At 36.8% G+C, this 120,836-nt stretch overlaps 2 protein-coding genes across 2 annotated transcripts; both read left to right on the top strand.

Moving 5' to 3' along the window:
* The first annotated feature begins 32,902 nt into the window (after positions 1–32,902).
* On the top strand, positions 32,903–105,460 carry Rlf (RLF zinc finger). The gene is made up of 8 exons (XM_076860661.1): positions 32,903–33,142; positions 59,953–60,107; positions 61,368–61,449; positions 65,738–65,870; positions 72,051–72,253; positions 90,321–90,457; positions 95,919–96,060; positions 100,330–105,460. Exons 1-8 carry the CDS (start codon positions 32,903–32,905, stop codon positions 104,980–104,982), a joined length of 5,745 nt encoding a protein of 1,914 aa, XP_076716776.1. The 3' UTR covers positions 104,983–105,460.
* Positions 105,461–110,456: 4,996 nt separating this feature from the next.
* Tmco2 (transmembrane and coiled-coil domains 2) lies at positions 110,457–113,693 on the top strand. The gene is made up of 2 exons (XM_076861509.1): positions 110,457–110,699; positions 113,379–113,693. The coding sequence occupies exons 1-2, from the start codon at positions 110,457–110,459 to the stop codon at positions 113,691–113,693; spliced, it is 558 nt and encodes a 185-aa protein (XP_076717624.1).
* The last annotated feature ends 7,143 nt before the right edge of the window (positions 113,694–120,836 follow it).

Genomic DNA, 120,836 nt, shown 5'->3' with positions numbered 1-120,836 from the left:
GTGTCTGTAAAAATGTGTGGTATTTTATGTATTTTTTCAGTCTCATATTAATGGGCTATTACTATACTTGCTCTGAAATGTTTTTGTTCAACATTATTTTGAGGGATTTATCTGTATTAATACATTCTGCTCTATTTCATTGAGAGTAAAAAAAGAAAATGGAATAAAGCTGTCTTACAGATTCTCTCCACCAATATCTAAGAAAGTTTAAAAAGTTCAACTTTTATCCACAAAAAACAAAGGGTAACAGCTCCATATCTTAAATGTCAACAAATGGCAGTCAAGGAAGGAAATAGAAGATTCTGGACTGGTGCATGTCAAGGCTTCCAGTCCTTCTCCCATTCCATCAAATCTGGAGCAGTTGGGTTCACTATATCCTGAAAATTAGCATACACATGTGCACTACATTACAACAAAGAAGAAAACTAAGCAGTTTTCTTATTTTCATCTCTTTGGAAAAGTAAAAATGTCTACTGGGGAGAAAAAAGTGAGTGGACACCATGACATAGATTAACTCTTGAAGGTGGCACTGAAGGCACCAGGAAATCATACTGAATTGGAGGAGGTTCAAGAATTGGAGCTATTCTCCCCATAGGAATGGGATACACCAACCACCAGTAGAATGAATTCTGGAGCAGACACAGCAAAACCTCAGAAGTACTTTCAGAACTTCAGAATTCTTTAAAAAACTATCCACTATCCTCTCTTGAGCTCTGACTCCTCCCGTCCTTTGGACAAGCTTATATATCATAGAAAAACTATGATAGCATAAAATAACAACCTCCAATTACAGTTCAATAGGAAAGATACGCCAGTTTCAGATAAAGTTGAGAGCAATTCAAAAGGCAGGTACATAGAAAAAAAATCACTTCAAGTGCTTTAAGTTCTAGAACAACTTAATAAGACAAGGAGCACAACAGAATCAGAACTCAAAAAATAATAATAGGATTAGAGACATGGCTCATTAGTAGCATACTTGCTTAGCATGTGCAAGACCCATAAAAGAGAGAAATAATAAATCAACTGAAGTAAGTGGGTAGGGAATGTATGTATATGAGAAAGCAAACATCTCCTTCATTGAATATTCTAATAAAGACACTAAACCCAACAAGAAACAGAGTAGACATGACTGGTAATGTAATTACTGATGTGGGGAAAGGCTTGAAATAATCTCAATAAAAGCAGATAGTAAAACAAAAAATATTAAAAACAATTGAAGAGAAACTAATAGATATGGAAGACATGCTATTGGTATCCCAGTTCAATGGAACAGAAGAAGTGATCCAAAATGTAAAAACAGAAGTTTTCTCTAACATGAACAATTACTCTGTAACTTTAAAGGTCAAAACAGAAGACATTTTGATACAGAATATTCAACCCTGAAACACGTTTATATTAATTAATTGAATTATAGGCATCCAAAGTGGGGGTGGGGGGGGACAGAATGCACTGTTTTCAAACTTCTCAGTAGCAGTTTCCAGAGACAGAAGACAATGGAGCGTGGGCCACAGGATTCTGAAAGAACAAAAGTGTGCTCTGAGTATGTTAAAATTGTGAAATTGGGCACAATGGTGCACACCTGTAATCCCTGTGGCTTGGGAGGTATAGGCAGAGAGACCACAAGTTCAAAGCCAGGCTCAGCAACTTGGCAAGACCCTGTCTTAAAATAAAAAATAAAAGGGGGTGGGTGGGGGCTGGGTTTGTGGCTCAGTGGTAGAGTGCTTTCCTCTCACGTGTGAGACCTGGGTTCAATCCCTAGCACCACATAAAAATAAATAGACAAATAAAGATATTGTGTCCATGTATAACTAAAAAAAAAAAAAAAAAAAAGGACTGGGGACATGACCCAGGGGTTTAGTACCTCTGGGTTCAATCCCCAGTACCAAAAAACAAACAAACAAACAAAAAAGTCAAGATGTCACTTGTAAATAAGGATTCTAGGCAGAATTCCACAAATATAAAAGAGCCCCTAGAAAAAGCACTCTTCTTGAAAAAAAATACTTCAAAGTTAAATTCTGCCAATTAATAGGACAAGCCAACTACCATGGCACACACCTATAATTACATTGATTTGGGAAGCTGAGGTAGGAGGATGGCAAGTTTAAGGCCAACCTCAGCAACTTAATGAGGCCCTAAGCAATTTTATGAGACTCTCAAAAAAATTTTTAAAAGGGGGTGGGGGCTGGGGTTGGGATGTGGCTCAGTGATTCCCAGTACAAAAAATAAATAAATAAATAAACAAACTGTCTTCCCACACCTACATCCCTTCACTCCCACATTTGATAGAGCTGATCTATAAGGGTATTCCCGGAAATCCCTGCTTCTGCTTCTTTGCCCAAATCATTTCTACCATCTGGAACAAGCTGGACATCTTTATTCTGCTTAAACAAATGCAGCATATTACACATAACTCAACCTGTAGTCCATCTCTTGCAGTGACTTCCCCAGAGCCTCCCGACATTTTTTTAATCAGGGAATTAAAGTATGCAATAGAGAAGTAGAGAATTCTTACTTCCTCTGGATTTGGTTACAGAAGGAACTATTCTATGGGAGACAAACAAAGTTCTCTGAATTTGAGTCAATTCCTGATTTTTTTTTTTAATAAGCAGCCTCTGAAGATTATTAAAATAGTATGGGAAGTAAGAACTTGCAAAGCCTGAATTTCAACGTAACTTCAAAGAGTACTGAAAGTTAATAAGGTACATATCAGATATTCCTGGAATAGACTACACTGCAGGGAACAATGGGAACATAAAGAAGTATATGAGTGCTCAGAAATTTTAGATTTCTTTTTTTTTCAGATTTCTTTTTTTGCATGCAAGAAATGAAAACACTGTATAGATTAGAAATTTTTAATAAAGTTGCTTGCTATTAAAAAACATATTGAAGTAGGCCTTTCAATAAAATGAGATGAAATTTCACCAACTGACTTAATACAATAAATACTCTTGGATTGAGAAACAATCTATTTAATCATTTGAGCCGTGAAAAAAAATCTGTGATACCATTACCTGTGGCAGCAATGGATAAAAGCAATACCAAGTTTTTTTCATTTTTTTTATTGAGGGATGAAAAAGTGACATTAAAAGCTGGGCTGAGGGTATAGCTCAATAGTAGAATACATGCTTAGCATATGTGAGGTCCTGTGTTCAATCTCCAGCACCAAAAAATTTCAAAAGTTATATTAGACATACCTCAATACTAAAGACTTTTAAGAAAATGCTTTTATCTATTTTCTTGCCAAATGGAAAATAAACATTTTTCTGTTCCATTATGACAACTTCTAAAGCTTCTGAAAAATGTTATAGCTTGTGATGTGGCTCAAGTGGTAGCGTGCTCAACTGGCATGCGTGAGGCACTGGGTTTGATCCTTGGCATCACATAAAAATAAAATAAAGATATGGTGTCCACCTAAAAAACTAAAAAATAAAAAAAAACTTTAAAAAAGTGTTACAAAGTGCATACACACACACACACACACACACACACACACAGCTTAGAATTTAAGATCATGAAAGAGAAAATAAGGCCTTTTTTTTCTCCATTATTTCTGATTAAGTCTAACAAGTCCTGCTATTTAGTTCTCTGTATTTCTTCAATCAGTATAGTTATTTATTGATTTACCAACTCTGTGTCTCCCCACAGTGAAAGATAAAAAAATCAAAAATTTTTCCTTCATTCTACCTTTCCTTTTCATTTTAATCATTATAAAATTTGTAACATATTTCTGTGACTTGCATATAGATTAAAATTAAAAACTCAAAACCAATATTTGCCATATTATATATATATATATATATATATATATATATATATATATATATATATATATGATATAATAAACAGTATGATTAGACCCTTAGTCATGGAAGTATATTCCTATGTCATTGAAACTTTGAAACTCAAAAAGGAGTGTTCTGTGCATCAAGATCTTAAGATCTTGCTTTTTTCCCTTTGCTTATATATCTCAATTATTTTATATCCCCTAGGCTCCTCTTAGATTCTTCCTCTTCCCACCCACATCCCTCCTCCCTCTCTCTGTGCTGAGGATCTAAAGGAGAACATCATGCATGCTAGGCAAGTGCTCTACCTTTAACCTACATCCCTAGCCCTAGATTCCATTTTCAATTTGCTGAAGTCTGTCTTTGAGAGATTTTCACATGAAGCATGTAAGAGACTCTGACAAATTCTGACAAACTCTCTCTTTGATCAAACTTTCGATAGGCTTCTCTGGGTTCTCTTTTCAACTGGGCCTCATCCTTAGGCTCCGTCCTTAGCCTGCCTTGCCCAGTTTTAGAGTAAGAATCTTACAAAGTCAGTTTAATGAGCACCCCTCCATCCTTGATATCTGATCACCATTAATATCTGATTCCCCACCCTCAATGTCTTAAATCCTTGGCCTACCTTTGTTAAGAGTCCTGTTAGGCCAATTTGCCAAGAGTACCCTCACCCTTGAGGTCTCCCTTGTAATTCTCTACCCACTGACCTATCACTCTGTTGGTTGGCTATAGATCTCCAGCCATTTAGGCTGTTTTCACTATATTCAAAGTCCAGCTCAGTTTTACTGAATTTCTCTCCTTTATTGAACAGTACTGAAAGAAATCTGTCTTTATTACCTTTAACTTAGGGTCTGGCTCTAAATCTCTTGAGCAATTCTAGGGTCAAATACTTTTTATCTTACAACTTTGAAGACATTCATTGTTAAAGATGACTTCTCATTCCTTTAAGGAAACCTGGGAGAGGTGGTTTATTTGCTTGTTTTTTTTTTTTTTTTTTTTTTTCCTCTTTGGATGCCTGGTTGCCTACTCACATTGCTATAGAGCAAGCTATCATGAGTTTCCTCTGCATGGGTATTTTCCCCTTAGGCTTATCCCAACCAGGGGCTCTATAAGAGCAAGAAGAACATATCATCAGATAGCATACTCATAGGGTGCATGGGTAGGGAGTGGCAGGCAGTGTGGTATCTTCATAAGGGACTCCATCATGAGGGTAGTGGAACCCTTGCATAAAACTTTCCTGAGTAAAAGCTTCTTCTCCTTTTTATCCCCCTCATCCTTTTATGCAAGTCTGATATGCTTTCTGTCAGGTAAAATATTCTCTCTAGGTGCCTTCCCCAGGCAAATCCCTTCTGTCTTTAGAGGACCATTCTTATATAGTGGCCTTAAGGCAAAGAGTACAGTTCCAGGTACCCTTGCAAGGGAAAGGAATAAAGACCCAACTGTCCCAATTGTTTTTCTTTTTTCATTTAAAAAATATGTAATACTTTAGTAAATTACCTGATATTTAGCTTAAATCTCACTTTTGATCTTTTCAAAATTTATTGACACTGAGAACTACCCAAATCTTCTAATGTTCATTTCAAGCATCTTTTCTTTCCTAGACACTCCTGTGTTCTCCCGTAGCCCTCTTGTGCTCAGCTTGTTTTAGAGTATCTGCACCCATCTATTTACCCCAGTCTCTCCATTAGACTGCTAAATTCTCAAGAGTAGACGTTAGATCTTATTCTCTTTGTATTCAGATGATCTGGCATAAGTTTGGTGCTCCACAAGTTCTTATTTAATAATTGATGAGTATTGAAGGTAAACATTGCAAATATGAAAATCCTTCAAAGGATAGCAGTCCCGATTCTAGTCTGAGGAAAGCATAGAAGGGAGACCTGGGGAGCCTACAGTCTACTCATTTGTACCTACTGCAGGAGAAGCCCAGGCCCCTTCTCTGTGGCCTCTAGTATAGGAAGGAAATGGATCATAGGCTCTAGGCAGCTGAAATTTTTTAAAAAATTCAATTCAAATCACATCACTCCTGTATCTAAACTCTTCAATTATATCCAATTTATTTAAGTAAGAGGAGGTGCTTGGTGTACTCTGGTCTACTAGACCCTATTATGTAGGCCCCAGATATCTCACCAGGCCAGAATGGCAGTCTCTCCATCCTTCTTGCCCTGACCTCACTGGACTTCTGTCTGTTCCTCAGATGAGTTGTGAATTAGTCATCTTCATGTTACTATAATTAAATCTCTGATATAGTTAACTTATAAAAAGAAAAGTTTATGCAGAGTGCAGTGGCACACACCTGTAACCCAGAGCCTTGGGAGGCTGAGGGAGTTCAAGGGTGGCATCAGCAACTTAGCAAGACTCTCAGCAACTTGGCAAGACCCTGTCTCAAAATAAATAAAAATGGGCTAGGGATGTAGTTTAGTAGCAAAGCACTTCTGGGTTTAATCCCAAGTGAAAAAGGGAGGAAGGAAGGAAGGAAGGAAGATTGATTTTGGCTAACAGTTCTGGAACTTTCAGTACAAGATCAGGTGGCCCATTGCTTTGGGTCTCTGGTAAAAGTGGAACATCATGATGGGTGAATGGAGGAGCAAACCACGTATATCATGAGTCTCTTTACTGAGAGAAAGAGCAGGCTGGGGCTGTAGCTTAGTGGTAGAGCACTTGCCTAGCATGTATGAGGCACTGGGTTAAATCCTTAGCACTATACAAAAAAGTAAATAAATAAAATAATTATGTCTAACTACAACTAAAAATGTTTTTTTAAAAAAAAAAAAAGAAGTATGACTGAAAATGAGAGGAGTCTATAGAGTTATGGTTTGGATCTTAAGCATCTCCCTAAGACTCCTATATTAAAAAGTTTGATTTCCAGCTAATGTGCTGTTGGGATCTGGGGTAACCTGTAAGAGGTAGGCTCTAGTTGAAGGAAGCAGGGCTGTTGGGGGTATGCCTCTGATAGGATGTTTTCATTTTCATTTGACTCCAAGTACATTGAGACCTAAGCCCCTTCCTCTCTTCTGCTTCCTGGCTGCCATGAGGTAAGCAGCTTTGCTCCCTGCCATGATATTCTGCCTTGCCACAGGTCCAAAACAAGGGGTCCAAGCAATGATGAAATGAAAGCCCTGAAAGCAAAAGCCAATGAGCCAGAAGAACTCTTTCCTCCTTATAAGTTGATTAGCTCAAGTAGTTTGTCACAATAACAAAAAGCCGACAAATCCACTAAGTAAGGGTATGATATCAGGCAAAGCCTCACAGATAATCAGTTTGGCTCAAGCCCACAGGAGACTCCTATAGACTTTTAGGGTCTTGTCCCAACTGGGACAAGGGAGCTGAAGGATTTAACTATCCCAGCTCATCAGCCATTGGTAAGGGCTGCTACCAGGAGTTACTACATTTTTAGGCACATCTGGCTCTTCCTCCGCCCGTGCAAGGAGGGCCCTGCAGCCTACGAAGCCCTCCAACGTGTACAGGTCAGACAAGCACCACTGGGCCAGGTCTGGGGGATAAATTTTTGGCAAGATCTAAGGTTTTTGTTGGATGTGCCCAGCACTATGTCATCCATTGATTTGGCTTCTGTTCTAGTAATATCAAGATAAAGGTTAAGGCAACTGGGCTGGGGATGTGGCTCAAGCGGTAGCGCGCTCACCTGGCATGCGTGTGGCCCAGGTTCGATCCTCAGCACCACATACAAATGAAGATGTTGTGTCCGTCGAAAACTAAAAGAATAAATGTTTAAAAAAATTCTTTCTCTTTAAAAGAAATAAAAATAAAAAATAAAGGTCAAGGCAACTGCTTTTCTTTAAAATGTTGCTGTAATAACATTGTAGATCATTTCTTAATTAATTAACCTTTTATAATTTTCCAGCAAACTTTGCAACTATTTTAATTATTTGTACACTGCCTTCCAGATTTTGTCCACATGAAGATAGAACTCTTTTCCCTATTTTGCATACACAGAGGACACCATCAAAACTTTTTCCTTACAGGTGGTCTACTCCTATAATCCCAGCTACTCAAGAGGTTGAGGCAGGAAGATTCCAAGTTCAGCTTGGGCAATGTAGCAAAACCCTGTCTCAAAATAAAACTAGGGAGTAGCTCAGTGGTGGAGCACTTGCCTTGCATGTGTGAGGCACTGAATTCAATCTCTAGTGCCACAGGGCTGGGTACAGTGGCACACACCTGTAATTCCAGCAGCTCAGGAGGCTGAGGCAGGAGGATCAAGAGTTCAAAGCCACTTAGTGAGACCCTAAGCAATTTAGTGAGACCCTGTCTCTAAATAAAACATTAAAATGTACTGGGGATGCAGCTCACTGGTTATATGCCCCTGGTTTCAATCCCCAGTAACTCCCTGCCAAATCTTCAGTCCCCCACATCCCCCTCCCGACCCAAAGCAGAATGGTCTTCAAGGCTGTGGAACTAAGGTAACACACCAGGAGCCTGGAAGCTGGGAAACCAGCTCAGCCTTCTGAGACTATGTGGTCAGAAATATCAAGAAGCTGGAGCCGGATAAGACAAGATCACTAAAACCAAACCCACTGACATAGAACAATATTCTGTTCTGTTCTAAAAATAATATTAGGAACTCTCCCAGATGATAAGGATCAGATTTCAGGTGGTGAAGGCAAACATATGCATAAAATAGTCTAAATATACCATGTTACTGTTATTTTATTAGCAGAGTACAAACCCACCCTGAGAGAGAGAGATCTAAAGTGGTAATGAGACATGCATTGCATAAAGAAGCATAAAGCACAGAAGCAACTGAAACCAACCTCTACATATGATGACATCAAGAGATCAGGTCCCTTTCTGCCTTGTAGAGTGACATAAAAACTGTACACCTTTGACCTTGTTTGAGTCATCCTAGGATTTCTGTTCCCCACATGCTGCCTCCCTTATGCTTGGCAAAAGAATAAAGTCTCAATTGTGCTTTTATCAATTCTTCTGATAATACAAGAATCCATGGAGGGGCTTCAGTGGTGGCTCAGTGGTAGAGAGCTTGCCTAGCACATGTGAGGTACTGGGTTCGATTCTCAGCACCACATAAAAATAATGAATAAAATAAAGTATGGTGTTCATCTAATATATATATATATATATATATATATATATATATATATATATATACACACATTTATTTTTAATCCATAGAGTTGGTAACAAGGAGATTTCACCACCCACAGCCATTTTTAAAGAGTACTGGATAAGGAGACAAATGGCTCAGCCCTGGGAATACAGTGATTGATGATCACTGGAGAGGCCAGATAGTACAGAAGGCAGGGACTCTGCTGGTTTATTCATCCATCCAACAACAATTATAGTCTACTATAGAATCTCATAAATATTTTTGTTGTTTCTACAGGCTCTGCTTTTTTTCTCTCTTTAGGGCTGGCTAATATCTTACTATAACTTATTAAACCTATTCTGTATTGGAATGTTGAACATGTAAGTCAGACCCATTATTAAATCTTATAGAATTCTTCAATTAACTCTTCCTGAATGGAACTTTTTACTTTCATTGTATTACTTCCATATAGTATAGAATAGTGATTATGAGTGTAGATTCTAGAAAAAGAATGTCAGTGTAATTCTATGACTTCTTATCTGTGGTAGTTCAGGGAAATTACCTAACTTATGTGTTTCTCAGTATTTCATTTGTAAAATAGAATCATTAATACCACCTTCCTTATGGGACTGTTGTGAGAATAAATAAAATGTTAAATGTTTGAACCTGAGCTAGCATTCAATAAGGAATAACTACTATTATTGTTAATTATTGAGCCAAGAGTAATTTCAAGAATATAATATCTTCAAGACTGTTTCTAGATTGTGGAAATGGTTGTGTAATTGTAAAATATACTAAAAGTCATTGAACTGTACATTATGTAAAAACTGTCATTAGTTATGGCTATTTTGTTTTCCCAAATGATATTCCTATTTTAATTTCTATTCTCATCTCAGTTTTGTCACTAGCTCATCAGAAATGGGGAGTCTTGTTTCAAGGATAGTTTGATTTAGTGGAGAAAAGCCAAATGGAATGTTAAATGTACTTTCTTTTTTCTTTTTATAAAAAATGTTTGATATTCAAAGCAATCAGGGAAATGCAAATCAAAACTACACTGAGGTTCCATCTCACTCTTGTTAGAATAACAATAAAAAATACAAATAATAATAAATTGTGACAGGATACATTACTAGTACTTCTGCAAATTAGTACAACCATTTTAGAAAGTAATATGGAGCTTCCTCAAAAGACTAGGAATGGAACCACCATATTACCTCTGAATATGCTTTCTTTTGCATTTTTCTTCATTTTAAGCAAAAACAAAAAAATATTGGTACATGTGTTGTTTACTATTTACTTCCTCGTTGTTTTTTTTTTTTTTTCCCCAGAGGCACAGACAGATTCCCTTAGGAAAGTGGACACACAGGAGAGAAGGTAGGCTATATCAAGGATAAGACATTTTGGGGGACAAAGTAGGAAATACCCATTTAAGGGAGAATGCTGACCAACTTGAAAATGAGAAGTGTTGAGGGGTAAAGCAAGAACTATACGTTTAAGGGAGAAGGAAAGTCATCTCCAGAGAAAAAGACAGCCGCATTTCCTCTTTTTCAAATTCCTTGTCCATTTAACTACTGTGGTTGATGCCCTTCTTGAGCAAACTCTTCCTTAATATGTCTAATTGAGTCATCATGGTGAGTTGGTCTCTAATAAAGAGAGATTCAGAGGCCAGTTGTTTGCTCCACAAAGGGCTCTTCATTGCTCTACTAGAGCCGGTTCCTCATTAGCCTAGGATCTTTCCAGTAATCACATCTTCTGCCAGCATTGTCTTTCCATCCTAACGCACCTGTGGCATTTTGCCTAGGGCCTGAACTCTAAAGGCAGGCTAAGGAAAAGCCTTTAACACATGCTCATATCCCTTCCTTCTTGCTCTTTGTATCTGGTGATTGCTGTATGTTGCTTTGTGTGTCTGTTCTCTGATCTTCAAGGAAGTGCAAGGCTCCTTATCCATATTGGAAGAGCCTGCTCCAGATAATAAGTCCACAGCATGCTCACAGGGGAACCTTGGATCCAGAAGACCCCCATTTAGAGATCATAAAGCTCCAACTGAAAATAAACCATCACCACCTTTTCCTAGGAGGGCAGTGTTTATTAAAATATACAGAATGCTATAACTCGAAGTTCCGTCTAGATAAGCTGGAGATGATATGACATGCAAGCTACCCAAATAAAGGCCTCCTAGCCCAGGGTCTGAGCTCTGTCGTGCAGAAAGAGAATCAGGCTCAGAGAGTGTACTCATAATAACCAAATTTGTAGGAGCCTAAACCTTCATAAAGGATTTCTGAAAGTTCTGTTTCTGATGGTCATGCTCTGAGAGATGAGGAAAGGAGACCAGATGTTGGTCTGCTTACATGGAAAAGGATTGAAAACCTTCTAAGAGGACTCCTGAAGCTACAGGTGACCCCTTGGCATTTCCTTCCCAAAACAACTGAAGATGTTGGTGCAGGAACAGTTGGTTCAGGAGGGGCCCCCAGCAGTACTTCCAGGAAACTTCATTCTGAGGGGAAAAAATGGGCAATTAGGAATAATGAGACTGTTGGTGCCATGTTTACTCTTGTCTACTAGTGCCCAATAAATAAGCACACTTCTCCCTCTTATTAATGGCCCCTTATTTGGAGGGCTCTGTTTAATTGTCTCTGGTGGGTGGATTTAGAAGAATTGGAATTTCTTCTATCTTTAATTCTTTTGTCTCATTTGAGAGCCATTCAGAGCAAAACATGCCAGTTTATTAGTAAGTATTCTCTTTGATGAGAATGTTCCTATCTGCTGAGTATATAAAATAAAATAAAAATGCTATCAGTCTAGCCCTGAAAAACACTGGGAAGCTTGAGGCTCAGCTTTATTGGATGTTAGCCAGAAACACTAAGCCATCAGAGTAAAGAAAATCTATTCAAGTAGACATGCTCTATTATTTACTTAGAACAAACAAAACTTTTATTTCTAAGTAAAATAGAAAATGCACATGAGATTATTTCCCTGTAAGACCAGTTATCAAAGTTGCAAACTTTACAAGATAGTTGAGTTATATGGAGCTCAGCAATTTCTGCTTGCTTGCTGGTTACCCCCAGAACTGTATTTATGCTAACTACGAGAATTTCATAACTAAACTGTTTGTAATAGTTGAATGGCGTTTCATGATACAGTGGATGGCAGCCTTTAATAAAATAGTAACTATAATCATTGGGAAGATGTATCTTTACATAAGAAGGAATTGGATGAATGCACTATAATTTTAATCAGGTTATGCAAGAATACCATAATAGGAAAAAAAACTTTTGCAGAATATAGCTCTACTCAAATATGCCTTCAATCCAGAAGTTGTTAGTTTTATGGTCACTTCTGCCAGAAAATGTCAGTTTATAGGACTTCATCAGAGAACACAAGCTTCAACTCTCTGCTGCCAGCACCCATTAATAGCCTTTTCTAGCTGGGCACAGTGATGCACCCCCATAAACCCAGAAGCTTGAGAGGCTAAGGCAGAGGATTGCCGAGTTCAAAACTAGCCTCAGCAATTTAGCAAGCCCCTAAGGAACTCAGGGAGACCCTGTCTCTGAATAAAATATAAAAAGGGGTGGGAATATGACTCAGTAGTCTAGCATCCTGGGTTCAATCCCTAGTATCCACCAAAAAAAGTCTATTGCTGGGCGGTTGGAGTTCTAGCTCATGGTAGAGTGCTTGCCTAGCACGTGTGAGGCACTGAGTTCCATCCTTAGCACCATATAAAAATAAATAAAGTTATTGTGTCCATCTACAACTTAAAAAATATAGTTTAAAGTCTTTTGCAGGGCTGGGGATACAGCTCAATGGCAGAATGCTTACCTAGCATGTCTAGGGCCCTGGTTTCAATCCCAGCACCACAAAAACAAAGAAAAAAGGTCTATTGTAGCCAGGCACGGTGGTACATGCCTGTAATCCCAGTGACTCAGAAGCCTGAGGCAGGAGAATCAAAAATTCAAGGACTGCCTGGGCAAATTAATGACACTCTGTCTTGAAATAAAAAGTTCTTGGATCTATCTCAGTGGTAGAGCGCTTGGGTTTAATCCCCAGTGTAAAAAAAAAAATCTATTAGTCTACTGAGGTATATACCTCAGTGTAGAAAACTTTCCTAGCATGCCTGAGATCTGGGTTCAATCTCCACTTGCAAAAAAAAAAAAAAAAAAAAAAAATATATATATATATATATATATATACACACACACACACACACACACACACACACACACATATGTATATATGTGTATTGTGTACATAATTAACTTTCTGATCAATTCTATACAAAAAAGGTATAGATGGTGTCAGATTTAGCAGTAGAATGTAATTTAACAGTTTCCTACTTCATTTTTTTCAAAAGGAACACCACCAAAGAGGAAAGCAAAGAAAACCGTACCATACCTGAAAATTTAAATTAAAAATTGTAGGCAACAGCTCCACATTTAAATATTGAAAATAAAAATCTACTTTCCTGACCAATTTTGATGTTATTATGGTTTAAGGATCAAGAATTATTTGATCCCATGTGGCGAGGTTGTTCATTGCTATGTATGATCTGCCATAACACATCCTTACAATTTGGAGTTTTCCAAATTTTTTTTTTTTTAAAGAGAGAGTGAGAGAGTGAGAGAGGAGAGAGAGAGAGAATTTTAATATTTATTTTTTAAATTATCGGCGGATACAACATCTTTGTTTTGTATGTGGTGCTGAGGATCGAACCCGGGCCACACGCATGCCAGGCGAGCACGCTACAGCTTGAGCCACATCCCCAGCCCTCCAAATTTTTATGAGCAAAATTAAATGCTTACTTTTCTGTAATTTGTGCATGCATGTGTATATGTTTAAGTGTGTAATGGGGTATGTTGTCTATATCTGCAATTATTTGGAAACTTTCGGGGCAAACCCAAAATAAGTAGAGATCAATTTATTAATTTTGTTAATATAAACAAATGTGTATCTCAACAGGCAATGGAGAGAAGCTGGAGTAAACAGGCTGGCTTATTGTCAACAAGAAACGCAGTTTTACTTTTTAATCCTTACTATGTAAGCAATGAGATCCTTAGAACTCAGTTTAAATGACTTTGCAGCATCTTGGTGACTAGATCTGTAAGGGTCTGGCGATCGTCGGAGGAAGAGACCACCAAGAGACCATCTCATGGAATAGCAAAAGGGATTTATTGAAGATCCAGCTAGCTGGGGCTCCGTGCTCACTCAACAAGGGAGAGCGGCCAAGAGCCCCCAGCAGGAGTTGAGCAGTGCTTAAGTACACTTTTTGGGGAGGGCGGAGGCTTTGCATACATCAGAGCAAATCATCATGAGGCGCGGGAAAATTAAACAACAACTCTCAAACACGATCAGTACATTCATTGGCGGGAACAGGTCGGGCGGGGGTGATAGGTCAGTCATAAAGCGGGGTGCACATTTAAACTGATTGGTTTAGGCCCTGAGATGCCTACGTGCTAAGCTGCACAGGGTCCCAGGTTGTTAAATGACTAGGTGGTCAGGGGAGATTATCTAATGGGCAGTCCCGGGAATTGTCCTAACAGCTACAGGAATTTCAGGCTTTGGGTGTAGCATAGGAACTTAACAATACCTGGTCCTTTACATTTTAACTCAGACTTTGCAGCTTAGAAACTTTACCCTTTCAGATCCAGTGTCCTGGAGACCAGTAGTGTAAAAGAATACTATGAATTTTCAAAAAGTTTTATAAGGGTATGAGATTGTACTATTGGGTATAATTTATTATATGTAATTTGGATTTTTTTAAAAAAATTTTTAGTTGTAGGTGGACACAATACCTTTATTTTATTCATTTATTTTTATGTGGTGTTGGGGATCAAACCCAGTGCCTCACACATTTGAGGCAAGTGCTCTACCACTGAGCCAAAACCCCAACTTTAAAAATTTGGATTTTTAAAGTTCTGAATTTTAGAAAATCATTTGGAAATTTGATGTTGGCATTGGTTAGTAAATATCCATATATATGTATTTTTTTATACTTGAGATGTGACCTCACTGAATTACCCAGGTTGCTTTCCATCTCCTGGGCTCAAGTGATCTTTCCACCTCAGCCTCTCAAGTGCCACAGTCTGGCTGAGCACAAATAACCAAGCCGCCACAAAGCCTTGTAGGTTCAAACAGCAACTCTTTATTCCCAAACTCTCTCCGGCACTCTACACACACTTCCCGGGAACACACTCCCTCCACCAGGCTGAGCAAGCCAATTCTCCCGAACCCCGGGAGAACTGCCCAGGAACTCCAAAGTAGCGTCCCGAGGCAGATTCCCGGAGCCGCCCTATTCCCGGAGCAGGGTTCGTATACAACTCAATCAATCCAGCATCACAGCAATTATATACAGCTTAACTCAAATCATCATCTCAATGTTTCGCTGGTGTCACCTTTCAACCATTCCCTCTGGCAATATGCCAGGCGTCATTCTGACTCTGTGGCTCTCAACACTCAAGTGACTGAGACTACAGGCATGTGCCACCGTAGCTGGCTAACATATGTGTTTTTAAAGGCTTTGGAGATTTTCAAGGTCATTCAGTCAATTAATTCAACTAATATTTACTGATGTTACTCACTGGGTACCCTTTCAGGCACATAATCAGGTCAGTCAACAAAATGGACAAAAAATTTTTACAGCACTCAGGGAATACAGATGACAGCAATACGCATACTAAATACACAAAGTAAATAATAGATTGGAAGATAATTAGTGAAATAGAATTAAAAAATAGAACAGAGCAAGAAGGATTGAAGAGAAGTTGTAAATTTAAATAAGAAGATAGAGGTAGGTCTCACTGAGAAGGGAAATTTATTTAAAGACTTGAAAAAGGAGAAGTGATCCAGTCACATATTATTAGGGGAAGAGGCTCTTAAGCAAAGAGAATAACAGGTGCAAAGATTCCAAGGTGGAAGTGGGTTTGGTGTGTTTGAGAAGGCAAATGGGCCAGTGCTTTTGAAGGAGAGTGAGTTGAAAGGAGAATGAAGGGAGATGACAGTGGTATGCTCGAATTCAGGACCCCCAAAGACCACCAGAGACCCAAGATCGATGTAAACAGCAAAGAGGTGTTTATTGCAAGCTAGCTCGGTCTTCCGCACGCACACAGCAACTGGTGACGCTGAGAGGCCCCCGAGCCCAGGGTTTGCAGCAGTTTTATACATTCTTTGGAGAAGGCAGGGACCCCACACACATCACAGCAAATCATCACACACCGCGGGAAAACCAAACAACAACTCCAAAACATGATTAGCACATTCACTGGTGGGAACAAATTGGGTAGGGGTGATTGGTCAGTACAAAAGGGGTATTCATTTGAACTGATTGGTTTAAGCCAAGAGGGGTGTTCGTGCTGAACTACTTGGTTTCCCAACATGTTATCAACCACCATAAACTACTGGGAGGGTCATCTGGCATCCCAGGTATTTTCCTGTCTCATGCTGATTGGTGGCTGCTAGGGGACTGCTATGGATCCCCATCTAGCCTGACTGAGTCAGGGACACCTGGTGCAGCAGATCTCTCCTGTTATTTGTAGATGAACAACTTAGCAGGGTGGGAATGTGCTTAGGAGTGCTCTGTGGGTTTTTCCAAGGACAAAGGCCATGTCCCTTCCTTGGACAGGCTTTGCTCTGAGATAGAGGCTGGTTTTTCAACAGTAGAGTCCCCAGTTGCCAGATCAGTAGATACTTACAAGCCATTGTAAGCATCTTTCTTTTTATTCTAAATCAAACTGTCTACACTTGGGTACTATTGATATTTTGGGCTGGATAATTCTTTTTTGTGAGGAACTGTGCTATACACTGCAAGCTGTTGAGTACCAACATCCTTGGCTTCTTCCCATTTGATGCCAGTAGCATCCTGCCAGTGGGACATCCAAAAATGCCTCTAGACTTTTTAAAAAAAATTTTAAATAGTTGTAGATGGACAGCATGCCTTTATTTTATTTATTTATTTTTTATGTGGTGTGATCAAACCCAGTGCCTCAAAAATGCTAGGTAAGCGCTCTGCCACTGAGCTACAGCCCCAGACTGCCTGCAGACATTTTGAATGTTTACTGGAGTAAAATCCTTCTTTCCTCCCACCCTAGTCAAGAACCACTGGCAGGCTGGGGATGTGGCTCAAGTGGTAGCGCACTTGCCCAGCATGCGTGCGGCCCGGGTTCGATCCTCAGCACCACATACAAACAAAGATGTTGTGTCTGCCGAGAACTAAAAAATAAATATTAAAAATTCTCTCTCTCTCACCCTCTCAAGAACCACTGGCAGCCAAGGCACTGTAAGGGCAGAAGTGGAACAGTGATACCTGGCATATTTTTAAACTACTTTATTGACACGTAATATCAATAATTAGTATACAATACACCTGCAGTGTAAAAAAAAAGTCAGTTGCTTTTAATGCATCTTGTTATGCAAATATCACCAGAATCTAAGTTTAAACACTTTCATCACCCTTCACCCCCACCCCTGTTAGCAGTGATTTCCAACTCCATTCTTTTGTATGTGGATGTCCAGTTGTCCCAGAACTTTTTATTGGAAAAAAAAAAATTCTTTCTGCTTGAATTGTTTTCGACAACCTTGTCAAAAATCAACTCACCCATAATAAGAGGGTCTGCTTTTGAGCTCAATTCTACTCTTTTGGTCTATATGTTTATTTTCATGCCATTAGCGCACAGTTTTGGTTACTGTAGCTCTATGGTGCGTTTTGAAACCAAGGAATATGAATCCTTCAACTTTATTCTTCTTTTTAAAAGACTGTCTTGACTTTTCTAGTTCCTTTGCATTTCTATGTGAATATTGGAATCAGCTCATCAGTTTCTGCAAAAGAAATCCAGCTGGAATTTTGATAGGGATCACATTGAATCTGCATATTTATTAATTTGGGGGATATGCCCAACTTCTTAACAATAGTAAGTCTTCTGATCCAGAATTAGATGTGCTTCCCCACATATTTGGATTTTCTTTGAATTTGTGGGGGTGGGGGAAGTACTGGGAATTGAACTTAGGGCCTCACACATGCTACACAAGTACTCTTCTGTTGCACTATATCCCCAGTCTCACTTAAAACACACACACACACACACACACACACACACACACGATTTATTTTGAGACAGAATCTTGCTAAGTTGCACAATCTAGCTTCCAACTTGTGATTCTCTTGTCGCAGCCTCCAAAGTTTCTGGAATAATAGGCTTGTGCCACTGGGTCTAGCTTCTTTAACATCTTTCAACAATGTTTCATAGTTTTCATTAGAAAAGTCTTAAGCTTTTTTCTTAAATTTATTCCTAGTGCCTTACTCTTTCTGATGTTATTTCTTGTGTTTTTTTTTTTTTTAATGTTTTATTTTTTAGTTTTCGGTGGACACAACATCTTTGTTTGTATGTAGTTCTGAGGATCGAACCTGGGCTGCTCGCATGCCAGGCGAGCGCGCTACCGCTTGAGCCAAATCCCCAGCCCCGTTATTTCTTGTTTTAAAAATATTTTACTTTTTAGTTGTAGTTGGACACAATACCTTTATTTTATTTATTTTTATACCGTGCAGAGGATCGAACCCAGGGTCTCACACATGCAAGGCGAGCGCTCTACTGCTGAGCTACAACCCCAGCCCCTTCTGATGTTATTTCATACGGTATTATTTTTTTTGTCGTTCAATTTTGGATTTTTCCATTGTAGAAACACGTTCAGTTTTTGTGTGTTAATCTTATATATTGAAATCTTAAAGAACTGGTCTATTGGTTCTAATAGTGTTGTGTTTTTTCCTTTTCCTTAATACAGTTCTGTTTTTCAATACTTTCACTATATCACAAGCAGTAAAAAATAACTTATGCTGAAGGACAACTTTTCTGTTCTACCCCTCCTCACCATCTGCCCCTTTCTATTTCCCAGTAGAAAGTGGTTTTTCGTTGTTGTTTTGTTTTGTTTCTATTAAGAGTTTTTCCACTTGGTGCTTACCTTCATATTTCTAAATAATATGCTGAGCCACTATTTATTATTTTGTCTATTTTTGTCTTCCTGCTATGATAGATCACAATTTATTTAAACACACCCCTTTCCCTTTGTCAACATAGTTATGGCATTATTTTAGATCCTCTCTCCTCTCTTCTTTTCCCTCCTCTTCCTCCTCTCCTCTTTCTCTTTATTCACTCTCACACACTCTCTCGCTCTTGCTCGCTCTTGGTCTCTCTCTCTGTTCCCCCAGCACTGCAGATTGTACTAAGGGCCTCACCCACAGTGGTAAGCACTTTACCACTGAGCTACACCCCCAACCCCTGGATCCTCTCTTCTTAGTTTAGTAATTCTAACCAATGTTATTACACATTCGTTTTATGTCTGTTCAACAATAAAAAACAAACAAAAACTCTAGACTCCATTTTATAAAATGCTCCTATCAGTGACTTTTTTCCATTGTGGTGCTAGAAATTGAACTCAGAGCCCCGCACGTGCTGAGCACACACTGGATCACTGAGCTACACCCCCATCCTGTTTCAGTGACTTTCAGTTTCTCCTTCAGCATTTTTACCTACATTCATCCCCAACTTTTGTCATCCGTGCCGCTATTTTCACATCATCAACACTGGAAGCATTTACATTCAGACTTCTGGGCTTTGTCTGTAAGTTGATTCCAAAAGTTGAAATTTTATAGTCTATTAATTCAGAGCAAAGCCAAATCATAAATTATAATTTATATAAATAAATTATATTTCCTCGTGTGTGTGTGTGTGTGTGTGTGTGTGTGTGTATTGCTGAGGACCAAACCTACAACCTCACGCATGCTAGACAACTGCTCTATCCCTGACTATGTCCCAGCCCTACATTTTCTTTCTTAAGTTTTTTTTTTTTTTTTCTTTTTCTTTCTTGCAATGCTATGCATCTACCATTGACTGATGATCACATGCTCACCCAGGTATTTTTTTAATTGTATTTTAAGTTTAATTATTGGCAAAACTGTTTATGGTAAATATGAACAAAGGAACTCATTTCCAGGAAATAGTCAAAAAATATTTTTAAAGGAGGATTGCAGCAAAAAATGAGGTTCAGGACACCAAGATCTGGAAGCAACACTCTATTAGTGGTACTATGGCCCAGAGGGATAACTCCCAAAGTCTGAACCCCAAGCACAGAAGGGCTTTCACTTTTATACATCAGCAAGTTTGGGGTACATCAAGGCAAGGGAATTGGTGCAATTCTACTGGAGGGTTCATTCTACATTCCTTACAGGGGTGCAAGTTTGTCAACAACTTAGGGACTTTTAGCTCATACAGCTTAGGGACTTTTATTGCACTAAGCCTCAAGGGAGATTGTTCTGTCCCCATTGCTTTGTTTCCTGCTTCTGCTAATGTGGTTGTTATAGGTACCTGTGTATTAGTGTGCAAAACCACAGCCTGTCAGCTAAAGTTCCCATTTTGCTCTACCATAGGATCACTTAGTCAGTGACCATGTATAGAACAATTCAAAAGGGGACATGAAAATAAATGAAAAATCTGATTCACATAATAAAAATAACACAAATTTAAGATATCTGATAAATTATGGGAAACCTTAATTTGTTGTTTAAGGGCTGGGGATAGTTAGTGATAGAGAGCTTGCCTAGTATATGCAAGGTTCTGGATTAAATCCCAAGTACGCCCCCAAACACACACACAAATTGTGCTTTTATTTTTATGATTTTAATTGGTACATTGTAGTTGTAGGTAATGGTGAAAACAAATTGTGGTTTAAGACTATTAGTGAAATTGCTGGGTCCAGTAGTACACATCTATAATCCTAACTTCTTGGATGCTGAGGCAGGAGGATTGAAAGTTCAAGGCCAGCCTTGGAAACTTAGTGAGATCCTGTCTCAATGTTTAAAAAAGCCAATAATTAGTAAGTTAATCTAGTCTGCAGGCATCCATTTGAGGTGGCACAGGTTTTATGAAATGTTTCAATGTTCCTTATTCCACATAATCCTGTTTTTGAATTGGATAAATATTGTTAGTGAAATACCATATGTTAGTTCAAATGTCTAAAAGTTTATCCTATTGAGTCCTTAAGTACCTTCTCTGGATATAGTCATGAGCCACAAAACTCTGGTGTGTGTGTGTGTGTGTGTGTGTGTGTGTGTGTGTAGTGTTAGGGAGTGAATACAGTGTTTCAGGCACTGAATGCTAAATACATCTTCTGACATTGAGTTACACCCTCAGCTCCACAATACATGATTTTTTTCCCAGTCTGATCATTTAAATGTATGATTTGGTATGGCCATTTGGAATATGTCCATATTTGCCAGGACCTCCAGGAACATACCTATAGTCAAAGTTGTGTGGGGTTTTTTATTTTTGTTGTTGTTGTGCTTCTTTCTTTTTATTTTTTTTTCCTTTGGTACCAGGTATTGAACTCAGGGACACTCAACCACTGAGTCACATCCCCAGCCCTATTTTGTATTTTATTTAGAGACAGGGTCTCACTGAGTTGCTTAGCACTTCGTTGTTGCTGAGGCTGGCTTTGAACTCGCGGTCCTCCGGTCTTAGCCTCCCAAGATGCTAGGATTATAGGCCTGAAAGTTGTGTTTATAGGCTCATTGAAATGAGGGAGATAGTAAACTATTAAGTCCAAGGTATATCTCAGAAAGAAGGTGTCATGAAGAACATGTGTAGTTTGGTTTTGGCTGTGACAGTTTAGGGGAGGATTTAAAGAGGCAGGGCTCTGCTCTGAATTGAATGCCTTCAGGGAGCAAGAGTAACTCTGGGTATCCTTTTTTTTTTTTTTAACTTTTAAAATTTCATTTATAACTTTGTATCTTTTTTTTTCAGTATGCTAAGGCTGTCCTCAGACTTGCTATTGGCAACTCTTTATTTTTGAGACAGGATCTTGCTAAAATGCTAAGGCTGTCCTCAAACTTGCTGTATGAGCTAAAAGTCCCTAAGTTGTTGACAAACTTGCACCCCTGTAAGGAATGTAGAATGAACCCTCCAGTAGAATTGCACCAATTCCCTTGCCAGTGTGTGCCACCCTGGCCAGCATGACTTCGTATCTTAACGTTTTATCCAGAAGACAGGAGGAACAAAGCAGGGTTAAAGCTGTCCTTGATAAAGAATAGTAAACACTTATATTATCCAGAAAAGAAAATGTGGGGCATATTTAGTTTCTGTGGCTTAGATTGTGTTCTTGTTTTTGTCTATTCAGACATGATTATGGAATAGTCTTGCTTTGTCTACCTCCACCATCACCATAGAGTAGCAGCCTTAGCTGATATTATGTTCTGTAAAAATTTCTTTTATGTTCAACAAGCGAATACCACTGCTGAGCTGTGCATACAAGGCCAGCTCCTAGCTAAGCTATGCCCCAGGTTGAATGTCAAGGCAGCTCCAGATGTCAGGCTATTCTTGTCTTTCCATATGATACTAAGGTGTATATAGTATGAATTAACCATGTATTAAAAAATTAAAAAGCAGGCTGGGGCTGTAGCTCAGTGGCAGAACACTTGCCTAGCAGGTGTGAGGCACGGGGTTCGATTCTCAGAACCACATTCAAAAATTAAATTAAATAAAGGCATGATGTCCATCTACAACTATAAAAGATTTAAAAAAAATTTTTTTAATTAAAAAGCTAGCTAGGGGGCTGGGGATGTGGCTCAAGTGGTAGCGCGCTCGCCTGGCATGCGCGCGGCCCGGGTTCGATTCTCAGCACCACATACAAACAAAGATGTTGTGTCCGCCAATAACTAAAAAATAAATATCAAAAAATTCTCTCTCTCTCTCTCTCTCTCTCTCTCTCTCTCTCTCACTCTCTCTTTAAAAAAAATAAATAAAATAAAAAAAAATAAAAAGCTAGCTAGGAGTGGTGGTGCACGCCTATAATCCCCACAGCTCTGGAGGATGAGGCTGGAGGATCACAAGCTCAAAACCAGCCTCAACAACTTAGCAAGGCTCTGAGCAACTTAGTGAGACCCTGTCTCAAAATAAAAAATAAAAAGCAGTGCCGATGTGACTCAGTGGCTAAGTGCTTCTGGCTTCAATTCCTGGTACCAAAAAAATTAAAAAGAAAAAAGAAGCTGCTGGGTGTGGTGATGCATGTCTGTAGTCCCAGTGGCTTGGCAGACTGAGATAGGAGGATCATGAATTCAAAGCCAGTCTCAGCCAAAAGCAAGGCACTAAGCAACTCAGTGAGACCCTGTCTCTAAATAAAATACAAAGTAGTTCTGGTTATGTGGCCCAGTGGCCGAGTGCCCTTGAGTTCAATCCCCCATACCCAGCAAAAAATAAAAACCAAAAAAGATTTTAAAAATAAAAAGAATAAAAAGCTGCCAGGCATCACAGTGCACACCTATAATCCCAGCAATTCAGAAGGCTGATGTAGGAGGATTATCAAGGAGGAAGCCATCCTGGTTAACTTAATGAGACCTGTCTAAAAGTAAAAAATAAGAAGGGTTGAGAATATAGTTTAATTGTAGAAAGTTTGCCTAACATGCACAAGGCTCTGGATTCAATCTCTAGTACTGCAAGATAAAATAATATTAAAAAGCTGGTAACATAGGTAAGAAAGTAAGTAAACTTTAAAAGGTGATATATTGAGAATATAAGTACTGTGGGAAAAATAGAAGAGGATATGGGGAATAAGAATATTGGAGAGTGTGGATTACAATGTTAAATTATTAAATTTGTTAAGTAGAATTTTTCATTTTTTTCTTTTCTTTTAGAAGAGGGGGTCTTCTTACTGTGGCTGGCCCCAAACTCTTGGGCTCAACAATCCTCTGTGTCTGGCTGAATTTTTATTTTTATTTAGAATTGTTTATTTTAGGTAAAAGTAATGAGGTTAAGATTAAATTGAACTCAAGACTCTGAAGCACTTCCACTTTCCAGTGAAATGATCAGTGTTTTTGTTGTTGGCTCTGCTGACACCAACAATTACTGAGAATGGTACAAATTAGCCCTGCTCCCTAAATCCTTCATATTATCCTTCCTTGAAAGGAACTAGGGCTTCTTAGCAGCCAGTGCCAAATCTCCAAGCAGAGAAAGTCCTGATACATCTTATTATTGCTGAGAAGCATCAACTCTTTGGGGATTTCAGATATGGTGTTGGACACACAGGACAGTTTGGGAAGATAGTTTCACATCCAGGAACAGTCAAGCCATGAGAAGCTGAATACTGCCAAGTGTAGTGGAGCAGGCCTGTAATCCTAGAGATTCAAGAGGCTGAGACAAGAGGATCACAAGTTTGAGGCCAGCTTCAGCAGTTTAATGAGACACAGCCTCAAAATAAAAGATGAAATATTAACATGAAGTATAGTTAAAAGTTAGTTGTAATATAAAGGTAAGTTATCAATACATGCTTATGAATATTGGGAAACTGTTTATTAATTAATATTATTTTTTGAGTAAGCCAAATTAGGGAAAATTCACCTTAAAGCTGTGGCCATAGCCAGATGTGCTAACACATGCCTGTAATCCTAGTCACAGGAGGCTAAGACAGGAGGAAGTTAAGTTCAAGACTAGCCTGGGCAACTTAGTGAGACACTGTCTCAAAATAAAAAATAAAAAGAGGTGGGATATAGCTCAGTGGTAGAGCATGCCTGGGTTCAATTCCTAGTATTGAAAAATAAAAACAAGCAAAAAACCCCCCAAAATCGTGGCCTTGATTTGAGTAAACAATCACTAATTATTACCATATAAAGCAGCATACAAAACGTATGTATTACATTTAGTGATTGAGTAAACAATCACTAATTATTACCATATAAAGCAGATACAAAATGTTAGCCATATAGGTAAAAGGTAAAATTAATTTAGTAATATAATTATTTAATCCAAAAATTTGAAATATAATTAAAACATGATTAATGTAAAATTATTAATGAGGTTTTTAAAATTCTTCTTCTCATGCTAAGAGTTTAAAATCTGGTATAATTTTTTCCTTTGTGGCTCAGCTGAATTTGGACTAGCCATACTTCAAAGGCTTAATTGCTATATGTGATCACAGGCTGCCATATTGAACAACATAGGCAGAGGCCTAAAAAATGAATTTAGCTGAAGAATAACCACGAAAAAATGATTCTTATTATGATAACAAATCCCCCATATATCTAAGTTATTAAAGGTGTATCAGAGAAAAATACAGAAAAGTTTGTTTATAATTATAAACAGTATTTATTTAGGACTTTCTATGTGCCAGGCACTGTACAATAGGCTCTACAGAGTTTTTGCATTTACCTTAATCCTCACACAACATCTGATAAGATGATGATGATGATGATGATGATGGTGATAATAGTATTCACATAATATTGTTTTAACCATTTTGTATATATTAGTACATTTGCTCTTTAGGCAAACTCATTAAGTATTTTCTATTGTTTTTCCATTTTAAATATGTGAGACACAGGAGTTTAACAGCCTTACCTTAATAAGTACAGAGTCACAGAATCTGTATATCTGTTTTCTTTTTAAATACATTATTTTTTTACTTTTTCTTGTCTTAGAAGTTATATTGAATCATTCAATTTCAAGTGCATTATATTATTTAAACAAATGAATTAAAGATCATTTTATTCTGCTGAGTGATACTTAAAGGATGCTGTGAGTATATAGTATTTGTTAAATTTTGTCTCCATGAATAAGATAAAATAAACCTATGTCAAGAACCATTAAGCTCATGACTCTGAAAAGGCTTGTGGTACAAACCAACTAACGAGATAGATGCTCTATTTTCTAATTAATGGGGTTTGAGAGATCAACCAGAGGTTTGCAGAGCCTGCCTTAACGGTCAGAAATAGGGAAGATCTCGGGCAGGGGATGTGGCTCAAGCTGTAGCACGCTCTCCTGGCATGCTTGCTGCCCTCAGCACCACATACAAACAAATATGTTGTGTCCGCCGATAACTAAAATATAAATATTAAAAAAAATTCTCTCTCTCTCTCTAAAAAAAAAAAGAAAGAAAGAAATAGGGAAGATCTCATAAAATGTTGAGAAAAGCAAAGAACTGCCTACAAAAAAGTGCATAGTTTGACCATATTCTTGTTCTAAATCATTTTTTCCAGCTCTTGATTATTAGAGAACTTGTAATCTGGCAAAAGAAAGGAAATTGGAGAGGATGCCTTATTTTCAACATAATAGCAGTTGCCATTTACTAAGCAATTACATATTAGCACTTGCATGAATTTATCCATGTCTCATTTGATCTTACAACCCTGAAAGGTACCTAGCTATTATTACCCCCATTTTACATGTGACTCAAGAAATACCACTATAAGCTTTTACATAGCAGTAAAGGAAGGTTTTCAACCACATTCCATCTCCATTCTCAGAAATAATTGCAATTCCCCCTGTGACTCTGCAGCTTAGCGATTGCTGACTTTGCTGTCTGTGCTGCCCTCTCCTGGACCACTGAGCTTTTTGTCTGGCACCCACTGTTATGCTGTGGTCAACCCACAGGGATGATCTGGAGCCTTCCTCTGTCTCCAGGGTGTCTGAAGAACTCACAAAAATCCTTAAACTTTCTTGGGGTTTACAGTCTGTTCTCCCAGAAACAAAATTCCTAAGGGCAGTGTGAATAAACTATTTGGAATAATTTAATAAGTTACCTCTGCCCAAGTTCAAGTTCTGTTATACACAAGGAATGACCACTGAGGCTCAGAGAAATTCAATAATATGGTCAAAATTACGAAGGAGTCAATATTAGAGCTAGGATTTAATTTCTCTCTGACTCCAGAATGACTTCGTTTCACTCTGTAGGGCTACCTTCATAACTATTCATTAAACTGAAGGCAATAGGACATAGTCAGTAGTCCTATGTGACTGAATAAATAATCATATGTAGAGTACCTACTCTGTGCCTAATCAATTAAGTAAAAAAAAGGGAAAATATATCACAGAAGCACTGTCTTTTGGGGAAATCCATGACTAAAATGAAAGCAGGAAGCAACTGAGAATATAGGGGATTTTTCTGTTGACAGACCATGAGTTCTATGTAACTCATTCAGTCATTCAAGCAGTCAGCAAAATTCATATTTCCTATGGCCTGGCACTGTGAGAGTCACTAATATAGGGTGGAGAACAAACAAACACAAACACTGTATGCAAGTCTATAGGATAGAGGGGGACTAAATAAATAAAGGAATATTCAAATGTATAATTACAGATTCTGGAAAGTGTTATGAAGATTTAAAAAAACAGAATTTTAGAAGATGAAAAATTGAGGACTAAGTTTAAGAGAAGAACTCTGAAGACTGAGAATGAGCTGGATAGTAAACAATGTTTCAGACAGAGGGAAGAGCAGGTACAAAGGCTCTAAAAAAGGAAAAATTAAAGTTTAAGGGTCTGAAGAGAGATTAATGTAACTAGAGTTCACTCTGCTAGGTCCAGATGACATTATTCCTTAATTCCAATCACTACAAATAAGAGGGAGTTCCAAGAAGAAACGACAAATTGAACAGACACAAAGGCAGGAAAATTGATATTTGGGGCCAGAGTAACAACAGCTTTGAGAAGCTAGCAAGGAACTCGGTAATATTAGGAATAACAGGTAATAAAGCTAGATGGTTAGAATTAAAGATAGGCTGAAGATTTCAATTCTATTTCAAGGGGAAAGGGGCTGAGCAATTTTAAACAGAGTTAAATTTGGGAAGATGAATCTCATGGAATAAATGAGATAAACTAAGAAAGATTTTCAATAGTTCAAGCAAGAAAAAGTAATATTTGTCTAAGCGTGGTGGTACAATGAAGGAATTGGCCCCCTTAAAAAACCTGGAGAGCAAAGAAGCATTCTCCAGATGAATCTCTGGCAGAAAGGGAAAGGCTGAAAGAGTCTGTGAGATTTTAGAGTCACCCTCTCCTTTGGGGTTCTCTGACTTTGGGCCTTTCTCCTTTTGTCAAAACACAGCAACAAGACCTCTTAGAAAGGATCCATAAGCTGCAAAGAGAAGCAAAGGAAAGTTCCTATGGTCCCAGTGAAGTGATAATAGCAACTCTGGGGGAGGCAACCTGGGAGGTCATGATGACAATCATGGAGGGTAATATTTCAAAGTGAAGTTCTGAAGCGTATACTCTCTTCCTCACATCTTTTTTTTTTTTTTAATATTTATTTTTTAGTTTTCGGCCGACACAACATCTTTGTATGAGGTGCTGAGGATCAAACCCGGGCCGCATGCATGCCAGGCAAGCGTGCTACCGCTTGAGCCACATCCCCAGCCCCTCTTCCTCACATCTTGCAGTTACTCTCATCCCTCAAGTTTTTCTCCTACCTTTAGAGGAATACGTTCTCATTCCTCAGGCATGAATAAATAGAAATGGGTATGAGAAAAGATAGATGGAAGTTAGGTGTGGTGGTGCACATCTGTAATCCAGCTGCTCAGGAGGCTGGAGCAGGAGGATTGCAAAGTTTAAGGCCACCTTCGGCAATTTAGCAAAACCTCAGCAACTTCATGAGACTTTGCCTCAAAATTAAAAATATAAAAAGGACTAGGGATATAGCTCAGTGGTAAAGCATCCCTGGGTTCAATTCCCATGGTCCAAAAAAAAAAAAAAAAAAAAAAAAAGATGGAAGAAAATTTTCTAAGACAAATTGAATTGTTAGGACTTGAAATATAACTTTACTAGATTTTGAATAAAGAAAACAGAAAATAACCATGAAAGAACCCTGAATAAGAGACCAGTGGTGATTTAAGAACTTGCTTTCTTTACATTGATTCCATCCTCCCTAAGTAATCTTCCATTGATTATTTTGTTTCCCAAGTTGACTTTTCTATAAGGATGCCATTGAATTTCTTAGGATAAATTAGAAAATTGGGCTTTTGTGACTTAATCACTACTGTGTGAAATGATAAAGTTCTTGAACAATTTTAAACAGTAGAGTTGAATGGGATTGTGGAACTTGCAAATTGGAATTTCTATCCCCATCAGCTCTTTTAATGATCCACAATATGGATCTGTTCCTTGATCATTTTGATACAGGACAAAATCAAGAAAATAGATGGGGGGCTGGGGATGTGGCTCAAGAGGTAGCGCGCTTGCCTGGCATGTGTGCAGCCCAGGTTCGATCCTCAGCACCACATACAAAGATGTTGTGTCCACCGAAAACTAAAAATAAATAAATAAATAAATATTAAAAAAAAGAAAGATGTTATGTCCGCCGAAAAAACTAAAAAATAAATATTAAAAAAATTCTCTCTCTCTCTTTAAAAAAAAAAAAAAAGAAAATAGATGGTTTCCATGGTCAATGTGTATGGAGTGTCTACAATAAGGGGAACTAAAGTTATCTTCTGAAACTGAACCTTGTAGAATAACATTTATTGATTATTTACTACTTGTATGGCCCTGGCCCTTTGGACACTTCTCATTAGAAATCCATCTTATTATTATATCCATTTTAAAATAAGAAAACACCTGGGCTCCAATATTGCTTCCTATTGACTCAATACTTCTTTTTTCTGATTGCATTTGTCATGGTGGCAGCAGGTGTGGCCTTGACATGCAAAAGGATAATAGCAAGTTTGTAGACCTCTATTTGCTAGCAGAAATGCTCCACTAGTGGTGACATCACAGATACTAAGGAGCACGTCTTCATTCAGATGAATGGAAGTTGACAAGACCATGGTGCTGTAGTTTGGATCTAAAGTGCCCCGAAAGGCCCAGGTGATAAAAGTTTGGTCCCCAACTTGGTACTACTGGGAGGTGGTATGTTGAGAGCCACAGCCGAGTCAGAATGACGCCTGGCATATTGCCAGAGGGAATGGTTGAAAGGTGATGCCAGCGAACCATTGAGATGATGATTTGAGTTAAGTTGTATATAATTGCTGTGATGCTGGATTGATTGAGTTGTATACGGACCCTGCTCCGGGAATAGGGCGGGAATAGGGCGCCCACTACTTTGGAGTTCCCATGGAGTTCTCGCTGGGGTTCGGAGAGATTGGGCTCGTGGAGTCCAGTGGAAGGTGTGTGTTCCGAGTAGTGTGTGTGCAGTGCCGGTGAGAGTTGGGGAATAAAGAATAGCTGTTTGAACCTACAAGGCTTTGTGGCGGCTCGGTTATCTGTGCCCAGCCAGACTGCTGCAGTGGTGGAAACAAAGAGATGGGGCTTAGTGGGAGGTCTTCAGATTGCTAGGGATATGCCCTTGAATGGGATTGTGGAACCATCCCACTCTCTCTTTTTTTGCTTCCTAACCATGAGGTGAGCGTTTCTTGTTCTACCACAAGTTCCACACTATGATGTGCTGCCTTGCACAGACCTCAAAACAACAGGACCAACCAATTATGGCCCGAAAGCTCTAAAACTGTCAGCTAAAATTAACTTTTTCTCTTCATAAGTTCATTACTCAGGTATTTGTTACAATGACATAAAGTTGACAAGAAAGCTTAGTAGCAGTTGAAAATCCTTATTATCAGTGGGAACATTTGCAAATGGGCAAGTCAGAAATTTTATTTTTTAATTGGCCAAGGCTAATAGCATTGTCTCAAAGAACTTCTGAATGGAGAGAATCACTGACTTGGGATATTTTTTCATAAATATAGTGAGAACCATACCACACACACCCCCCCCAAAAAAGGGGGAAAAAAAGAAAGAAAAAAAGGAAACCTGAAGCTTAAAGAGATTAAATGATCTAAAGGAACATAATAAGCCGCTGGAGCTAAATGATCTAAAGGAACGCAATAAACAGCTGGGATCTAAATCTACAAACTTGGCCCCAGAATCCTCTGGATTTTATCTACATTGAAAATAAAATATCATTACCATAGTAGGTCCACAATTTTTTAAAAATTTGAATAGATGATTTTTCAAAATTTAACTACCCTTCTGGGCAAGGTGGCACACAGCTATAATTATTATATATATATATATATATTCCCAGATATTTGGAAGGCTGAGGCAGGAGGACCTGCCAAGACCTCCCAAGTTTGAGGTCTGCCTGGATAATTTAGCAATCCTATCTTAAAAGAGAAAATAAAGAGATATAGGTTTAGAGCACTCCTCGGTTCAATTTCTCATATTGAAAAATTAGTTGTCCTAATTCCTCACTTGTAAAGTGTCTTATTTTTTTTTTAAGAGAGAGTGAGAGAGAGAGAGTTTTTTTTTTTTTAACATTTATTTTTTAGTTCTCGGCAGACACAACATCTTTGTTTGTATGTGGTGCTGAGGATCAAACCCGGGCCGCATGCATGCCAGGCGAGCGCGTTACCGCTTGAGCCACATCCCCAGCCCCTGTAAATGTCTTATTGATGGTGACTGAGAAATAACTAGGGAGCTGGGTACAGGGGCACAAGCCTGTAATCCTAGGAACTGGGGAGACTGAGACAGAAGGATCACAAGTTTGATCACAAGCCTCTGCAACTTAACAAGATCATGTCTCAAAAAATATAAAAGGGCTGGAGCTGGGAATGTAGGTTGTTGGTGGAGTACCCCTGGATTCAATCTCAGGAAACACACAGGAACCACACAGGAAAAAGAGAAATAACGGGCTGGGGATGTGGCTCAAGCGGTAGCACGCCATGCCTAGCATGCGTGCGGCCCGGGTTCGATCCTCAGCACCACATACAGACAAAGATGTTATGTCCGCCAAATACTAAAAAATAAATATTAAAATTAAAAAAAAGAGAGAAATAACCAGGGGAACTGGGAATATATGAACTGGGTAAAATTAAAGAAAGTTACAATTCAATTAGCTGTATTGTAACTCCTGGAGGTGGTGGAATGAAAGAATACAAAAATCAGGACTTGTTTTATTCACGATATATTATCAGTCCTTAAGACAAAACCTGAACTAGATTGGACATGGAGAGTGGGGGAAGGTAGGGGGGTTAGGAATGGGGAAAACAGTGAAATGAATTGGACATAACTTTCCTATGTTCATATATGAATACACAATCAGTATAACTTCACATCATGTACCAACCACAAAATTGGGAAGTTATACGCCATGTGTATATGTCAAAATACATTCTACTGTCATGTATAATTAAAAAGAATAAAAATTTTAAAAAAGAGCCTGAAACATGATTGCTGATACATATTTGTTGAAGAAATGAATAAATGCCACTCAACACTGCCCTGCAATATTCCTGCACATATCTAGCATGTGTTCTTTACTAACTCACTCTAAAATAACTCTTAACAAAGTTTTTCTCTCTCCACTAATTCAGTTGATTTTCTCTCACATTCATGGGGAAAAAAAATAAACATTTAGGAAATGACTCCCAAATCTCTCACTATCAAAACTACACACGCTATACCCATATTCTAGATTCCCTCCAGTTGAAATAAAAATGCACCTCTAATTTCTATTCCAGACCAAACCTCTTGTATTCTGGATGCTATCCCCTCTTGCCTTCTCCAAGACTTTTCTCCTGCAGTTCCTCCTACTCTTCTCTGCATTTTTCTGTATCATTTCCATAATATAACCATGCCCTCTAATTTCTCACTACTTCATCCCAATCCTTGGGGTCCATCCACCTTGACTTTAAACCCCATGACTTTTGCACCTACTATTTCCTGTGCCTGAGAAGCTTTTACCTTTTAATTTTTTTTAACTTTTTTTTTTTTCCTTTTCGTTTTTGAGGACTTTAATCCATGTGAGCTTTAGTTTTGGATATGGTTTAAGGTAGAAATCTAATTTCATATTTTTCTCTTTTGGGAAAAAAAAGTCTCAGCGCTATTTATTGAAATATATCTTTTCCCCCACTGACTTGTAATACAAACTCTTGTAATAAGCCAAGTTCCTTTGGAGCTAGTTTTCATTTCGGCCTAACAACCTTTGCTTCTTATTTTCTTTCATCAGGCACGCTTCTCTCTTGGTTCCTCTCAGGGCTACCTTTCCCTCTCTTTCTTCAGATCGTCCTTCATATCTAGATTGTCTATAGGCATTTCTGGCGACTTGAAAGATCCTGGAAGAACCGAGGCTGGCTAGAGCTTCAGACCAGTTGTTGCTAAGGTTGTTGCTAAGGCGGCTGTAGCTGAGAACGCCAAAAGGACCAGCCCTCGGCGCCCTAGTGATGGAATCAGGCGCGCGCCAGCGTCGCCAGAGGGTGCGTCACCGCGCGCGGACGACAGGGGGCGGGGTCGGGGATTAGTCACGTGGCTTGGTTGCCTACGCGCTGCTGGGCCGTGGGAAGATGGCGGACGGAAAGGGAGACGCCGCCGCCGCCTCCGCCGGGGCCGGGGCTGAGGCTCCAGCGGTAGCGGGAGCCGGAGAAGGAGCCGAAACAGAGTCCATGGCTCGGGGTCATCGCCCTGCATCTCCGGCGCCGGGAGCCCCGGGCCTGCGACCGTGTTTGTGGCAGCTGGAGACAGAGCTGAGGGAGCAGGAGGTGTCTGAGGTCTCATCTTTGAACTATTGCCGGAGCTTCTGCCAGGTGAGGGGCTGACTGGCTGATTGAGGGCGGCGGAGCGGGGAGGCCAGGGAAGGAGGCCCGGTATCCGTTGCAGCAGCCGGGGCTGAACTCAAAAGACACCATCCCCGTGTCTCGCCGCGCCCCCGGGCCGCAAAGGCCCAGCTGGCCCCCCTCCGCCCCAGTCTGAGTTTGGCCACTGTCGGGGCGGGTTTAGCTGGGCTATACTGAGAGCCGCGAGAGCGCCGACGGCTCCCTGGAAGGGCCGTGCCCTGTCGCGGTTGCTTGAGTCCTGCCCGGGTGGTTGGAGCGCCACTGCCCCCTGAGGGTTTGATTGCTCGTTCCTGGTGGGAGATGCTTTTTTGAGTGATATGGGTCTCTCCGAACTGGAAAACCCAGGTTTTCTTGAATAATCCGAAGGGGTATATTGGGGCCAGAGACTTATCTTTGGAGTCAATGTTTTCTGGCCCCTAAAAGGCTTGATAGTTGGCTTTGAAAGACGTGTCGGACTTTGCGATTAGGGATTGTGGAGCCGTTTGGTTGGTTGGTTTTTGCCCATTTTGGAGAGCAAGGAGATATGTTAATGCCTTCTTTAACCTTTTTTGTGTTCATTTGTGGATTGTAGTACCAGGACTAGGGCTGATGATTAGAAGAGGTTCAGGAAAGAGATGTACAGTGTGGCCTCTTTTGGCAGTCGTATGATCGATCGCTTCTGTGCCATAGAGGGTCCCAAATTTAATTGCATGTTTATGGATGTATTGGTTTCCATGATCACTCCAAGGTGTTTCTCGGTGTTTTCAAGTCTACTACATTTGTACATATTTGCTATCATTTCTACTTCTGATGTTTGTTCTATCAGGTTTCACAGTCACTCCTTTGGTCCCCACCTGTGGTACCTTAGAGAATATAAATTAATTGAAGTATAATTAATGAGCATTTGAGGATTCTTAATGAGCATTTGAGTTTGATGAAGAAATTGTGGCGTTCCAAAGTTATAATTTGGGTGGGGGGGTGTTTTCTCTGTTGATTCAGGGCAGTATCAAAAGTTTATTTGCTTGAGTGCTTTTCTTCCCCCTCTCGCTGAGCCAGAAGAACCTCATCTCTGAATTAATTTTATTCTTGCTAATCTTTTTTCATCCGTTATATAGCTCCAATTTTTGTGTATTCAACCTGTAATATTTCCCTCCCCTATTTTATGTCAAGGTGTAATTGTTATCTGCTTCCTTGCCTAGTGATAATAATTTAGAAAACTCATTTTTACCAACTTCCTTAGAATGGTGCCAGACATTACCAAGTGATGAGGAAGCATGAATAATGGGCAGTACCTACCCTTGATGAGCTTATAGTTGATGGAGGTTTTAGAAATGACAGTATTTCCAGTGCAATTTTGGTAATAATAGAAAAGGAGTTGTAGAGACAGTAGTGAGGAGAGAGCCCTCTTGGGGCATCCTTGTGGAAAAGACAGTTAACTAGTAAAAATAAAGTTTAAAAGATTGATTATAGAGCGTAATATGTGTTTAGAACTTGTAGAGGCCACTTTAGATAGGATAAGGCTCTATGGCTGAAAGGATATAAATGGGTCATGTGAAGGTCTGGGGGGAACATCACTCCAGTGCCAAAGGTAGACATGAGAAGAGACATAAAATGCTATAGGAGAAAAGGGAATTAATTGCAGAGGGAGTGTGGGGACAGGAAAATAATCATGGGTTTTGAGTAAGGCTTCTAAGCTTGAGTTGTCTTTTGCAAAGATAAAAAAAGAATGTATATGGCCAGTCAGAATAAAGCCTATCAAAGATAGATATATAGATACAGATTTAGATATAGATTCGTTTTATGTCTACTGCTTGCATTTCCAGCTTTATTTTAAATAATGTTTTAATGTCAAAAGTCTTGATAAGAGAGGAAGTGAGGGGAAAGGAGAAAAAAAACAAGGGGGAGAAATGAATCACAGTAGATGGGGTAGAGAGAGAAGATGGGAGGGGAGGGGAGGGGATGGGGGATAGTAGAGGATAGGAAAGGCAGCAGAATACAACAGACACTAGTATAGCAATATGTAAATCAGTGGATGTGTAACCGATGTGATGCTGCAATCTGTATACGGGGTAAAAATGGGAGTTCATAACCCACTTAAATCAAAGTGTGAAATATGATATGTCAAGAACTATGTAATGTTTTGAACAACCAACAATAAAAATTAAAAAAAAAAAAGTCTTGATAAGGCCTAGAAATGTGAGGACCCAGAAGAATTTTTAAAAGATAGCACTTTTGTGATTTGTCTTTTCTTTTTTTTTTTAAAGAGAGAGTGAGAGAGGGAGAGAGAGAATTTTTTTTTTTTTAATATTTATTTTTTAGTTTTTGGCGGACACAACATCTTTGTTTGTATGTGGTGTTGAGGATCGAACCCGGGCCGCACGCATGCCAGGCGAGCGCTCTAACGCTTGAGCCACATCCCCAGCCCTGTGATTTGTCTTTTCTATGAAATTTTTCCTGAACATTTTCCAAAAACATTCTTTGGACTAAAAAAAAAATAAGAACAGTGTTCCTGTAACATTAGGTTGTCCTAGAAGGCACATTGGATTGCATGTTAGTTGGGTCCTAATTGTGATTCTACTACTACTTAACTAATAACCTTGGGCAAACTATGACTGTGCAACCATATCATGTTTTCTGACCTTTATGTCCTCATGATGCTTTATACAAACAATAGAACAGAAAGTTTATGAACAAATCTTCACAGAATTTGTCAAAATATTTTTCCAGTAGCTCAGATAAAATCAACTGTGTCCTTCATCACCAGACCACAGAAAAAAACCTTAAAATTAATGAAGAAACAGGGAAAATTGCACTATTAAGTTGATTGAATAGCTCTTGGTTTCTCATAAGATTTTTTCATTCACTTACTCTGTGACTAAGTGCTGAAGATGAGAAGCTAGGAGCTTATGATATGAAGAGATAGGTAGTAAGTATTAATTATCATAAAGGCCTGGATGTTTAACTACTACCACAAATCTATTTTCATCAGGTGTTTACTTAGAAATATTGTCCTGAAGACTTAGATTATATTAAGTAGATCCCTTCTGTAACATGCTTGCACCATATTCTCTTTCTTGCATCATTTAAAAGAAGTCACTTTATCTTTGGAATTGCACTAACTCAAGAAATAAACTAAGTGGATAGGGAATCTTTTCTCATTCAGGGTGTATTTTAAATTTTCTTGAGTTTGTGAAGACGGTAAACTCTAGAAGTAGTAGTTACTAAGAAAATGATACTTAGATCAAGTTATATTCAATGAAAATTTGTATTCAATGACTATGGGATGTGTCCCCCCCTTCTGTTTCACTCAGTTCCTTTTCTGAAAACATTGTCAGACAGTGTAGATAAAATTAACATCACAAAACAATCCTTTGTTTTGCTGAAAAAGTGATTTTAGTTAAAATTTTGCTGTATTTTGGGAGTCAAGATTCCAAAAGTTTTACAACTGGGGGCTCTATTTGTAACACAAATTTTTGAAGGCTTTTCAGTAAACTTCATTAATAAACTTGAATTTTTTTAAATTTAGTTGTACACAACACATTTATTTTGTTTATTTTTTAATGTGGTGTTGGGGTTCGAACCCAGGGCTTTGTGCATGGTAGGCGAGCGCTCTACTGCTGAGCCACAACCCCAGCCCAATAAACTTGAAATTATTTGGTGAATCTTTATACTTTGAGAATACCAGAGGAATTTTATGAGTATACCACTTTATATGAGACAATTTTAATTTCTAGACTGACAGTGACTTTGTATGTTTTTAATGGTTAAAATAAGTAAGTGCTGCTTGGTGTAAATGACACATGCTTATAATCCCAACAACCAGGGAGACTGAGGCCAGAGGATCACAAGTTTGAGGCTAGTCTCAGCAGTTTAGCAAGGTCTTAAGCAATTTAGTGAGATCCTATTTCTAAAGAAAAAATAAGAAGGGTTGGGGGTATAACTCAGTGGTGAAGTGCCCCTGGATTCTATCCCCAGTACCCCCACCCCCCCCAAAAAAGTGCTATATCTGCTTTCCCTAGTAGTTCTCCCTTATGTACAGGGTATAGATTCTAAGACTCCCAATGGATGGCTGAAACTGCTGATATGAGCTCTATATACTATTTTTGCCCTTTACTTACCTGTGATAAAGTTTAGTTTATAAATTAGGCACAGTAAGATATTAACAATGACTAATTATAAAATGGAACAATTATAATGATGTACTAGTAATAGTATATCATTATATTAATATATTTTCTCTTTCATAGTGTCTTATTATGCTATACTCCTCCTGTGATGAGGTGAGATGAAACAGTGCCTAAGAGATAGATGAAGTATAGTGAAGGATGTAGGCATTGTGACTTAACCATAGTCTACATAACTACACAGGGTTACTTAAACACAAGCACTGTGATATCCGAACTGGCTAGTAAGTGACTAACATGTGGGTAGTGTATACAGTTTGGATAAACTGGACAATGGGATGATTTATGTCCTGGGTGGGACAGAGCTAGATGATGCAAGATTTCATAGATTACATAAAATGGTGTGCAATCTAAAACTTTTTGCATTATTTCTGTAATTTTTCATTTATTATTTTTTGACTGCAATTGACCACTGGTAACTGAAACCACAGATAAAGCGGGGCTACTTCACAGTTACCAACATGTAAACTAGCTCTGTAACCTTGGGCATATTACTTTCTTAACCTTAATTTGCACATTTGCAAATGGAATGATAATAGTACTTATTGTTCTGTTTAACAGAACAATACATGGTTATGAGGACTAAATAAGATTATCTCTATTAAAAAAAGCAATGCCTTTGAAATTGTCTGAGTAATCCAGATTTCTTAGCTTTGGCCCTAGGTTGCTATTCACTTTTCACCTGGTCCATCACGTCACTCTGGTCATAGTGTTACTGACACTCTTTAGGAAAAGAAACTAGCAGTTGTGTGCTTAGTACCTAGCAGTTACTTTGGCATGGCAAAAATTCCTTCTTTAGTGCTCAGCACAAGTATTATCTCTGTGAAGCTTTCCTTGATTTCATCAGGGTTCTTTATTTGGAGTCCATGGATCAAAAGTGTGATCTCAGTCACTCCTAAGATTAAAATTTACCTGTGAGTTTTCAAGTGCATTATTTTGGGAATGTTATCTTAATTTTTATTTGTTTCTTCAAGATCCACAACACATATTTTTTTTTAAGAGAAGGAAATATCAACTGACTGATCTCCAAAAGGATAAAATTACTACTTTGACAGGATTTCAGGTCATCAAGCATTCTCAAGTCTTTCCCTTTCATTGTATCATTGTGCTGTTCTCTTATTATCTCTCTCCTTTTTTTGGCATGGCAAAAATTCCTTCTTTAGTGCTCAGCACAAGTATTATCTCTGTGAAGCTTTCCTTGATTTCATCAGACAAGTTTCCTCTTGTTTGTGTTTTGACACTTTGTGCATAACTTTAACATATTTTCTTGCTGTGACTGTCTTAATTTAAGCTTCCTCCTTTTGCAGCAACCTCTGCACTCTCTCTTGCCTTCTAAATGACCTTATCTGCAGTCCACCTTTGTGTTGTAAATATAATTGAGTCACTTTATTCCTAAAAAACTTAAGTAGTTTCTTTTCCTAAAGGCATGGTAAAGCTTGGACTCATTAGCCAGGCATACTAAAATTTTTAGAATCTGAACCCCAAATCCCACCTTTCTAGTCTTGTTTGCTTGTTTTTCTATCCACTTTCACCAATGTCCTTTTCTGCTTGATTAGCCCTAGGATTCACCACAACTGCCTATTTATCCTTTAAGACCTGGCTCAGATATAAACTTTCAGAACCTTTTTTGGATTTCAGCATTTGGAATTAGATGATTCTGTCACCAGAGTATTCTGTTAGCATCCTGTACATAAGCCTACTGCCTAAATATTTGTTTCCATGTTTGTTTCTTGTATTGATGAGTAAGCCAACAAAAGTAAAGATCTTGTTTTTTCTCTTTTGTGTGCTTAGTACCTAGCAGTTACTTCAGTGCCTGTCACACAAAAGTAATTTTTGAATGCATTGTATTGTGGGAACTGCACAATACACTCAAGAGATGAGTATTTTAACAAAACACCTGCCTAGTGGTGTAGTTCGGTGACAGAACACCTGCTTAGTGTGTACAGGAACTTGGTTCCATACCCAGCACCAAAACAAAACCAGCTCATTTATCAAAAGGAACCCATAATGTAAAGTTTAGTTAAGTAAAAACAATTTTATTGTAGAATATTACTATAAAGGAGCAGAATAAGAGATTTTGGTTCTTTCTTGGAGACATTAATTATCAGCTTAAACCTATATTCATATAACAATATATACATTTATATGTATGTAAAAAGGAATAGAGGAGAGAGAAAATGGGAGGCATTATAGTATTGGTGGAGAGTTAGCTACCAAATAGTACAACAGTTGGAGGTGTTGAGATTAAGAGGATCGGTCCTCCCAACTCTTTGAGGTTGGTGGCCATGAAGATTCTTGAGCTTGGGGTTGGGGAGCACCACACACTTTTTTTCTTTTTGATACTGGGTATTGAACCCAGGAGTGTTCAACCACTGAGCTACATCCCTAGCCCTTTTTATTCTGAGACAGAATCTGACTGAATATTCTGTTAGCATCCTGTAAATAAAAGCCTAGTGCCTAAATATTTGTTCCATGCCCAGGCTGGCCTTGAACTGGTGATTGTTTTGCTTCAGCTTTCCAAGTTGCGGGCATTACAGACCTGTGCCAGCATGCCTAGTTCTTTCATATATTTTAAAGAATTTTTAGTGTATTACCTTCTGTTTTTTTTGCCCTCCCTTCTCTTGGGAGATGTCCAGATAGAAACTGCATGACAAGTAGTAATCATTGCAAGAGCTAGCTTTGTAGTGCTTGTGACCAAAACATAATATAAATGTGACCTGCGAAACAATGAAAACTAGGTACTATCATCCACTGTAGTACCTACCACTCTTGTCTCTTGCTGTATATTGGGACACCTACAAGTTTCTGTTTCTTCCTATGGATCATGCTTTTTTGAACAACGATGGATAAAAAATATAAACAGAAAACACCACTTAATGCAAAAAATGGCAGACATACTGATAAACTGTTTTTTCATTCAGGTCTAGACACCTGTGACCTCTCCTAGAGGCTATCTTATCTAAAAGAGCACTTCCCAGTTACCTTTGACCTCCTTAACACTGCTTTATCTTCAAATCACTACTATCTGCTCTGCCTGCCTCTGTCTTCATCTGGAATCTTGACTGTTTTATTTACTAAGTACTTAAAATAGTCCCCAGAATAGTTCCTGGCTCTTATTGAATACTCAATACTCTTTATATCTTTCTTTCCCTAAATCCCCTACTAGATTTTATGAGAGTAACAACTGAGTCTTACCTGTCTTTAAGGAGAAAGCAATTTTTGCTCCTTACCAGCAGGAGCCAAACCTTTTTTATTTGTATCTTGATTACCTTAGAACCTTTTTTTTAAAAAAAAAAAAAAAAACCTAAACTACTTTTTTTTAAATATAGCTTTATTTTATTTATTTTTATGTCATGCTGAGGATTGAACCCAGTGCCTCACTTGTGCTAGGTGAGCACTGAGCCACGACCCCAGCCCTACCTTAGAACCTTTAAACTGGGTCTGGTATACATATCTCAAATGTGTGTGTGTATGTTTGGCGATGTGGGGCGGGGGCGGGGGAATAGAAGAGGACTTGATTTAACAGAAATTTATACAACAAATTTTATATAGATAATTTTAACAAATAAAAATTTGTATTATAAAACTTTCATGTTGGCACAAAGGCAACCTGTAAACCATTATGTGAAAAATTAGGGGCACTATATAATTTCTTGGGTATCTTTTGTGTGCCATTCTCTCAGGTGGGTAATGTTATTCTCATTTTACAGTAGAGAACCAAGGCCCAGACAATTAACTAACTTTCCTAAGGTCATATATGCATACCCTGTTGCAAGGTCTTTTAGACTCTTTTCCCCCTGTATCATAATCGTAATTTCCTAAATTGTGTTTTGTGCCTCAGGATGTGTAAGTTAGAACCTTTTTTTTTTTTTTTTTTAAACCAGGGATTGAACTCAGGGGCAATTGGCCACTGAGCCACATACCCAGCTCTATTTTGTATTTTATTTTGAGACAGGATCTCGGGGAGTTGCTTAGTGCCTCACTTTTGCTGAGGCTGGCTTTGAACTCCCGCTCCTCCTGTCTCAGCCTCCCAAGCTTCTGAGATTACAGACATGCATCACTGTGCCTGACATAAACCTTATTCTTAAATTGGGTTCTGTGTTCATATAAATTAGGATAATGATGGGATAAATGTTTCTTAATGTATCTTTTATTTTAAGATTAGTGGGAATCTTCTAAAGAGACATGTTTTATGCAGCATTTTACCACTTATCAGGTCCAAAACACTTTGCCATGTCTAATGTTTATATCAGCCCAAAAGTCACATGCCTTTCCCCCCCCCACCACTAAAATGAAGCAAAATGTGATAGTGAAGAATTGGTTGCTTTGTCTTTCAGCACGTCCCTGAGATTAAAAAAAAAAAAGTGATCTTCTTTCTTCCTCCATTCCTCCCCCTTTCTTTTGGCATACCACCGCATGTTTTTTGTTTTTGTTGTTTGTGTCATGTTGGGTATTGAACCCAGAGCGCTCAACCACTGAGGTACATCCTTGGACTTTTTAGTTTTTATTTTGAGATGGGGTCTTGCTAAGTTGCCCAGGCTGACCTCACATCTGTGCTTCTCCTGCCTCACCCTCCTGAAGTGCTGAAATTACAGGCATGTGCCACTGTGCCTGGCCACATACTCAATTTTGATTCTCTACTTTCCGTCTAAAACATGACCGTGATCTTTCTTTCCCCCTCCATTCCTTAGTCCTTTCCTTCATTCCTTCCTTTCCTGGAAGTTAAACCCAGGGCCTTGCACATCCTAGGCAAGGACTGTACCACTGAGCTACATCCCTGATTATGAGCTTTTTATGAAAAAAAATTCCCACCAAAGTTTTCCAAGTTTTAAATTACATTTATTTCCACATAAAATGGGTTTTAATGTATTTGAGAGAAGTTGAGATGAGGTATATTTCAGACTTCTTCAAGGTTTATTCAGATTTACTTGTATTTCTATAACATAGCTGGCCTAGGAATTACTAATGTAATTTCTCCACACTTTTGTGCCAATTTCTCCAGTGTCCTTTTTTTTTTTTTTTTTTTGAGTGCCTTCATTGTTATTTTTTTCTTTTCTTTCTTTCTTTTTTATTCGTTTTAGATATGGGAGCATATGGTGTTGACATTTAATTTCATAGTATTTGTACTCCCAAGAAAATAACCCTAGCGTGTTACATTAGCCAGCACAATGTCTAATTACTTTTTTTCATATATATTTAAGTACAGTATTTTAAATAACAAAAATAATTATATAATTTAGGTTTTTTTTTTTACTCAAAACTAATACATGCTCATTCTGAAAACTTAAAAATAATATTTATAAATACATAAAGCATTGTTTAACATGTCTGAGGCCCTGGGCTCGATCCTTATCACTGCAAAAAATACATAAAGGAAACTGTAAAATTACTACATAAATTCAGCTGTTGGAAAGGTACATATAGAATGTGTTTATGTAGGTATTAAATTTTTTTTTAATTGCCTAAGCAATTCATGAATACATTCGCATTGTAAAAAACTTGAATAATGGGCTGGGGCCCAGCAGTAGATCGTGGTGCTGGGTTCGATTTTCAGCATCACATATATATAAATAAAAGAAAGGTATTGTGTCCACTACAACTAAAAAATTTTTTAAAAATGTTTAAAAACTAGAATAACAAAAAGAAAGAATAAAAAGTGAAAGCTCCATCCACACCCTCCCTTATGTTCTAGTGCTGTTTTATCCTAGGTGAGCCTATGTTAAAAGTTTGAGAATTTATATTTGAAGAATTTTTCTATGTGCCAAGTACTTAACTCATGTGCTATTTTTAGAAAAATCATTTCAGGTTTATATATTAAAACCTTATTTCATTAATAGAGAAACCTTTTTATTAAATATATCCAAATTTACTGTATTTAAGAAAAAATGCATAGTGTAGTATTCTACCAAAAACGGCATTGCTTTTTTATTTTATTTTATTTTTTGGTACTGAGGACTGAACCCAGGGGTCCTTAACCATTGAGCCACATCATTGGCCCTTTTTTATGTTCTATTTTAGAGACAGGGTCTCACTGGGTTGCTAAGTGTCTTGCTAAGTTGATGAGGCTGGCTTTGAACTCACAGTTCTCCTGCCTCAGCCTCCCAAGCTGCTGGGATTACAGGCATGCACCACCTGCCCGGCTGCATTGATTCTTAAATTCTACAGGTAGAAAAACTTTAGTACTTAACTTTAAATTATTTTAAAAATATAATGCCTATATCAAAAGTGATTTGAATTTTTTTTAAACTATAAAAGCAAGGCTTAAAGCAAAAAAAAAATATATATATATATATATATATATATATAGTTAGATAAGGTTTTAAGGAAAAGAAAAGCTCCTTTCCTTCTGCTCTCCATCTCTCCAGTCACTTCCTAGAGGAAATCTGTAGTCTCTTGTATATTCTTAAAAACTCAAGTATACTTTTTCAATTAACTTTTTAGTTTAATATATAGAGAACATTTTTCTTTATCAGTACGTTTTGGCAGGCATCGATAAATCATTCATGTTATTTTTTATTGTCACAGACAGTGTTTCAGAGACTGTCTTTAAATATTAAACCTTGATTATTTATAGTATAAATTCCTGGAATTAAAATTACTAGATTAGAGGGAATTTTTTTTTGGTGGGGGGGTACCAGGGATTAAACTCGGGGGCACTCAATCACTGAGCCACATCCCTAGCCCTCTTTTGTATTTTATTTAGATACAGGGTCTCACTGAGTTGCTTCGTGCTTTGCCAAGTTGCTGAGGCTGACTTTGAACTCCTTTTATCCTCCTGCCTCAGCCTTCTGAGCTGCTGGGATTATAGGCATGTGCTACCCTGCCCAGCAGAATGTTTTTAATCTTGATGGTTTTACAAAAAACTGAATATATACTTCTTAGATACCTTCTTTCCTTATATCCTTGCCAACCTGGTGTTAAACTTTTTATATTTGCCAATCTGATAGGTAAAAAGTTAACTTAATGTTAATTTTCATTGAAACATAATTTGAGTATTTTTTCATGAGTATCAGACATTAAATATTTCTGAATATCAGACATTAAAACTTTTTGCAAAATTTTTTAGTGTTGATGAACCTTTATTTTATTCATTTATTTTATAAGTGGTGCTGAAAATTGAACCCAGTGACTCACACATGTGAGGCAAGCACTCTACCACTGAGCCACAACCCTAGCCCCTGCAAAATTTTTTTACTAACCCAGTGCATCCCGCATTCCAGGCCAGCACGCTACCACTTGAGCCATACCCCCAGCCCCCATAACTGTCTTAAATGTTATAAGTTAAAAATAGTTAACTAGATTTTTGTCTAGTCATTAGATTTTGTCTAATCATTGAGTATGACGATATGATTTTGAAATTCTATCCTCTTTTGAGGGTCTCAAGAAGCAAAACATAATCCTAAAGGGTATCAGTCACAGCCTAAACTGAAGACGTTGGAATATGTGATACAAATAGTGATTGTGGTTTTGAGAGATTTGTCAATGTAATCGTTAATTGATCAGATATTGTCTTTTATACATTAGTCTCTAGGAAGACAGTCATAGCTGAATAATTAGGAAAGACCTAGTGTTTTCCATTAACTAACTTTTGTTTACATTATGAGCTTTAAATTTTCTAGTAGAATACCACTAAAAGATCTATGACCTTTGGCCAAAACAGTTTATTGTTTGGGGAGCTTCAGATTGTTGCTTACATAGGATGACCTTTAAATTGATTGTGCTCCAAAGTCCTATAATTATATTGAGAAATTCTGCTAAATTTACTAAAGACTAATTACACACACACACACACACACACACACGTCTCTTTATTTGGCTTTTTTTTTTTTTTTTTTTTTTTTTAGTTGTTCATGGACCTTTATTTTATTTATTTATGTGTGGTGCTGAGAATAGAACCCAGTGCCTACCATATGTTAGGCAGTTGCTTTACCACTGAGCTACAACCCCGGCCCTAAAGATTAATTTTTAAGCTTTCTTCAAACATTTGTTCATTGTTTTATTTTTTAAATAAATGTGAATACCTGTAAGTTTTATTTATACCATATTGATACATTGTATAAGTTTATAAAACAATACCAGAAATACATAAAAGGGATGACTTTTTAAAGTTGATTTAAATGCAAGTGTTAATATTATATGCTTGTCCCAGTGGGTTTTCATTTTCCTCTCTAGAGTAAATACCACCCCAGAGGAAGTCATTCTACTAATTTGAACTAAAACTATTTGTTTGCATTAATTGTTGTGTCTCTTTATTTGGCTTTTTTCTTTTGTAGGGAAACTTGAGTTCAGTCTTTAAAGGAGTTGGTAAATAAAATTGTTAAATCTAGAGTAAATTATCCCATAAAGTTCTAACAGTAAATGCAGATAAAATATGTTTGGCTCAATTTCATGTTTTATTCTTGTATAAAATGGAGAACATATACATAATACATTTGAAGTTAGGAAATTTCACTGTTTTTGGTGGTACCAAGGATTAAACCCAGGAGTGCTCTCTTACTGAGTTGATTTTCCATCCCTTTTTATTTTTTTATTTTGAGATAGGGTCTCAGTAAATTCAGAGACCTTGAATTTGTAATCCTGCCTTAACCTCTGGAGTAACTGGGATTACAGGTAAATGCCACCATGCTCATCAGGATATTTCACTTTAAATCCTTATTCCAATATTCTGATCAAAGATAGGTGTCTACAAAACTCTTTTTGGGGCTGGGGGTGTACTGGGGATTGAACTCGGGGCATTCAATTACTGAGCCACATCCCTAGTCCTATTTTGTATTTTATTTAGAGACAGGGTCTCACTGAGTTGCTTAGTGCCTTGTTGCTAAGGCTGGTTTTTGAACTTGAGATCCTCCTGCCTCAGCTTCCCAAGCCACTGGGATTACAGGTGTGCACCACCGTGCCTGGCCTGCAAAACTCTTAAAACGTTGAAAATAAGTTAACAAATCATTTCTTAAAAGTACAAAACAGGGCTGGGGTTGTGACTCCGTGGCAGAGTGCTTGCCTCGCATACATGAGGCACTGGGTTCCATCCTTGGCACCAAATAAAAATAGATAAATAAGATAAAGATATTGTGTCCATCTACAACTAAAAAAAGTTTTTAAAGTACAAAACATCAAAAGCAAATAATTGTAAAGTACTTGCTATGTGATAGTCAGAATGCTGGATTCTGATTTACAGTGTTGAATAAAACAGATATGGTTCCTGCCCTCTGAGTTTATTCTCTGGTAGAGAGTGAACATTAATACATTTGCATATGGTGATCAAGTGTATTTATCTACCTTCTAACCAGTTTGTCTTTAGGGAACAGGAACATAGGTACAATAACTCTTAGTGGGGTTGTGGCTCAGTAGTAGGGTGTTTGTCTTGCTACTGTGAATTGCACTGATTCCATTCTCAATTGTAAGAGCTAAAACAACAAAATACCTTTCAGGAGATGTAGCCCAGTGGTAGCATGCTTGCCTAGCATGTATAAAGGCCCTGGGTTCAATCACTAATGTGGGTGGGGCAAGGAAGCCAACAAAACCAAACAAAAAAAAACCCACCTCTCAGTGCCTATCTCTCCCTTTTTTTAAAGAAGTTTTTAATATTTATTTTTTAGTTATTGGTGGATACAATATCTTTATTTAATTTTTATGTGGTGCTGAGGATTGAACCCGGTGCCTCACACATGGTAGGCGAGCACCCTACCTCTGAGCCACAACCCCACCCTCAATGCCTATCTCTTGCATAATAATTTAAAAATCCAATATAAATAATTTCTGAATAAGCTGCATTATTGCTTTTTTCTAGTTAGTATAGTTTAGAAGGAGATAATTATCCTTACCTTGTTTCTGTAATCAGCTTCATTGAGGTTGATTGCAATTGAAGCTAGTGTGTGCTTCAGAAGAGAAGAGAAAACAGGAATGCAAGACTCCATCTTGGACTGAATGAGGGCTTTTTATAAAGTATTCTAGGTTTGGAAATGTCAAAACTAACATATGCTTTTTAACTTTCCAGAACCATATAGCATTTGAGCCCCAACAAAAGAAAGCTTATATTGTGTATAAGGCCTTATAAGGGTAGGAACCAAATTTGTGTTTTTTGGGGGGGGGGAGTGGGGATGGAATTGGATGGAATAGCGTTGTAGACTTTCACTTCTTTATTGTGTACATCTTTTAAAGTGGTAGTAATGTGTGAATTTTAGTGTTGCCATGAAAGAATATGCAAGATCTGTTGTAAAAAATGAAAGTAAAGAAAACTATTCTCTCTGATATAAGGAGGCTGATTCATATTGGATTGGAGTGGGAGCAAGGAAGAATTAGACAAACTCTAGATAGGACAAAGGGGTGGGAATGGAAGGGAGGGAACATGAGGGTAGGAAAGACGGTAGAATGAGATGGACATAATTTTACCCTAAGAACATGTATGAAGACAGGAATGGTGTGACTATACTTTGTATACAACCAGAGGTATGAAAAATTGTGCAGTATATGTGTAATATGAACTGTAATTCATTCTATTGTCATATATAACAAATTAGAATAAAAAAGAAAACTATTCTCAGTTTATAAAGAAATAACATATAGAACATGTTTTGAAAGACATACTAAAGTGTTATTATTTGTTATATTTCAGTGAATAATTAGTGAGACATTTGCTTTGTTTCTTGTGGGTTTTTTTTTCCCTCTTTGTTTTCTTTCCAGTACTGGGGATCGAACTTAGTTTTTTCCAGTACTGGGTGCTTTCCTACTGAGCTACATCCCCAGCCTCATTCATTCATTCATTTATATTTTGTTGAGTCAGAGTCTCATTTAGTTGCCAAGGCTGACCTTGAATTTGTGGTCCTCCTGCCTCAGCCTCCCAGGTTTCTGGGATTATAGGCATGAGCCACTTTGCCTGACTTCTTTGTGTTTTTTGTTTTTGTTTTTGTTATTGTTATTTGTTTGAGGAAATGTCTAGTTATGATGCTTATGTTATCCCCAAACTCTTGGGCTCAAGTGATCTTCTTACCTTAGCCTCCTGAGTAGCTGGAACTACAAGCATATGCCAGTGCATCTGGTCGTTTGTGGTGGTATTATTATTTTTTAACTTTTTATGTGTTCCTTTTCTTTATACATGACAGTAGAATGTATCTTGACATATCTACATACATGGAGTATAACTTCCCGTTCTTGTGGTTGTACATGATGCGGAGTTAACACTGATTGTATATTCATATATGAACATAGGAAAGTTATGACTGATTAATTCCACTGTCTTTCCTATTCCCATTCCCCGCCAACTTACACACATTGTGTGTTAGCATCCGCCTATCAGACAGAACATTCGGCTCTTGGTTTTTTGGGGACTGGCTTATTTCACTTAGCATGGTAGTGTCCAGTTCCATCCATTTAACGGCAAATGCCATGATTTCATTTTTCTTTGTGGCTGAGTAATATTCCATTGTGTATATGTACAACATTTTCTTTATCCATTCATTTGTTGAAGAGCACCTAGGTTGGTTCCATGATTTAGCTATTGTGAATTGAGTTGCTCTGAACATTGATGTGGATGTGTCACTATAATATGCTGATTTTAAATCCTTTGGGTATATATGCCAAGGAGTGGGATAACTTCATCAAATAGCAGTTCCATTGCAAGTTTTCTGAAGAATCTCCACATTGCTTTCCATTATGGTTGCACCAATTTGCAGTCCCACCAGCAATGTATGAGTGTATGTTTTCCCCCATATCCTCGCCAACATTTATTATTACTTGTATTCTTGATAATTGCCATTCTGACTGGAGTGAGAATTACTATTACTATTAGTAGTACTACTGTTATTACTTCAGGGAATGAAACCAGGGCCTCCCACATGCTAGGCAATTATTCCATCACTGAGCTTCGTCCCAGCCTTTTTAAAAATTTTATTATAAGACAAGGTCTCTTTAAGTTACCCAGGCTGGCAACCCTCCTGCTTCATACTCAGGAGTAGCTGGGATTACTGGCATGCCCTTGTGCTTTTTACCATCTATATATATACTAGCCTTTTAAACTACTTTTCTTGTTACCAGATATTTTAGTACTTGTCATTGTTTCCTCTCTGTTTTTTTTTTTTTTCTTGTTTTACTTATATTTACCTTATATTGGCTATTGGGTTGTCGTTTTCTTAATAATTTTTATGAAATTTTTATGTTACAGATACTTTTGGTTATAAGCTTTGGAAATGTCTTTATCAGTTTATCTTTTCACTTTTTATGTTGCCTTGATGCACAGAAGTTTTACATTTTATTGTAATAAACATCATATGTTTGTTATTTTAAATGCAAAGCTTATTTCTATTTATGATTTTTTTTTTTTGCTTCCCATGGCCCATTTGCATTTTTAAAATGGCCTTATTGAGGTATAATTTACATAATAAATTGCTTATATTTAAAATGTACTGTTTGATAAGATTTGGCGTATCTTTCACATGCATGAAATCATCATCATAATCAAAATAATAATTATATCCATTCCCTAGAAATTTCTTTCTCGGGGCTGGGGATGTGGCTCAAGCGGTAGCGTGCTCACCTGGCATGCGTGCGGCCCGGGTTCAATCCTCAGTACCACATACAAACAAAGGTTGTCTCCGCTGAGAACTAAAAAATAATTATTAAAAAAAGAAAAAAAAGAAATTTCTTTCTACTCTTTTGTATTTGTTTTTTCACGCCCCACTCACATATAGTCTTCCATTTCCACACAAGTACTGATCCATTGTAGATTATGTTGCATTTTTTAGAATTTATGTAGCAGTCTCTTTTTGACTGCTTTCACTAAGTATAATTATTTTTAAATTATTTAATTTGTATGAAATCAAAAGTTAATTTCTTTTATTGATGAGCATTTATTATATGTTATTCATTCATTTATTGGAAGACATTTGAGTTGTTTTCAGTTTGGGGCTACTACAGTTAGATATGCTAGGAACATTCCAAGTATGTTTTTGGGTAGACAACTGTTTTTTTCTTGGGTAAATATTTAGGTGGAGTGACTGGGTCATATGACAGGTTTTCCAGGGTAATTATATCATTTTACATTCTTATAAAAAATGTATGAAGGTTCTAGTTTTCTATTTCCTGGTTAACACTTGGGGTGCCCAGGGTTTTAATTATAGCTAATTACAAATTTGTGATTCTTTTTTTTTTGTGGTTCTTTTTTTTTTTTTTTTTTTTTTTTTTAAGAGAAAGTGAGAGAGTTTTAATATTTATTTTTTAGTTTTTGGCGGACAAAACATCTTTGTTTGTATGTGGTGCTGAGGATCGAACCAGGGCCACACGCATGCCAAGCGAGCGCGCTACCGCTTGAGCCATATCCCCAGCCCTCATTGTGGTTCTAATGTGCATTTTTCTCATGAGTTATTATGTTGAACATTTATTCATTTTGCTTATTTGCTATCCTTCTTTGGCAAAGTGTCTTTTGATATTTAAAAAAAAAAGGTTTTCTTACTGTTAGGTCCCTCCCCCCGCCATACTGGCAATTGATCCCAGGGCCTCCCATGTGCTAGAGAAGTACCCTACCTCTACAACTTGATTACAGCTCTAGTCCTTTATATTTTGTTTTGAGATGGGGTCTTGTTAAGGTGCCCAGGCTGGCCTTGAACTCCTGGGCTTAAATGATCCTCCTACCTTAGCCTCCTGAGTAGCTGGGACTATAAGCATGTGCTATCCCTGGCTGGAACTTTTTTTTTTTTTTTAAGTTCTGGGGATTGAACCCAGGGGCACTTAACCACTGAGCCACATCCCCAGCCCTTTTCGTATATTTTATTTAGAGCCAGGGTCTTGCTGAGTTGCTTACATTATGGTCTCACTAAGTTGTTGAAGCTGGTTTTAAACTCGTGATCCTCCTGCCTCAGCCTCCCAAGCCACTGGGGTTACATACATCTGGCTAGAATTTCTTTTTTAACATGAATATCTAAATTTTCCATTATCATTTGTTGAAAAATTATCCTTTCCACTGAATTGGACTTGAATTGCACCTTGTTGAAAATCAGTCATATGTATAGGGACCTGTTTCTGGATTCTTTTGTTTCATTGATCTGTTTGTCTGCTTTAATGCTAATACCACACTCTTGTTTTTTCCAACAGAAAATATAACATGAAAGCTGTATTGCACCTAGCAACAAAAAAGTACAATGGAAGTAGAATGGAGGGAGCGGGAAAATATGGAGGAGTTATATTTTAATGGGTTCAGAGTTTCCATTTCATAAGATGACAAGAGTTCTGTGGGTATGGTAGCACAGCAGTGTGAATATACTTAGTATCACAGAACTGTACACTTAAAAATGGTTCATAATGTAACGTTTGTATTAAATGTATTTTACCATAACTTTTTAATTTTTTAAAATTATTAAATTTTTAAAATTTTTTATTTGGTTGTAGTTGGACACAACACTTTATTATTTATTTATTTTTATGTGGTGCTGAGGATCAAACCCAGGGCCTCTCATGTACTAAGGAGCGCTCTACTGCTGAGCCACAACCCCAGCCCATTATCACAACTTTTTTTAAAGCCATATTATAGTAGGGCTTGGTGACACATGACTTTAATCCCTACTGTTTAGGAGGCTGAGACAGAAGGGTAGCAAATTATTGAGGCCAGCCTAGGCAACTTAATGAGACTCTCAAAAATTTTTTTGAAAAGGGCTGAGAATGTTGCTTAGTAGTAGAGAGCACTTGCCTTGCATGAGTGAAATCCTGGGTTTCATACCCAGTACCACAAAACAAAACACCAAAACTATTGCACAGTGTCTGGTACAAACAGGTTTTCTATATCAGTTGATTAATCTGAAAAAATCAAGACCCAGTGAGGTTATCTTTTTTATTTTATTTTATTATATATATATATATTTTTTCCCCTTAAGTTAGAGCTTTATCGTTATTTATAGTAGTTGGGTTTATCCTGATAAGCTCATACCTGCATAGAATTTTATTTTAGTTCATGATCTAGATAGATTATCTTATAAATGATGGGGCATTGATTGAAATCCAAACACCCAAAATGTGTGTTGTTCTAGTCTGTTTTACACAGTTGCCTCAGATTGTGGTACTTTTACCCAGTATGATAAAGCTTAGATTTAAAAATCTCCAGACTTAAAAAAAATATATAAAGATCTTTTAAGAGTAGCAGTTCTTGCTGGAGGTGTAGCTCAGTGGCAGAGCACTTGCCACTGAGCACTGGGTTTAATCCTTAGTAACACCTAAAAATAAACAAATAAAATAATGGCATTCTGTTCTACTATAATTACAATTTTTTAAAGGAGTAGCAATTCATTGAAGCAAAATGAATTGGATGTGTTGAACTATTGAAGCAAAAATTGGAGATAATTTATATTTTTCTTCATTTCTCCCCCACCCCATGATCTTTCTTTTGCATACTTGCTTTGGTTTCTTGAGGGTTTCTAATCTAAAATCTTGAGACAGCACTTAAAAAAAAATTCTGGTAATATATATATAACATACAATTTTCTGTCTTTTTGTTTTTGCCATGGGGGTCTTGCCATGGCCCAGGTTGACCCCAAACTCCTGAGCTCAAGAGGTCCTCCCTCCTCAACTTCCTGAGTAAGGGGCCTACAGGTGTGTACCAAGAGCCCCTGGCCTCAATCATTAAGTGCACAATTTAGTAGCATTAGGTATATTCACATTTTCTGTACCCATTGAACACTAACTCTTCATTCTTCCCTTTCCCTAGCCTCTGGCAGCCACCCTTCTTTCTACCCTTTGTCTCTCAATTTGACTATTTGGTACGTTATGAAAGTGGAACTACAAAATCTCTTTGTGACTTGATTATTTCCTTAGCATATTGTTCTCAGGGTTCATTCATATTGTAGCATATGTGAGAATTGATTCCCTTTTGAGCCTGAATGATATTCCATCATATGTATGTACCACATTTTGTTCATTCATTCATGTTTATGGACACTTTGGTTGCTTCTACCTGTTGACTGTTGATAATAATGCTGCTGTAAATATAATTCTCCAAATACATCTTTGAGATCTTGTTTTCTATTATTTTGGATAAATAATTAAAGTGAAACTATTGGATCATGTGGTATTCCTGATTAATTTTTGGAAGAATCATTGTACTATTTCTATAGCAGCTGTGCCACTTTACATTTCCACCAACAATGTACGGAAAGTTCCAATTTCTCCACATCCAACACTTTAAAAAATTAAATTTATAATAGCTATCCAAATGGGTATCAAGTGGTGTTATGGTTTGGATATAAGGTGTCCCCCCAAAGCTCCTGTGTTATTTTGGGAATATTCAGGGGTGAAATGTTTAGATTATGAAAGCTGTAATCTGATCAGTCCATTCTCATTTGAATGGGTTGACTGGGTGGTAAGGTAGGCAGGTGGGTGCAGCTGGAGGAGGTAGGTCACCAGGGACTGCCCTGAAAGGGTTCATCTCCCCAATGGCGCCTTCTCCTCTCTCTGCTTCCTGGCTTTCATGAAGGGAGCAGTGTTCCTCCACCACACCCTTCTGCCACATATTCTGCTTCAGTTTGGGCCCAGGGCAATGGAGTCAGCCAACCATAGACTAACCCTCTAAAACTGCAAGCCCAAATAAACTTTTCCTCCTCTAAGTTATTCTTGTCAGGTATTTTGGTCACAGCAACAAAAACCTGATTAACATAAGTGGTATTTCATTGTGGTTTTGATTTGCATTTGCCTAATTTGTAGTACTAAGCATCTTTTCATGTGCTTGTTGGCCATTTGTATATATATTCAAGTCTTCTGCCCATTTTAAAAATTGTTTTTAAGTGGTTGACACTTAGAAATTTTAAAATGTATTCTAAATATTAATTCATTAACATGATTTGCAAATATTTTCTCCCATTTTGTGGGTTTCCTTTTTACTCTGTTGATAAGAGACCTTCAGTGCAGTTTTAAATTTTAATGTAGACTAGTTTATCTATTTTTATTTTATTGTTTGTGTTTTTTTGGTATGCTGTTCAAGAAATCATTGCCAAATCCACTGTTACAAAGCTTTCCCCCCATGTGTTCTTCTAGTGTTTTGTAGTTTCAGTTATTAGGTCTTTTATACATTTTGAATTGATATTTGTGTCTAGTCTAAGGTAAGGTCCAATCTTCATTGATTTGCACATGGATATCTGGTTTCCCTGACACTAATGAATACTCATGGTCTACTTGTTGAAAATTATTTTACCATATATATGACAGCGGAATGCATTACAATTCTTACTACATATATAGAGCATGATTTTTCGTATCTCTTCTTGTATACACAGTATATTCACACCAATTCGTGTCTTCATACATGTACTTTGTATAATAATGATCACTACATTCTACCATCATTAATAACCCCATGCCCCCGCTGTCCCCTCCAACCTGACCTCTGTCCTTTATTGATAGCTCCAGTAATTAAATTTTAAGTTTATATCATTAAAGAAACAATTTTTTTCTCAACCACAAGTGATGAAAAGATTGTAAGTTGAGTAAACAAAATATTATATATTCTCGATCATGCTGGTCCTCAAAAAAAACGTGTTTCACATTTATAATATATAATAATTGTGATAGCTCCTCAATCTGTCACCATTTTATGCTGATAATAGAAATGTAAATTGGAACACGTTTTCTGGAGCATAATTTGATACTCTGTAAAGTCTTCAAAATCATGCACCCAGCAATTCTATTTATAGGACATTATTCTAAGAAAGTTGTCATGAATACATGGAAAAAGTTAGGCATACAGTACTCATTTCAGTGTTATATATAATACTGCAAAGTTAGAAAGCATGTGTCCATAAATAGAAAATTAGGTAATAAGTTGTGGTAGCCACACAAGGTTGTACAGCCATGAGGATACTAATGTTGAAGAAAACTTTACAATAAATGTAGAGACATATAGCATGAGTCTATTAAAATACTTTAAACATTAAAGGAATGTTGATATCACTTATTAACAGTATTCTGTTTCTGAGTAGTGGTCATAGTACAATAAATGATATTACTATTATGGCAAAATAGCAGAAGGTATGTTTTGAAATTGAAAATGAAACAAGGCTAGAAAGCATCCTTAAATCCCTAACAGAATCTATATCTAAAAATAATCTTGGTAGGTTGAGATGATGAATAATAAGATTTAGTCATTACAGAAGAAAAATTATAGATAGGTGAATGGACTAACAAGTAGGTCTTTTTTGGTTTTGGCCTTAAAAAAAATCAACCATAGCCATGAGTGTTGGTATACAACTGTAGTCTCAGCTAATTTGGACATTGAGTCAGGAGGATCACAAGTTGGAGGTCAGACTCAGCAATTTAATGATACCCTGTCTCAAAATTAAAAGGATTGGGGATGTAGCTCAGTGGTAGAGTGTCCCTGGCTCAATCCCCAGTTCCTAGAAGAAAAAAAAAAAAGTCAACTGTAACTAATATACAAAGTGTGAGTTGGAGCACAGTGACACATAAGTAAAAGATTTAGGATTATAATTTATTTTAGCCATTTACTCTCTCAGTATAAGCAGCCTGCTGTTTTTCTTCATGTTTTGTTTCATCTCACACCCAGCTTATTTTCTTTACAGGAAACATTCAATACTTCCTCATTATTAACTGATATTTAAGTCTCTTCACCATTTATCCCCCATCTGTCATAGTCATTTTCTGACTTTGTTCAAGCTGCTCTCTCTTTGGAGTCCTCCCATTGCCTTCATCTTTGCATTTTAAAACTTTACTTTTTATACTTCAGAGATTCCAGCTCAAGTGCTGCTTCCTCGTAGAAATCTAATTCATATAGTATTGATCACATTTTATTCAAATTTATGATTTTGAGACATTCATGTGCTAAGAAATTTAAATCATACAAAAGTTTCTTGTTTCGTATGCAAAATTCAAAATAATGTATACCTTTCTCTGTTAAAATCACATTAGTTCCTATTGCCATGAATGTTCAGTTTTCAGAATAAACACCAGCTATCTTTTGTCAGGTTTGTATGAACCACTAACATTCTAAAATATGGGTTTTCAGCACCATTGTTGGAAAATTGGGCACTTTAGAATGGAAATTAGATGTAAACTCTTAGGAAATGATGACCACAATACTACTTGCTACAAAATATTAAAGATAATGCTTGGGAAGAAGCAGCAGAATTTGAAAACATACTTAAGAAAGTTGTGGACTTGTGCATTCTGAGATGATGTAAAGCATGGTAATTAAGTTTGGTCTTTGGAGCTAGATGTCCCTAGCTCAAATCCTGAATACAACACTTAACTTTGGAATGGGGGTTTCAAAGATAATTTCTTAGTTTTGGCTTCTGAAAGGAGGCAGATAGAATGTGAAAGGAAGAACATATCTGCTGGGGAAGATGTTTGGTTTTGGACATGTTCAGGATTTGAATAGACATCCAGATAGGAATGTATAATAGGTAGTTGAAGCATGTAACAAGGGCGTGATAGAGTGATCTGAGGGTAATATACTTGGGATGTGAATGGAAGCATCCCTGTTAAGAATGGTCAAATTTAGTGTCTAAGTTGGCTAATTTTTTTTTTTTTTTTTTAAATCTCACTATGCATTATCTTTTAAAGGCAATGATAGTTTCCATCCTCAGCACTGGGCTCCCACATTGTAGTGTTGATGGAATAAATGACTTTACTGAAATACAGGGAAGAGTTCATCAATTTGATCTCTGTAGAATGCCACTGAACTTGAAGGGGTCATATTTATTATTTATGCCCCATTTCTCCTTCAGTTTTGTTAATGTCTTCTAGAATTTAAAAGAGAAACAAGAGATCTCTGTTTTTTTCTTTACTGCTCCTGATGCGGTTTTGTTTACATAAAGTATTTAAAATGTTATTTGGGTGGCTATAATTCATTCAGCCTAATCTTGCATTAAAAAAAAAAATCATAGAGGGCTGGGAGGGTAGCTTAGCCCCTTGCATGCACAACACTCTGGGTTCAATCCTGAGTGCTGGGGTGAGGGGAGGAAGATATTAATGAAGATTGTTCCAGTGATTCTTCAAATATCAGGAATATATTCATAGTGGGTATGTTATGGAAACTTCACTATTTAATTTCGACTAACATGAGGGGGTAGATTTAGAAATATAGAAAGTGTAAATCAGTATAGAGCAGATTGTAAGCAAACATTCCACAGTGAATTTAATATTTGAAATTGTGTAATTTATAGAAGTCTTAATGGAATATCTGCATCAAAAGATATTAGATTGGTGGCAAGGGCTCTCTTAGTGGGCTTGGGGATTGTGAAGAGACCAATCCTGTCAGTATGTGTTCTGCCCTTCCATTTTCTGTACTATAAAAGTTGGTTGGTTGTTTTGTTTGCTTGCTTGCTTGTTTGTTTCTTTTTGATACCAAGGATTGAACCCAGGGGTGCCCTATTACTAAGTCACATCCCCCGTCTTTTTAATTTTATTTTTTTAGTTTGAGACAGAGTCTGGCTAAATTGCTTAGTGCCTTGCTAAGTTGCTGAGGCTGGTCTCAAATTTGCAGTCCTCCTGCCTCAGCCTCCCAAGTTAACAGGATTACAGGTATGTGCCACCATGCCTGGCTAACAGTTGGTAAATTTGCATGTGTGGTTTCAGCTATCATATTGACTCATTCTCAAAGGTTGTGAAGGTAGGTCCTATCTTTCTCCAGCCCCTAGCAACTGTATGATAATAATAAACTATCAATAGTTATCAAATGAGTAAAAAAGTGGATGTATTCTACAAATAGGGAGACTTGAGAATGTCCATTGGAAGTGGGTCAAGGAGGGTCTGTGTTCAGCAGTAGAGCACTTGCCTAGCATGTAAGAGGTGCTGGGTTGAACCCTCAGCACTAAATAAATAAATGTGTCCAGCTACAACTAAAAAAAATAAAAAAACTAAAGAAGTGGGTCAAGGAATGGTAAACTTAACAAAGATTGATAAGACATAATATCTGACTTAAAGATCATAAAATCTTGATATCAAGGACTGGGGATATAATTTGATAATAGACTAGTTGTCCAGCATGCAAAAAACCCTGGGTTCAATCCACAGCACTACCAAAATAATCTAGTATCAATTTAAAATTTTAATGCTCTCTGATTGTTAAGATTAACTGATAAAAGCAATAAGTTATTTGCTGACTTGATTCAGAATTCCTAACACTGATTTTAATAAATTTCTTCTGAGAAATTAGTAGAAATTATTTATGTAACAGTTAAGCACATATTTTACATTCCTTTTCTCATTTAACTGGGAGGTAGAATTGTTTGATGGTCAGTTTTATGATCCTCTCATCATTTTATTAAAATTTGGGATTTGATTAAATGGTGACATGATCCTCTTCTGAAAATATAGAAGGCAACCAATTACCTAAAATAAGTGTAACCAAGTAGCAAGATACTTAATTGACTGGACATACTAAAATAGCTTGACTGATATTAAAGTGTGCAAAAATCAGGCAATTCAATGTGTTGGTTAGGAATATTTTCATTATACATGGTATAATGACTTATCTCATATGTTTCCTTATAAGGGTCTTAAAAATTTTAAGCAACTATGACCATGCTGTCATATCTCACTTATCAGAACTGATAATAAGGACCATTATTGTAGAAACTAAAGCTTTAGAAAATCTGGTCGAATCCTGCAGTGCAACCATATCTATTTGCCATCCAAAGTTTTGCCATATCTATTTGTAGTTTTCTAGGCAGGAAAATCAAAAACAGAAAGTAAGTTAGGAATCTTTGAAGAAATTATTCTAGGGGTATTAATTCATATCAGATAGAGTGTATTTAAGATAAAAATACCCTTTAAAAATAAGACTTACCTATAGAAGTAAGTTAGGAACTCTCTAGCCTGGTCAGAATGTGAATGATAATAGGAGAGAGAATAAATCCCTTGAAACTAGAGTTTTCAAATAAGAATTTGGCAGGAATTTTTTTAGCATTGTCCAAGGAGAACATAAACCATCATTTGAACAAATTTTTAGTGATAGGACATATGTAATTTGTCAAACTTTTAATCACAGTTCCATTTACCTTTGATTTAAATTCCATGCTGACCAGAAGTTATCACTCCTGAGCTACAATAAAGGATTCGGGGATGCTACGTGGTGATGTGATCATCCCTTGTTGTGAGCAAATAAACTGGCATTTGGTCTTTATGATGAATTCTTTTTAATAAACCTTTTAAAAACAATATAAAATTTGCCTTTTGTAATTTGGTCAACATAAATTAATCTCTGGAAGCCTAATGAATTTTTTGTGAGTAGAAGATGATTTTATGGAACCCTAGAACTGTTGGGCCCTGTGTAAGAATAACTCCTCACTCTTACCCCTTGTCTTCCTCCTCTTCTCTCTTTCTCTCTTAAGTTAATGTTGTATTAATGAAACTCACTGTTTCATTTCAGGGCTATAAAGAGAACTGTAGGCATTTTATGGTTTTGCTTTTAAATTTATTTTCATATCAGAAGAATAAGTCATCCTTTTCTTTAAGTCCTTGAAACAATTAAGTGATGAAAATAGTATCCTCTAAATAAACCAGAGCCTTAAAAAGACAAATAAACGGTGTATGTGTCTGTTAGAAGAAAAGGAAGGGACAGTGCTTTTGAGAACAAAGACAAATTGTTTCATTAGTTCTAATTGTAAAATAATTAAATATTTTTATTTTTAGACTTTATTGCAATATGCAAGCAACAAGAATGCATCAGAACATATTGTGTATCTTCTGGAGGTATATCGACTTGCCATCCAAAGTTTTGCCAGTGCACGTCCATTTTTGACTACTGAATGTGAAGATGTCCTTTTAGTGCTTGGCAGATTAGTACTGTAAGTTGAATATAAATCACTCTAAATATTGAGTACCTTGTGTCATAGTGTTTGCCTGACTTATTTTTAAAAAGACATTACATTCTTCAAAGCACCATTAATTAATAATTTTGAATGAAATTCTCTTTGCTTTCTTCAGGTTCCCAGATCATATAGTCCAGGTGGAGTTCCAACAAAACAACATAATCTTATTGCCTCTAGAGCCTTAGAATCCAAGAATGATACATTTTACCTCTGTCCCTTAGGTATATATTCAGATAACAGAATATCTGGAAACTGCTGTGGTCTTTGAGGATTGCAACATACTTTGGGGACAATACCATGCAATCCTGCAATTTGATTGTATTTCTTGAACTACAACTAATTTAACCAGCAGAAAGCATCAGGATACAATATAAAATTACCATCCTAAGGTCCATGGTCATTTTGCTGTTTTAATATTGACTTCCTGGTAGCAGACAAAATTACACCTTTAATGTATTGTCCATCAGCAAACTGAAAAAATACAATAGCTATTCAAGTTTAGGTTGGCATTATCTTATTCAGCTTATAGATTGTTTACTGGGATAACTTCTAGTCTAGGTAGTTCCTTTTATTTTTCTCTGATCTGCCTTGTTTTCCTTTCTGTTCTTTAAAGCCAAAACCTCTAACATCATACCTTTATGGAACACAGACATTCCTGGTTTTATAATCCCATTGTTCTTTCTGCCAAGTCTCATATTTTCTGTTACCTATCCTAATCCCTGAGTGATAAAGTAATATTCTGCAAGATTTTAGGGAGCTCTTGTTTGAGCTGTTCTTTATTCAAGTTATTATACATTTTCTTTTAAAAAAATTCTTCCTGTCATTGCTTTCCCTATGCCTGGGTAATGATTAGGACACAAAAAAGAAACTTTTTTTTTTTCTTTGCTTGGTTTGTTAGTGATGAAGAAATGACTTCACTAATCATTGTGCTTCCTCTTCAAGTGACAGAAACCTGTATAGATGACAGTTACATATATTTATCACTTTACAACTGAATTAGCAATAGCTTGAGCTTCGGTTTTTGATTTATGGAGCCAAAACTGTTCCTCCTACCTAAACAAAACTGTTTGGGATATAAGTTGAAAAGCCAAGATATCAATTTGTAGAGTGAAAAAAGTTTAAAATAATCTCATCAAATGTAAAATGTATATTCACTATTGCTCTCATACTGTAATTATTACCGTAACCACCATTTTATACTTATTTAGTTTTTTGTTTTTGTTTTTGTTTCGGTAGGAGTTGTTTTGAATTACTGCTTTCAGTGTCTGAAAGTGAACTGCCTTGTGAAGTCTGGGTACCATTCCTTCAGTCTCTACAGGTGAGTTGATTTTAAGTCAAAATATTCTCTGTATAGGTATCCAAGACATCTACTTAATTACTCCCAGCAAACTAAAATCAGAAATTTAAAACAAAAACAAGTTCATTATATATCAATAGTAAGTAAGTTCATGACATGAGAAAAAGAATGTCTACCTCATGATCTCATGAGGGGGTATGTTAAAAAAAAATGGAGTTTTTGTTTCATTTGATTTTGCTTTCTTTACATAGCTTGGAAATCAACAAATATTTTTCATTTTTTGAAAATATAGACAGAATAAGGCTATCAAAAATTTAAAATCTGGGTTGGGGATATAACTCAGTGGTAGAGCACTTGCCTAATATGTGTGAGGCCCTGCATTTAATCCCCAGAATGACAGAAATAATTTAAAAAACAAAAACAAAAAACTAAATCACGTGGTTATACGGTAGCATAGATTATGTTCATGCATTTTACTTATGGGAGAACTACTTAGGCTCTCACATTGACTTGGTTGTCACCTTTCTTAGGTAAGCAGATCAGAAAGTGATAAATTAGGGTGGGAGATAGGATATGAAAAAAAGCAAGTACAGTGCCAGCAACAGAAGACAGTCTTGTTACTGATGGAGACCAAAAAACTATTTTAAAAAAATAGACATAATAAATAATAGCAATCATTCATTTATTGATCACTAATTATGATCACTGCTCTATAGTGGCAGGCTTTATGTCCTTCAGTCAAATAAACCTTATAATTTGAGGATGATTTTACTCTCCATTTACGAGTAGGAAGACAGGCATAGAGAGAGGTTAATTAACTTGTCCAGAATAATACTCACATTCAAGCCCAGAGCTTGTTTTGTTAAATGCTTTCTTCAGGACACAAACTCTTGGGTCTGTTTCATATAGGGACAAATAAAGATTTACATATTAAAAAACATACCTCGGGGCTGGGGAGGTGGCTCAAGCTGTAGCTCGCTCGCCTGGCATGCGTGCTGCCCGGGTTCGATCCTCAGCACCACATACAAACAAAGATGTTGTGTCCGCCAAAAACTAAAAAATAAATATTAAAAATTCTCTCTCTCTCTCTACCGTTCTCTCTCACTCTCTCTTTAAAAAAAAAGAAAAAAAAAACATACCTCATTATCTGGAAATTTCTTTCCTTTGGGATGTATGACCAAAATGAAATTATGTTTATGTTTTTCTCTTTGGGGAGAAGAGGAATCTTTGTCATGTTCTTGACTTTTTTTTTTTTTTTCTTCCTTCTTTTTCTTTTTTGGTACTAGGAATTGAACCCAGAGATGCTTAATCACTGAGTCACATCCCAGTTTTGAGACAGGGTCTCATTAAGTTGCTTAGGGCTTCCAGAGCTGCTGGGATTACAGGCATGAACCACCACACCGGGTTTAGCATATTTTAATCCTTGTAATGCAGTACTAATTTCTCACATGCCTTTATAGCTACTAAAATCATCTTTTATGCATAGTCTATTGATTTTTGTCACTGTGTTTTAAGGCCTGTTGGTAGTTTCATCCCGGCATATGCCATTCCAGAAGAGCACATATTCTTAACACTATTAATATTATTTTTATTAGTCTTTAGAAAAATACTCTATTTCTTCATTGTTTTCTTAAGATTGTTTGCCTGAATAAAACAAATGCCTTCTCATTACCCCTTCTCCCTACTCCATGTAAATTTTTCAGTGGTTATCAGATACATAGGTTGTATTTTTAAATATGCGTTCAGTAAAATTAATGAAGGGAAGAGTATTGATTTAAGAAATGGTCCCTTTTGAAATCTGAAAGACAAAACTTGAATTTCTCTTATTTTATGTAATAAGTGGACAAGGCCCAGATGGTATTGAGGATACTTTCAGCAAAAGAATCTTTTCTGTTTCTTTGCTTGCTTTGTGGTAGTGGGAATTGAACCCAGGGCCTCACCTATACAAAGCAAGTGCTTTACCACTGGGCTGCATCCCTGCCAGACCCTGTCTTTTCCGAACAAGATCTCTCCAAATTCCCTGACTGGTCTCAAACCTAACCTCCGGAGTAGCTGGGATTAAGGGTAGTTGTGATGATGGTGCTCAGCAAAAGAACAGTTTTTGTGAAAACAGGCCACAAGGGGCTGAGGTTGTGGCTCAGTGGTAGAGTTGGTCCCTAGCACGTGTGAGGCACTGGGTTCGATCTTCAGCACTTCATAAAAATGAAATAAAAATATTGTGTTCACCTACAACTAAAAAAATAAATATTTAAAAAAAAAACAGGCCACAAATACAACATTTCTCAATCATGTTTAAACTATGTAACTCTTCCAGACTTTTTTTCTATTGATATAAAAATATTCACTGAAAAGATTTTTTTTTATAATAGGTTCTTTTTTTTAAAAAATAATTTTTTAGAGAGAGTGAGAGAGAATTTTATTTATTTTTTAGTTTTTCAGCGGACACAACATCTTTGTTTGTATGTGGTGCTGAGGATTGAACCTAGGCTGCATGCTTGCAAGCGCGCTACCCCTTGAGCCACATCCCCAGCCCTGAAAAGATTTTTTTTTACTATGTATTTTTTAGTTGTTGGTGGATATTTATTTATTTATTTATGTGTGGTGCTGAGACTCAAACCCAGTGTCTCACAAGTGCTCTACCACTGATCCACAACCCTAGCCTTGAAATGACTTTTTCTTTTGTTTAAATATTTTTTTAGTTGTAGATGGACACAATTCTTTAATTTATTTGTTTATTTTTATGTGGTATCAGGGATTGAACCCAGTGCCTTGGGCATGCTAGGCAAGCGTTCTACCACTGAGCCACAACCCCAGCCCCTGACCAAATATTTTTAATACTTATTTTAAATGGTATGAGAGTGAACATCTTATGTTAATGTTTCTGTGTTATGGTTTCAAGATGTGGTGCAGAATATTTTCCTCTAACAGGAAACCTGATTTTTTAAATTATTTTTAAAATGCCACCATAGTTTTTAAAAACTCGATTTAAGACTATTTTTAAAAGTAATTTTGTTATCATATATGCACATATTACATATATGTATGTATTATAGATATATGTAGGTAACAGGGTTATATACTGTTTGTATTTTGAGTGAGCTATATTTTGAACTTCAACAATGAAAAGTCAAAGATGCTTTTAAAAAAATCAAACTTTGGTTTTTTTAACGTGGCTGTGTTTCATGGCAGTGATACTATTTTCTACCTAAGTGTAACAGTACAGTCCTGTTAGTGTAAATTTGGTAGCCAGGCAAAGAAAATTATGGTGCTTCCACATAGAATCTGTGTCTTCACTGCAAAGTATATGTCTGTCCTAAATTAAAGAGAAAGAAGTCTGAGGACCGGTCAATTGATAAAGGAAAATTGCAGCATTAGTTTAGTATTGCTATTAGCAAACTGTTGGTTGAAATTATCATTTTCTATATTAGTGCTATATCTTAAACTCTTCTCAGTGGGAGATAACAACATATTGGGGTATGTGTCGTTAAAGCCAATCTTTTATATGTTATATATTACTTGAGTGAATATAAAACTATATTCTTAGTTCTCTGAATATTTTTGGTGAATATTTTTCTCAAGAAAAATTGCTGTAAATGGAAGCTTATATTTGTAGAGAATTTCAGAAGTTTAAAATAAGAGAAACAATTTAGAATTTTAGAACATGGGAACAACCTCATTATAATTAATCATCCTCGATAGTAATAAAAGACAGTGAGATATACATAATCATTTATAGTAAAATTCCTAATCATTTTTTCTTTATCCACTATATATAAATTTCCATGTTTATGTGCTGAAATAGAATATCAAATAATAACCTAGACTTTTATTAACATTTTATGTAGAGCCGCCTCTCATTTAAATGGTAATTGAAGAATTTAAATAGTTATATGACAATTAGTATAATTAAGCAGTATTTCTCTTTGAAGGCATAAAATCTTATAAAAGAAAGCTGGACCAGTGGCCTCAAAATAATTAAGTCAGCTATTGCTAAGGCTGTTGGGTCTTCAGAGTGTCTGACCATCTTAATAGTAGGGTACTTTAGATACTCAGTAGTAGTGCAAGAGCTAAATTTTTGATTGTGGTGATAATTTTACCTGAGGGGAATTCAGGAAAGCATTTTAAAGTTTTCAGTAATTTAAAAAGTAGCAACAGAACTGCATAAAGCTTTGAGGATAGTGTAGTCCTTATGTTTTTGCTAGTTTATTTTTAGGAAATCCAAGTTAAAGATCCTTTCAGTTCACAGATGTTCAGCTATATTGATAAGACAAAGTGTTAATTACTGGCTTATTTTCTGTTTTTGTTTTAGGAGTCACATAATACATTGTTGGAATTTGGAAATAATAACCTACAGATATTGGTTCATGTTACCCAAGAAGGGGTGTGGAAAAATCCAATTCTTCTTAAAATTCTGTCTCAACAGCCAGTAGAAACAGAAGAAGGTAATTCTTAATACTTTATTGACTATTTGGGAGGAGAATTTAGTTGATTATGGGTTAAAACTTTATGAATTTTGCCTCTATATACCTGGTCATTCACTTTTCTTTTGAGTAGTAAAAATTATTAGCATTTAATGTTTTGCTTATGTAAATAAGGATTCTTGGAATTTTAGGTAGTGTTAAAAATATCACTTTGCAATAATCTGCTAGTCTTTGGTATATGGTAGAGCTTTGCTTATAATGAAAATTAAAGTATAAATGTGAGTTGACATTTGCATTTTAGACATTGTTTTGACATTTTAGGCTATATTTGATATAGACAACAATTATAACTATTTACTTGAAGTTAATGGAAAGCTCAGAGGATCACATTCTGTTATAATAAAAACAGGTTTAAAACAATTATACTTTTCTACAAATCTTCAGTTTAGGTCTTGGAATAAGAAGCATTGGTGCCTTAAAATATCCCAGTTGATTAATTTATTCACCAAATTTGACCACCATGTACATGCTGTTTAAGTCTTTCTGTATAGTAAGAAAATTAGCATAAAGTTGTTTAGATTTTCTCTTGGTCCTGGCCTTTGATGAGTCTATTGCTTATCATTGCACTGACAATTAAAAAATAAGAAGAAGAAGGAGTAGAGCTGTTAAATAGAAAAGAGATTGGTATTTATTGTTTTCTGTTGAGGTCCTCAATAAATGGTATCTGTAAATATACATAGATGGAGGCTAAAGTATTAACTTTATAATTGCTAAAGTATAGTCATGCGCCACTTAACAATGGGAATTTGTTTGAGAACTGTCATTAATTATATCATTTTCAGATGAAAGTCAAGAATATATTTAAACAAAGTCATTCATATCAGGGGCCCTCTTGCAGTTAAGAGGTGTAGTATAGCAAGGTACACCTGTAATCCCAGTTACTTAGGAGACTGAGGCAGGAGGATCTCAAGTTCCTGCCAGCCTCACAACTTAGTGAGAACTTGTCTCAAATAATAACTAAAAAAGGGCAGGAAGTATGACTCAGTAATAGAGTACCCCTGGGTTCAATCCCCAGTACCACATGCACAGACACACAAAAGATGTGCTTTAAACCCAAAAATGTATGAGGCTTCTGCTGGTATAACACAACATACTGTTTTACGGTAAACTATTTAATAAATAGAAGGAGTATACTCAACTATAAAAAAGAGTATTGTAAGACTGGTAGTCTAGTAGGTTTATTTACACTGACACCATTATCACAAATATGTGAATAATACATTACATTATAATGATGGCTATGTCACTAGCAGTAGGAATTTTTCAACTCCATTATAATCTTACAGGACTACCCTGATGTGTGTGGGTGGGAATTGATTGAAATGTTGTTATATAGCCCATAACTAGTTTCAAAAGTATCTCAGACTAGCATCCTCATCTAGATAAGTCTTGACTAGGACAGAGAAGAATTCATGCTCCATCCAAGCAGGCCCAATCCCTAGAGGAAAAAGGGTAGAGTTGAGTTAAACATCCCCCGTATATTTTCCCGTGATGGACTAATCAAATGTGTCAACTACCTTAGGAATTATTAGTAATTTTTTTCACACAGGGAAATATCAAGAAATGGGGAGAAACATTGTTCATCTAATGTCCCATGGTATCCTATCTGTTCAGTAAAGATTAATTAAGCACCCACCATTTATAAGATTCTGGGTACATGGTATGTACTGAAGAATTATACTGAGGATCACAGTGTAAGTGGTGGGCAACCTGAGGCCTACCTACTTTTACATTGATCCTTAGCCTAATTTCAGATCAAAAGATTAGAAAGCTTCCTTTTTATCTCCACTATTCCTGCAACACAGATGTCAATATATTTGATACCAAAAAGCAGTGATTATCATCTCATTGATTTCTTAGTATCAAGCATAAAAGTGCACATTTTTTATTTCCAAGGAACTCAGTAAATGCATTTCAGTGTAGTTTTTTGAACCAATAAAGGCCTATAAACATTTTTTTCCTGTCTTCTGATTTTGTGTGCCTCTGCCTCAAATTAAATAGTTTATAACTTGAGGTATGTATTAAGTGCCAGCTGAAATTTCTGCCTGGTATGATCATTAAAGACATCATAATAGAGCTCTTTTTAACTGAATCTTAAATGTTAATTGTTTTTATATGATGACATATATGAAAGGTGAAATTTCATGATTTCTGCAACTTTCTTTTTTTTAACCTTTATTTTATTTATTTATGTTTATGTGGTGCTGAGGATTGAACCTAGGGCCTTGCACGTTATTGGTGAGCACTCTACCGCTGAGCTATATATAACCCCAGCCCCTGCAACTTTCTTTTAAATGGCTCAATAAAAGAAAATTTAGGCAAACAAATCTAACTGGAAAGGAGGGTCTAGGTATTTTACATAGTTTATATTGTTTGAAAAAGAGTTGATGTGGTGGTACACACCTGCATAATAATAATGATAATAATAATGATAATTAATAAAACAGTTTTTAAGGGCTGGGGATGTGGCTCAAGCGGTAGCGTGATAGCCTGGCATGCGTGCGGCCGGGTTCGATCCTTAGGACCACATACAAACAAGGATGTTGTGTCTGCCGAAAACTAAAAAATAAATATTAAAAAATGCACACCTGTAATCCTAGTGACCCAGGAGGGGAAAAAAAAAATTCTCTCTCTCTCTCTCACTCTCTCTAAAAAAAAAAATAGTTTTTAAAATACAAGATTTAAAAAATGGGTATAGCAATGGTTTAATTATAATATTGAATAAAATAGTTTTTACCTTCTAGAAATAACAGCTAATTTTTAGAGTGCCTGCTATTTGTAGGGCAGTATATTAGTGCTTTTATATCTCATTTAATCTATAAAACAGGTGAGAGATCACACATGCACAAGATCATGGAGTTAAAATTGTGGAGGCAGAATTTGAATGAAGTTGAGATGTTAAAAAAGTTTTTGACTGGGGATTGATAACCCTTCAGTTACTAAACACATGGTTTTATTAAATATCTGTAATGTGCACGGCATTGTGCATAGTTCTCTAGGGAATACAAAAGACATGGTTACAAATTGCTGACAGTGTAATAAAGGAGTATTACAAATACTGTCCAGTAGTATTGTGCGTTATATGCCTGGCCTTGTTCTGTCTTATCTATAATATAGATATTTAATAAATGTTGTGGGAACTTAAAAAGGTTTGGAGTTATGTAAATGACATGCCTATTTTCAGGTGTGTTACCTCCTGAGTTATTTGTAAGATTGCTTACAACCTAGTAGAGCAGTGTCTTACATTAGGCAGAATAGGATACAGGGAAGAGATGTGTGGCAGAAAATAATATGGAGGAATTAAAGTGAAGAGAGTTTTAAAAATAATAGCAAGGACAGAAGAGCTAAGTTAATTTTCTTGAGGAAAGGAGGTAACAAGGGAAAAAAAAAAGCCAAAATTTTACTTTTTGTATAATTGGGAGAATAGCAATACTGAAAAGAAACAAGGAGCCATTTGAGAAGCAGGGGATATATGATTGTGAGTTCATTTTGTGGAGACTTATAGAAAAGGCCGGCCCTTCATGCTTTTTTAACTTGCCTACATATTATTAAATGTCTGGAATTTAAAACCAAACAGAAAAATAAACAACAACAAAAACAGTTGGGCATGATTGTCCACACCTGTAATCCCATCAACTTGGGAGGCTAAAGCAGGGGGATCACAAGTTTGAGGCCAGCCTCAGAGACTTAGACAATGTGTCAGAGTAAAAATTTTTTAAAAGGCGAGGGGGTATGGCTCAGTGGTAGAGGATCTCTGGGTTCAAGCCCCTTTACCAGAAAACAAAAACAAAGCAAATCAACAACAGGAAGAAAAACAGCTTACATCTGTATGGAATTTCTAGAGATGGAGCTCTGGAGCCATAACTTTCTCAAGTGCCTTAGGAAATGGGCAGGTATATTGTTTGGAGTGCAAATTGGTACAACTTCTGGAGAGCTGTTTGGCAGTAAGAGTCAGTATTACAAATGAATGAAGCTGCAGGCACAGTAGTGCACACCTGTAATCCCAGCTGCTCGAGAGGCTGAGGCAGGAGGATTGCATATTCAGAGCCAGTCTCGGCAATTTAGCAAACCCCAAAAGCAACTTAGTGGAAACCCTATCTCTCAATAAAATATAACAAAAGGACTGGGGATGTGGCTCAGTGGTGAAGTGCCCCTGGGTTCAATCCTTGGTACCAAAACAAACAAAACCCAAATGAATAAAACCTTTAATCTAGCAATTCCACTTCTAGGAATTTGTTCTACTGATAAAACTCACATGTGTACAGGGTTGCAAACTGCAGCATTATTTATGATTGCTAAAGATTGGAAACTGATTGCAAGCCTATCAGTTGGAAATTGTTGAGATGCATTATGATCCATCCATACAATGGATACTATTCAGTTGTTAATGAAATAACTTAAATGTGATGGTGATAGAATGATCTGTATAATATATTAAGTGGGATAAAAATTTCCTTTGTGCCCATAGTATATTTCTTGAAGTATAAACAAACAAACAACAACAACAACAACAAAAAACTGCAATCAATTATTTCTCAGGAAGGGAAACCAGGGCACTGGGGTCAGACTACAAGAGAGACAACTTTTAGCTGTAGACCTTTTTGTTTGCCTTTTGAAAAGTACAGTGTTATCTTTTTTTTTTTTCCCCAATATATTTTTTAGTTATCAATGGACCTTATTTTATTTATTTATATGTAGTACTGAGAATTGAACCCAGTGCCTCTCCCATGCTAAGCAAGCACTCTACCAGTGAGCCATAACCCCAGCCCTAGTGCAGTCTATTTTATAAAAATAATTTTTAAAACTCTATGATTGATACATATAAAGAGAAAGAATGAGAAAATCATCAAGGAAATTGTTTAAAAAACAAAATTTAAGGTCCCATCTAAGACCTAATAATTTATTAAACCCCATAAATCAGAATCTGCGTTTAAGCTCCCTTGGTAATTCAGAAGGCCTTTTTGAGTCAGAGATACACTGTTCTAAAATAACCACCCAGAGCAGTTTATTCACCCATCATGTGACTTACCATGCAGTATTCCAACCTCTGCTCTATAAGTAATGTTATGTAATATCACGTGTTTGTCAAGTATTGACTATTCAAAAAATGAGGGCTTTTCCAGAGCACTATACACTCAGTACTTAGGTGCATATTTAATAGTTCTAAGAATAGCTCCCCTGAACCCCATTACTGGGGATTGAACCCAAGGCTGCCTTACCATAGCTACATCTGCAGACCTTTTTATTTTATTTCTGAGACATGGTCTAAATTGTTGAATTGTTAGCTTCAAATTTGCAATCCTCCTATTAGCCTCCCAAATAGCTGGGATTACAGGCTTGTACCACCACTACGCCTGACTCAGAGCAGCATTTTCCAAAGTGTGTACTACACCAGGAACATATATTTTACAGGGCATTAATAATATGTGTAAAAGGGTTCTCTGGTCAAATCAGTTTGGGAAACATTGGGATAAATAAAAGTGAACAGTTTTCTTTATTGCAGGACTGTTCAGAGATTTGACCAAGGAATCCTTTTTTTTTCTAGGACTACCTCTCAGGTCTTTTGGTCGGTGGAACACACTTTGAGAAATGCCTGGTTTAGAGGAAAGAGCACCACTGGCTTTGGAATCCTTGGCAAGTTACCTAACTTCTCTGAATATTAATTTTCCTAACTTTAAACTGGGGATAATACTTGCCTTGGTGGTGGTGTGAAGAATAAATGAGAATATAAGAAAATTTTTAAATGCTTAAAACTTGATACCTCATGAGTATTCAGTTGATAGTTATTAATATTATGTAGGTTACTTGCTTCATTTTCTTGCCTTTATTTGCATAGTTCATTTCACTATTCCTTACTAGTCTCATCAGAAAGTGAGGGAAAGACAAGGTCAAATAATTTATTTTTATAAAATGTTGATAACTATTAAAAGGTTTGATATTTGGAATAAAAATACTAATTAATGTGGAAATCATTAGCATCATTTTTCTCTTATCTCTGATTGATGAATATTGAGACCAGAATAAACTTCCCATTCATATCTGCTGAATTTTTATTAACCAAAAGCAAGACAACAACAAAAAGATATAAAATGTTCACCATATGTGGTATGTTATCAAAATTTTATTTTTCCTTTTTTCTAGTTAATAAATTGATTGCACAAGAAGGACCTTCTTTTCTACAAATGAGAATAAAACATTTGTTGAAATCTAACTGCATCCCCCAGGCTACTGCTTTATCAAAACTATGTGCAGAATCTAAAGAGATTTCACATGTGTCATCTTTTCAGCAAGCTTATATCACATGTTTATGTTCCATGCTCCCTAATGAAGATGCTATTAAGGAGGTAAGTAAATTAAATAACTGTTATTATTATTATTTGTAGAGATGATGTATGGTCACTATTTCCCATCAGAATGAAAACCAAGATTATTTATTTTTAGTGTACTGCAAAGTATTGCTTTAACTGTGTTTGTAACTGTTTAACAGATTGAATGTATAGCAATACTTTATAGGTGGATTTGAAAGTAGGTAATTTAATAATAAACAAATGATGTTTATCTTTAGATGAGGGTTTTCTATGACTAAAAATATGAAAGTTTTTTTAAATATGAAAGTTTTTTTCTTAATTTTGTTGTTTTGAGAAATGCAGAAATTGTTAATAGTAGTGTCAAGAGATAAACTAAAAAGACTGGGAGCTTAGTTACTTTATGCATTTAACTCTGTAAAATGTAGGACTCCTAGACTCCCTGGGGAAAAAAAATGTATATCTTTTGTTTGTTTTTCGGGATATTGAGGATTGAACTTGGCTCTTGACCACTGAGCCATATCCCTAGCCCTGTTTTGTATTTTATTTAGAGACAGGATCTCACTTAGTTGCTTAATGCCTCACTTTTGTGAGGCTGGCTTTGAAACCATGTCCATGAATATATTGAGCAACAATTGAGTGGCCAAATTAGATACCATGGAAAATAATTATGTGGCAGAGTTGTTTTAAACTATTTTTTGCAGTCACATTATACCTATCATTTTCCTTAGAAAACTTGGGATTAGTTTTCTCTTTCAGTTTTTGATACTACAGAAAAAATAAGACTGCTTCATCTTTATTTCATTACCTACCTTTAATTTTCTAACCTACCATTCAGATCTGACCCATGAATTTCATTTATTTCTACTCTGAAGTTTCTTACTAAATGTAGGAATCCCAAAGATTTTTTTATATAATAATATTTATTAACATTTTGTAATTTTACCTGTAAATGTTTTATTCTCTTTCTACCTCGTTCACTTTAATGTATAGACTCCACTTGGATCTGTTGATCCTAACACATTTTCATTCGGCCTCAATCTCACGTACTCATTTCCTTTCTTACTCTGCTTTCCTGTTGTCATCATAATCATCACTTAATGGTGTATACATTCTCAATTCCTCTATTGATCCTTCATTATACTTGTTTGACTATTGGTATCCTGGTAATCCTAAATCTCCATTTTTATGACCAAATTTAGATGGAAAAAAACTTGCCAGCAAATTTTACTTTAATTGTGTGTGAGTGATGCCCACCTGCAGTTCCAGCAACTAAAGAGGCTGTAGCAGGAGGATTGCAAGATTAATGGCAGCATCAGCAACTTAGCAAGACTTGAATGTCTCAAAATAATAATTGGGGAAAAAAAAAAAGAGGTCTAGGGATATAGTTCAGTGTGTAAAGCACCCTGTGTATATCCAAAAAATAAAATAATGCCCTCTATCCCTGATCTACCTTATTTTCAATATCTGCTATCATTACTATAAATATATACTAACCCATCTAAAATGGCTTTTCTGTGTCACCTTATCTAGCTATATTTTCTTTCTAGCACATATTATTTCCATGAGACATATTTGCTTTTCTATGTCCATACCCTGCCCTCCACCCCGCAATGAAAAATCCATATGGAAAGAGAAATGGGTTGGTCACTGTTATATCCCTACACTCTAAAGGAATATTTAGCTGCACAGGCCCTCAGTACTTACTTGTTAAATGAATGAATGACAATTACAGCTCCACACCTTACTCTTTTGTTAATAAGATTTTGAGTTTTCATTATATGTGTTATGACCAGAATGTCAAGCTGAAACATTGCAGTCATGCTTTGTAAGTTTTTAAATTTTGCTTGAATGTCTTTTTGAATTCTAAAGTGATGCATATTTTTCTTAAGTGTATTTCATCTTAAAATATAATATTTAATGCTCTCTGTGCATTTATAAAAACATAGACCAAGATCAAGCTAGACTAACAGATTTCTGTAGAGATTGGTTGCATCATAGATCTGTAGTTATTTTAAATGGCTAAAATCCTCTATAGCACAGGTCTTACCTCATCAGTATGAGAAGCTTTTGTCAACTCATTATTGAAATTTAAGGTACTTCCCAGTGGCCAAAATAGTGACTCCAAGAATTTGTGATTCCATCTTGGCTCCTAGTAGCCTTTGCATTTCTATTAACTACATTATTATTGTTGCTGTTGTTGTTATTTAGTTGTAGATGGACAGATCCTCCCTCCCTCCCTCCCTCCCTCCCTCCCTCCCTGCCTTCCTTGCTGCCTTCCTTCCTACAGCCCCAGCCCTCTGCCTTATTTTTTTTAAGTGTTTACAAACTTTTTATTGGAACATCCATATGGAAAACAGTTTGGCCAAACTTTGAAATTTGGTAGTCACTTGAATCTGAGAGGATCATCTAAGCAGATAATATGTGGATAGAGACAAAGAATGTTGGTCATCTTTGTTTTGGAATATGGCCTTGAGAGAAGTGCCAGATACAGAATGCAGAGATCAAATAGCCAGCTGGTAGCTGTGAAATGGACAACAGCATGTAGTTCCTGCAAATGAGGTTGAAGCTGTGACCCCATAGCATCAATTATGCATGATCTGATTTGTTGGACTGTGGTCAAAAAGAAGGATAGAATGCTTAATAATGCCTGTCTTCCCAGACTTCTCACTTCAAGAATTATTACAGAATGACTCTGGAGGCTGAGGCAGGAGAATTGCAAAATCTAGGACAGTCTTGGCAGCTTAGTGAGATCCTGCCTCAAAATAAAAAAAAATTTTTCTAAAGAGAGAATTTTTAATATTTATTTTTTTTAGTTTTCAGTGGACACAACATCTTTATTATTTTTTTTTTAACATGGTGCTGAGGAACCCAGCGACTTGCGCATGCCAGGCAAGTGCGTTACCACTTGAGCCACATCCTCAGCCCCAAATAAAAATTCTTCAGAAACTAGGAGTGTATAGTTCAGTGACAAGTTCCCCTGGGTTCAATTCCCAGTACTACTAAAAAAAAAAAAAAAAAAGAAAAAAAAAGAAAAGAAGAACAACAACTATTACAGAAAACATTTATTGGGAACTTGTCTATTCTAAGCTCTATGCTATATGCCTTTAGTGTGTTGGCATATAATCCTTATAATAATCCTATGAATTTTATAATAATTAACAGAGGTTCAAAGAGATTATATAACTGGCCCAATGTTATATAGCCACTAAGTGGGGAGCCCAGGGTTTAAACCTTAGTTGGTCTGCCTCTGCTTCTCTTGTGTACGTATTAATTTCATAATCTCACATGTCATATGTACTGTCCAGCTCTTCAGCATGCCAACCTTCTTTTATAGATCTGGTTCTTCCTGATTACCAGTTCTTAGAGTGGGTTTTTTGTTCAGGAGAGTTTTTTCTCTTGTTTGCCCAGAGGAGAAACAAACAGTCATACTTATTTTTAAGTCAGAAGAGATGAGGTTGGCTGTAGAGTTCTGAAAATTCTGGGTGACTGATTACTGGACTGAATTGATAGGGGAGCATAGTTTTTTTTAAGAAGGTATCTGGAGAAGCAAAAGCAACAGTTGGAAAACATAGACTTGAATCCTGACGTTGTCATTTACAAACCATTCAACGTTGGGCAGCTAGCTTTCAGGTTCTATAAAGTAGTCAAAATAATAGTAACTATCTCACAGTGTGGCTAGATATTTCAAAAGGGATAAAATCGGGCTGGGGATGTGGCTCAAGTGGTAGCGCGCTCACCTGGCATGCATGCAGCCCAGGTTCGATCCTCAGCACCACATACAAACAAAGATGTTGTGTCCGCCAAAAACTAAAAAATAAATATTAAAAAACTCTCTCTCTCACTCTCTCTAAAAAAAAAAAACGGATAAAATCAAAAGGATCTAACATTGTTCTTAGAATATCATAGAGTGCAAGAAGAATAATTCTTTTTTTCTCCCCCTGTTTCTTTTTTCTTGGTACTAGAAAGGTACCACTGAACTCCATCCCCAGCACTTTTTTATTTTTTATTTTGAGACAATCTTGCTAAGTTGCTGAACATGTGATCCCTCTGCCTAAGCTTCCTGAGTTGCTAAAATTACAGAAGAGTTCTTTAGGCCTAGGGTACAGAATTGGGGAGAAATAATCCAGGAGAATTAATCACAGATGAGCTATAGATTTGAACAGAGAAATAGTGTGTTATATACAGAGATAGTTTTTATCTCTTAACCTGTATTTAAAGCCTATTTTTTTTCTAGCATTATATTAGGCATTGACAGAACAGTGGGAATGGCCTGTTCATATGATTCTGCCCTTTAGAGATAGAAGATAACCATATAGATTAAGATACATACAGCTTTATAGAAAAATTGATGTTTAAGTTGTACTTTGAAATGATGGTGGGATTTGGATAGATAGAAGGGTTTAGGAATAACTGACTATGGTAGTAAAGGCACGGAAATTAACGTATACTTTGTAAGGACTCACTAAAGAATTCCTTGCCTAAGGCAGAAGAGTATATGTTAAGGTTTTGAGAGACATAAGACTGTTGGATGGGGAAAATGAGGGCCTCAGAAACTATAGTGTATTACAGTTTAGAAAAATCATTTTTGTAATTGTAGATGGACAGCATACCTTTAATTTATTTGTTTATTTTTGTATGCTGTGGTAAGGATTGAACCAGTGCTTCACATGTTCTAGGCAAGTGCTCTGCCTGCCACTGAGCCCCAGCCCCAGCCCCAGCCCCTAGAGTTTAGATTAGATGCTGTAAAAATTAGGGAGGCTTTGAGGTAGGAAGCTAAAGTCACATCAGTGACTAAAGTGACATTTTAGGAAAATCAGACAGAAGGAGTTATATTAGGTTTAGGGTAAGAGGTTGGAGTTAACAAGAGGAGAAAGTGTAGGATTTGCTGACAGGGCATAAATACAGGATGATGTACGAAAATGACTTCAAGTGGTTCGTAAGACTTTTGAGACTGGGAGAACAGTGGTGCTCTCCTATTAACAAGAATGGCAAAGAAGGGGTGGAGGTGACAGTGGGAAGCATAGGAAGATAATTAGCTTGTTTTATACATGATCTTTCCTGGTTTATTAATATCACAGAAATAGGATTTTTTCTTAAATTACTTAATTAACTCCTTTCAACAAATGTGTTGAGTTTGCAAGAACTGTGTTATAGGAAGTGTGGTTTTATGCTACTCTACATAGACCACATGCATACACTGTGGTCTGTCAGCCAAAATTCACCCAGCTATAATCATGTATTGCTTAATGATGGGGGTGTATTCTGAGTAGTGCGTCATTAGGCATTTCATGATTGTACCAATATTGTAATGTATTTACACATACATAAATGGTATAACCTAGTACATATCTGGGTCATATGGTATATACTGTCAAAGAGTTTTCTTGGCACACAGTTATGCCAATTTGTTTATTGGCTGTGATTGTTTTTGTACTACAGTGACAGAGTACTTGTAGCAGAAATTGTGTGGCAAAGGCTGAAAATATTTTGTTTCTGCCCTTTTCCAAAAAATATTTGCCAACCCTTGCTCTAGCATATTTTGCTGAACCCAGTACTACAAGCCTGTAATCCCAGTTACTCGGGAGGATCACAAATTCGAAGCCAGCCTAGGAAGCTGTCCCAAATAAAATAGAAAGGCTGAGGATGTAGCTCAATGGTAGAGCACCCCTGGGTAATTCCCAGTGCCACAAAAAAATAGAACATATTTTTCAGTCTGCTAACAACCATTAAATTATCAGTTAGTCCTCCATGTTCTACAAATGACAGAACTGAGGCCAAGATAGTAATGTCCCCAAGGCCCTACATGCATTAAGCTAATTATCAAGTCCAAGGCCAGGCTAGAATGCAAGGCACACTTGGACCTGGATCTTTGGACTAGCCTTCTTTCCACTTTACCACTTATTTCCATTTGGTGGGCACTGAAAGCATCCATGAATTAGGGGTGCATTTCCACTCATTGAGTTTTTTGTTTGTTTGTTTTTTGGGCTTTTTTGGGTGGTAGTACTGAGATTATACCTGGGGCCTTACACATGGTAGCCAAGCACTGTACTACTGAGGTATACCCCCCCCAACCTTAGAACTGTTTTGATAGGTAACATCTTGGTGGTATGTTATTCCATTCATTTTTATGTATAGGTATAGATGTGATTTAAAATATTTTTATAATTTGGATTAATTTTTTAAATATATCAACGTAAAAACATTTAGCACATATAAATTTCCCTTCATTCTCGTTGGAGATTGAACTCAGGGCCTTGCCTATCCTAGATGATTTTCTATTACTTAGCCACAACCCCAACCCATAAAATTATTTTAAAGGAAATAATGGTATCAACATTAATTAGTCTCTTATTTAATGATGTTTTCTTTTGTAATGATAAGTGAATTAAAGAGAATCTCTAGATTGCTTTGGAAATGTACTAATGAATCCTTAGATGTTCATTAATTGAAGATTAAAATTAGCATATGTTCTAAGGCAACAGTTACACGTTAGCCATCTACTTGGGTTCAGTTAAGAGAAGAGTTAAGGGCTGGGGCTGGAGCTTAGGGTTAGCACACTTGCCTGGCATGTGTGAGGCACTGGATTTAATTCTCAGTACTTCATACAAATAAATAAAGGTCTGTCAACAACTAAAAAATATTTAATAAAAGAAGAAGAAGAAGAGTTAAATTAACTTAAGGAACAGCTGGGAATAAAGATACTTTGTATGTTGGCACCTGTGGGTATCCCAGTAGTGGGTGTGTGTAATAAGAAACTTCTGCTGGGGACAGTTTTTCTAGACACATGCAATTAAGATTAATTGACTGGGGGCTGGGGTTGTGGCTCAGTGGTAGAGCGCTCACCTAGCACGTGCAAGGTGCTGGGTTTAATTCTCAGCATCATATAAAAATAAATTTTAAAAGGTATTGTGTCCAACTAGGACTAAAAAGAGATTAATTGACTGGGTCTAATGAAAACCAAAATTCTGACCTTGGTATGTAAAGAGTTGGGCTTTTCAGAAATTGGGTAGGGCTAGAAGGCAGAAGATTACCAGGGATTCTAGATTACCAGAGTTCTAGGTTGTCTTACTTCATTTACCTAGAATCAAAAGAGATGACATTACTATACTTTTTTCATATGAAAGGATTTTAGTAAAAGTTACAGTCTTGACAATGGCCAAGTAGATGTTTCTATGTGTTTTCATTACTGAAAAGGGAAATTTTGCAAAAATCAAGCTTTCCATATATTAAAGGACAGATACTCTTTTAAACACAAATTCCTCTATTATTTTAAAGATCCAAGAAATCTGTCATCAGAGTTCTTGGTGCACAGTAGGAGTCCATCTCATCCTTGATCCCTGAATGAACTGTATCTTCAGTGTCTGATGTGGTTGATAGGCACAATAGCAGAGAGATTTCTTCTCTTGATGGGGAAAGGAAAAGACAAACAGGATCTAATTTACTCACCAGTGTAACACAGGTGGGAATTGACACAGTCACTAGGTATAAATGATAAACAGCAAATACATTTAAACAGGACCTTGAGGGAATTCAGTTTGGGAGTAGAAGTAAACACGAGCATAGAAATTTCAGATGTAGCTTAAATAAGAATCAAGAAAAAGGAATCCTGAATAAAAAGTTGTTACAAAATGTGTAAATTTAAAATCCCAATCTTTATATTTATTTATTTAGTTGTAGTTGGGCACAGTACCTTTATTTTATTTATTTTTATATGGTGCTAAGGATCAAACCACCCACCTCGCATGCTAGGCAAGCACTCTACCACTGAGCCACAACCCCAGTCCTTTAAAATCACAATCTTAATGTTTTAACTTTATCCTTTTCATAGGGGGGAATGAGATGAACACTACAAAATACACTAATGGTTAAAAAGGCTGTATGAAGACATTAAGCAGTTACCTATTTAAATATTTAAATTCCTGAAACAATTATTTTTTAAATATATATAATTTTTTTAGTTGTAGATAGACTCAACACCTTTATTTTTATTTATTTATTTTTATGTGGTGCTGAGGATCAAACCCAGTGCCTTACATGTATTAGGCAAGCGCTTTACCACTGAGCCCCAGCTCCAGAGTTATTAAATAGCACTGGAAAGTTATTAAATCTTCCCAGGAGTTAGTATGCATTTGGATTTCACTTCTAGTCTCACTTGTATGGGTTGTGTGTGAATGTTTTGATTGATGTGTGGTGACACTGGCAGGGTCACTATGGAGGGTCAAGTAGACACATCATTTTCAAAATTCCTGTAGAACATTTCAGGCTTTTCTCAGATAGAGACAATCATTAGGTTTAAATAGAAGTATTGATAACTTTTTTTTTTCCCCTTCTTCCCTTCTTCCCTGGAGTCTTGATATGTTGCCTAAGCTGGTTTAGAACTCCTGGGCTCAGACAGTCCTCCTGCCACAACCTTCCAAAATAGCTGAGACTGCACATGTGTACCACTTCACACCCTATCAGTCTAACAGATGATTTTTCCCTAAACATAGGCCCAAGGTTACTTGAAATACATGCTTGCTAACTGTATAACTCCCACCTTTCTCCTAATGAAGTATGCAGTCAGAGGAATTTTATTATATGGAAAACTTAAAACTACTTTCATTCCTTTTGAAAAAAAAAAAAGCATCAACTAACTTTAGTTTTTAAGAATCTATAAGAACAAATTATTTGCAATGTACCTCAGAACTGATCGGGAACATACTGCATTGAAAACCTCTGTTTTAGAGAAAGGTAAATGATAAAATATTCCATTAGTGGCACTGCCAGAGTACTAGTTTACATCAGTAGCCTAAGCAAGAAAATAACTTGGGAAGATAAATACGCTGTCTCTATCCACCTTCTCTTAGGCCTGATATATTATTGCCTGACTATTATGAAAGCCTTCTAACTATGTCTATTCCCACCCTCTTCATTTTCTGTAGTAGTCAAGGTGATCTTTTTTTTCTTTTTTAAGATAAAATTAGACTATGTTATTTTGAGATAATTCTAGATTCTCATGTAATTATAAGAAATAATAGAGAAATGCCTTCCATTTGTTAAGTATATATTCATTGGAGAACTCAGGGGATAGAAAGATGAACAAGATATAAGGGAAGGAATAGTAGACAGTGTTCATACACTGTGAGACTTAGGCAGAGGTCTGCCTGGAAATTAAGAGTTCTGGGTCGTCGGCATTTGAAGCCAGAGAGTAAATGAAATTAGCCTTGTCAGAACTTTGGAAATTAGAGGCTTACAATAATCTGAAGAGATTTTTTTCTCAAAAAGCAAAGAAATCTCAGAAGAGTAAGCTTGATAGTTCTTTTACTTGCCCTACTTTCTATCTCCCTTTCCCTAGATCCACAGTAGGTGTGAAAACTAGCAACCTAGCAGCTACCTAAAAGGCATTTTGGTTTGGAGTTCTCCAAAAGCCCGTGTCCAGAGAATTGTCACTGTTTGAGCTATCTGACAGCTTGCTGAAAAGCTCCATTCTCAGGACTTGCCTGTTTTTGATTCAGAGCTCACTCTCCTCAGGGCTTTTGTCAAAAAGCAATCAGTAGTAATTGTTTAATGTGACAGTTGTCTGAGGAGGCATCACTAGTTGTGCTAAGAAGAGACTGGCAAAAAAAAAAAAAAAAAAAATTAGAAGGAAAAACTGGAATACAAGATGTTCATAGGTTTCTTACCTCTGATATTTTAGAAGCTATAGAAGGCAATATGCATATATAGGGTTAGGTGCCTGCCAAGGAATAGCCTGGGAAAGTCCAAATCTCTCACCTGTGGTTTCTTGAGGCTCTGCATAGGAAATCAAGGCAAGGAAAAGTTGTAAATTGCCTGAAATATTGAAAGCATGCCCCACCACACACACACATAGACATTTAGTAAAAGCAAAGAGACGTTAGGTTTTTGTTGTTATAATCAAAATACTTGATGAAAACAACTGAGAGGAGGAAAAGTTTATTTTGGTTTAGTTTCAGAAACTAAAGATTGGCTGACTCCATTGTCTCAGGTCAAGGCAAAGCAGAATATCATGGAAGAAGGGTGTAGAGGAAGAGTGCTGCTCCACTCATGGCACCAGGAAGGAAAGAGGGAGCTAAAGATGCCACCTGTCTAGTTATCACCCAGTTCATTCAGACTGTAAACTGATTAGGATACATCTCTCATAATCTAATCATTTCACCTCTGAATATTCCTGAATTAACACAGGACCTTTGGGGGACATCTCATACCCAAACTATAACTCTTGTTCAAAACATTTAAGAAAATTTCCATTGAATGCATAGCTGACCATTAGGCTAATCAAGCAGTGACTATAAGTGAACACAAGAGACAAAGAATTCAGACTTTACAAAAATTATTCCAGAAAAGTCACTAAACTACCAAACTCTAGGAGGTGGGGGTATTTGGTTTACAGAGTTTTCACAATATGAGGTATCTATTTATTTATCATACAAAGAAATATGGTAAACTGATACATAGGGTAAAAAGCAGCCAATAGCATGGTGGCACGTGCCAATAATTCCAGCTCTTGGGGAGACTGAGGCAAAAGAAGCAAGCTCAAGCCCGGCCAACTTAATGAGACTTGACTCAAAATTTAAAAATTAAAAAAAAAAAAGGCCTGGGGATATAGCGCAAATGGTAGAACACCCCTAGATTTAATTCCCAATACTAAAAAAAAAAAAAAAAAAAAAAAAGTAGCTAATAGAAACTATTTCTGATTAAGCCCAGATGGGAGACTTACTAGGCAAAGATTTAAAGTAAGCTGTTAAAAATTCAGTCAGTTCTTATTATTCATGGCAGCTATGATCTACTGTTGTTGCAGATATTAAATTACCAAAAACTGCTCCTTAGGGGAAATACAGGGTTACGTTCCCATGAGTTTAGATCACAACATTTCCATCAACCATTTAACACATACCTGTCTTTATGTGTGTTTCTGCTTAAAATTGCCTTATGTAGTACAGGTTGTTGCTTTGTTACCATTGAACTCATGGACAGCAGTATTATAATTCATGCCTGAATGAAGTTTACCTAACACATGTATTTTCTGCTAAAAGCACATAATAATCTTTTTGCTCTTAAGAATATTAAACGGAATTTCATCATTTCATTTGGGGTCATTTTTAAAGAGACTAGTGAAAAGCACAAAAATGAGAAAAATCTGACTCTAAATAGAATGCAGAATCATTTACAGAATGACAGCTGAAATAGGAAAGCAAAATATCACATAGTGTCCTCAGCTGATAATATGCACATCAGCTAACTCAGATTTTCTTGCCAGTTAATGAAAGACCACATAGATAGTATTGATATTTGGGGTTACAAATAAATTTCAGCAAGTAGGCTAATTCACAGATAAGGAATCTGCAAATAGTACAGAACAACTATATATTCAAAGAATTAAATAACTATGTTTAAGGAATTAAAGGAAAGGGGTTGGGGATGTAGCTTAATGGTATAGTGTTTGCCCAACATGTGTGAGGCACTGAATTCAATCCCTAGTATGACATCCCCAAGAAAAAAAATTAAAAGTATGAGAACAATGTTTCAGTAAATAGTGAATATCAGTAGAGATGGAAATTATAAATAACCCAATATAAATTCTGGAGTAGAAAATTTTAATAACTGAAGTTAATTCATTAGAACACCATTCAGATTTGAATTTATAGAAGAAAAAAAATCTATGAACTTAGTGAAAAAAGGTCAGTTGAACTTTTGTTGGCTGAGGAATAATAGAACTCTAAAATATGTGAAATAACAAAATTGAAGGGGAAAATAGACAATATGGTAGTTGGAGACTGTACCATTTTCAAAAGCGGAAGGCAACTAGTAAATGGAAGACTTGAATGATATAAACCAACACAGAACAGATATCTATGGAATATGCTACCCAACAGTACCTACATATACGTTATTGCCAAATGCACATAAAGTATTCTCCAGGATAAGGCTATATGTTAGACCATAAAACAAGATTGCAATCATTCATAGTAAGTTATCTGATCATAATAGAATGAAATTGGAAATCACATGCATAAGGTCCTGGGTTCAACCCTCAGCACACAACCCCTCCCCACCACCAGAGTGTTAAGACTTATACAATTTTTAAAACTTTTTTAAAAGAATTTTTTTAGTTGTTGATTGACCTTTATTATTTACTTATCTTATATGTGGTGCTGAGAATTGGACCCAGTGCCTCACACATGCTAGGCAAGCATTCTTCCAACTGAGCCACAACCTCATCCCTTAAAACACTGTTGGGGGGAAAGAAATTAGTCTAAATGGATATGATGGTATAGCTCAGTGTTAGGGCACTTGCCTGAAATGCACGAGGCTCAGAATTCAAACTCTGGCACTGCCACAACAACAAAATTATCTAAATAACAACATCCATGTTCATGGATCAGAAAATTTTATTTTCTTAAGATGGTATAGTACTCCCCAAATTGAAAAATACAATGCTACTCATATCAAAATCTCATCTTTTTTGTAGAAATTGACAAACTAATCCTATTTATACATATATTCAACATAATAGCTATAACATATAAATCCTAAGACTAGGAATCATATTTAAGAATAACTACTGTATCTTGTCCAAGTACATAGATAACTCACTGAAATTCTCAGAAATTTGTCAGTAACCTTAATTTTTAATTTAGTTGAACTGAGAAGTGTTTTGTAGCATGTGTTTGGTTTGTAGTACAAACTGTTTATTAGAAAAGGTTGGGGTCAAGTAATATAACCATTTTGTTATTTTGTTTTTATCTCTTAGATTCTTCATTATCAGAAAGAGTTTTGTATTTTGTGCCAAGTGCCAAGTGAAAAGTAATATTAAGTGCTACTAATAGAACATTTGTACTTCAGGTTTGCTGGGACATATGTAACATTTGGAGAAAATTGAAGTTAGGTTTAATTTAAGAAGTTGGTAGAGATAAGCTTTGCTTGATTAGGGCTGTGCCTATGGTAGATTCGGAAGGCACTGAGATAATAGAAAAACAAAAGTGTTTCTACTCCTGGCAGCTGCCTAGATTTGATGCTCCAGCACTACTGCTGGGTTGTCCTTAGCTATACTGAAATAATTTTATTTCTACTCTTTTTAATTCTTTTTGAAGTTTTTCTTGTTTTATTGGGATTGAGATTGAACTCAGGGATGCTTTCCCACCGAGCTACATCCCCAGCCCTTTTTATTTTGTATTGTGTTTTATTTTTTATTGTCTCACTAAGTTGCAAGGATGGGCTCAAACTTGCCATCGTCTTGTATCAGCCTCCCGGATAACTGGGATTACAAGCCTGAATGACTGAGCCTGGCTTTGGTTTTTATTTTTGATGTCACTTCAACAAGAAAGTGCTTTTGGATCCCCCAAATTTGCATTAGGTTTTTCTTACCAAAGATATTTTTTTAAATATTCTATATTCCCCTTTTGTAGCTTTTAATATACTTTATAATTCTTAGTAATTGATTCCTTATTAATTCTTTCTGACTAGACTGGAATATCCATGAGGGCAAAAATCAATTTGGCTTATATCCTCAGTACTTAGCACTGTGTGAGTATTAGTGAATAGCTGCTTTCTCAGGCAATTACATTTTTAACAGAGATTTTTTTTTTCCTTACAGCATTTTATGTACTGAAGATTTTAAATATTATGTGTAGGGCTATGCTATACATAATATTATGGTCTATTTGGAGGGCCAAAGTAAGAGCACATAAATAGTAAAGGGCAAAGGCCAGTCAGTATGAGTCAGAAGGTTAAATGTTGACAAAATGCTATGAATTCAGAGCAGAGCAAGCAAATACTGGATACTAGAATAGTCTGTAAAGAAGATTTCATAAGGGAAAGAGTTTTCAAGTGGACCTTGAAGAATTGAGAAGAATTAAGGCCAATGGTACACTAGTTATTAGGCAGTTTTCTTCTGTAGATTATTTGTAATAAATGGAGATAGTAGAAATAAGTATGCCCTTTAAACTACTAACTCAAATTCTTCATATCATTTCCTTTTCCCCCCATTTCATTAGGTTAATGAAATTTTACTTGAAATGTACCATTTTAACTTCAAACACTTCCTTGTAGAAGTGAGAGTAGTTTTTAATTTTGTTTACTGTTATTTCTGATTCTTTGCCATAATTGACTTGAAACAAGAAGTAGTCTCTTCTGGGTTCTCCCTCCACCCAAGTAGAAATAGTATTGCCTGCCTCCCCAATCTTATAGATTCTTGGGTTGAGATGAGATAATACAATAAAAAGGATAAAAATGTTCTAGAGGGCTGGGGATGTGGCTCAAGCGGTAGCATGATTGCCTGGAATGCATGCAACCCGGGTTCGATCCTCAGCACCACATACAAACAAAGATGTTGTGTCCGCCGAAAACTAAAAAATAAATATTAAAAAAAAATGTTCTAGAAAGTTGGATATTATTTCCATTCTGATTTGTAAATCTGGTTTAGAGAGTTTATCCTGCCATTTCTAAACTTAATTGCTTTGAGTTTTAGGATTGCTTTTCTTTTCTTTCTTTCTTTTCTTTTCTTTCTTTCTTTCTTTCTTTTTTTTTTTTTTTTTTAATAGAGACAGCACCTTGTTAAGGCTGGCTTTGAACTCGCCATCCTCTTGCCTCAGCCTCCTGAGCTGCTGGGCTTACAGGCATGTGCCATCGTGCCTGGTTTAGGATTGGTTTTCAATGGGAGTTTTAGCATGGCATGGATCATAGTGCTTGTTCTGAAGCAGTTCTTTTCACTTACTATAGGAACTCTTTGGTCTTTGGATGAGTATAATTTTAAGTGGTTATATGGTGGTGATTTTCTCTCTAGATGAGGCTTCTGATTTGTTCGGCTTACAGATGAGAAAATGATTGTTTTAGGCATCTATAGAATTCCATCTTCATGATGTCCGATAAGGTTTTTTTTTTTCCTCCTGAAAATGAAATTTTATTTTAGTTATATTTTAGGCTTTAGCAAACTAATTTTGCCTCTAGTACTAATGAGATAAAATTACCATCAAGTGATTTTTCTGAGAATGATGTTATCTTTTGAAAATGATTTGTATAGTATTCATTCTTTATTTTCTTTTAGGGTACTGGGATTTCAGACCCAGGGCTTTACACATGATAAGCAAGTGCTATACCACTGAGCTACATTCCCAGCCCATGAAAACATTTTAACAACACTTATAAATTACTCCCTATTTGCCAATTCCTTTAAAAAAATATATTTTTCTACTGGGTGCAGTGGCTCATGCCTAGCAGCTCAGGATGCTGAGACAGAAGGATCACAAGTTCAGAGCTAGCCTCAGCAACTTAGTGAGACCCTGTCTCAAAATAAAGAATAATAAAGGGGTAGGGATATCGCTCAGTGTTAAGTGTCCCTGAGCAAAAAAAAAAAAAACAGAAAGGAAAAGCATTATTTTTATAATAACTCTGTGAGGGAAATTCTCCTATTTCTACTTTACAGATGAGGAAATGACAACACAGAGGATTTATGTATCCTAGCCAGGCTCATACCCCTGGTAACTATAGAGCAGGAATAGAATCTACACAGTAAGATTTTATCCAACTTATCTTATCCAGCAGCTCCAACTCTGTTTCTAAAATGATGCTCTTAACCACTATACTATACTGTTGCTCTTAACTCACTACATGTTGTTTTAGAAAAGTTTAGAGAACACAGAATTGTGTAAGGTTTGCTTTGTAAATATGAATTTCTTATCTTGACTAAACCTGATTCATTTATTCCATTCATTAACACCTATTTACTGAATGTCTCCTATGGTCCAAACACTGTAATAAATGCTGAGTTTTGAACAAAAATGTACCTAGTCCCTAACCTCATGGATTTTATATTCTAGCAGAGAAGACAGATGGTAATCAATTGCCCAGAAAATGATTGAATTGCAGTTGTGATAAATTGAATAAAGGAGGAATTTGAAAGTGCATGAAGGATATTCTAATAACAGTCTTAGAAGTTAGGAAAGGTGTTTTAATCAGCTCTTATGCCTCTGTGACCAAAAGACCCAAAAAGAACAATTTTAAGAGGAAAAGTTTATTTGGGGGCTCTACTCTTTGGGGCTCTAGGAGAGGCAGAACATTATGGCAGAAGAATGTGGCAGAGGAAATTAGGTCAGGACATGGAACCATGAAACAAAGAGCTCTTAACTACCACAACAAAATATAAACCTTAAAAGCATACCCCAGAGACTCCCCTCCTCCAGCCTACCTGCCTACTATTACTGCCAAGTTAATCCCAGTGGGTTAATGCACTGATTAGGTTAAGGCTCTCCTGAAAATCATTTCACCTTTAAGCCTTCTTGCATTGTGTCACCCACATGAGCTTTTGGGGGACACCTCAGATCTAAAGCATAACAAAAATGTTTCTCTGAGAAAATGGCATCTGAGCTGAGCTTTGAAAGAAACCTTTCTCCTCCTGTGTTAAGATGTGACTAAATTAGAGACTTAGAACCACCTTCTGCAACTTGATAGTACTCTGGAGGAGTTGATTTGTTTACCTCATTTGCTGTGATACGTATCACATTTGTCCTGAGATTATCTGTTTTATATATTTGGTGTCCTATATAATTGATATTTATAATGCTGACAGTTACAAGATTATGTCCTGATAATGCTGTTTACTAAGAGAAATGATAAAGTAGCATGAGAAAAGGTCTGTAAAAGTCTGATTCTCATTTTTATCCTCTTTTTCACTATAGAAGAAAGAGCCCCCCCCCCCAAATTTGGCTGTTTTTCCCAAGGTTTTTGTTTTGTTTTGTTTTTAAGATTTATTTAAATAAACTGGATGTAGTGGCATATACCTATAATCCCAGTGACTCAGAAGGCTAAAGCAATGTAGCAAGACTCTTAGCAACTTAGTGAGTCCCTGTCTCAAAATAAAAAGTACTGGGGATGTAGTTCAGTAGTTAAAGCACTCCTGGTTCAATCTTCAGTACCAAAATGGAGGAAAATTTTAAAAAGATGTCTTAAATAGTATAAATGAGAATGATGTATTTCTAAAAAGAATTCTAATTGTTTAAAAAACTCATAAGCTGGGCATAATAGTGCATACCTATTTTCCCAGCTACTTGGAAGGCTGATGGGAATTTCAATCACTTAAGACTTAGAAGTTTGAGACTAATCTGAACAACATAGCAAGACCCTGTCTTGAAAACAAACAAAACTCATTGATACAAAATGTTTTTTTCTTAATCCTATGAAAAACTGACTTCTTAAATTTTTTGTTTTGGGTATTAGAGATTGAACCCAGGGGCTGTTTACTACACAGCTATATCCCCAACCCTTTTTGTGGTTGTTATTGTTTGGTACCAGGAATTGAACCCAGGGGCATTTAACCACAGAGCAACATCCCCAGCCCTTTTTTACTTTTTATTTAGAGACAGGGCCTTACTACGTTGCTTAGGGCCTCCCTGAATTGCTGAGGCTAGCTTTGAACTCACAGTCCTCCTCCTGAGCCTCCCAAGCTGCTGGGATTATAGGTATATACCACTGCACCTGGCCCACAGCCCTTTTTTCTTTATTGTTTTGAGGCAGGGTCTTGGGAAGTTGCTGACATTGGCCTTGAACTTAATCCTCCTGCCTCAGCCTACTAAATTGCTGAGATTACTGGCATGCACCACCATGCCCAGCTGAAAAAATAATGTTAATATACCATTTATATTTAAAACAGTTTCTGAACTGGTCTCCTTTAGCCCTATTTGGCAGTAAAGGAAAGCCATATATTTTAATACCTGTAACTAGAGTTACCTGAAGAAAATTGGGGAAAAAAGAATCAAAAACAGGAAGAAAAAAAAAAAAGATTATGCTTCAAGGCAAAAATAACCTATGGGTATTATGCAAAATTTGACTCATTTATGTGATAGTAATGTTCATTTGTATAGTTTAAAAAAAACTATATACAATGTTCATATCTGTGTTGAGAATGTAATAGAACTTCCCTAGAAGTATTAGTTCCCTTCTTTGTTTGTGAACTATTTATGCAGTACTATTCAGCCATTAGTCAACAGAAGAAAATTCTTGCCTCAACAATTATCAAAGAAAATACTACAAAGAAGTTTTATTACATAACAAAGTTTATAGATAAGTCACCAACATATTCTCTTTAACTTAGTCATCTTATTTTTGATAGATTGCAAAGGTCGACTGCAAGGAAGTACTAGACATCATATGTAATCTGGAATCTGAGGGTCAAGATAACACAGCATTTGTTCTTTGTACGACTTATCTTACCCAGCAGCTCCAAACTGCAAGTGTGTATTGTTCTTGGTAAGTATATTTAGTTTGTATATGCTTTGTTAGCATGTTATAGCATTTAGGGGCTTATGTGAAATATTGTTTCAAATTTAACGTCTTAGTAAATTAAATGATGACATGAATAAAGTTTGCTCCCTAAATTAGTGTTAGATTGATTTCCTTTACATTTATTAGTGTCTCCTGATAGTCGTTTGCCCCTCTTGTTTGGAAACCCACTGGTGAAAAGGATCAAATTATTTAGGTTTCTAGGTCAGATTTGCCTCAGAAAAAATCCATTTGAGTGAATACTAATCTCTTTTGCAACTTTGTTACCATATAATTGAATTGTATTATTTTGGTTTTAATTCAGTTTAACTTATTTGCCTACAGAGTATAGTACTTACTTGCTTATATATGTATATATATCAACAGTAAGTGTACCCATGGTTCTTTAATTCTAACTGTATTGAATCTGTTTAGACCAGAAGGACAAACCTGATACACAGGACAATTCTAAAATGTAAGAGTCAATATCGGGTTGGGGGGGTGTAGGTAATTCTATCGGAGATTAGAAAAAGGTACTTACTGTTCAACAAAGTATTTGGAGAGCAATGCAAGGGAGTAAGCTGTATGACTATGGTTTTGCATAGTCTTGATTAGGGGACCCTGAGTGCTTTTGAGCCAGGATTATTTACGTTGGAAACAGCATTTTGTTTGTAAGAAAGCCTAGTAAATCCTTTCATGTACTTCAGTCTTCATTGACTGAAATAGCCATGTCTGTTTGTATAGTTACATTGTTTTATTCTTTTTGTTTACTATTTATATAGAAATATTATTGTGTACAGTAAATTATCTTACCCAGTCTGTATGATAATCATTGCACAGATATGGCAATAAAGGATCATAGTAATCAAAGAAATCTTTTGATTGCCCAGGGTCTCAAATCTCAAGTAATAGAGCGGAGATTCAGACCCAAGGTTTTTAATTCCTAATCTAACTAATGCTTTTCTTCTGTTGGCTTGTTCCATTGGCACAGGTTAAAATTCATACTGTGGTTTTTTAACGCCAAGCCCATTATCCAAAGTTATATCTACTATGAGGAAGAAGATCGTAGGAGAGGAATAATTATATTTTGTAATAATCATTGGATATTTTGATAGGAAACCAAGAAGTGATATTAGAATAAAGAATTGTTTAGTAGCAGTTTAGTTTTAGTTTAGTAGCAGTGGAAGTCTTTCTTCATCATCACAAATATAGAGATTTTAGGGATTTTTAACTTCAGTAAAACATATATTTAGTTTAGGATCAAACTTCATTTCTTCTTGTTATGATTAAATTGATTTCATTGTCAATAATGAAATGATATCTGCTAGTTCTTAATGCAAAGAATAAATAAAATTATATATAGAATGTGTTATATTCACAGTTCTTTTAATATTCCTGACACAGCTTCCCTTTTACATTGCCCCATAATTTTTTTTTTTTTTCCTTCTTCACTCAGCCGCCATTCACTTTTCCAAAGATGTTAGTGGCTTTAGGATTAATGCTGTTGCCCTACAGCAGGAAGGGATTAACAGGGATTTCTTGACTCCTGAGAAGCTATAATGAGTAAAGGAAAGAAAATATTAGTCACTTACTTCAGTTTGTTAAAAGTAAGTGTCTTCTAAGCAATTCAAAGAAAAATAGAATCTATTTTTTAACCCTTCCACGTTTTAAAAGGCTTTTTTTTGGAGGGGGGCGGCGGTGGTATTGGAGTGGAATAATAGAGTTAGAATAGCCATAACATAAAATAGTAAATTTTACTAGGAAATATTAATCCCACAAATTCTGTTCAAATAGGATAGATTCTTTTGTTATACTGGAGGTATTCTGTATTCAGGATAGTGGGACATACATACAAAGTATTTGTTCAGAAGTCTTTTTTTCTTACTAAGTGATAATATAAGTGCTTTCCTAGCATGCACAAGGCCTTGGGTTTGATCCCCAGGACCACCAAAAAAAAAAAAAAAAAAAAAGGTAACTTTGATATGAGAGGTATCAAGATTTTTTTAAATGTGAAAAAAAATTGAAATACCATAATAAAAGAATAAAAGCAGTCACATTTATTTTTATTTTGGAAGAGTTTTTTTTTTTTTTAACGCATATGATAGCATTTATTTCTTAGAAGTATCATTCTTGAATGAGGTCAACATGGAAGATAATATTTCAAATGTAGACTGTGTAACTAGCACCCAGAATTTTTTTTATTTGTTGAGAGACATTTATAAGCCATAATAAAATTTAAAAAAAAAAATACAGCAGTCACCAAATTATTATTCTTAAAAGGTTTACAACTTAGTTTATTCATTAACCCTGGCCTCAAAAGATTTTTGACTATCTGAAATAAAATGAAACACTAGAGTAATAAACTGCCTGTGGATGTCTGGCATTGGTAATATAATTCCAGTAGCCTTGCAAACGAAAAAGGTAACCATTTTGAATGAGATGATGTATCATCAATGTGTAATTATTGCTGCTACTTTAAAAATAAAATCATAACAGTTGAACTTGGAACCTCCATATTAAGCTTTTAGTCACTATTTGATAGACTGGCTTTTTTTTTAATTTACTTGAGCTTAAATTTTGTATATTGAACACTTTTTTCTTAAATGTATTTTCATGTCTATTCTGCACCAACTGAACTATAAATAGACTTTATATGCCATTCTTTAACCATTCTAAGGTCATGAATATTGTCTAATTCACAACTGTGGCCCCAGCATGTGACAAAGACCAACATGTGTTTTATTCAACTGAATTTTTTAAGAAAAAAGATCATGGGATCAATTACTATTATAGTAATCACTGCCTTCTTTAGAATATGGTCATTTTTAAATTCCATATTGTATATAATTGAAGAAGAATTTGTCCTAGTACATATATGATTCAGCAGGCTTTTAATTACTATTGGTTGGTGATTTAAGTGTTTTATTATGCAGATTTGAATGGATGGTTGAATACTAATCTTCATATTCTCAGGAATAATACACTGGTTGTCATGGTTTCAGGCATATTTATATGTTTGAATGGATAATAGTAGTTGTAGACCATTGAATTGTAACTTTGCAAATATCAGTGTATAACAGTATGCTGTTTTTTGATCATGCTTATTTGGAATTAAGACATATATGTGAAATCTTATTTGAACAGCACAAAATTATCAAAGCCAGTTACGATTATGAAGATATAATGTAAACAACATCAATTATCTAAGATTCACTGACTAGGTACAAGTTTAAAGTTAGGCAAATCTGCTAAAGTGGTGAAAGTTAAATAGTAAATCAGAATGGGGCTTGATTAATTCCAAATTAAGCATTTTAGGCTCTTATATTTTGAAAGATACTCCTTTTTCTCTCTGAGCATATATATAATTCTTCATTTCCATTGTTTTTTATAATTTTGCACTATTCTCAGAACTTTTCTGTTAAGATAGTTAAATCTGAATAAAGCAATCTTGTGAGTATAAAAATAATCATCTCAGTTTGCCTGACTAGTGGCTATTTTCAAAGCTGTCCTATTTCAATTTTTATTTCCAGTTATAAGACACATTTAAAGGCATTTTAACTTAATGTTATTCATTAGATATTATTGTTATGGGCCAGGCTATATGGGCAATGACCAAACAGACTCCATTTTACCCTGAAACTCCATAGCATGTAAGAAATGCTTCTCTCGTGTGAAAGCCCCGTCCATGTACCCATTAATGGTTATTTGAACACAAAATAGCAACTCTTATACAATGTAAAATTGTTCTTCTCTTTGATTTTCCATTTTTCTTAAGCAGTATACCTTGTCTGAGATTGTTTAGACGTCAGTAATCATTCTCTAACTTGTACTGAACTAGGGTCATTTTCACCCACTTCCCTTCTGCTTGCTTGCTGCTTATGCCAACCTGGAAAGTCCCATGAGAAATACCAATGTATCCATTGCATTGTCTCTAACTGCCCAATTCAGTTTCTGTACCTGCTTGCTTGCAGCTATGTCAACCTGGAACCTGGATGTGGTTTTTGTAGTTTTTCCTTTAAATATCCTAAAGTGCTCAGGTTTGGGGCTGTTCCTTGCAGAGACGGTTATGGGTCCTGTGGGTCCTGTGGGAGGCAGTCACAGCCAGCCGGCTAAATAAAGACTCTTCAATTTGGACAAAACTGGGACTTGGTGTGTTTTCTGAGAAACTTCCAGAATGTAAGAAAAGTAGACCCTGTCTCTGATAAAATATAAAAAGGTGCTGCAGATGTGGCTCAGTCTTTAAGGGTCTCTGGGTTCAATCCCTGGTACCATAGACAAATAAATAAATAAATGGGACTGGAACTAACTCAATGGTAGAACACCCTGGGTTCAATCCCCAATACTGCAAAAACAAAGAAAAAGAATAATCTGTGTTAATAGCAAGATAATAAACATATCTGTGTTTTTAAACTGACTTATGAAAACAAGATGAGCTTTTTTATTTTAAAAAAACTCAAATAGGGCTGGGGATGTGGCTCAAGCGGTAGCGCGCTCTCCTGGAATGCATGCGGCCCGGGTTCGATCCTCAGCACCACATACAAAGATGTTGTGCCCGCCAATAACTAAAAATAAATATTAAAATTCTCTCTCTCTCTCTACCTCTCTCTCTCTTTAAAAAAAAACCAAACTCAAATAATATATAGCATCCATTTTAAGTTTTACTTCAAAGAAGTTTTACTTCTTTTTTTGAGTGATAGCATGCTTTTTTTGCTATTGTCTTTTCTTTACATTAACATTTCTGCCCTTGGTGACTTTTAATTTTCACGTGCTTTTGCTTTAGCATTTCCTCTTATCCATTAAATGTTTTTATCTAATGTATTCTCTTCAAGCTTTCCTTTTTTTAATAATGAATATTTATTTTTAAGATTCCTGTATTTTAGCCATTTCTTGGAGTGCCTTTTTACATAAGTTTTTCTTTTTCTTTTCTTTTTTTGTACTGGGAATTGAACTCATGGGCACTCAAGTACTGAGCCATATCCCCAGCCCTATTTTGTATTTTTTTTAGAGACCGGGTCTCACTGAGTTGCTTAGCGCCTTGTTATTTCTGAGACTGGCTTTGAACTTGAGATCCTCCTGTCACAGCCTCCAGAGACTCTGGGATTACAGGCATGTGCTGCTGCACTTGGCTACATAGTTTTATTAGCTTATATAGCATCATGACATTTTAGAGCAGGAAAGACACAAAATAAGATCAGTATAGAAGTGTGCCCATTAAATATTTATTAATTCTATAGATTTCATTGGTAGTATAGTCTAATGATGCTTGCCTCATAAGACTGCATTTAATTCAGTCAGTATAATTAATTACCAATGTTACAAAGAAAAGAAAGAAATTGGAATTTTCAGGGAGGATTCTTAATAATGTTACCAATTTAGGAGGTTTTTAGGAGTGGGATAGCAAATACCAGTTGCTTTAAGTGCTTTAACATTTTTTTTTTTTCTTTTATAGGGAGCTGACTCTCTTCTGGAGTAAACTGCAAAGAAGAATTGACCCTTCTTTAGATACTTTTTTGGAGCGCTGTCGCCAATTTGGTGTCATAGCTAAAACACAGCAACATTTGTTTTGCTTGATTAGAGTTATACAGACTGAAGTGAGTAATGTATGCTTTCTATGTCAGTTGTGGCTAGAGAGATGAGTGATAATGAAGTTTAATAAAATTATGGAATTGGCTATGTCTAGCTGTTTCTGCATATTATCTCTTAGGAATCCATAGGTTCTTTGTTGCTGATTTCTTTAATGGAAAGTAGTAATTTGAAATGAAGACCATGTTCCCTAGGGGAAGATTATGTTTCCTGTATCTTTTCCTAGAATAATACTGCATATTTTATATAGGCAGGTCTGCTTGCTAATTAACTTAGTATTATAAATGAAAAAAAAAATTGTTTTTTTACCACCCTGTTAATGAAGTGGTACCTTTTCTAGATTTTAACATACTAGAATAGTTCCAAAATAATCTATTTTTTATACAAGTTATAAACTTCTGTACAAACAAATAATAGATAAGTTAGATATTTTGAGGAAAGGTGTGTTTTCTAAAATAAAATGAAGTGTCCTAAACAAAATTTATTCTCATAAGGGTTTGGGATAAGAGTTGTTATACTTTTTTTTCCCCCTCCTTTTTCATGTCTGCTCATGTCTGAGCTTTTAATATGACCATATCTATAAAGGTTCATGATTTTATATTTATGAATTACTTATTTGGTAACATCCAAGAAGTATTTTTATTAAAGTCAAAGCACAGTTGTATCTTTGATAATCCATTCCCCCTCCCCAATGCAGTGTTCCATATCCTATCCTTTACTTAAAAATATGTTGATCTAGTCTTCTCCACTGAAGACAGGAAAGGGTAAAAATGTTCTCTGCTCAGAGTATCACAAGGCTAAAATCAAGGTGTCAGCTAAGGTAAGTTCTTATGAGAAGCTCTATGAAAAATCCATTTCCAAGCTCATTTTTGTTGACAGAATTCAGTTCCTTTTAGTTGTAGGTTCCTCTTTTCTTTCTGGTTATCAACCAAAATCTCTTCTTGATTCCTAGAAACTGTATATTTATAAATTGAACTCATGCTCAAGGGGAAGAGATTATATAAAAGTGAGAGTCTATGAATTGGTAGGTGAAAGAGGAGTAGAGAGTCCCTTTCAAATTGAGACTCCACACTGGTTGCTGTGGTGTGCACCTGCCATTTCAACTGCTCAGTCTAAGGCAGAAGGATTGAGAGTTCAAAACCATTCTGGGTAGCATAAGTGAGACCCTGTCTCTAAAAAAGGGAAAATTGAGCCAGGCACAGTGGTGCATGCCTGTAATCCCAGCAACTTGGGAAGTTGAGACAAGAGGATTGCAAGTTCAAGACCAGCCTAAGTAATTTAGTGAGACCCTGCCTCAAAGTTTAAAAATTTTGGACTGGGGATGTGGATAAGTGGTTAAGTGCCCCTGGGTTCAATCCTGATACCAATAAACAACAATAACAAAAGACAGACTTGGGCGTTGGGGTTGTGGCTCAAGCGGTATCGCGCTCACCTGGCATGCGTGCGACCCAGGTTTGATCCTCAGCACCACATACAAACAAAGATGTTGTGTCCACCGAAAACTAAGAAATAAATATTCTCTCTCTTCTCTCTCTTAAAAAAAAAAGACAGACTTGGGATGGATGAGGTTAATGATGCTGAAAATCCTGTATGGATATTTAGTTTCTTGCAGAAAGAAACAATGCATAATAGAAACATCCTTAATATATAAACTTTGATTCTGTGATTTAAGAAAGTCATAAGTGAAAAGGGTGACCTTTCGGAATCATGAGTATATCTAGAACTTTAAAATTAGTCTGGCAAAATGAATGTTAGATGTGGTTGTTGGGTTTTTTAAGTTTGTTTTTTTTTTTATTCTTTTTAGTTATACATGACAATAGAATGTATTTTGACATATTATACACACATGGAGTATAACTTCCCATTCTTTACATTGTACATGATTTGAAGTTACACTGGTCAAATCATTCTCCTGTCTTTCCTATTCCCATCTCCCCTCTCTTCCTGTCATTCCCCTTTGTCTAATCTGAAGTACTACTGTATGGTTGTTTTGAAGTAGATATAAGAAAGGGGGTCATCTTGGACCTAGTTTAATATGACCATTTAATATGTTTTCATTTTTGATGAAATATATTGTGGTATTACTATTTTAGGAAATATGACTTTGTCTAGTTTAATCCTTTCTTAATAATAAAGAAGCTGAAAATGAGAGAGATGTGATTTGTAAGGACCATATGCTCATTCACAGCAGTTTGGGCTAGACTATGGATGGATGGATGGATGGATGGATGGATGGATTTTGGTTTTTGTTTGTTTTGAACTTGGGGGCACATAACCACTGAGCCACATCTCCAGCCCTTTTTTATATTTTATTTAGAGACAGGGTCTCAGTGAGTTGCTTAGGGCCTCACTAAGTTGCTGAGGCTGGCTTTGAATTTGTGATCCTTCTGCCTCAGCCTCCCAAGTTGCTGGGATTAATTCACAGGCTCTCACCAAGTGATTATTACTTAACTCCTTTTGGAAGACTATATGAAGCAAACTGCACTGAATTTCCATTCTTTCTTAAACACCCTAATATGGTTGAGATGGTAAAATTTGTGAAATTTCTAACATTTAAAAAAAATAACTAGAAATACCATTATACCTCTGAAAAGATAGATGTACCAAGAACTTAATGGCTAAAGGAGTGGTGAATAAATTAGAATCAGGATATGGAATATGGAGCTGAATTTTGAAGAAATTTGTGGACACAAAGAAATTGTTGGATTTTAAACCAGGAAGTTCCCAGAACAAGAGTGGCTTGGCATATTTGTATCAAGGGCACATGGAGTTAAGATTGGAGCCAATATATAATAAAAGTGATTAGGACTTCCAGCCCTGGAAGCATGCTATATGTTTAAATCCTTGCTCCTCTGCCCACTAGCTGGTATTGCCATTGGACATTTTAACCTCCCAAGCCTTGGGTTCTTTATTTACAGATGAGGATAAAGTATGCAAAAGGCTTTATTTAGAACAAGTGCCTATAATAATTAGGATTCTGTTAATTAATAGTATATATGTTTCCAGTATTTAGAATGATTCTCAATGCAGAATAATTGCTTATCAAATTGTTTACTGTTTAATAGTGGAATTTACTGTTACTTTACATGGTATTCTGTTGAGTACTCGCTATGTGCTAGCATTGTAGCAATCATTTTATATTGTCCTATTTCATTTTTATAACAACCTTAGTAGAAAAATCTAATTCTTCCACTTTTGATAATTTACCAGTGAAGAAAAGAGAGGGTAAGGAAGATAAAGGGAGTTGAGAGATTCATCCCTTATAGTAAATCAGGTTCAAAGACATCAGATTCTGCCTTTAAGGTCTGTACTTTTACTCACCATGTTCTAAACCATCTTTCACATATCTCACTTCTTTTCTCAGGTATTCTCACATTCCATTTCAGCTCTCAGATACAGAATTATTTTGTAATCACTAATCTTTATCTCAGACAAGATCATCTTCCTGATCTTTGACTAGTTCTGAGAATTTGCTATGATAGAAATATTTTTCTAATTCCGGATATTTTTTCCATGGAAAACTGAGATTTGGTTCACCTATGTCTGTGAAGTACTGAATTATTTTAGGAGAAAATAGGAAAGAATCATAATTTTAGCTTTGGGGTTTTGAAAAACCCAAGTGTTCATGAAACAGTGGTGTTCCTTAAATTGAATTCAGTTTTAGACTAAGTTCTATACCAGTTTCCTCTTCCTTGTTTACTTAAACCCTGTTCTTTTTACCCAACTTACCATCATTCTTTAAATCCTTACTTGTCCTGTATTCCTTTGAATTCATAGGTATTTATTGTTTATACATCATCTGGCATATAGATAATTATCTTGAGCATTAGGGACTGCTTTTTAAAAAAAAAAATAAACTATTTTTTATTTATTTGGTAATTGTAGATGGACAGTATGCCTTTATTTTATTTGCTTTTTTTTTTTAACATGGTTCTAAGGATTAACCCAGTGCTTCACATGTGCTAGAAAAATGCTGTGCCACTGAGCTACAGCCCCAGCATTAGGGAATGCTTTAATATACTATGCCATGTATAATTGGATATTCCATAAATATATATATATCATTATTGTTCATGGTTGTAACATCTTTCTAATGTAGTACTTTGCTTCTTGAAACAAGAAGGATCTAAATGTAATTTGCATGGACAAATATTTAAGATGAAATTTTAAAACTCTATAAAGATTTTAAGACCTAAAATAGCTTATTAATGGGTATTAATGGGTATGAATCTCTCTATATATTTAACAATAACATTTTTTACCTCTTTTTCTTACAGGCACAAGATGCTGGTCTTGGGGTGTCAATTTTATTATGTGTCAGAGCTCTTCAACTCAGGTCAAGTGAGGATGAGGAAATGAAGGCATCAGTTTGTAAAACAATTTCCTGTCTTTTACCAGAGGATTTAGAAGTTAGACGAGCCTGTCAGCTTACAGAATTCTTAATTGAACCCAGTTTGGATGGATTTAATATGTTGGAAGAACTATATTTGCAACCAGATCAAAAATTTGATGAAGAAAATGCACCTGTTCCAAATTCTCTTCGATGTGAATTGTTATTAGCTTTAAAAGCCCACTGGCCTTTTGATCCTGAATTTTGGGACTGGAAAACTTTAAAACGACACTGCCACCAACTCCTAGGACAAGAAGCCTCAGATTCTGATGATGATTTAAGTGGCTATGAAATGTCAATTAATGACACAGATGTTTTAGAGTCATTTCTCAGTGACTATGATGAAGGTAAAGAAGATAAACAATATAGAAGAAGAGATTTGACAGATCAGCATAAGGAGAAAAGAGACAAAAAACCCATTGGCTCTTCTGAAAGATACCAGAGGTGGCTTCAGTATAAGTTTTTCTGTTTGTTATGTAAGCGGGAATGTATAGAGGCCCGGATTCTTCATCATTCTAAAATGCATATGGAAGATGGAATTTACACCTGTCCAGTTTGTATTAGAAAGTTCAAGAGAAAAGAAATATTTGTTCCTCATGTAATGGAACATGTTAAAATGCCACCAAGCAGAAGGGAACGCTCTAGAAAGAAATTACTTTTGAAAGGCTCTCAAAAGAGTATTTGTCCCAAGAGCCCCTCTGCAACCCTGGAGCAAAATCAGTCATTGAATGAACAAGCCAAAGGAGAATCTCATGAATATGTCACATTCAGCAAATTAGAAGATTGCCACCTGCAAGACAGAGACTTGTACCCATGTCCCGGGACAGACTGTTCCCGTGTGTTTAAACAATTTAAATACTTAAGTGTGCATCTTAAAGCTGAACACCAAAATAATGATGAAAATGCCAAGCACTACTTGGATATGAAAAATAGAAGAGAGAAGTGTACTTATTGTCGACGGCATTTCATGTCTGCTTTTCACCTGCGAGAACATGAACAAGTGCATTGTGGTCCCCAACCTTATATGTGTGTGTCTATAGACTGTTATGCTAGGTTTGGATCCGTGAATGAACTACTTAATCATAAACAAAAACATGATGATCTTCGTTATAAATGTGAATTAAATGGCTGTAATATTGTTTTCAGTGACTTGGGACAGCTTTACCATCATGAAGCACAACATTTTAGGGATGCATCTTACACTTGCAACGTTCTTGGCTGCAAAAAGTTCTATTATTCCAAAATTGAATACCAGAATCACCTCTCAGTGCATAATGTTGAAGGTTCAAATGGAGACATAAAGAAATCAGTGAAACTTGAGGAGTCTGTAGCAGGTGAAAAACAAGATTGTGTTGCTCAGCACCATCTACTCGACCAAACTGATAGATCACATTTACCTGAAGATCTTCTTTTCTGTGCAGGAACAGCGAGTTCTCAGATAGATACAGAAACTGCAGAAAATCTGAAAGAAAACAGTGACAGTAATTCTAGTGATCAGTTAAGTCACAGTTCTTCAGCTTCATTAAATGAAGAGTTAATTGACACACTGGATCACTCTGAAACCATGCAGGACATATTATTATCTCATGAGAAGGTATTTGTGCCTTCCAATTTGAAAGAAAAATGTTCCAGTATGGCAGTTTGTTTTGATGGGACTAAGTTTACCTGTGGTTTTGATGGCTGCAGTTCCACATACAAAAATGCAAGAGGGATGCAGAAGCATCTGCGGAAGGTACATCCATACCATTTCAAACCCAAAAAGATAAAGACAGAAGATCTGTTTCCCTGTTTGGGTAATGAACATAATCAGACAAAGTTTGATGTAGATCCTAAACCTAGTTCAGATACAAACAGTGACTCCCCAGATGAAGGTCTAGATCACAATATTCATATTAAATGTAAGCGAGAGCCTCAAGGTTATTCCTCACAAGCTTCCATTTGTGCTTCTAAAAGGCCATGTACAGAAGATACTATGTTGGAACTTCTGTTGCGTTTGAAACATTTAAGCTTGAAAAACTCAATAGCACATGGATCTTTCTCAGGGTCATTGCAGGGGTACCCATCCAGTGGTGCTAAGTCTCTTCAATCGGTTTCATCTACTATCTCAGACCTTAATTTTCAGAATCAAGATGAAAATGTGCCAAGTCAGTACCTTGCACAGTTGGCGGCTAAGCCTTTTTTCTGCGAGCTTCAAGGATGCAAATATGAATTTGTGACCAGAGAAGCTTTGTTAATGCATTATCTTAAAAAGCATAATTATTCAAAAGAAAAAGTCCTTCAGCTAACAATGTTTCAACATCGGTATTCCCCATTCCAATGTCATATTTGCCAAAGGTCATTTACAAGAAAAACACACCTTAGGATTCATTATAAAAATAAACATCAAATTGGCAGTGACAGAGCAACTCACAAACTTTTAGACAATGAAAAATACGATCATGAAGGCCCATGCTCAGTAGATAGGTTGAAAGGTGATTGTTCTACAGAACTTGGAGGTGATCCCAGCAGCAACTCTGAGAAGCCACGTTGTCATTCTAAAAAGGATGAATGCAGTTCAGAAACAGATTTGGAGTCATCTTGTGAAGAAACAGAAAGTAAAACATCTGATATCTCATCACCAATAGGCAGCCATAGAGAAGAAGGAGAAGGAAGAGAGGGGAGAGGTAGCAGGCGAACTGTTGCTAAAGGAAACCTGTGCTATATTTTGAACAAATACCATAAACCATTCCATTGTATCCATAAAACTTGCAATTCTTCATTCACTAATCTAAAAGGCTTAATTCGCCATTACAGAACTGTGCATCAGTACAACAAAGAACAATTATGTTTAGAAAAAGACAAAGCAAGAACCAAAAGGGAACTTGTAAAATGTAAAAAGATATTTGCTTGCAAATATAAGGAATGTAACAAACGTTTCCTGTGTTCCAAAGCTCTTGCTAAGCACTGTAGTGACTCTCATAACCTAGACCATATTGAAGAGCCTAAAGTACTTTCTGAAACTGAATCTGTAGCAAGGTTTTCCTGTAACCAGCCTCAATGCCCTGCTGTTTTTTATACATTCAGCAAGTTGAAACACCACTTGATGGAACAGCATAATATTGAAGGAGAAATACATTCAGATTATGAAATTCATTGTGATCTTAATGGCTGTGGCCAGATTTTCACCCATCGCAGTAATTACTCACAACATGTATATTACAGACATAAGGACTATTATGATGATCTATTCAGAAGCCAAAAAGTAGCAAATGAAAAGCTACTAAGAAGTGAAAAGGTATGTCAAACAGCTCACACACAGGGGCACGAACATCAGACTACCAGGAGGTCATTTAATGCTAAATCTAAAAAATGTGGTTTAATCAAAGAAAAGAAAGCTCCAATTAGTTTTAAAACAAGAGCTGAAGCCCTCCATATGTGTGTAGAACAGTCTGAACACACACAGTACCCCTGCATGGTTCAGGGATGTTTATCTGTGGTAAAATTGGAGAGCAGCATAGTGAGGCATTACAAACGTACTCATCAGATGAGCAGTGCCTATTTAGAGCAACAGATGGAAAACCTTGTTGTTTGTGTTAAGTACGGTACCAAAATAAAGGAGGAGCCTCCTTCTGAAGCAGAGCTCTGTATAAAGAATGAAGAAAATATAAGCTGTGAATCAGAGCACATGAAGCACAGCCATTCCCTGGGTGACAGTAAGGCACCCCTCCAGAACACTGATTCTTCTCATCCTGGTGAAAGGGATAGTGGTCAGAAAGGGTGTGCAGAAAGCAACCCAGCATTTGATACAGACACTCTGCTCTACAGAGGAACTTTGAAATGTAACCATAGTTCAGAAACCACTTCTCTGGAACAATGTAATATAATTCAGTCTCCTCCCTGTAAAATAGAAAATTCCATATCTAATCCCAGTGGGACTGAAAGTGGGACTTATTTCCCAAGTTTCCAGCTGCCTTTACCAAGGATCAAAGATGAAGAAACTGGGCAGCACAGTTCAGGGCAAGAAAACACTGTAAAAAATTCAACCCATGTCCCAAAAGAGAGTTTTAGGAAACATTCACAGCCCAGGTCATTTGATTTGAAGGCTTACAAACCTATGGGATTTGAATCTTCATTTCTGAAATTTATTCAGGAAAGTGAAGAGAAAGAGGATGATTTTGATGATTGGGAGTCTTCAGAGCACTTAACATTAAGTAATTCTTCACCACCCAGTAATGACTTAACAGGGGATGTTACGACAAATAATATAGTTAATAACAACGACCCTGAAGTTGACATACCTCATTCTTCCAGTGACTCTACAGTTCATGAGAACTTGACTGCAATCCCACCATTAATAGTAGCTGAAACAACAACAGTTCCTTCTTTGGAAAACCTGAGGGTTGTATTGGACAAAGCATTAACAGACTGTGGAGAGCTTGCCTTAAAACAGCTTCATTATCTTCGGCCAGTGGTAGTCCTTGAAAGATCGAAGTTTTCCACACCAATTTTAGACTTGTTTCCAACAAAAAAGACAGATGAGCTTTGTGTAGGAAGTTCCTAAATAACAATTTTGTTTCAGAAACAGACTGGCTCCATCACTGCAACATGGGGACAATTGCCAACATGAACAAAGGCTGAGAACCAGCCACACCGTTGTTTAGGGTAGAATAGGCTGTGTATTTACATGAATGTATAATATCTATGTCAGCAGTATTGGCTGAGTCCATTAGCTCTCCAGTTGGTTTATTGATTGGGTTTTTTGTTTGTTTGTTTATTAAAAAAAAAAAAAACGGAACTGTACTCTTGTTTGGTGCTAATTAATACATCAAAATATACTGGGGCTTCCTTTTTCAAATTAAGTGTGCATGATTGTATATGAAACAAATACTAAGGTCCCAGGGTGGGAGGGCTAGGGAAAGGGATATGGAGTTCTTACTTGACTTGAATGTGCACCCAAGGGTGCTTTGTGTAATATATTGTACACTACAGCATCTTATATTTTTTGAGTTGAGTTTCAATAAATTACAATTTTTCACCCATTTCTTGTTTACTCATGATGAGTTTTCATGTCACATATAATCTGGAATTGCACTTGTGTTTCCTGAAATGTGCACTCATAATTTACACCAGTAAATTTTTTGTTAACCAGATCATCAGATCAAGGTTCTTTTTGAATGACCCTTGACTTGTAGAAAATTCTGAGAGTAATTAGATCTGGGATTCAAGATAGCTCCCAGAGGAAGAAGTTCAGAGGTTGACCAGTAGAAAGGAAAGAGTATGCTAAGCAGAATGTGAGGGGCACAGTAAATTCAAAGGCCTGTTTCCAAGGAATTACAAATAATTTGATATACTAGCAGTAAAAGGGCTGATACTTATTGTAGAGATAAGTAGGAACCTGTGAACATTGGAGAGTTTGGGCTTGAGTCTATAAGCAACTGAGAACCTTTGAAGGATGTTAAGTACACATTCAAATTAATTTATAGATGACTTGAAATTCAAGTGTGATTTGAAGTTCCAAGAACAGGATAGGAGGTAATATGACTATTGAAGTAATCATAGTAATTCTAGCAAAGGGAAGAGTAGATGAAACAATATGTAAAAAGACAAGATTGTTGGGACTTGAAGGGTGAAGAAAAGGATTTGAGGAAAACTTAAGATTTGGCAGTGATGAAACCAATAAGATGGAAATACAAAGAGATGAGTGGGTATTTGGGAAGAGCATGGAAAACTTATATAATGAGTTTGGTCATGTTGAGTTTTAGTGACACAAATAGAAGAAGCTCAGTTTCTGATCTCTTGACTAGAATGCTAGCCTGGAGGGACACTTAATGAAAAAGAAAAACGGGTAAAAGGTATTGAAGTACCCAAAATACCACTTTTCCATAATTAAACAGTATTATTTATGAAAGTGAATGGTGAAACTAGAGTTCCAAGCATAGATGAAAGCCAGGTCATGCAGATCACCTCATATATCCAGTGCTGACATTTCTTCATTTAAGTATAGAAATGGAAAACTTGTGTATATTGTTTCTGACTAAGATGTAACCTGTGAAAAATTAAGTTTGCTTGCTTTGTAAAAGAAACATGAAAATCAGAAAGGTGGTTCCTTTCCACCCCCAAAATGATGCCTCCTGTCATCATACTACTGATTAATATATAAGCTGTCATGTAGAAAGTCTGGCCTAGTGTGACCTCCTTGGTCTACACCTTCAAGAATAAATATTTTTGACAGACCATTTGGAGGTCTGAACCCCTTTGAGAAAGAAAGAAAACTAAATGGAATAGGCAGGAGATTATAAAACCTATAAATGAGGTTTAGGTTGTGAGTCAGTGGTAGAGGGGCAAGTTGAATAGCATGTTGAAGGTTACAGTCAATCCTTAGCATTGCAAAAAACGAAAAAACCCTGCAAATAAATATTTGGCAGATTTAGCTTGCAGGTGTAGAAAAAGGACTAGAGACCGAGGAAAATTATATGAATAGTTAACAAGAAACCATGTATTTGCTAAGCACATGCCATCTGCTAGCTTCTGATTGAATATAGAACAGGGTGTAAGTTTCCTGTGTCATACACATCAGACTCTAGTAAGGAAGCCTGATATTAAGCAAAATAATACAGATAATTAAAGTTGTACCATTGAGGGCTAGGGTTGTTGCTCCATGGTAGAGCACTTGCCTAGCATGTGTGAGGCATTGGGTTTGATCCTCAGCACCACATTAAAAAATAATAAAGGTATTGTGCCCATCCACAATTAAAAACAATTTTTTTAAAAAAAAGCACCCCAAAGGGCTGGGATTGTGACTCAGCGGTAGAGCACTCACCCAGCACAGGCAGGACCCGGGTTCAATCCTCAGCACCACATAAAAATAAAGACGTCGTGTTGTGTCCATCTACACCTAAAAAAAAAAAGCACCCCAAGGTCTGGGATTGTGGCTCAGCAGTAGAATGCTCACCTAGCACATGAGAGGCCCTGGGTTCGATCCTCAGCACCACATAAAAATAAATAAAGATATTGTGTCCAACTACAACTAAAAGAAAATTTTTTTAAAAGCACCCTAAAACAAAAAAAGCTAACATTGAGTTGAGGACCAAAAAAACCAGCAAAATTTCCTTGAGAACATGTTATTTGGACAAACTTGAAAAATCAATATCTATTGATGGATGATAGCCAGGTAAAGTAAAGGTAATCCTCTTAGCAAAGTGACACATGCCTCTAATCCTAGTTACTCAGGGCTGGTTGAGCCAGGTGGATCATAAGTTCACGGCCAGCATAGGCAGTTTAGACCCTGTCTCAAAGGACTGGGGCTCAGTTGTAGTATATTGCTAGGTTCAATCCTGGAGGGGGGGTGCTGTTACATGCAAAGGGTTTGTGGTGCAACAGCTTTGACTGTTAGAGGCATTAACAACTATGACTGTAGTTGGAAGAATAAATGGGAGAGGCAAAGGAGAGAAGTTTGGAGAGCTAAATAGAAAAAATAAATTTTAGTGTCCTATAGCCATGTTCTTCATAGGATTTTATTTGAAAGGCAGTGAAGAACCTATTGAAGGCTTGAAAGTAGCTGTTAAGTTAGGAAGGTGTGATATCAAAGACTGCTGAGTGGTGGATGGGTGGATGACACTCTAGGGGTGTGCTGAGATGCCTGCATAGATGGTGTTTAAGTTTATTGTTAAATGTGTTCATGTGTTGAAAAGAAATCAGAAACTTAATGATTTTTTTGAGCCAGATTTTCTTTGAGGCACCTTATGCTTTGGAGACTTACCATACCTTTTATTTAGTCATAAATGTTACAGTAATAGTAGCCCTTACCTATATGTGTGACATGGTTCTTTTCACACAAGTTATATAATCCTTTTTACAGGCTCTGCAAGATAGGAATTATTGTCACTTTGCAAATGAAGATACTGAGGCTTAGGTTACATAACTTGCCCAAGTAAGCAAAAAGAAAAAAAGAGCTAAAATTCAAACCCAGATCCATTATACTTCAAAGGCACAGGGTGGGAGGGCATTGCTGGGAATTAGGCAATGCCTAATTAGGCAAGCACTCCACCACTGAGCTACATCCTCAGTTCCCAAGGCTTATCTTAACAGCTACTCTGTAATGCTTCTGTCTAAACAAATAGTAAAATACATTAATAACCACTTGATGAATGAACAGTTTTTCCTATAAATGTATTTGCAAAAATGTTCAAGTGGGCTGGAGCTGTAGCTCAGTGATAGAGCACTTGCCTAGCACATCTGAGTCATTGGGTTTGTCTTCACCACATATAAATAAATAAAGGGATTGTGTACATCTACAACTAAAAATATATTTTTTAAATGTTCAAATGCCTATTATGTGCCAAGCACTAGGGATACATTAGTCAACAAAGTGGATATATGGTTGGTTCCTGTGTTGGATTGACAATAGTCAGGGAAAACAGATGTTAAGCCCCAAATTGCACAAATGGATATAGGTGGGCTGGAAGTATAAGGTGCTTATCTAATCTAATATAGGGAGTCTTGTGAAATATTTCAGTTATCATAATCCTATCTTTATTCAAAAAGTTTCTGGATACCATTCTTTAATAGTTTTTGAACTGCTGGTGGGCTGTGGGTTTAACATTAATAGCAGTCATTCCTAAATCAGTCAATCATTTCTTTCTGACAAGCACTCCATCTCCAACAGCGTCCTAGACACCTTTTTCTGATGCACCTCTGCTGACTCAAGCAACTTCCATGGCTCCTTTTATTCCTGCAGGTACAGAATGGAGTGGTTCCCTCTCCATGAGGCTCTTCAATTCCTGTTCTTTCTCTCAGCTAGAATGAACACATCAAAGCCTGTGGTATTTATTTCTCCAACTCATGTATCAGATAATATTTTTTTTAATTTGTGTCATAACATCCTTTTTCTTTTATTGTGCCCCTCCTCTCATTGCAAACTTTTCTGAATTCTGTCTTTGTAATCTGATCTAACAATTTAGATGATACATTTACTTGTGGATTGTTTTTTCATGAAAGATTTTTGGGAACAGGACATCCACTTAATATCTTCCCACCATCTTGCTGAGTTGTTAGGTACTAGTCAATAAATCATTGATTTGATAACCCATCATGCAGGTTACAGTGTAGCAAGCAATTGCTTACAAAATATTTTATAAAATTATGCCATTTGTTCCTAATACAAATCTTGTGAAGGTGGGATCCCCCATCTGTAAATAGGTATGCAAATGAGTCTCAAATATATGAAAACCCTTCTTAAAAATCACAATTTCTAAATTATAGTGACTTGAAAAGAATGAAAAGCTACAAAATGATCCAGTAGTCACTGCCTTCCACATTTACAAAGTAAACTACTCACTTTTAAAGAAAGCCCTTTCTAAACCCTATCTTCTCGAATTTCCAGTTTTCTCACATCATGTGAGAAATAACTGCCATTCATTTCAAGGAATTGTTGGAAATGTTCTCCATCTACACTAAGAGAGTAGCCATGAGCTCCATGTGACAATTTAAATTTAATTAAAATATAAGATTTAGTTCCTTTGCAACACAACCCACATTTATGTATGTGTTTATGCACTGGATTCAATCCAGGGCTTTTTACTACTCAGCCACATTCCCAGTATTTTTTGTTTATTTTGAGACAGACTCTCACTAAGTTGCTGAGGTGGGCTTAGAATTTATAGTCCTCCTGCCTCAACCTCCAGAATGACCAGCGTTACAGTCCCTGATGTATGCCACCACACCTGGCCACTACCCATATTTGAAGTGAAGGGTGGCTACCACATTGGACAAGGCAAATATAAAATATTTCCATCACTGCAGAAAATTATATCCGAGAGTGCTGCAACTAGCCAAAGATGAAAGGAAGCAATAGAATAAACTGAAGACACAGGCTAGTGCCTGATTTTGAGTGAGAAGGATCTGACCTTTGGAATAGTGACATCACAAAGCACAGCTCACAATGACTCCAGAACATTTGGGCTCCCAGATCACTCTCCCTAACTCAGTCTAAATTCCTGAAGCCTCTGCACATGTAGTTCCTGAAGCTGTATTAAAATGACACCATCTTCACCTTCATCTTCTACTTGGGACAACCTCTTAGATTCTCTCTCTCTGGGCACAATATGGAATTGGCTACAAGCAACTTTTCTGGGAGAGACCAATGTGCCTCAGCAAACAAATTTGGGGCTACTAGAAAATCTTGCTCCGGCTGTGCAAATCGCCCTGAGGATTTGCTTTTTAATTTTATTGGCAGTAGGATTAATTGTCTTATGGAAACGAAGTGTTCGGTCAATTCAGGTTGTACTCTTTTGTTACAGAGAAATTTAAATAGTTATAAATTGAATTTTGATTGTTTCTCCCATGTTGCTGCCACCTAGCTTTATTTAAGACCATGTAGACGATCAAGTGTGAACCCATGTATCAAGATGGTAGAAACTAAGTTATCCTGGAAAATCTCCACCTCTGGGTTTTGAGCATAAAATGTTCTTTTCTTACAATGATCTTTGCTTGTCTGCTGTCATAAAATAGACCAAACAAATTCATAATCTTACCCCGAAACTTATTTGATCACTTATTTGTCTTTGAGTGCCTACTATGTTTATAGAATAAACATTGTAGGATAACCAGGATCTTGGGTATTTCTGTTCTTACTATGACAGTGCTCTTTAACTGATAAGGAAGTATATGAAGTCATCACAATGTTTTTTATTATTCTGTTTTAACAAGATAAGCCTCCATCCATATATAGGGGGCTCTTTGAGGGAATAGGAATTTAACTAGCTGGGATTGTGAGAAACATTCAGGATTTTACATTCTTCTGTTTAATAATTTCTTGTTAATAATAAAGTGTTTTGGGAATCCCAATAGTTAATATGAAATGGATAGAGGTTATTTTCACATGACAAATGAGGAAACTAAAGTGCATTGATGTTCAGTAGAAGTAAAAGGAGACGGGATTTAAAGAGGACTTTTAAAAAAATGTTTTTGTAATTGTAGATGGATAGCATGCCTTTATTTTATTTTTATGCAGTGCTAAGGATCAAACCCAGTGCCTCATATGTGCTAGGCAAGTGCTCTATCACTGAGCTCAGCCCCAGCCCTACAGAGGACTTTCTTAAATAGTGGTTTACTTGATAAATACAGAAGTTATTACGGGATAATTTTTATTTGCAATACTGGGGATTGAATCCAAGGACATTCTACCACTGAGCTCCATCTCCAGCCCTGTTTCTCTTCATCATCTATCTGATATAGGATCTGGCCAAGTTGTCAAGGCTTGCCCAAAACTTGAAATCTTCCTGCCTCAGCCTCTAGAGTAGCTGGGATTTACAAATGTGCACCAATAGGTCCAGCAACCTCTCAAAACCCTGCATGGTAGACAGGCCAGGGATTATCACCTCCATTTTGTAGGTGAGGTAACTTGGTTATCACCTGCCCAAGTTCATGTCATTAGAGCTGACAAAACTGAGATTTGAACCCAATTTTTAGGATTCCAAATTAAGTTCTCCAAAATGTCATTGAATGCAATCCAACTGACTTTCAACAGAAGAGAGTATGTGTGTACACACATATTCAGTTAGTTAATAGAAGAACCAAATAAGAAAACAAACTTCTGGGCACAGTGGTGTGTACTGATAATCCCACAACTCCAGAGGCTGAGGCAGGAGGATTGTAAATTTGCAAGTTCAAGGCTAGCCTCAAAAACTTAGTAGAGAGACGCTGTCTCAAAAAAATAAAAGGGGGTGGGGATGTGATAAAGCATCCCTGGGTTCAACTGGAAGGAAGGGAGGGAAAAGGAGCAAAAGGAAACAAACTCTAATTCTGGGTTTAGCTCAGTCTGAAAGAGAAGCTTGCAGGTCTTCAGACACCTCAGCCATTTTTTTTTTTTTTTTTTTTTTTAAGCAGTTGGGTAGTAATGGTATTACAGAGTAGTTAATGTTGTGGCTCTGGACTCAGACTGCTTAGGCCTCAGTTTCTATTGAATCACTTGTTCTGTAACCTGAGAGTAATCACTTAACCTCTAAGCACCTTTTTCCTTAACTTTTTCCCTCATAGGATTGTTGTGCAGATTAAAGCTTAGCATATGCAATATTCAATAAGCAGGGCTAGTTATTTTAACAACAACAACAAAAAAAATGATTGATTTTATTCCCATCCCAGCAGGAATCTGTCTTAGCATATTAAAACAAACTTTTATGACCAGGAAATTTAGCTTTTCAGACCACTATACTTGGAAGTGAAAATTCCTGGATTAATTTAGTCCTGGTTCTACTGTTTCCAATATGGACCTTGAACAATGAAAGGGTCTAAATTTGAAGATATCTAAATAGTTATCCAGGTTTTTTTTCTGCATAAATATAGGTCATGCATAGGCAAAGTGACTTCTAGCACAGAGTCTGGCATGTGGCAGATTTCAGCAAGTTAATAATATTACTTACTACATATAATATTTTTTTAGTACTGGGGATTGAACCCAGGGCCTCACATGTGCTATTCAAGCTGCCTACTGAACTACATCCCTAGCCCTTTTTATTTACTTTGGTACTAGAGATTAAATCCTGGGTGCTTACCCACTGAGCCACATTCTCAGCCCTTTATTTTTTATTTTGAGACAGGTTCTCTCTAAATTGCTTAGGCCTTCACTAAATTGCTGAGGCTGGCCTTGAACTTGTAACCCTCCTGCCTAGGCCTCCCAAGTAGTTGGGATTATAGGTGTGTACCACTGTACCTGGTTTATTAATCTTCATTAAATAAATGCAAAAATACTTCCAAAGTATAGTGGTCTGAAAAACTGCCTACCGCTTCAGTTTGTAGTAATATTCAAAAGATTAAATAGATGTGAAAATGTTTTGTTAAATGAAAGTTCTGGCATAGGAATGAGGTATTACTGTTACTATTAGACCTTTAGAATTTATAGTAAACTGGCATTTGTCATGAATGAACAAATAACACTCAAATTCTGTTGTTTTGTTTTAGAAAATATTGCTGTTTATAATCACACTCTACCAACTTTACAAGAAGGGCTCAGATTTTTTTCAGGCTTTGCTAGCCAACCCAGAAGGGAATGGTCAGAATCAAAACAGTAGTAATTTCTTCCTGTCCTTGGGTCTGCAAGAAAAAATTCTGAAAAAACTTCAGATGGTGGAAAACAAAGTGAAGGACCTGGAAGGGATGATCCTTGCCCAAAAACCTGCCACGAAGAGGGATTGCTCCTCTGAGCCCTACTGCAGCTGCTCCGACTGCCAGAGTCCCTTGCCCACATCAGGGTTTACCTCCACATCTGAAATGTGATGAACTCCAGTTTTTTTCCCAGAAAAACACTGTTTCCCTCATGTGTGCAGTGGTGTTATTAATGAATAAAGATAGAGAACTATATTGAAATTATCCTGCAAGGATTGGCTCTCTATTCAGTAGGGCCCATCTTCTACTTGTGTGTGTAGTGGGGGAAGATGGAATATAGAGATAGTTAAAAATGTCTCTAGGGATGAGGCTTCAAGGTAGAATGCTTGCCTACCATGAACCCTGGGTTCAGTTTCCAGTGGGGATAGGTGGAATCTGGGATTGTAGTCCTCACTTGTCAGACTGAAGACCATAAGCAGCTATGTAGGAAAGGAATGGAAGTGGATGAGAAAAGAAGGGAGGGTGGTCAGAGCTACTGCCTTAGGATCCATGCTGAAGAGGTATAACCAGAGGTATTGAAAGGAAAGTGCTATGCTGTGGACTGTGCCATAGACATAGGCTGGCCTGTGCTGGTCCTTTGCATAAGAAAAATATGCAGCCAGGATATTCCTGCATTAATTACTCAAATATGAGTGTTTTAGTCAGGTTTTTTTTTTTTTTTCTGTTCTGACTAAAAGACCTGACAAGAATAATTTTAGGCTGGGCACAGTGGTGCACGCCTGTAATCCCAGCGGCTCAGGAGGCTGAGGCAGGAGAATCAAAGTTCAAAGCCAGTCTCAGCAAAAGTGAGGGGCTAAGCAACTCAGTGAGAACCCTATCTTTAAATAAAATACAGAATAGGGCTGGGGATGTGGCTCAGTGTTTGAGTGCTCCTGGATTCAATCCCCTATACAAAAAAAAAAAAAAAAAAAAAATTTAGAGGAGGAAAAGTTTATTTGGGGTCTCATGGTTTCAAAGGTATCAGTCCACAGACAGCCAATTCCATTGTGTCCATCTACAACTAAAAATATTTTTTTAAAAAGTGATTTGTTGCCATGTTGGAGAAAAACTGACTCTGCTGAATAACAAGAGAACAATATAGCTGTCTCCTAGGTTGTCCCTTCCTAAAGGATTTCCGAGGATAATTTTGACCATAATTCCTGCCTAGTGCACTGGTGTTAAAATGCAACCACTGCAGGGTGGGGCCAGAAAAGGATTTGCAGAGGAAGTGATATTGAGTTGTCTAGTAAAGGATTAAATAGGCAATGAACAGAAAATATTCTTCCTGGGAATCATCATTGGTGTATATAAGAAAATAGGATGGCTCAATTAGGAAACAAGGAGAATTTTAGACTGACTGATGCACTGGCTATTTTCAGAGTTATAATTATGAATTCTGGGTTCAGGGAAAAATTCTAACCTCACCTTCAAATCAACTTTAATTCATGATATGATGAACAGAACAGATGGGAGTTGACAACATGCATTATCCAACAGTTTGGGTGAGAAGTTTCTTATTATGCTGCTGCTGGAGTGTCTTGCTAATCTCTGAGAGTCAAAGGCTCAATTGTCTAAATTCCATTCCAAACCTCTTGTCTTGATTACCCCTCTGGGATATATAAAAGGAAAGTATTAGAAAAAGGGCCTTGAATAGTAAGTAGACTAATGTCAGTAATGAAGGACCTTTTAGGTAGAATGAAAGGAATAAAGATAGGCAGAAAGAAGACAAAGGGGAAAGAAAAAGAGAGAGTAGTTGTAAATCTAAAAGCCCCATGGTCAGACTTACTCCCCAGATTTGTTTTTATCTCCAGGTTTATCAGTCCCAAATTTCTGAGAGATCTACAAATCTTAGAGTTATTGTAAGTTAATTAATCTATGCAAATTGCCTCATTTTGATCAAAGTTTAACTACACTGTTAGCCTACACAATGTGTTTTTGGATTAGATAAAGCATAGGGAGATGTATTTAAAGAAACCAATAATATAGACACATTCCAAACATCATCCAGATAGAAGAGATAATGTCAGTCTGAAGATCCTGGAAGATTAGACCACCATCAACTTCTAGAGATCTGCAATCAAAGAACTGAGTTCACTAGGCTGATGTTGCTATCCCACACCTTCCTATGCCACCCATCACAAAGTATCCTTTAAAAGAAGAGACTTCAAAATAACTTCTAACTCTAGAGATGGCCTGAATTCAGCTCTGAGAAGGTGTGTCTTCACCTTTCACTTTCTAATGAATTCCTCCTCTTTGTTAAAATCTGACAAATCCTTAAATTATTTTCTGTAAAATGTCTAGAGCCTGGAAGGTTGAAATAGAGGTCTTGTCTCCTCTTCCTCTGGAAAGACCCTATGATGAAAGTAGTTTGGGTTCTTTTTTTTTTTTTTTAAGAGAGAGAGAAAGAGAATTTTAATATTTATTTTTTAGTTTTTGGCGGACACAACATCTTTATTTGTATGTGGTGCTGAGGATCGAACCCGGGCTGCACGCATGCCAGGCCAGCGAGCTACCGTTTGAGCCACATCTCCAGCCCCCCATTTTGGGTTTTGGACTGTCATAAATTATCATTATAGGTGTTTTAACAAGAGAGTAATGTAGATTTAGAAGTCTATGTGAGAGAAAAAGTAGAATGAGCTAGATAAAAAGATAAAACATGTTGAGAGCCACAGACGAAGGGGCCCCAGCAAACTTTCAGACTGCCAGCTGATGATTGGCTCACAGCGGCCCCAGCAACATCTAGCTGATTGGCTCCTCTGCGGTGATGCTCATTGGGCTGTTTCCCTGCCCATTTCAGGCCACGGAGCTGCTCATTGGGGGACTTTTTTGGCTCCGCCCATGCGACCCAGCCAATCGGCCTCAAGAGCAGGAGGATTGTGGGAGGTGGAGAGGCTGGGGGTTGAGGGAGTGGCTTGTGGGAAGCCGGTGGTGGCAGTTGGGCTCTGAGGGTTTTTCCTGAGGAGCGGTTTTGTTTGGCGTGTGTGGTTCTAAAAATAAAGTTAGTTTGTTTTGACAAGTGGCTCCTGAATTGTGCCCAGCCAGACTGCGGCAAAAACAGACTGGCTGTGCCTGTTAGAGTGCCACAGTGACAGAAACTGATGGGATCACCTCATTCTTTGCTTTCAGCTCCTTAGATGTGTGTGTGTGTGTGTGTGTGTGTGTGTGATTCATACCATAGTCATAGGAAACTGATACCAAGCATTCATTCCATTCTTAATAGGAATCATTCTTTTCTTCAAAATATGTATAACCATGGCATCAATTAAAGATGTTGGTAAGCAGAGAAGGCAAGATAGGGGAAGAGTTTGAGAGCTATTTTATCAATTAGGTTAAATCAATGAATTACCCCTCTAGCAGTGTCTACAACTCTAGGGAGGAAAATCCTTATCCTCTAAATTTAATCCTTTTTCAATTGGCTATGGTCCTATATCTGTAAGGTCCTTGCTTAGCATCTGGACAGCCATTTTAAATGACAACCTCCATTTTAAGAAAAATTTCACTTTCCCACCCAAGGGCATTTCTGAGAAAGCCTCACCACTCCCTCATACCAACACAACCCCTCACCATCTGCATTCTTTCCTGCCCAAGGGCATATCACCACTCCCTCATACCAACCTCACCCTTAACTACCAAAATTAGGAGGCTCTAATCCCTGAGCCTGTCCTATAAAAGTCCCAACTCCCAAGCCTGTGTTGCCTCTCTCCATCTATACAGAGATGGCCTCTGAAAAACTCACTGTGTATCTCTGCCTAGTCTCCAACTTTCATCTCCCGGTTCCTTGCTTTCCTTTCACTATCAACAGCCTGTTTCTGTTACCCTGCCCTGGTCTTTCACTGTCCAGGTGTCCTCGCTGAATTTTTGTCCCACCCTATTCTTGTCTTTTTTGTTTTTTTTCTCTTTCCCCTTTTAGTAATGGGGATTGAACCCATGAGTGCTGTTTTAGTCAGCTTTTTCACCACTGTGACCAAAAGTCCTGACAAGAACAATTTTAGAGGAGGAAAAGTTTATTTGGGGCTCACAGTTTCAGAGATTTCAGTCCACAAATGGCCGATTTCATTGCTTTGGGCCCAAGAGAGGCAGAACATCATGGCAAAAAGTGTGGAAGAGGAAAGCAGCTCAGTTCACTGAACAAGGAAGCAGAGAGAACTCGCACTCTCCAGGGTCAAAATATATACCCGAAAGGCATGTGCCCCCAGGGACCCACATCCTCCAGCCACATCCTACCTTTCTATAATTACCACTCAGTCAATCCCTATCAGGGTTTTATATTTATTTATTTTAGTTATAAGTGGACACAATACCTTTATTTATTTAAATGTGGTGCTGAAGATCAAACCAACTCAGTGCCTCATACATGCTTGGCAAGTGCCCTACTGCAGACCCCACAACCCCAGCCCCTCTAACAGTGGTTTAACAGTGATTAGATTAAGGCTCTCATAACCCAATCATTTCACCTCTAAACTTTCATTGTCTCACACATGAGCTTTTAGGGGACACCTAATATCTAAGCCATAACAAATGCTCTACCAATGAAAAACCAGCCTCTACCTCAGAGCAAAGCCTGTCCAAGGAAGGGACATGACCTTTGTCCTTGGAAAAACCCACAGAGCACTCCTAGGCACATTCCCACCCTGCTAAATTGTTTATCTACAAATAACAGGAGAGATCTGCTGAGCCAGGTGTCCCTGACTCAGTCAGGCTAGGTGGGGATCCATAGCAGCCCCCTAGCAGCCACCAATCAGCATGAGACAGGGAAATACCTGGGATGCCAGATGACCCTCCCAGTAGTTTATGGTGGTTGATAACATGTTGGGAAACCATGTAGTTCAGCACGTACACCCCTCTTGGCTTAAACCAATCATTTCAAATGAATACCCCTTTTGTACTGACCAATCACCCCTACCCAACTTGTTCCCGCCAGTGAATGTGCTAATCATGTTTTGGAGTTATTTGATTTTCCCGCAGTGCGGTGTGTGATGATTTGCTAAGAGATGCTATGATGTATGTGGGGGTCCCTGCCTTCTCCAAAGAATGTATAAAACTGCTGCAAACCCTGGGCTTGGGGCCTCTCAGCGTCACCAGTTGCTGTGTGCGCACCAAGGACTGAGCTAGCTCACAATAAACACCTCTTTGCTGTCTCTGGTGGTCTTTTGGGGGTCCCAAATTCGAGCATAACACCACCATGCTATTTTCCCTCCAATTTTTTTTTTTCTTTTCTTTTTTTTTGAGAGAGCATCTCACTAAATTGCTGAGCCTGGCCATGAATTTGCAATCCTCAATCTCATCCTCCCGAGTAACTGGTATTACTGGTGTGTGCCAGCCATTATGCTGGCTTTAATCTTGCTCACCTTTGAAGACCAAATGTCTGAAGACTGAGAGTTTTTCTTTAGTTGGGCTAGCTGAAACTGGTTCGATTTTAGATGGCCAAACAAACTTTGTTTCTTTTTTATTTTTTGGTACTGGGGATTGAACTCAGAGGTGCTTACCCACTGAGTAACATCCCCAGCCCTATTTTCTATTTTATTTAGAGACAAAGTCTCACTGAGTTAGTTGCTCAGCATCTTGCCATTGCTGAGGCTGGCTTTGAACTTGCAATCCTTCTGCCTCAGCCACCCAGCCACTGGGTCTAATATCATTTTAATAAAAGACATATATATGCCTCTCTTTTATTATTCTCATTTCCTTTATATTTATAACCTCTGGATTCCCAAGGGGTGGGAAATTTTATTCTTGGCCACGAATAGAAATTTCCTTCAATGCTCAAATGTGCTCAGTCTTATTATTGGTTCTACAATTCTGGGAGGAAAAAAAGACCCAGTCTTTGGAGTAAAAAGTTGGTAATATTTTGAAACTCCTGTTTTTAGACTGTACACAGACCAGTCTGTTGGAACTTTTTTTTTTTTTTAAAGAGAGAGAGAGAGAGAGAATTTTAATATTTATTTTTTAGTTATCGGTGGACACAACATCTTTGTTTGTATGTGGTGCTGAGGATTGAACCCGGGCCGCACGCATGCCAGGCGAGCGTGCTACCACTTGAGCCACATCCCCAGCCCCTCTGTTGGAACTTTCTATAAGTGACACATAATTATTCACTTTCTGAAATTCACTTATCTATCCACTGCTACCACTCTGGACTCTCGCTTGGATTCTATTGTGTGTGTGTGTGTGTGGTGGTGGTGCTGGGGATTGAGCCCAGGCCTTGGACATACTAAACACAGATTCTGAGTTTCATTAACATTTCTTTAGAATGTGCTCTGGACCTTGGGAACATTAATATTTCAATTTTATGAGCTATACTTTCAGACCTCACCTGGGTTCTTGAAATGGCCTCCTAATTGGACCACTGCTTCGATCTGGATCTGTGTCCTTATTACATTTACCCTTCACACAGTAGTCAGAGGAATCATCATTTCTCAAAACTCTCCAATGGCTTATTCTTTCATTCTGAGTAAACATCAGGGTTCTAACTAGGAGATTGTGCATGATGCCAGTGAAGCCAGATTTAAAGATAGGTAGTGTAGTTAGGTAAATCGGGTCTAATATCGGGTAAAATCGAAAACGAAGGCCATGTTGAGAATGGAGCCCGGGAAAGCAGAGCAGCACTTGGAAAATTGAAATATTAATGTTCCCAAGGTCCAGAGCACATTCTAAAGAAATGTTAATGAAACAGCTCCCAGCAAACAGGGAGATGCTAATCAAAAGTGCCTCCAGGCCCTTCCTGCCCAAGATTACTCCTCAGGCCCATCTGCCCCTCACCTTTTGGGTCTCCCCACCTACATTCTATCACTGCAAGACAACAACAAAGGACAGGAACTTGACAGAAATGCGGGAAAGCTGAAAGAAGACCTTAGCTATAAAAGAGGGACGACCTCACCCTCCCAGAGATTCCACTTCTTGGGTCCTTTTCTTCCTCCTGGGAGAAGTCTTTTCTGCTGTCCTTTAATAAAGCTTCTACTTTCCACTCTAAACTTGCCTTGGCTTGCTTCTCTGGCATTATACTTCAGCATTGCAGAAGCAAGGACTTATCACCGTCACCAGTAAACAGCGGTAATATCAGGATCTGCATTTCCCTTTCTCCTTACTCTTTCTTACCTTCTTACCAGTCCCCAGGTGGGTTAAGCATTGTCCAACCTCAGGGTCTTTACACTGTTCACTCTGATTGACATTTTCCCCAGTTACCTACTTTTTTTTTTTGGGGGGGGGGTCTGAGATCAACTGTTGGCTAATCTTAAAGGCCTTCCTTGACCATCTTATGTAAACTAGTGCCCCTCACAC

Source organism: Callospermophilus lateralis, chromosome 7, assembly GCF_048772815.1.
Source record: "Callospermophilus lateralis isolate mCalLat2 chromosome 7, mCalLat2.hap1, whole genome shotgun sequence".
NCBI classification, from domain to species: domain Eukaryota; kingdom Metazoa; phylum Chordata; class Mammalia; order Rodentia; family Sciuridae; genus Callospermophilus; species Callospermophilus lateralis.
The sequence above is the reverse complement of the archived record's forward strand: the minus strand, read 5'-3'. Positions and strand labels throughout refer to the sequence as shown.

What these genes read in the sequence shown, in the direction of transcription:
- Tmco2 (XM_076861509.1), top strand. Translation starts at nt 110,457, where the DNA reads ATGACACCATCTTCACCTTCATCTTCTACTTGGGACAACCTCTTAGAT. An exon ending in GAAGTGTTCGGTCAATTCAG is followed by an intron (nt 110,700 to 113,378) that starts GTTGTACTCTTT and finishes GTTTTGTTTTAG; the next exon opens with AAAATATTGCTGTTTATAAT.
- Rlf (XM_076860661.1), top strand. Translation starts at nt 32,903, where the DNA reads ATGGCGGACGGAAAGGGAGACGCCGCCGCCGCCTCCGCCGGGGCCGGG. An exon ending in ATTGCCGGAGCTTCTGCCAG is followed by an intron (nt 33,143 to 59,952) that starts GTGAGGGGCTGA and finishes TTTTATTTTTAG; the next exon opens with ACTTTATTGCAATATGCAAG. An exon ending in GCAAGTGTGTATTGTTCTTG is followed by an intron (nt 90,458 to 95,918) that starts GTAAGTATATTT and finishes TTTCTTTTATAG; the next exon opens with GGAGCTGACTCTCTTCTGGA.